The 144,179-nt window shown below is 38.4% G+C and overlaps 3 protein-coding genes and 1 non-coding gene across 18 annotated transcripts; 1 reads left to right on the top strand and 3 right to left on the bottom strand.

The window, feature by feature from the left end:
* Nucleotides 1-26,325: 26,325 nt before the first annotated feature.
* LOC138379099 (PABIR family member 2) lies at nucleotides 26,326-45,650 on the bottom strand. Of its 13 annotated transcripts, none has more exons than XM_069464407.1 (10): nucleotides 45,428-45,650; nucleotides 43,161-43,251; nucleotides 38,998-39,054; nucleotides 38,599-38,642; nucleotides 38,461-38,515; nucleotides 38,106-38,207; nucleotides 37,740-37,825; nucleotides 37,087-37,151; nucleotides 34,479-34,575; nucleotides 26,326-26,653 (listed from the first exon to the last, which is right to left on the bottom strand). In XM_069464407.1, exons 1-10 carry the CDS (start codon nucleotides 45,523-45,525, stop codon nucleotides 26,584-26,586), a joined length of 765 nt encoding a protein of 254 aa, XP_069320508.1. In that variant the 5' UTR covers nucleotides 45,526-45,650; the 3' UTR covers nucleotides 26,326-26,583. The 13 variants fall into 13 exon arrangements, with proteins under 13 accessions (XP_069320508.1, XP_069320520.1, XP_069320507.1 ...); XM_069464419.1 differs by having other exon boundaries at nucleotides 43,173-43,251; XM_069464406.1 differs by having other exon boundaries at nucleotides 37,087-37,148; nucleotides 43,173-43,251.
* Nucleotides 31,327-31,473, bottom strand: LOC138379389 (small nucleolar RNA U109). The gene has a single exon (XR_011232145.1). It is a non-coding gene; the product is annotated as a small nucleolar RNA U109 (small nucleolar RNA).
* Nucleotides 45,651-48,136: 2,486 nt separating the features above from the next.
* LOC138377972 (P2R1A-PPP2R2A-interacting phosphatase regulator 1-like) lies at nucleotides 48,137-104,830 on the top strand. The gene is made up of 11 exons (XM_069463163.1): nucleotides 48,137-48,185; nucleotides 51,391-51,580; nucleotides 56,995-57,073; nucleotides 68,611-68,667; nucleotides 78,046-78,089; nucleotides 78,192-78,246; nucleotides 79,903-79,995; nucleotides 80,382-80,470; nucleotides 81,050-81,105; nucleotides 83,896-83,992; nucleotides 104,737-104,830. Exons 1-11 carry the CDS (start codon nucleotides 48,137-48,139, stop codon nucleotides 104,762-104,764), a joined length of 837 nt encoding a protein of 278 aa, XP_069319264.1. The 3' UTR covers nucleotides 104,765-104,830.
* A 6,400-nt stretch (nucleotides 104,831-111,230) lies between these two features.
* MOSPD1 (motile sperm domain containing 1) lies at nucleotides 111,231-133,094 on the bottom strand. 3 transcript variants are annotated; one of them, XM_069462983.1, is made up of 6 exons: nucleotides 132,995-133,094; nucleotides 121,588-121,842; nucleotides 121,397-121,472; nucleotides 119,729-119,946; nucleotides 114,438-114,599; nucleotides 111,231-112,807 (listed from the first exon to the last, which is right to left on the bottom strand). In XM_069462983.1, the coding sequence occupies exons 2-6, from the start codon at nucleotides 121,739-121,741 to the stop codon at nucleotides 112,776-112,778; spliced, it is 642 nt and encodes a 213-aa protein (XP_069319084.1). In that variant the 5' UTR covers nucleotides 121,742-121,842; nucleotides 132,995-133,094; the 3' UTR covers nucleotides 111,231-112,775. The 3 variants fall into 3 exon arrangements, with proteins under 3 accessions (XP_069319084.1, XP_069319087.1, XP_069319085.1); XM_069462984.1 differs by lacking the exon at nucleotides 111,231-112,807 and adding an exon at nucleotides 117,825-117,918 and having other exon boundaries at nucleotides 114,554-114,599; XM_069462986.1 differs by lacking the exon at nucleotides 114,438-114,599.
* Nucleotides 133,095-144,179: the final 11,085 nt, after the last annotated feature.

The following is a 144,179-nucleotide window of genomic DNA, read 5'->3' as shown; positions in this document are numbered from 1 at the left end:
CTAGAGATGAGGCATTCCCAATGTGGGATTTAGCACTCTTCATTTCTACCAAAGTGCCAAACTATAGTTTTGGGGCTGTTTCTCCCTCATATTTAGACAATGACGCAAAACCTGTTGATTTGTTTAGACACAATTGTCCCTCAGCAGGACAGATGGTATTCAACAGAATGGAATAATTAGGAGATTTAAAAGAAATAATTATGTGGGAAAATACAGTTGGAGTCAAACATGCCTGGTAATCTATATGAAGAATTCTAATTTAAAATGTGGGTAAAGTTTGTCACTGTGCATTCTGTCGCCTTGTTATCCTGAAGTACAGCAACTCCTTATCGACAAGAGATGTTTCATATCGTGCTGTTAAAGACAAACATGATTTTTTAAGAATCGTGGGAACAGTGACATGAAACATTCAGTTTATTTTCATCTCTTCCTGGGGAAACTAAAGTTCCTGGTGAAACAGCTTTATGAGGCAATGGCTTAATGATACTAGATGGTTTTTTAAAAAAATAACACAGCAGGGTGGGCGTGGGAGGGGGCTATCTTAAGTTGTTTTTTGTTTGACTTTGAGCTGTCTTTGGCTTTTCACAGCTCAGGGTCCAAAAGTAGGGATTCTTTTTTGAAACAGACACTTGTTTAAATGCAAACTACATGCATAATGCTCTTTCCTAGGCACACATCACTCCTCTGCCCACACACAGGTGAGGATGAGAGAGCCTGCCTGAGACACTTAATCCTGAGCCAGCTGACTCCTGGAGCAAACAGGAGGCTCAATGCAGGGAGGAAGCCAATTTAATCCACCTAACACTCTTGGCCACACGGCTTGCTTCTTGACTCTCCCCATGGCCAATGCCACCAAGCTGTCTTTAACTTGTGTGATTTGACAAAGGAAATGCAGCGTGATTTTGGTCCAGCACCTTGACGGGGTACTCAAGCTAGAGTGATAATGTACAATAAGATCTATCAGATTCAAAAGGTCTGGGGCCAGAGGGAAGAGTTGTCCTTGAAATTAGTGGATTTGAGATGATTTGAGTTTTATTTAAGTGACGCATCCAGTCTTGATCTCAAAGATTCATTCTAACTTAAAAAATCTATAATTCTTTGACATTATCTACTGAAGATGAACATACATCCTAGGACCCAACAATTCCACTCCTGGGCATACCCAACAGAAATGTATGCACGTGTGCTTCAAGACATAAATACAGACATATTCATAATAGCATTATTCATAATGGCCAACACTGAAAATAACCCACAGATTCTTCAAGAAAAGAATGGGTAATTATAATAAAGCCATTCAATGGAATACTATACAGCAGTGAGAGTGAATGGTCAACAGCTACAAGCAACTATGTAGATAAATTTCACAAGCATATTGAGCAAAAGAAACCAGAGAGCACATCCTGCATGATTCCATTTATAGAAAGTTCAAATGCAGGTAGAGCTAATCTATGCTGTTAGAGGTCAGGACAGCAGTTACCTTTTGACAGGGAAGTGGCTGGGAGGGGAGATGAGGGGCATATTAGGTTGAATGGTGGCCCCATAATAAATATGTTCATGTCCCGAAAGCTGTGAATGTGACCTTATTTGGAGAAAGGTCTTTGCAGATGTAGTTAAGGATCTCAAGATGAGATCATCCTGAATTATCTAGGTGGGCCCTAAATCCAATGGCAAGTGTCCTTATAAGAGATGGAAAAGGAGAAGGCCCAGAAGAGGAAGAAGGAGAAGGTCATGTGAAGACAGAGGCAGAGATTTCTGGAGCTATGAAGTCATAAGCCAAGGAATGCCTGAAGCCACCAGTGCTGGAAAAAGCAAGGAAGATTTCACCCCTAGAGCCCCTGGCGGACACACAACCCTGCTGACATCTTGATTTTGGACTTCTGGCCTCCAGAACTTTGAAGGAATAAATTTCTGTTGTTTTAAGCCACTAAATTTGTGGCGATTTGTTATGGCATCGACAGGAAACTAACACAGGGAATGCGTTCTGTTTCTTGATCTGGGTATTGGCTACATGGGTATGTTCAGGTTGTAAAAATTCAGCAAGTTGTACACTAATGATTTGTGTACATTTTTTACGTGTATGTTATACTTCAATAAAAATTATTTAAAAAATTGATGACTCTATAATCTAGTTTCCTACTACCCACCATTTTGAGTAAACGGAGGCTGGCTTTATGAGGTTTTATTGTTTCTGTTTAAGTCATGCTTCACCACACGAAAGCCTTTTTGCCAAATCAAAAAAGTATACCCCTAACAAACATATACTCATGGTCTTTCCCTCTACCGTAGTATGGTGAGGAAAACTTTGGAAGAAAACATGTCAGAAACGAGAAAACATCAATTTTCACATTTTCCTTTTTGTTGAAGTAGGTAGCAGGGTAGTCAACGGGCAACAACTCTCCAGGACATGAACTGTCTGGAAGGTTTGGGTAATGAATAGACACACGCAATCACAGAAGACTGATAGCATAACCAACACCCTATTTTTGCTCAAAGTGGATCAGTTATAACCCCTTTGTGATAAACAGCAACAATAATAAGGCAAACCCTAATCCCACCTTATCTGGCAATTTTGCAACGGGTGGGAGAAGCACTGCATACAGTTTGTTTGTTGTTAAGAATGAGATGCAAAGATGGTTTCCTCTGTCTTGGAAAAAAAAAAAATAAAGAACACACTTGGAAGCCTACAAAAAACAAACCAGTGGAGGTTTCAGATTTTTTTCCCAAAGAATGAGATGCCTCCAAACTGAGCATGTTTTCCATTTTCCACTCCCTCCAACCCCAGGCAGATGATTTTGAACGTGCACTCTCCCCTCGCTGGCTTGGAAGAAGTCAGCACTTGCCAGAACTGTGGACTCAAGACGAAAGCCAAGTGCAGATGGAAGTGGCTGTGGAGAGCAGGCCCAAATTCCCTCAGCAGGGATTACTGAGGAACAAAGCTGGCAGGGTGGGGATTTCAAACAGTCACAGGTGCAGAGAGGCTGGGGTGGGGGACGGGGCAGTGGGGAAGGGCCTTTTTCCACTCTCATGCAGTCAGTTCTCATGCATGTCTATTTAAAGGGGGCCACTGTTGCCTAAACCCAGATATTGAATTTATAATTCAAGGAGACCTGATCACTGAAGATGGAGAGACAGGCCCACTGTTTCCTCCACAATGGAGTCGAACCTTCCCCATTAGCCCTGCCCAGGCACTGAGGGCACAGGACTGTGGCCACACTGTCTGGGCCATGGAGTATAAAGTACAGAAGACAACACTGGTCTTTTCCTTTCCACTCTGAGAGGAGTTTTGAAGTCCAAAGTAGGAAGAGGCAAATAGTCTGGGTGCTGACTTCCTTAAGGGGCTAAATTAGATTCAAATTGATGACTCCTCCAAGTCCTCTCCTACCTTGGAATCCTAAATGTGTGTGTGTGTGTTGTCCTGTACGGATGTCCTGTCTTTCCCCTTTTAGAGTATAAGCTATAGCAAGGACTGGGCCTCCTGTTTCTGTTGTCACCTTTGAGCTGTTGTCATCTACATGCAGCTGTTAATGTAAAAAAAGAAAGAAAGAAAAGAAAAGAAAAGAAAAGAAAAGAAAAGTGAAGACAGAAGTGAAATGGCACGTGTTCTAAAGTAGGTCACTCTGGAATGGCCACAACAGTGACTTCTTCAGTAAGAAGAAAAACCATGCTCAAGGATTTGTTTGAGAGGGAAAAACGTGAAATTAGGGGACAAAGAGAAGAAAATTCCTACCTAGAAGATATAAGAATAAAGGCAATGTTTGTGGGGCCAGATAATAACTAACTGACTTGAAAAGAAGTCAAAACATTAGGTAATGCGAAATTCTGAGCCTGAAACCTTGACTCTAACATATATTGCATGTTTTTTTCCTAATTCAGTTTTGTCTGTATGACATTCCGGCCAAATGTTCTAACCGAAAGCCCTTGGGGAAAGACTGAACATGAGACAATAGCTCATAATTCAATTCCATCAGCATTCACTGAATGCTTACTATGTGCTCAACATTCTGTTCGGTGCTGTGGGGAATGTGTAAGAAGCAGAAAACAAAGTCAATGCCTGCAAGAAGCTTGCCATTTTGTTGGGGGATAGAAGACCTCGAAACATAAAACAATTAAAACGATTTATTACAATTAGAAAATAAAGATGTAGTAAAGCACCAAAAGAAATATAATTTACTGCAACAATGTCTGGCTCAGGCAAGAATGGGCAATTCAACACCATAAAAATTCTGAAAACACTAAGGAGAGGTCTACAGGATACAAAGAAGGTAGACTCCTGGGATGTAGGGACAAGACAGGCCAATGTCATTCTCCGAAACTGATGTTAACAAGAAAAACTCTAACTGTTGGTGCTATGAAGACTAGGGTACTATTGCAAAATCAGCAAAAGACTGAGAATGGGTTCTAAAATCTCAACCAGAAGAGATCAATTTAAAAGCCTAACTAATATAGAATCAGTTATCTTGATATGACTGTGACGAAAGTTTTTGGTAACTGAGCATGAATACTAAATAAAGACATCTGGATTGTAAGAAGTTGTCGGTAAGTGTACAACATTGTTTAAAGAAGCAGACCTAAGTTCTTTGGGCCATCAGAAAGGTGTATTTCAGATGGGAACAGAGGAAACAACCCAGGTGCTATTCTTCTCTCCCTTCTTTGGCTAGGATTCCATAAAGAATACTGGGTACCCAAGAATCATTCTGTGTGACCTCACCACTTACTATCCATGTGGTCTTGGGGACTGACTTTACTTCTCCAAGCCTCAGTTGCCACTGCTGTAAAACGGGAATTATAATAATGCCTATCCCCACTGGATTATAGTGAGGATTCAATTAAGCAATACATATGGAGTGCTCAGCACGGGGTCAGCCACATAGCAAGAGCTCAGTCAAAGTCTCCTATTATTTTTTTAATCATAATGACCTCCTGATTGCCACTAAAGGCTAGATAAATTGCTAGTTAAGAGTTTGGGCTTTGGACTCAGATAGATCAGAGTCTATCTGTAGACTCTCTGTGCTCTGCTATTTATTAGCTATGTGACTTTAGGCAAACCAGGTTCTTCATCATCATTATTATTATTTGCTGTTATTGCTATTAGCATTACCAACATGGGTTCTCTTAGATACCTTGATATTGGGATTGGAAGTTAGAAGACACAAGAATTTCAGGCCCTGGAAAGACATATCCTCCTCATCAATGAATAAACTGGTGTCTGGAATATCATCTCTTCTGAGTCTTGTTTGTGTGTATCAGTCCCCCAGAGTCCCTGCTGGATGATCTGGGGGATGTTCCTGTCTCAGTGACCAGCCAGCCTCTCTTGTCACCATCTACACCCTAAAATAAGAAAGCTTTTCACTCACAAAGCTGGAAGTCCAGAGGCAGGTGGTTTCAGGGCTGACATAATACTGTAGCCCCAGCTCCTTTTCCCTGCTCCTTTTCCCAGGGAGGAGATCATTGTCCTGACCTCCTCCCTGAGTTGACTTTATCTTCAAGCTTCAGCGAGATGTCTGCAACAGTTTCAGACCTCACATCCATGTATGACAACATATGGAGGGATAGAGACCTCTTTCTTAACATTGAGGAAGCCCACAGCAAACTTTCCTTCATCTGTCAATATGAACTGGCTCACATGCCCATTCCCAAACCAATCTTTGTAGGCATATCTGAAACATCCAGGGACGTGGCATTACCAAGATTGGCTCAGACTAATCATGCTCCATCCCCTGGAGCTGGAAGAAATCCCCAAAACTCTACTTTTGCTAAACAATGTGAAAGAGGTCAAATGGAGGGTGGGATACCAAGCCGCAATGGCCACCATCTTAAGTGTACTCCTTAATGTTAGACATAATGAAAAATAATTCTACCAAGAATAATTGGCCACTCCCTGAAAACCAGTTGAAGTTAAGGTCTACCCCAGTGACCTCTTTGGAACTATAGTTATATCCGGAGTAACAGAAATGTCACTGCCTGGAAAAACAGGGTCCTTTTCTAAAATGGGCATTCCTTTCTGGCCAGACTCTTTGGTCCATAACTGCAGTTGATAGGATCTTTGGGAGAGGTTTCCTTGACCTTTTGTTTTAATATTGGGCCCCCTTTATGGTTCTATACATGAAGAGGAAACCAGCCCTCTCCAGCTTTGTCAGGACCCTGATTAATGCCTCAGTAGCAAGCATGACCCAAACCACAGTGAGCCTGGGTCCTTCCTTTCCCAGAAGGAAGCTAACATGCTCTCCCTTTGTTTGAAGGTACTGGGTTAAAAAAACACTAGATTCAGTTTCAGAGGGAGGTAAGGAGGCCCTACAATCTGTTCCTCTCCCCACTCCTCTACTGTTTTTGTTGAATTTAAAGAGAATCAGTCTGAGAATCGAAGATTCATCCAAGCCAAGGTTGAGGACAACACACATCGACATAGGCAAAGCCCGACCACTTGCAGAGCTCAGTGTGACACCCTGTTCTGGGGGGTGTACAAGCAAAGGGCTTAGGCTTCGGTTCCCATCATTGGCTTCCTCCTTGACCTGTTTTTAATTTTTCAAAACTCCCACCCCTCTTGCAGAATAGTTTCGGTTCCTTGCCTGACCTCTGCTTTGTCTCCCTGGGCAGGTTGCCTTGTTCTCACTCAGCTGGCCAGGCTGGCTGGCTGCCTAATTGTCCTGAGAGACAGGAAGGCACCCTTTACATCTCTCTGGTTTTGGTCCATTTTTACTGCCTTTCTGGAGTTAACATCAAGGACTTTAAAAACATCTTGGTCAATGCAGATGTAGAGGCTAGATAGGATTGTGGTCACCTTGGCCCTCATTTTTCTTGCTGCTTACAGAGTAGGAAAATTCAATGCTGTTTTTGGACTTGACCCAACACCTTTTCTGTCCAGAAAGCCAATAACTCACTTTCCAAGTGACTTGTTTGGCTCCACTGGCTATATCACGTATCATATATTATAGATGATATATCACAGTCATTGGCAAAGCTAACTAATGCCCAAACTCCACTCATAGATCCCAGCATCGAGACTGCCAGAAGGAACTATACATTAATGTTCGGGAGCCATGGTGGGCTGTTAAACCAATCTGCACTATTTGAGGTGAAAGGGTGGATGTGAAGAAACTTCCAAGTTTCTTGGATTAGTATCAGTATAATTTCTTTCGGACTGTAAATACTTCAAAAGATCGTATTTTCTACATTACTTGGAATTTGTTTTGCAAATCATGTGCATATTGTGTACAGAACATTGTGCTCAAGGGTCAAGGGGCTATAAGGGTTTCAGTAAGGGATACGTGCCATATGTTTCAGAAAAAATATAAACAACCCAAGGCAGTATATGCTAAGTAAATAGCAATGGTATAGAATAGGCTGTAAGGGCTAACAGAAGTACAGAGGACTTTATCCTTAGTTGATGTATAACAGCTTAAACTCATTTCTAAGCATTCCCCTTGGGCCTTTTCGTTCAGGACAATGACATACTCTGGGAGAGGTGGGGTGGAACACCATCGACCATCTAAAGTTAAATCAAACCTCTCATTAACCCATGGCCAATCTGCACCAAGATCGGCCTGTTTAGTTGCTTGCTTCCTGTGGCTAACATTGGCCTATCCAGGAGGCCAAAAGAGCACATGCCCAGTGGTTTATATGGCAGTTTGTATTCTGATGGGGAAGGGGAGATAGCATGGAGGGGGGTGAGGGTAGTGGTGACCTGACCTCCCTGGGAAACACCCTGCTATATTTCAAGTTGCCTGGTCACTCAGCTTAATGATTTTAAAAAACGACATTATTTTGTTCAGTGGCCTGTAGTGAAGTTTGCACTCTGCCAAGGAAGAGAAAATAAATGTCTGTGGGAGTGGGGAAATAGCAGGGACCTCCTTGGGAAATTCTCTGCTGGTCACTCAGCTTATTAATTTTTAAAAGAGACATTATGGGGTCAGGAAGAGAACCACGGCCTGGAAGTTAGGAAACTTGCTGTGGGGTGGGCCCATTAGCAGATGTAGAGAGAACATCGGCCTCTGGGAACCCAAAAGAGGCATTTATAATGATGATAATGACATAAATGTTACATTTTACACCACTTAACATTTTTCAAAGCACTTTCTCATTTACTGTCATAAAATCATAGACTCTTAAGAGTGGGAAAGGACTTTAGAAATTATCCAGTATGGCTTCCCACCCCAGGCAAGAAGCCCCCTGGAAAAGCTAGCTTGGCAGGTAGCACCATCTCCATTTTATAGGAAAACAATCTGAGGACTTAGAGAGTTTAAGGCCAGGATGATCCAGTCAATTAGTGACAAAACTGGCTTCAGATACACTGGTCCCGAATTCTTTCCGTGCTATCACATGTCTATTTTATCTTTAAGGGGATTGGTTCTAATCATCCTTTTAATTGTTAGAAGCTTCAGATCTGTTACCCCAGCTAGCGTACAAATCTTTGAGGGCCACATTCATACCTCATATTGCTTTTGAATCTCCTGTCCTCTCTCCACCTCACCACCACTGTTAAAGGTTCTTGGAAGATATTTAACAAATGCTGGGATGAACAGATTGAAATTCTAAAATTTGAGTTTCTCTTTATGGCTTTTACGGTCAGATTCTACTTTCAGTGGTTTTATCCTCATCGTTGGCAATTTAATTTGGTCGTAACTACTGCGGTTACTCAGGCAGGTTGAATTACTCTGGTATCAGGGCTTAAATTGGCAGGCGGGGGGAGGAATGTCTTGATATCTTATAGCAGATGATGAAATGACTGGCAAGGCAATTACCTAGGTCTGATATTGGCAACTTGAGGATCCAACATCTGTTTTATTTCTCTTTAAAGCCCTAGCTGGAAGTACAGAGAATGGAGAAGTTGTGTCGCCCCTTTCAGGCCACTGGAACATTAATATTAAATGAGACACATTGTGCTCAGTTTAAATCTTAATGTTAAAGGAAAAGTTCTAATCAGGGTTACTCATCCTCATGGGCTTTTGACACAAATCAACCTTTTCCAAGAGTGTTAGGCTACAGTGAAAATAAGAATCAAAGACTTACATGGAAATATCCACAGGATTGACTACTTAGCCAAAGGGTGAAATTTTTTTCTTTTTATTTTTTTTAATTTCTTTCTTTTTTTTTTTTAATAGACAGGGTCTGTCTCTATCGCCCAGGCTAGAGTGCAATGGTGTCATCATAGTTGACTGTAACTTCAGACTCCTGGGCTCAAGTGATCCTCTTGCCTCAGCCTTCTGAGTAGCTGGGACTACAGGCATGCACCACCACAGCTGACTAATTTTATTTATTTACTTACTTACTTATTTTATAGAGACAGGGTCTCACTATGTTGCCTAGGCTGGGTGTGCACTTTTTTCTGAAGTTAAAATTTTGAGCCTGGTGAGATATTTCTATTTTTAAAAAATCAAGATTTTAAAGTGCTATCTAATACCTGGACTTTAAAAAAACAAACTCTCTAGTTCATAATTCTTTTTGATGTTAACAAACAAAAAAATCCTATCTGATCAGTTTCCTTCCTATCTGCTCATTCCTTTAATTTTTCTTCTTTGCCACAAATAGGATCTACATTGCAATGAGCATCTCCTGCCTCTGCCCCCCTGGAACATCTGGAAAGGATATTAATTAAATAGCAATGGGTTTACACAGTGCTGTAATTTTCGTAGCTATAAGGAGGGCCCCTAAACGCTCCTACCCTCACCACCAGAGATGGGGGCGGTGAGCTGCCCCAAACTCCTTGGCTTTGAGAACAGGAGGAGAGCAAGTAATGGAATCTTGCAGATAACCCTAACCAAACACCACCCAGGCAGAAGGGACCCAACCTGTCTAGTGAGATTCCTTCAATTATATTTTATACTATCAAGGCTTAAATTCACCAGAAAAAAAAATGGAATTTACGAGGACATGTTTAAGGTAGAGTAGCAGAGCTGCTGGGATACACTCCAACATAACTTTCTAAGCTTACACTGTATAGTAACCTTTTCCAGATCCTTTTGTTTCTTATTTCAGAAAGAACCTTATATGGAATTGCATGCATTTGGCCCAGTACAAATGTGGCCCTTGTTGAGCCCCTTAGACTTGGCCCACCACAAATTTATGCTGTCAACTGCAGCTGGGCCCCCATCGCTGCCCAGTTCTTCCTTATACACCTTATACTGCGAATATTCCAATCTTTTTTCTCAGGCCTCCAAATCATCTTCCTTCCAACTCTCCCATTCTTAGTAGATGAGCTTGACGATTAGGTTACAGAAAAAAATTGAAGCTATGGGTCTGAACTCCCTTAACTATGGGAGATGTGAAAGCATCTCTCATCAGATGAAGGTTTCCTCTGAATACTCTGTAAGTTATTGCCTCCCACAGTGCTCTAGAATTCATTGCTTCCCACTTTCACACTCCGATATTTATCCTCTCCCTCTAAACCTGTACTGTACTAGATGGTAGCCACTGGCCGTGTGTGGCTACTTAAATACAAATGAATTAAAATTAAATAAAACTAAAAACTCAGTTTCTCCATTGCACTAGCCACATTTCAAGTACTCAGTAGCCACATGTACTACTATACAGGACAGCACAAATGTACAACATTCCCATCATCACAGAAAGTTCTACTGGAAAGCACTTCTCAGTAGGGTCCTCTGATTTCTTTCCTATCCCCATAGTCTCTTCAATTTCAGGCAGACAACTACATCATTATCATCAACAACAGCAATGTCAACAGCTACTCCTACCCTCCTACCCTTCTATCTACCAGTCTGTAGAGTGCTGCCAAATTTTTAGAATGAATGCTGCATTCTTTTTTGGTCCTCTACAATCTGACTTCTGTACCTTCTTGACAGAAACGAAGCCACCAAAGACTTCTGGGGTATCCTCCACCATTTTTTTTTTTTTTTTTTGTCATCGGCCTCCTAAAATTTCTCCCCTCTAACCTGTTTCCTCCACCTCTTATCCCTGACACATCCCCGTTGCTCAAGAAGTGTTAGTTAAATGAGACGGTAAGTGTCCTTCCTTGATCATTCACTCCTCCAGGACCCCTCATTCTGTATCTCCCTCCTGTTCCGAAAGCCCAGTCCTCTGATCCTCTTCTGCCAGCCTTTTTCTTGTGAGTTCATCTTCTCTCACTGGCCTTTAGCAATCTGCTCTATGAAAACAGGTCTCAATCTCACACTCAGGCTACTAACTTCTCACCTCCATTACTGGAAGAGCATCAAGAATAAATGTTTGTGTTATCAATGACTGTCCCCAGTGATGCAGAGAAACCTGTCTCCCCATCCCAGTTAATTCCTATGTCCCTTGCAGTGCTGTTGGAGCAGTCTGACTCTGGAAGAAGTCAGATCAATTCTTTCCTCAGAGGCTGCATTATGAGGACAACTCTGGGCATGTGAAGAGTTGGGGACTCAAGGGGGCAGAAATGGACAACAAATCAAAGACATGGGCTGGCTCTGGCCAAAGGAACTTTATCTATATAATAATTCTGCCATAGTCTTTTCTTAAGACTAGCTTCAAAGTCATAAGGATGATATAGAAGTTATTTTTCCTTTTCAATTCATTTTCTTTTTTTTTGGAGGGGGGAGTGGGTTAGTAACCTCTGCGTTGCCTCTCATCGAGAACTACACAATTGCTGTAGATCAGGATGGAAAACCAGTCACTTTCACAAAGGCAATGTCATGTAATAAGCCTGCAGCAAATTACACCTTGGTGTTACATGAAGAAAGTTGACAGGACAACACTCTCCTTCCTTTCTCAAAATGAATGCATAAAAAACACTCTAACCTTTCCCAGTCTATGATGCCTATAACTAAAGTGAAGGGAAGTCAGAACTTTATTTCCCTTTGGCTTTTTTTTTTTTCAGCAGACACATTGCTTTGCTTATTAGAAAGCTAAGAAAGTGGGTAGGTTGAAATACACAGCTCATTCGGCTAAATGAAAATTAAAGTAATGCAGACAACACCATGCAGGATGCTTGATTTGATTATATTTAACTTAAAGCCTACCAGGCTCTGACTAATGTTCTTGAAATGTAAATTCAACATTCAAAACCCAGAAGTGACACTAAGAGCACTGAGAAAACAGGAGAAATTTACACTGGACAGATGTGAGCAGTCCCAAAACTCAGTGATCTTTTACAGCTACAAGGTCAATGCAGTTTTTCTATAGTGATTTGTATGGAGTTTGTTTATAAAAGAAAAACAAATTTAAAAGAGGACATTCAGTTATACACAAGATAATCAAAGTAGCATAAATAACCTCAAATGAGCATTTCCTAGGCAATTTGGGTTAAACTGGTTTAAAAGCAGATTGTTTGAGCCAGCGCATCTGCCTTTTTTGCACTTAAAGAAAATTTGTAGATGAAGAAACTGCTTTCTTAAAAAAAAAGAAAGAAAGAAAGAGAAAATCCACTTCTACAAAGCCTCCTTTCCCACAGCCTCCTGCCAAACAGATTCTGTTGCTAGGTAAACATAAGCTACCAACAATTTATCTACCAATATATATATAGCAAATTATAGTTGAGAGGAAGCTTTCGAGCTTATGAAACAGATGGTAGATTTGTGTTGTGGCCCAAGAAAGAACGGTGTTTTGACATAATGAGCCATTGCAAGTTGCTCTGACAGCTCCCTAGCCTAATAAACACTCTGATTTTTTTTCTGTTATGAAGTTGGAAAAAAGGGAATCATGTAGAAAAGAAAGGGAGATTCTGATACCTTAACCAGAAAAGAAAAGAAAAAGAACAGAAAGGGAGAGTCAGAAGCAATGACAAAGATGATGTTCTTTTAGAGTTGGAATCATCAGTTTTAAACTTTGTGTTTAAACACAAGATAACAGCAGAAAGTAAACCAGCGCAGCTTGTAACATATCCCTCAGACTTGCCATCTGTGTTGTAGTCAAATTTAATAAGCCCAACGACTTCAACTCCCACTTTTCCAGCACTATTACTAATCTAAGAAAGGCTGGTCAAACAATCAGGGGTGGGAATAAGACAGTATAATCTTCTGTGAACTGTGTAACTAGAGAATATAGCCATGCTTATTTAAATTTTGTAAAAAGAAATTTCAGAGACTTACGGTCCTAACAGCTCATATTTCTCATCCAAACGAAACTGGTGTTTGTTTAATAAGCAAATGGTTCACAACTGAACTTCAACTGTCCTACCACGTCCTGTAACAAACTGTTGAGTCACACTCAGATCCACACTGACATCTGCAGGTAATTGAAGCAGGACTTCTGTGAATTGATTTCTACACTCAGGATTCTCAAACCATTCATCACAATAGTATGCTAAACCATAAAACTTAAATACCCCGGATGACAAAGTATTTATTTCAAAAAATACTCTCAATGTTTAAGTGCTTTCATAGACTAAAATATTGTATATAAAAAATGAGCTCAATTATGTAGAAAACCCTACCAAACACATAGCTATCTCTGCCTGGTGTAATTATGGTGATTTTTATTTTCACTTCAAACTTTTTCTATTTTCTATTTTCCATTACTTTTTATATACTCTCCAATGGGCATAAAATGCTTTAACAATAAGTTATTGAAAGGTTGCTTAGCTAAATTTTAACCACAAACCTTTTGTTTTCCCAGTTCAATTTGTATTCACATTCATCAAAGCTTTTTTTTTTTTTTAAACCTATAAACGGTGCTTTTCAGTAATAAACTGCTGCTAAATATTCCACTGGACAGTACTGCTCAAGCTATCAAAACTCCTCAATATGCACAAAGATAGGGATAAAACAGAGTTATAGGAGATTCAAGCTGCTCTACTCTAATGCATACGATTTTTCTTTAGTGCCTTTCAACTGAGCAAAATTTCAAAGTAACATTTATTGGATCAATCTATAATTACAGTATTAGAGAAAACAGGATCTACTACCAAGAGGCTCTTTTACAATGACTGTCTGGGGGAAAGCCTGTTTTTCTGGGCTTGTAAAAATCAAGTGACTCATTCAACTTCTAAGGTAAAAATCAACATATAAGGAAGGCTTTATTCTCCGTGTTGAAAATTAGATGTGATAGAAAACTATATCAAGGATTTCTAGTGGCAGGGGGAAAAAAAGGGCAATTGCTTGAGGGCTCATTAACAAATTTAATCAACAGGCACACCATGCAGTCTACCAATTTACAAGTGCATTACATTTTAAACATTTATTGATATATTTATTTATTTGGTGCCTAGAATGCATTTTCTTAAAGAGACAAAGTTATGGTGGTTAGAGTTCCCAGTTAATTCACAAAAGTAAAGCTAAAATACTGTAGGTTGGCAATGAAATCGTAGGAAACAGTTTTAAGAATAAGATAAATGTTGGAATGACTTTAATGATAAATTATATCTCAGTTTTCTTATTTTAGTGCATGAGAAAAGAATCTTAGAAAGATAAGAAAGCAGGACATTTCCAAGTATTAATACTTTAGATGCTAACATCTAATTTCTTTTGAAAATTAGCAAATTTTCTTATTTTTGATCTAGGCATGAATTTTATGGGCATGGGCCATGCTGAAAGTTTTACTTTAGCTAACAAACAGAAACAAGATGGAAATTAAGGAGGAAAAAAAATAGGAGAGAGATTTTGCCATGGAAACTGGACAAGAATGGAAAGAAGCGGGGAGAGGGAACTAAAGAAAACATGGATTTAGATACTGCTTCTTGCCTCCACTTTATTCATTCATTCATTCAACAATTAAGTGGCAGGCCTCATTGATAGTATAAGGACTCTACAGTTTGTTCATTCATTCAACAAATGTTAATTGAGCATTTACTTTGTGCATGGAGCTAGGAATACTAGTGTGAACAAAATAATGTTGGTCACTCTCCTCACCTGGTAATCTAGTATGAAAGACAGACATTAAACACATACTATAATTACAAATAAGATAAGTGTCATAAAAGGGGAAGCCCAGGGAGATCCAGAAGTGCCTAACGGGAGAATTTAACATAACCTGGCTGTGCCCCTCTTCCCCAAGTGACCCAGATGGTCAAGTTGACTATTTTAAACATATTTGCATCTCTCTTACTATATGTGAAGTCGAATATCTTTTCATACATTTAAGGTGCATTTGTATATTTTCTTCCGTGAACTGTATATTCATGTTTTTGCCCATTTTCCTCTTGAGATTTTTAGCCTTTTTTTTCTCCAGATGTTTAAGAGTTCTTTATATATTGGGGATATTAGCCCTTTATTTCAGATATACATTATAAGTATTTTCTTCCAGTTTTGCTGTCTTTCTTTTGACTTTGCTTATGTGTTTTTTCCATGCAAAAGAGTTTTACTTTAACTTTTATGTAGTTGAAAATATCCATCTTTTTAATAGCATTTGGATTTGGAGTAATACATAGAAAGGCTTTCTCCACACCCAGATTATAAAGAAATTAAGCCAACTTTTCTTCTAGTACTTGTATGGTTTTATTTTATACATTTGGATCCTTTTAGAGTTTATTATAGGGTATGATGTAAAGTATGGGAACAAACTATCTTTTTATTCAAATGGCTACCCAGTTATCCCAACAGCATTTATTAAAAAGTCCATCTTTGCCCCAGTGATTTGGATATACCATGTTTATTATACATTAAATTTTCATATATACTTGGGTCTATTTCTGGACTTTCTGGGTTGTTCTGTTGATCTGCCTATTCATGCATTACAATAATGGTAACAGGTTATATAATATATCGAATAACTTTTTAAAAAGAATTTGAAGTGATATGCAAAAAGAAGGGGGTAAAATTTCTTTATAGAAGAATGTCAGCCAATAAATATGGAAGGAATGACAATTAGGAAAACATAACTTTGAAGCCACTATCTTAAAAACTGACTCCGGTAAGGATCATAATGGATGCTAAAACTATCAGGTTGCAGTTGTTGGAGAACAGGACATTTACATGGTCACACTTTTCTAACATTGATTTAATATTAATTACAAAAAGGGGAAAGGTACCTTTACAATGGAGAAATCTGGAGAACACTACCTTGACCAAGTGATCCAACTTGGCATCATCAATGGGACAAACTGACATTGTGTACCTCCTGATGTGATGCAATGAAACCACCTGTGTGGTATTCTTGCCCAAAATGTTTAACCTAAATATAATCATGAGGAAAAAATCTGACAAATCCAAATTGCAGGACATGATATAAGACAACTAGCCTGAATTCTTCAAAATGAATATTTCATGAAAGATGAAAAAAAAGTGGGAGACTGTTCTATATGAAAGAATACTAGAGACATGACAAGTAAACAAAACTGTATGACATTTGATCCTGAATTTTGAATCCTAGAGTGAATAAAGAAACTCTAAAGAAAATTATTGGGGCAATCTGAATATGGAATGTGAATTAAATAATATTATTTTGTCAATCTTAAATTTCTTAGGCATGCTAACAAAATTGTGATTATGTAGGCAAACATCCTGCAAACATCCTTGTTTTTAAGCAATATAGGCTGAAAAAGTATTTTGACGTCTCCACCTTAATTTCAAATGGTTCATAAAATATGTATATATGTGTACGTGATATATATTGTGTTTAAATATATAAATATAAAAATAGAGAACAAATGTGACAAAATGTTAACAAGTGTTTAATCTTGGTGAAGGATATACGGGTATTCATTCTACTATTCTTTCAACTTTTTTGTAGGTTTGACTTTTTTTCTTTTAGAGACAGAGTCTTGCTTTGTTGCCCAGGCTGGAGTGCAGTGATGTGATCATAGCTCATTGCAGCCTCAAACTCCTGGGCTCAAGCAATCCTCCCACCTCAGCCTCCTGAGTATCTAGGGCTATAGGTGTGCACCACCACACCCAGATAATTTTTGAATTTTTTTGTAGAGACAGGGTCTTGCTATGTTGCCCAGGCTGGTCTCTAACTCCTGGCCTCAAATGATTCTCCCGCCTTGGCTTCCCAAAGTGCTGGGATTACAGGCATCAGCCACCATGCCTGGTTTATGTTTGACATTTTTTACAATAAAAAATTCTTGAAAAATTGAATTAAATTTGGAAATACCTATCAAAATTATAAATACACATATTCTTTGACCTAGTAATTCCATTTCTAGGAATTTATCTGACATATGTTCAGTGTTATTCATTGCAGCACTGTTAGATATAGCAAAATATTGGGAGCAATGTCAATTTCCTTCAACAGGGTACTAGCAAAATGAAATGGAATAAAAAAAACCAAAAAAGCTCTTTGTGAACTAATATGAAATCATTTCCAAGATATAGTATCAGGGAAAAAAAGGTAAGGTACAGAACGATACCTATAGTATTGTGTTCGACAGAATAAGTGGCCCCAGTTCTTGCCCTCCCTAAACCTACACCGCTTGCAATACGACTTTGCAGCCCCTCACATCCCTTGAATCTGGGCTGGCTAGCATGTGGCTTGCTTTGGTCAACAGAATAGGACAGAAATTATGTTGTTCCAGGGCCAAGTCTAGGCCTCCAGGAGCCTTGTGTGCTTCTGTTCTTGTGGAATCCTCACACCACAGTGAGAAGGAGCCGAGACTAAGCTGCTGGAGGGTGAGAGATCCTATGGAGTAGAGCTGAACAATCTCAGCTGAAGTCATTCTAAACCAACCTAGATCAGCTTATCCCGGCCCTGAACAATAAATGTGTCCAGTTTACCCAAAGATTCATGAGAAAAAAAGAACAATTGTTTTAAGTCTCTCAGGTTTTTGAGGGGAAAAGGAGGGGGAGGTTACCCAGTAATAGCTCATAAAAATATGCTGCCATTTGTGTAAAATTTTGGAAAAAAGAATATATAAATATATTTGTTTGCATATACAACCTTTCTCTATGAGGATGCACAAGAAATTGAAAACCCAATTGCTTTGGGGAGAGGAGCTATGGTGCTGGGGGATGAAAGTGGGAGGGAGAACTTTTTACCTTTTGAATTTTGAAACACATGAATATGTTTACAATGAAATGAAAAAAATGTTTCTTTTTACTCAACTCTTTACGGAACCCTTGAATCATCTCTAGGAGGGAATGGCAACTCTCATACACTATTGGTGAAATTACAAATTGGTACAATGTTATTGGGGTGGAGGTGTGGCTTTAAGGGATGCCTATGAAAGTATGTAAATGCAAATGCAACAGACTATCTCTGTGAGAACTTGCCCAAAGCTGATAATACTGTTTGCTTCTGAGAAAGGATCTGACGGGAGTCAAAGATAGGAGGAAGATTGACTTTTCCCCATATGTCCTTTTTCCACTGAACTTGTCTAACCTTTCCAAAAGGAAAATAATAAAATGCACATACCTTTTGATCCAGCAATTTATCACTTCTAAGAATCTCTCCTGAAGAAATACTTAGAGAAGCAAACACAAATGTATAAGAACGTTTACGTGAGTATACTAATAAATTATAAAGAACCTAAATGATCATTGATTGAGGAATAAATTATGGAATGTCCATATAAGGGAATACTGTACAGTTGCTAAAAATGAACCCATATCTCACAGAAAATAGATGAAAGAAAAAATAATAATAAATGAATCCATAAAACATCACCTAGCTCAACATAGACCATTCCAGAAGTCTTGAAGCACTGTCTAATGCCCATTTCTAGTCATTCACTCTCTTGTGAATGATCACTAACTGAATCAATCCATGTAACCGTCACCCAGGTTCACAAAGAACATTCCAGAACTCTCAAAACACCCCCCCCCAACGCCCACTTGCAGCTATTTACTCTCTAGGAATGACCACAAACTAAATAAACCCATGTAATCATTACCCAGGTCACATAGACCATTCTGTAGAACATCCACTTAGTGATAATTCATCAAGCTGTATACTTTTCTCTATGTATGTTACACTCCAATAAAGTTTTAAAATATGCATGTGTACCTATTACAAATATGTTTGTATATGTACAGAAAAACATAATTAGGTACACAAATTAAACTACTACGTTATGGCTGAGAAGGCTAGGGGGCAGTTTTTTGTTTTTACTTTGCATACTTCTATGAGGTTTGAACTTTTTATAATAAGCTTTTTTCTTTCATAATTTAAAAATGAATAAAAAAGAAAAACAATAAAAAAGAAAACAATTTTAAACCACTGCTATGGGATGTTAATTTTGTCTCTGAGGAGGAAACATATATGGTCAGATTTACAGATTCTAGATTTCTTGACCCACCACCTACAACAGCCACAACCCTGCTTCCTCCTGCCACCCCTAGATCCCAGAGGGAGATGAATGCCCGGAGGACACAGTCAGACAAAGAAACACTTCACTAGCTAGGGCTTTCACCACAGACTTCACTGTAGTCACTAGAGGAATTAGACTAAAAATTCCTTTTGCCCAAAGTAGGCAAGCCTCAGTGCCCCAGACTAGAAGCTTCTTTTTCTGAGGGCTGCATTCTGATCTTAGCTCTGGAGCCCTAACCACTCCTTTAGTGAGAAGAGATAGATAAGCAAACCAGGTCTGAAGTGCTTTCTGGCCCCTTTTCCCTCAGCTCCAGCCAAGTTCCCCTTGACCTTCAAGATGAGAGGGGTTGTCTTCTCAGAAGCCAAAAGAAAGGTACCAGACCTCTCTTACCATGTTTCACAGGAGAAGAAAGTACAGAATCCCCAAAAGAGGGAATCCAAAGAGGAACCCCAAAAGAGCATTCCACACAGATTCGATAGCTTTTAACTTCTTCCTACCGACAGACCCACAAAGTTCTTATGTTTTTTTTTAAAGATTTACCTATCTAGCTATCTTTCACACAGAATATTGTTTACTTAGGATGTTTCTTTAAATTAGCTCACTTTTTCTTTGCTACATTTTTAAAATATATGCATTTAAAAATACTATTTGCCAAATTTATTTCAACAGAAAACTTCATATCACTATCATGAAAAAAATCAGTATCACATGCCACAAATAGAAGGTACATATTAGTAAAGATTACCAAGGATGGTACTCCTTGACGAAGAGTCCTCATACAAGTCCTCCTCGGGAACGTCTGGAAGATAAAAAGCTAGGTGCTCCTCCTAGAGGTGAGAGTGCGTGTGGAGATTTTCCCCAGAGATTGCTTTTCAGTTTCTCTTATAGGTTAACGCTCCCCTGTGATTTTTTTCCTCTCCCCCTATAGGTTAGAATGACTTTCTTTCAGCTCCCTCTATAGGTTAGAGTGTGGGGTGAATTGTTCCACAAAACTGAAAGGACTGTTCCATTTCAGATATAGTGGTAGCTGCTGAGGACACAGAAGGGAAAAACCAAAGAGAGTTTGCTTTTGTGATTGAGCAAGCATTGGGAAAGAAAGGGAAGGAGGAAGTTGGAAAATGTTGGACGTGGACTATGGTCTATATTCCTTGCCTCCATTTCCTAAGCTCCTGTTTGTTCAAGCCACTGCAATTCAACTTTTGCCCCTTCCACTTCACTAAAAGTACACTAACAAAAGTCTTTAGGGACCTCTACATTTTCAGACCCAATGGGAAATTTTCAGTCATTTTAATTGACCCTTGAGGACTGCTCCTTCCTTAGCTTCGCTGGTATTATTAGCTGCTTTTTCTGGGCCACCCCACCTCTTCTTCAGCCTGCCTCTTAAATGTTGATGCTTTTTAAGATTTTGTCCCTAACTACCTTCTCCAGATGATCTCTCTGTTTTCGTCTGTACCCATAGTTTCCACTTACATAAGCTGAAGACTCTCAAATCCCAAAAGACCAGAGGAGTCCTCTATTTTCCTCTCCAGCATCATTTCCTATATTAGCAAGGTACTAGTATTTCTGTAATGGTGTCTTGGCCTCTTCTTGCCTGTATCTTATTTCCCTCTACCTGACCCTACTTCCACCCCAAGTTTGTTCTTCAAGATTCAGCTTCAGTGTTACCTCTTCTGGGAAGTATTCCAGAACCACAACCCAGGCTATGTTGGGTGCTCTCCTTTTGTGCTCCCCAACACATTCTAATCAGTGCTTCTAATGCTCAGTGAACTTCTGTTTATTACACTCTGTTGGTTTCCTTGAAGGCATGAACTTTTTTTTTTTTTTTTTTTTTTTGTTGAGACAGAGTCTCACTTTGTTGCCCAGGCTAGAGTGAGTGCCGTGGCGTCAGCTTAGCTCACAGCAACCTCAAACTCCTGGGCTTAAGCGATCCTACTGCCTCAGCCTCCCGAGTAGCTGGGACTACAGGCATGCGCCACTATGCCCGGCTAATTTTTTTTCTATATAGATTTTTAGTTGTCCATATAATGTCTTTCTATTTTTAGTAGAGACGGGGTCTCGCTCAGGCTGGTCTCGAACTCCTGACCTTGAGCAATCCACCCGCCTCGGCCTCCCAGAGTGCTAGGATTACAGGCGTGAGCCACCGCGCCCGGCCTGAAGGCATGAACTTAATCTGCATTTACAGTTCCAAGCACAGGGCTCAATAAATACTTATTAAATTAATAAACATAAGAAATTCCTGAGGCTGGATGTGGTGGCTCACGTCTGTAATCCTAGCACTCTGGGAGGCTGAGGCAGGAGGATTGCTTGAGGTTAGGAGTTTGAGACCAGCCTGAGCAAGAGCAAGACCCCATCTCTACAAAAATTAGAAAAAATAGCCGGGTGTGGTGGTGCATGTCTGTAGCCTCAGCTACTCAGGAGGCTGAGGCAGGAGGATCGCTTGAGCCCAGGAGTTGGAGGTTGCAGTGAGCTATGATGACCCTGCTGCACTTCAGCCTGAGCAACAGAGTGAGACTCTTATTTCAAAAAAAAAAAAGAAAGAAAGAAAGAAAATTCCTGAGGTATGAACAGTTAAACATGGAAGAGAAGGAGCTTGGAGGTGGTGGTTGGGGTGGATGTGAACCAGGGGTATTTAAAACATGAGTACTTAGATCCTCTTCCCTTCCTTCTACAGAGACAGCCAGGGCTGGTGGCGCACCAGGGTCGGAGCCAAGGAGATGGCTGGGGCTGGGGTTGGGGGAGGGCAGCTAGGGTGGTGGCTGGCAGGGCAGGAGATTGGTTATACAGGGGAGAAAGCTGTAATTATATTGAGATAAAGGGAGCCAGGTTTCTCAGAAAATGGAGCTACAAAGCAGGGTCGGGCCTGGTTAGTACTTGGATGGGAGAAAATAGTTACAAATATGGATAGTGTGGACAGTGCAATGAACTCTATGGTATTGAATTGGAATCAGAGGTATAGTTTGAACTCATTAATTTATTAGATAAACAGATATAGATAGGTGTGTGTGTATAACACATACACATTTACATGGTATATATATACACATACATGTGTTTTCTCTGTGTTCGGAGAAGGCCTTTAAACAATAATACCCCAGTAGCAATGATCATACCTAGTGCCCATACCTTGGTTTTTAAATGTTGTTCCCTATTTAAAAGAATCAGGGCTCCTTGGAGAAATGGCTGATCCCAGGGGCTGGGGCAAGGAAACTATAATCTGGGACACCTTGTGCCAGAAAGTAAAAAACTGCTCAAAAAACGATAGGGATTTTTCAAATGGACACAGGAGCAAGCTTGGAGGGGCTCTTACTGTCCAAATCTGAGATAACTTGATTATCAAAATAATTATGGTAATGGATTAAAACTAACAGGAGTCCATGAGTCCACACTGATGGAAAAAAGAAAGTTCTTCTTTACAGTAGAAGGCTAATAAATGTAAAATGAATGATAGAATTAGTCACCAATAGGTAACCATCATTATACCATCAGGCTAGAAAGATCAATAAATACTAAAAGTAGTAGATGAAAGTCTGATGAGAAGATGGAATATTTATATAGTCTTGAAGTATCTCCATAAAAAATACTTTCAGTGGCAAAAAGACTAACCATACAGTGGAGAAACACGGTAGATACCACCTTAGCCAAGGGATCAAGGTTACCATCACTAATAACGGGACAAAGTGACCCCATGTGCCTCCTGAAATGATACACTGAGAATGCAGTATCATATCTGTGGTATTTCTGTCCGAAGTGCATAGCTTCAATTTTTTTTTTAATCATTGCAATTTCTTTTTATGTCAACATATTATGGGGGCACAAATATTTAGGTTACGTATATTTCCCTTGCCCCCCCTCCCCCCCCCAGTCAGAGCTTCAAATGTGTCCATCCCCCAGACGGTGTGCATCGCACTCATTATGTATGTATACACCCATCCCTTCCTCCTCCCTCCCATCTGCCTGACACCCGATTAATGTTATTCCTATATGTGCACTTGTGTTGATCAGTTAAAACCAATTTGATGGCGAGTACATGTGGTGCTTGTTTTTCCATTCTTGGGATACTTCACTTAGTAGAATGGGTTCCAGGTCTATCCAGAAAAATACAAGAGGTGCTATATCACCATTGTTTTTTGTGGCTGAGTAAGACTCCATGGTATACATATACCACATTTTATTAACCCACTCATGCATTGATGGGCACTTGGGTTGTTTCCACATCTTTGCAATTGTGAATTGTGCTGCTGTAAACATTCAAGTGTGGGTGTCTTTTTTATAGAACGTCTTTTGTTCTTTTGGGTAGATGCCCAGTAATGGGATTGCTGGATCAAACGGTAGATCTACTTGTATCTGTTTAAGGTATCTCCATATTGCTTTCCACAGAGGTTGCACTAGTTTGCAGTCCCACCAGCAGTGTATGAGTGTTCCTATCTCTCCGCATCCACGCCAACATTTATTGTTTTGGGACTTTTTGATAAAGGCCATTCTCACTAGAGATAAGTGATATCTCATTATGGTTTTGATCTGCATTTCCCTGATGATTAGAGATGTTGAGCATTTTTTCATATGTTTGTTGGCCATTGTTCTGTCTTCTTTTGAAAAGTTTCTGTTCGTGTCCTTTGGCCACTTTTTGATGGGGTTGTTTAATTTTTTCTTGCTGATTTTCCTGAGTTCTAAATAGATTCTAGTTATCATAACTTGAATTTAATCACAAGGAAACAACAGTCAAACCCAAATTGAGACACATTTTTCAAAATAACAGGCTAGTACTTTTCAAAATCATGAAGATCACAAAAGACAAGGGAAGACTGAGGGACTTCCCAATTGAGGGAGCCTTAAGACACATAATGCCTGGATTGAATCCTGGACTAGCAGGAACAAAATGTGTTTTTTTTTCCCTTTTGCTAAAAAGAGCATTATTGGAACCACAGGCAGAATTTCAATACGTCTGTAGATTAGGTGGCAGTTTTGTATCAAAGTTAATTTCCTGATTTTGATAGTTGTAATGTGGTTATGTAGAATGTCCTTGTCATTAGGAAATTTATACTGAAGCATGGAAGGGCAATGTGGTATCGTATCTGCAACTCATTTACAGATGGTTCAGAAAAAAAATGTGTATGTGTATGGGGGGGGCGGGGAGGGAAAGAGAGAGAGAGAGAGAGAGAGAGAACGGCAAAGCAAACATAGTTAAATGTTAACAATTGGGAAACCTGGGTGAAGGATAGGTGGGAGTTCTTTGGGATAGTCTTACAATGTTTTTCTAGGTTTGAAATTATTTCCCAATGTGAAGTCTTAAAGTAACTAATATATTTTTTAAAAACTGAAAATAAAATTGATGACCTGAATTGTGTAGAAAAGGATTTTGCCTATTTACCCACCACCCATCTTGTTCTAAAAATAATTTATAGAGGCTTATAAATATGTAAAAATATAACAAAACAAATTGAGAACAAGCAAGAAAGATGTGTGACCCTGACAAGAACTTTCTATTTTTTTTTTAACCTTCAAGTGCTGGATTTATGGAAAGGAATATTTCAAATTGTCAAATTCTACAAAATACTCTTGAAAATTTGACAGATTATTTGGAGAGGTTTCTCTTTGTTTTTGGAAACAGCCCAAACTTCAATATAGCTATTAGTTCTTATGTGTTCCTGAGAGCCTTTCTTCAAAACTTGATCTGCGATTAGATGCAGAGAATGAACTATTGGGATATGGAGGCAGAAAATAACTACGAATAAGAATAAAAGATAGACTCTTAAAACATTTCTAAATTTTATGCATGTACACACACTTTATTAAATTTGCATTCTAAGAGATACACAAGGCCAGCATTTCACAAAAATTATTATTATTCCAAAAGCAGTTATCATGAAACAATGATTATATAAGTTGATCAAGCAAAAACATTATCTACAGGATTTTCTTATTGTATTACCTCTTGTACTTGTTTTCAAATAGAAGCCTGAAATACATGATATAATATTAGAACAGGAAGAAAGAATTTTAGTTTTATAGCAATGATCACTTTTCAAATATTAGACTTTATATAAAAATAAAGGGGTACTGTCAACAAAGCTCATCTGTGGGTTAGCGCATCTCTTTTACTTATTTTAGTACAATCCCTGTATAAACTTAACTTTCTAGTCCATATAAACAATAAAAACTAAAAACAAATCTTGATTTAATAATAAAGTGAATAATCTTGCCTCCTAGTTCTCATACCATCAGAACAATTTCAATTTCCTGCCCCAGCTCTACCCCTCCACCGAATTTCAAAAACAAATTTAAATATCATCATATTTCAAAGTTATTTCTTAACAGTCCTAAATCAGAGCTCAAAAATGATGACCAAAAGTGTCCCTTTAAGGCAAAGAAGACAGTAGAGTGAAGGTGGATAAATCTCCTGTAAGACAAAACCATCTATTATGATTGTAGAGGCAGAGACATTTGGACACAGATCTTTTCCAAACAGAAGAGAGACACCAAATACCATCAAAGAAATTTTTCTTTATAATGGCATACTAGGGGACAAGCTTCATAATAGATACATTTATGTTAGGTTTGAAGGATTATGGGCTTTTCACAGGAAAGAGCAATACAAGAAATAAAGCCACTAATGGCTGTTATGATTACAATTTAAAATAAAGAACACATCTGATGCTATAACAGCACTACTGCAAGCTAAGTGATGCTCTCTTGTAATTGAAAGAGAATGGGTTTCCCTTCAAGCCATACACTATTACTAGTCTGTGAGTACCTTCAAAGCACATCATCTTCCTTTAAAATCCAAGGATCTTTACCTTCAAAGACACAAATGCAGTAGTTTTCATTTCTTACATTCATTTAAGAATGGAATATTATGATCTTAAGCAGGCAAATTTGCATATGAAACACAGACAACCCAACCACAATGTCTGAACATTAAATGAGATCTATCACGACAGACATTTTACACAGCTGCAAATAATAAATAACACAACAAGAGACTACACTCTGATTTCTTAAGAAGCTCAGTCAGGAATTTTCGCTTTGAAAAATTAAGTAACTTATGGTACCTCACACTTACTAGCACGTACACTGTTCATAGCTCAAACAGCATCTTAAAAGCAGAATGCACAGTAACATTGACTTTTTCAGCTCCTAAAAGCTTCCTTGTAGATATTAAACTGCCCTTACTACAAGGCAGTATGAACAAGAACTGGACTCCTATTCTGGTGGCAACGCAATAACCAAAACACCAATCACCACACGACAGAACAAATGCAACGACAAAAAGGAATCAGAAAAAAGCAGCAACCGAAACAGTATGTGGCAATCACATACATAAAGCCCCCTCTTTCACCCTACCTTATGATATACATCCCTTACAGGACGACAATGTACCCCAAGGCACCCAAGGCCTCATAATACCACCCGAGACACTGACAGCTCCATGGATGCTTTTGCACACAGTGGTTTGTATGTTAATAACATTATTCATTCATTTGTAGATGCTCCACACATCTGGTCAAGGCAGGAATTTCTTCTCCTTGATAACACCACCTAGAAATATCAATAATATTTTATATATTCCTTAGGGCAACAGGTTTGGGGAGAAAAATATCAACTGTGGTAGCAAAGTCATAAGAACCTGTGGTGACTAATCTGGGCATCCTGTAAGACCATTTACATTCTCAGCACAAAAGTCAATCCTCACCTCACACACTTCAACAGCAGAGAAGCAGTAAGGGTAGTAATGAAAGCAACTGCGTGTTTTCTCCCCTCTGTGAGAAATGGCATAAGCAGCTCAAACAGGAAAGGGAAACAAAACAATGTATTTTAAGCTGATGCGGAAAAATAAAAATTTAATATAATCCAAAGCAATTTGTATATTATCATGAAATAAAGAGATGTGAAACTATGTAGTCAACTGAGAACAAAAAAAAATCTCTCAAGCAAGAGAATTTCTGATCAACTCTGTCATATCACTGCTGGAGAAAAGAACCATTATAGAGAATACACATCAGTGCCTTCTTTAAACATATAGACTTGAAAATAGGTACTCTTTGAGGCACTAAGAGAAACAAATATCCTCTAAGCAATCAAAAATAAGTATTTGAGATATAGTCACTAAATCCAAAATGAGATCAGCAAATATAGAAGTTAGTAAGGTCACTACAATCATAGAATTGAACTTTAGAGAAGAGAGATGCCAAAAAAATAACAGCATCAGGATAGTTGAAATCTGCAAAACTTTAATCCTCAATATGGATCAAAGTTCTTTGCGTGCCTCACTAAACGTTTTACGTAGGAAACAGCAGTTAAAACGCTGAATCAGAAATGGTTAAGTCAATTGGGTGAGAGATCATCCATCAAGATGAGCGGAGAGCATGAATTGGAGCATGCTACTGGAGACTCTGCGGTAGCGCTGCCTTTAGCCAGTGAGTCTGAGGATAAGCCACTGCTGCTACTACAGCCATCCAAAATATCTGAACTGAGGACAAAGCAAAAAGAATTATAAGCAAATGCATCTATCAGGGTAAACATCACATGCAATGACATAGTTTCAAGAACTCACAAATCAGTAGAGCACTTGTAAATAATAAAAAGCATAAAAGCGACAGCAATGAACTACATAACATACTATATTTAGATACCTGTGAAATTATAAAGTTACAGAAATCCAAAGTAAGATTTTCATGGTCCTGTATCACTTGAGTACCCCCCTGGAGGCACCAGACTGTCCAACATACAAGGATTCCTCTTGACGTTCCATAGTTTTTGTGAGGGAGTTCCCTCATATCCAGCTCAAGAGATTTCTATCCTTGTATTTCTCTTCTTACCTTCCTATCAGGCTTGGAGTAAGAAGAATGGCTGCTCATTGAGGTAACCATCCTTGGACTGTCTGAAGTGTTCGATCGATCGAGCATACTGCTTGATTAAAACAGTCTTTCAACTGCCCTAGAGTTAACCACTTCCCCACTCCCAAAGGAACTTCAATTCAAACATATTTTTAATGATTTCCCCTCTAATTATGTATCTTTTATATTCTTCTCATTTTATAAAATCCTTACACTGTTTCCTTTCCTTTCACTTTTGAAACCCAAAGGTCTCTCTACTATCTCTAAAAGACTCTTTTTTCTTTCAGTGATTCTCTAGTTAAGCTTCTAAAATGAATGGTCTAAATCCATGGTCTCAATACCGTCTTAGTCCACTGCCTCTTTAACCCTGATAACTGGCTCCTCCTCTGGGCGTCAAGAGCCTCTGTACCCAGCCCAGGCATACCTCCCCCATCCAGCCTAGATGCTCACTGCTCCCAACAATCAACCTGGCCTGCCTCATAAACCCGGCTTCATACTTCAGCATGGAATTGAGAGCCTTTGCAATTTTGCATCAAGCTGCCTTTCTGGCTTTGATTCCCATCAATCCAATATATCCAATATATAAAGCTCTATGCTTTATATTTGCTCTGAATTCACTCATTCTAATATTTACTGAGCGCCTGCCAAGTGTAGGAATTAGACTAGATATTAGAAATATAATGGTGTTTCAGATAGATATGGTCCCTGCCCTCGTTGAATTTATAGTATTGTGCAGGATACAGACATTTAAATAATGATGCTAAAAAATATGTAAGTATAATCATAATGTCATAATAAAGGAAAGATACAAGGGGATATGAGAGTATATAATATGGGTAACCTGATCTAATTTGGAGGAACAGGCAAAGGCTCCCCAGAGTGATATCTGTGCTGTAATCTGAAGGATGAGTAGGCACCAACTAGGTAAAGTTTGGGAGGAAGCAAGGGTAGTTCTAGGAACCAAAAGCAGGCTAGTGTGGCTGTAATACAAAGAGTAAAGAGAATATAGCAAGAGAAAAGCTGAAGAGGTTGTCAGGCAGTTTTAGAATTTACACAGACATACTTCTTATTTGTGAAAAGGAAAAAAGCACAGGATTGGAGAAGGAATTATGAATCAAGAAATATGGGTTCTAGATTAAGTTTGGTCACTAGCTCCTTTGCAAAATCCCATTCTGGTCTAACATGCTCCAAGTCAAAATGTTATTACCTTTAATATTATCATTTTTATGAATTTCTAAGTTAATATATTACCAGTGTTAAGTAACTTATGGTATATTTGGAAATTTCTGGGGCCTATGCCACTCTCAATGAAATATGTCCCCATCCCCCAACCCTGCTTCTCTGTTCTTCCATTTTTCTTCAAAATGTCATCTTATTCTACTGCCTGTGGATTGTATTTAGGTGGAGACAACCTAGAAATAGGCTTCGGAAAAGTAAAAATAAAAATGGAAACAGTATATTCCACACTACTCCTACTCTATGCTCACTGCTGTCAAATGCATCATTAATAATACCACTTTTAAGTAAGAAGTTCGGAAAACTTAGCCGGCTCTGATGTTTTTTCAACCAAAAGGCAAAATGGGTCTAAAATATGAATTATTCAAACTACTGAAAGAAACTTGCACAGATAATCCAAGAAATTGGAAAATCAAAAGACCTTTCTATTTGCCTTTGGAACATATGTGATTTTTCCTCCTGTAGCTTTTTGCCTAGACTAATATTAAAATGAATTTACTTTCCTAAAGCTCATATTGGCCGGGCAGCTGAAGGACATGCTCTATGCTACTTGGCAGGAAGAAACAGGGTTAGATTAAAATTTGGCCACCAATCAGATAATCTGAATATAAATAAAAAATTCCTTATTCCAACCACCAGACTTATGCTGAACTCTGGGTTAAAAGATTCCATTTGTAATAAGACCTGCTTGCTTGGGTGAATCCTGTGTTCATTCAAAAACACAAAACATGATTCTTGCAGTGAAACTGGTCTTCTAAACCTGTTAATTACCTTAATACGCTAATGGAAAAGTTACCAAGAAAATTAGAAAAAAATAAACTTGAACATTTCATTTCAGAATTTCTTCTCTATTAATACAATACAAATGTATACAATTTTGTCCCTAACAGAAAAATAGCATACTTATATCTAGTCTCCACTGCAATTCAGATTCAGAACTTGGTAAACCTTTAACCAGACATTTTTACTAAACTAAAATCTAGTTTCTGTTTGAATTAATTTGGCATGACTACACATGGGCATGGAAACAGAGACTACAGGTCACAAATCACCCATTGTTATTATATCCATATTAAGCAAGACTTATGTGATTTTTTAATTCACAGAGAGATCAACTGTACAAAAGTAATTTTCACAGTGTCCACTATTAAATCTTCTACCGGAGCTTCTAAAAGCAACAAAGCGTGGTCCAATTTGAGTTTCTCTCTTCTTCCTTTCCTCGCTTAAGCTCTGATGGAGGTTCTAATGAGCCTTATTTAGACTGATGGCTGAAAGCCAGACAAGAGTAGAAAAGCAAAGGACCTAGGCAATTCAAATTGAACACAGGAGTACCTGAATCAAAACTGAGCTAATTTATTCTAGGCACTGAATATACATATTGAGGCTATGTTTGAACTACACAACCAAAAGCACTTATGACTTAAAGCAGCACCTTCTGTCTAGAAAAACTAAGGGTGAAAGTATAAGCAAATCATTAAAATATTCCAATGATAAAGTAACAACAAAACTAGGATGTCCAGTGTGACTCATGCTATCACCCCACCTGGCTGAGCCACTTTGTACCTTGTCTAGTCAATAAGCTGGGTTCTATCGGATTGATGGCAGGCAGGTAAGTGTCCTAGAAATTAGCCGTAGCCCTATCAAGTCTAAGTATATACCTAGATTTTTGTATAAGGTATGCCTACAGGATATCCTCACACCCCTTGTTGTGGGCTAAACTGATACATATGGTATGTTCTCTGGTCTCTACTATCTTGCCTTAAGAGGGCCCAGCATTATCTTCCTGAATAATCTTTCAGTTTTTAAGATCACATATTTAAATATGATCATTTCCATGGTTTTGTTGGAGATAGGAGTTTTAAAGTTTCAGTACAGATGTCTAAGCTGCTCACATAAACATCTCTAAGGTATATGTACACATTCCTATTATTTATTAAATGAATCATGATTATTTTTTTATGCTCTGGTTTCTCTTCAGAACAAATCTTTTGCCCTTTACTAAAACTTATTCTTGTACCTGTCAACATATATAAGGTTAAAAATGTTTGAACCACTAAGATAAATCTAATGAAAAATGTTAAACCTATCACATTAACACTGATGCACTGTGTAAGAAAATTCATGGGAGAATTTTTCCTTTTATGTAGAAGAAATAAACTACAACCTTAACCTTCACTGTATGGCCAGCAGCCCTGAAAACTGCTCTATTTGATATAACATGCTGCAGATACATGTAGTCTTACTCCCAACAGAATGAGGAGCAGAGCATGAGTTCCCAACATGCAAAAACAATCAAAGCACCATGCAAAGGTATACTTCTGAGTTATGCTCAAACTCTTGATGTTCATAATGACTAAATGCAGAATGACATAATTTCTGCCTTGTAGTTGATGATGTTCCCCAGATTTAGTTGGCAAAGATTTAAGAATGTTCATTTAGTAAAGAAAAAAAAATGAAATAAAAAGTCTGCCCATCTGGACACAAACTTCAAATGGATCCGGACTAACATTTCAAATTTAAATTATACCTCAAAGATGTCAGATTTTAAAGATCATTATCTAATATGTAAACTTTAATTAAAAGTTTGTAAAACTCATATTTTCCTTTCCTTTGTGGGGTGGAGCAGGGAACAAACTATAAAGATTTAAATGATGAGATAACATCTACTAATGATCTGATCCGTTTTCCACTCCCTAAAAGGTAGCATAAAAATTGTTTCCTTAGTTATCAAGTAGATTGCCATCCTTGGCAATAGAAACCAGAATACAGCTCTGTTCCCATTTCTCAGAATATGGATGTCTGATTCTGATAATGAAACTACATTAAAGATAGAGAAGAGGGCTGGGTGTGGTGGCTCATGCCTGTAATCCTAGCACTTTGGGAGGCTAAGGCAGGAGAATTGCTTAAGGCTAGGAGTTCGAGACTAGCCTGAGCAACATAGTAAGACCCTGTCTCTACAAAAAAAGAAAAAAAAAAAGAAAGAAAAGAAAGAAAAAATTAGCCAGGCATGGTGGCGCATGCCTGTAGTCCCAGCTACTCGGGAGGTTGAGGCAGGAGGATCACTTGAACCCAGAAGTTTGAGGTTGCAGTGAACTATAATGACACTACTGTACTCTAGCCTGGGCAACAGACTAAGACCCTATTCCCCCCCTGCCCACCCCCCAAAAAAGACATAGAAGGAATAGCTCATATTTAAAATCTCTTAATTGTAGATATAAATGTCAGCATCATTAACATATGAGGTAGCCCCAAAGTCTTAGTACAATTTTAAGCTTTAATAACCTCAGAAGAACAGATGCTATAAACTAACTAAAAACATTGTTTGAATGTTTAATTACTTAACTATCTTTGACACCTAGGTTTGTGACTTTTGAGTAATAGGTATCTTTTTCAGACTACTCGAGCCATACGTCGGCTTGTTAGCTGTGTGAGGCAACAGCTTTTTACGTTTAAGGATCTAAAGTTTCCTTCATCATCAGTGTCGATGTTCCCAGGGCTCTCCTAGCCAGTCACAGGTCTATGGAGAAAGGGAGTAGTGACAACAGAAGTCGAAGTCTCACAATAGCTGCTGCATCATAGACCGCTTAGGCTGTACTGCTCAGAGGGATCAACGTCTGGACAAGGACAGAGGATCTTCGTATACCTTCCCTTTCCTTTCTTCTTTGTGTGAACCTGTTTTAAGGCATCTTGCACAGTCACCCTAAGACAATATAAAAATAAATCACCTCACCTTGTATGATTTTATCTTGGCAAAATACTGTCATATCTTTTTACTTAATTTGGTTGCTTGGTTAGTAACTGGGTAAGCAAACCTATTTATAGTTATATGCCTATATTAAAACACACTTTACCATAAAAGTGATACGCAGTTTCCACTAACTATAGAGTTTCATCCACTAGTCCTCTTGACAAGCTTCAGAAGTTTTCTCTTTGCAATCATCTACATACCTGGAAAGGCATTCTGCACCAAAATTAGCACGCTAAACTACCAAGGACAGACAGAGATGAGAGGAAAAAGAGACTGTGGAGCTGAAAGCAGCTAGAACAATCTAAAAGCCATCTGTTCCAAGGTTAGAACAGCACAATAGATGTGTCTAATAAACTAGAGTAATCTGTGACTAGAAGTACAGGTTGTCTTACATAACACAATGAATAAGTGATTTGGGAAGAAGGAATCATCAATCCTTATACCTTGTAAGGGGCTTATATACTTCTTCCATTTAGAGGTTATGATCTTGCTGTTTTTATTTTCTTGAGACAGGTCTCACCATGTTGCCCAGGCTGGAGGTACAGTGGCTATTCACTGACATGATCATAGCGCACTGCACTAGCGAACTCCTGGGCTCAAGTGATCCTCCCACTTCAGCCTCCTGAATAGAATAGCTGGGACTATAAGTGCATATCACTGTGTCTGGTGATCCTGCTATTTGTAAAGTGAGTGTCTTCATGGGCTTTTAAAAAAGACCCTCAGCTGTAAAACTCAGGGAACCAAAAAATTCTGAAAAGCACTACACAATTTAGTACATGGGTACTCAGTAATGAGTTGACTCAGTAATGAGTTGAGAACATACTGAAAGATTTTAAAATATTCCCTGGGCACTGCTACTATCCCTTCCTCTTCCCTCCAGTATGTATGCCAGTATCCAAGTGTTGAACTTCAGATACAGGAAAAGAAGTTAACTGTCTCACAAAAATGCTGAAAGTCCTTAAGTGAGAGATCTAAACTAGGATGAGTAAGACTTTAAAAAAAAATTGTGTCACTAGACCATAAGAATCAGGAAGTGTCACTATAAAAATGATATCTCAGTTAGCATTGTGATGGAATACCCCAAAATTTTCAAAAAGATTTTATAATAACAGATAGTGCTATTCATTATGCTATTCATGCTTCAGAGAATGCTGGGATCCTCTGCTAAGTCTAAAGGATTTAATACAAAATGCAGGCAGAGCAGCTACAATCAATGCATGTTACCCACAGCAACCCAGAGACTCTCACACCATCCAGCTATTGACACTCTACCACACCATTAGCACCAGTCGAGAGAGGCTCACCTACCAGGAGCTAGGAATGAAAGTGAAGGTACCATAAAGATATACACACTTCCAAAGGAAGTACTCATGACTTTCAAATAATCTGTCTTTTCACATTATCTATACCTCCATGGACAGTTCTCTATGGGAGCATGGATAAAAAGTTGAAAATATTTTAAATTATCCCAAAATACTTTTGATGTGGCTCTTTTTAAATGGATTATACCCTAACATCCTTTTGATTTTATTTCATTTTTTACCATGAACTGAGATCAGACAACTGTGCAGCATCTGCAGACAGCATATTGGTAGTGCCTTGGAAGAGTCTCTTGGGCTGGCTTTCTGTCTCCATTTCACCTAAAACAGAAAGAGATGATGCTACTGTAAAACAATTTTACAAATACAGGTTTGGTGCTAAAATGGGGTGATCTTTGTTGAACCAAAACTCAGAATACTTCCTCAAGCCATTCCTTAAAAGCTATTTTCCTGCGTGCTTTAACATAGAACTCAACCAAAAAGTCAGCAGCCCTGAAAAAAACTTCTTATTAATTATATGTAGCATGCTGTGGATATATTCATGTGCTTTAATAGAAGAATAGAACACTGACTGCAACAGGCAAGATGAATCAAGGTTAACCACAGCAGAAATGAAGTATTCCCAAATAGTCGAAGCTCACAGTAAATATTTTATGCTACATGGTTAGCAAAGACTATTGATTTTATATATTTTAGTATCTGAACATTTCCTGAGATGATGTCAAATGGGTTAAAAAATGTGTAGTCTGATAAATAGTGTATAAACAAAAAGTTGCTTTAGACTATTTAGTGAAAATGAAGATTAAAAATATGTTTGAAAGCATATCTGTAATTAGAAGCAATTATTACTCAATTCACAAAATTGGTATTGTACTGACCATGTCAATCCTACAGATTTTTCTCAGAACTGGTAATAGAAAATCTTTGCACCAGTAGGAATAAAGCTTAACATTTTGTCACCAGGAATATAAAGACTAATAACCCTAAATCAGACAGAAAAAGGCCCTTTCAAAATGAGCTATGGGCTTGGTGTAGTGGCTCACGCCTGTAATCTCAGCACTTTGGGAGGCGAAGGCTGGAGGATCATTTGAGCCCAGGAGTTTGAGACCAGCCTGGGCAACACAGTGAGACCATGTCTTATTTTTTAAAAAATAAATAAATAAAAATAAAATAAGCTATGATTTAAAACATGCACATTCCTTGGTTTTAAAGTTCTTTACCTGAGCTTGAAAATGGATTGTTAAAGATAATTTGATTCATGAGACTCTCTATACTCCAGTAGGAAATTAGTAACTTTGAACTTAAAACTGTACAAGATTCTTCTGATGGAAAAAAATCAAGGAAGAATAAATGCAACATTCATTTTATTCCATATTACCAATTAATTCGTATTTTCTTTCCTCTGGAGCTATTCTGAAAATTACTGAAATTCAGGAAAAGTTATATTTTTATTTGTTTTTCTATGCAGCGTTTAAAAGCTATTGCTGGGCTTTCAACTCCATCTCACTAGCAAAAGACTGTAGTCCTTTTTAGCAAAGAATTCCTCCATCTGCTGGTATATTTTGGAATAGCTGTAAAACTAAATAACCATATTAATTCCAACAACTTCCTGCAACAAATTTTATGTTAATAATAACTTTATTTCCAAGTGTTATTTTCATTTAGTAGCCACTGAGAATGTTCCTAGGACTGTAAATGACTCCTTACAATACTAACGAAAAAGACTGTTTATAAAATAAAACTTATACACTAAATACAAATATTGTTACTGTATCAGGATCTATTTTCTAGAGCACACCATTTTTAATTTTAAGTTGTCTGAAATATAGCACTTTTTGAATCTGTGTATGATTCTATGATTGAAAAGTTTTCACCAAAGCCACAAGTACATTGCTTTTTTAAAGTTACTGTTAAAACTCTTGTTTAAAATGACACCCAACACTTGCAATCATGTGGTTATATGTCCAGGAATAATGACTAAACCTGTGTTAAATTTCTTCACCTTTTTAAAAATAGATGCCATAAGCTGCTCTCTATAAGCATCTAAAACCAGCGCTGATTGAGACCATTTTGGTTTAGTGCTTTGTGCTTCAAAATAAGGTAATTAAGAGAGCACCTCATTATATCAAAAACTCTATAGACTTGAATATAAGGCAATTCTTGCTTTGCTGAGGCATAATTTGATGATGGGGGGTGAACCTCATCTTATATTTGATCATACAGCATGTTTATGGATATATTTGCTAAGACATTACCATATATTTCTGCAACTTATCAACTACGCATCTCTTTTATATTCAGATCACTGAGAGGCAATATTTTTGGAATATATAATGAAAATATGAATATATGAATAAGATTCAGTTAGGAAGTGTAAGAAATATATACATATCAAATAACTAATTTACAAAATTGAGAATAAGCAGTGCATACATTGGGAAGAATACTTTGCATTTCTTTAGGAAAAAGGAAAGTAATGCCATACGCTCATTTCAGACAGGAATTCTAGTTTTTAATTCATGCTTGGCTAGGTTTAAAACTAGAAATGTGATACATCTTTTCTTTTTTTCCAGATTTACTGAGGTATAGTTGACAAATAAAATTTTATATATTTAAGGTGTATAGCATGATGATTTGATATATGTACACATGATGTACTATGAAATGATGACCACAATCAAGTTAATTAACACATCTATCCAGCTCACCTAGTTTTGTGTGTGTGTGTGTGTGTGTGTGTGTGTGTGGTGAGAACTTTAAGATCTACCCTTTTAGCAAATTTCAAGTATATGATCCAGTATCATTAACTGTAGTCACCATGCTGCTACATACCTTTTCTTTTAAGAGGACCAAGAACACTGGGCCTAATGCACTTGACTGGACTCTGACTCCTCCTGCTTTGATGAATAAAAAAACAGGATATCATGAAGTACTTCCAAGATGCAAGATAAATAGCAACTATAGCCCAACAAATAAATAAAATTCACAGTCATAGAGGGGGAAATGGAGAATTCTTACGTAACTGACTAACTGAAATGCCAATACATGATTTGACTTGGCATATATAGCAATCTGGAATAACATGTATTTTAAGCCATTTAAAAAAATCATTCTATAAGACAAAATACCCACAAGAGTTTAAAGAAAAATATACCTTATTAAAAAGTTATTCGGATTTTGACCAGTCTACGATATTAAAACATTTTTCCCTTATTTTTAGAAAGTATATATTATCACGTATGCATGCCTCTGTGTGTGTGTATCCCTTCTGAATATAAATAAATACTAAGTCTAAAAAAAAAGAATCTGCTAAAATGTTAATAGTAGAATATAGGCGGTGGGTATATGGGTGTTCACTGTGAAATTCTTTCAATTTTGCTGTATGTGTAAAAATTTTCATAGTGAAATACTGGGGAAAAAGTTAATCTGAGAGACAAATGTAATGAGTGGCCCTTGAACCTTATTTAAAATTCAAGTTTGCTTACCTCGAAAATCGTCTTGGACTAGAAACCGGACTTGGTGGCAACCCACTGCTGCTCACAAACATTTGTAAGGATGGTGAAAAGCATTGCTAGAAAAAACATATTTAATATTAAAGTAGTTCTAATGCTTCAGTTTTCAAAAGGCTCTCTTCGTAATGACAAAAGCAACACCCTTAGACTTGCTTAGCTATGTGTCTGTCATATATATATATATATATATATATATATTTGTTTTCAAATTATAGATTTTCACTAATTTCCCTTCAAGTCACTAGATCCTTTAAAAGTGAAGTGATTTGTGTATATGTGTTTTAGAGAGTAAACAGCTCAGTGTGTGAAAGAAAGTTAATATCTTGTCAATCGTCCTACCTTTCCAAATCCTCTGGTGGGTGAAGGGGCTGGAGAAACTGGAGTGAAGTCAATTCTCTTAGGAGAATATAATTTCTCCGACTTGTCAAAATCACTATCACTCTGTAAACATAAAGTGTCATCTCCTTGTAACAAATTCAGCACATCGCAGCTCTTATTTACTACTATAACACACCTACATTTTTCGAGTAGAAATGTACAGACCCTGATATTATGCTAGGAAAAGAGAGATCAAAAAACCAAGTATCAATTTGGAAGCACAAGGAACAGAAGTGTGTGAAAAAGTTAATGAAGCCAGTGAACGACATAAAGGTTTCTGGAAAATAAAAACCAAGAAGACATGGGCAAACTTTACCAGGCTCAAGCTCTCATCCCATGATTGGCTTATCTGCATTGCCGTTTGCACTTCCCTAAAACAAACAAAATGAAAGGTCATCAGTGTTCACAAATAAGACATGTCTTAGGCGAGGCCCTGCTCTTGCGAAACACTAACCTTTCATGGGCAGTTTCTCTGTTCATCATATCCAGGCCTTCTTCCTGCAAAAACAAACACATGTGCTAAAGACGTAATTTTGATTTTTTATTTATTTAAAATTAACCCAGAACTTAGCAATAAAGATGTAATTTTTATCCATAGAGTTTTCAATTTCAAATAAAATAAAAAGACTTTTCTACCTCATCTGATATAATCAAACTAGAGCAGAACATTCTAAGATTATCACCCATGCCATATCTATATTTTATCCGTACACTTAGAAGAACTATAATCTGTCTTCAACTAACCAGAGTTGCATCCTAACTCATTTTTAATATCTAAATCTTCAAAATGAAAATAAAAATAAAAATTTTAAATCCAAAAAATTTCCAATCTGAGCTAGTAAGTAAAATTTACCCTTTTGATTTGTTGCAGTCTGCTACTAGGAATACGATTAGGTGAGGATGACAGCAACTGGAAAGAAAAAGTAAACATTTACTATTTTCTGAATCACAAAGCAGCAGTCTGCTGTCAGTACTGGTGTACAACCTCTTCCAAGATAATTTTTCATATTCTTCTTAGAAATTTAGCTCTTTAAATCACTGAACATTAATGCACTAGAGGCAGTACATTCAGTCTTTAGAAAGTACACCAGGTGTCCAACCTCAAAGCACCATCTGTCGCTAGACAGACACTGACTTTAGCACTTTTCCCAAATGAATGCAAAGCTGCGTAAATTTAGCGAAAAAAAGACTCTGGGCCTTGGAAATATCCATTATCCCACTTATCTAAAATAAGAGACTATATGAGAAGGGAAAGAAAAAAACACCAATGTTATTAATTTTTATTACCAACGCACCAGTGGAGGAAGACAGGTTAATAAGCTTAGTGCAATATTTTGTCTATGATTAACGTCTATAGAAAGCACTTTAAAACTGCAATAAGGAGATTTTGTTTACATGATCTAAATCAATCCTAAAATTTGATCACTAATGCTATCACCACAAATCTTACTAGCTAAGGAAAAATCAATGTGGAAAGACACGGCGTATCTTTAAAACAACTGATGCTTTCCCTTAGATCACCATTTTTTAAAATTACAAAATATTAAATCATCATTTTTTTAAAATAACACAAAGCAAAAATGATTTGGGGGCCAAATTATGTTCCTTCATAATAATCACAATCTGGTCACAAACTGTAAGATACAATTCATATCAAAAGGTCTTCTAGAGGTCTAATAGCTATAATATAAACATCCACTATTTATTCCCTAATGAAATGCAAATAAACTTGTAACACTATAAAACCAAATAAGACAATTATCCTGTTTAAGTGGCCCTATGCTATGAAGACATTTTTGGATATTAATGTAGTGAGCAGTATAAAATGGTGATAAACTGCTCTAAGTTTTTTAAGGCAAAGGCTAACTCAGGTAAAATTTTTAAAAGTTATCCGCTGAAATATTTTACCTCAAAAGATATCCCTTCTTTATCCACCCCTTTCTTCTACTTTTTCCTCTCCCAGGCTTTGAAAAGAGAACAACTTTACCAGTAAAATCCATTTAAAAAGTATTTTTTCCCATTATGAAAGTAATACGTGTTTACTTGTGAATGCTGCATAAGGTCATTTGAAAAACACAAAGCTACAAGGCAAGCAAATACAGCAGGAAGACTTTCTAACAGAATAACGTGGAAAAGAGCCTGGGTGTGTCAGTCAGAGAACCAGAGACCCTAGAGGCAGTGAAATTATCAGAAAAGCCAACATGAGGATGGCCAAAAACTGACTGGTGAGAAAATCAGAAATTTAGATTCAACAGCTACATAATATACAAATTGACAATTTTAGACGAAACTGGAAAGTAGACCAGAAAGAGGGACAGAGAGCAGCAAAGCTGTGTCTAGCACTGGAAATACGACAGTAATGTATTAGATGGAAAAAAAGGCAAGCACTCCAAGGAGATGCTGGCTAAAGGGGTTAAGTAAAGCAAAGAGCTCAAGGGGGAAAAGAAATGAAGCCCCCGACACTGGCAGTTAAGTGGGTATTGATGAATTTTGCAAGAACAGTTTTTTAATAACAGAGTTGTGGTAGAAGCAGTGTGATTACGAAACAGCCAGAAATGAGACCAGGAATTAGAGGCAGTGGAGTGTAGGTTATGCTTTGATAAAGCTTGGAGATGGGGAGGAGAGACCTATGAAAAAGAAAACAGTTTGTTTTCCCCATATCGGATGTGTGAGTCGGAAGAAGGTGGAAGGAAAAGAGCCCGTGAGGAAGAAAGGAAAGACGAGACAGAGAGGAGACAATAGACCAGGCAAAGCAACAGGAAAGTCAAAAGCTTTTATGAACCATTAGGGAGAACTGCCATATGTGAAGGTAAAGACACTTCAAGGCGAAGAAAGCTGACGTTTATACAAGATAGGTATCTGTCTTCTCTGTGAGGCGAGAAGAGAAGGGTCATCTGCTCAAAGTGAAAAGTGGAGACACAGGAGGCTGGCAGAGACTAAAAACCAAAAAGATTTAGAATACTGCTTTAGAGACCAGCATGCGGCCAGGGGCACCTTGAACTCAACATTCTCCAAAAGAATTCATCTTCTCCCCCTTCAAACTACCAATCCTCTCCATTTCTGTTCTCCTAATCAAGGCAGCACCATTCCCCTGGTCACCAAGAAACAAAATTTCAGTCACTTGGAATCTTCCTTCTTCCAACCCTTATATCTAATCAGCTGGTGACCACGAAGATTCTATTTCTGCATGCCTCCTTCCTAGAACTCTCCTTTCCATTTCATTCGCTGACACCTTACTCTTTGCAGGTTACAAGACTCAAATAAGCATACTAATGTTTATAAAGCATACCGTTATATAAGGTACACAGTGTAATTAATATTATGATAGTTGCAGGAGCCTGCCCAGAGGAGATATAAGGATTAAACTGAGTTTTGAAGGACCAGAAAGCTAGAAGGGGATGGGGTGAAGGCTAGCACAGGGATCAAGAAAGAGCAGTGAATCACCACGGCCCCTTCAGAAACGAGGTATTTCAGTGCAGCCAGAGCAAAGGGGTATTCGTCAGGGAGTAGTGAGAGATGAGCCTAGACCAGAGTTGATAAGAATCTTCACATCTTACAAAAGGGGTAAGTGAAGTGTAAAGAGGCAAATTCATTTTCACTTCTTTGCTGTGCTACTGTTATCAGAAGCATAGCTGTCTAACACCTATGAACATTTTTCATATATTCAGCAAAAATAAATAATATTTTTCAGTATCTTTATAGAAGGAGGTGAAGTGAATCAATCCTCCGTAGAGCTAACATTTTCCCCTTTAAGTACTTCTAGCCACTTCAGCTGGAAATCTTTCTAAAATGTGTTATGTTTCCCTTTCTTAAACAGATTACACCAAATAGAATGGCACTGGAAGATCTCTATTCTAATACCAGTTCTGCCACTTATTAATTGTGTGATTCCGAGCAAGTCACTTATATCATCTGGGTCTCAATTGCTGCTTCTTTTAATTGGGAAAAATTATCTTTTGCCCTGCCTACTTCATAGGGGTTTCTATGAGAATTAAATGTGTGAAAGTACTTTGTAACATGTAAAATACAAGTATAGGGTACTACTAGAATTTAAGACAAAGTTAATGACCCTGGTATCCTTAAGAACAGAAATTATTATATGGTTCTATGCCGGTGACATCCTCAGGGTAATGTTAACAGGCTCTTAGCCCTTATACTAAGCCACAAACTAATTTTTTTAAAACCTCTGTCTGCTTTTCAGTTTTTCCCTCTCCTCCCTCACTAGTAGCTATTAGTATACCTTTCACCCAAATGCACCTCTACTGATTTGCTGTGTCTCACACATTGTTGGGCTGGAAGCTTGTAATTGTACATAAATTTTAGATGATTCAGAGGTCAGAGAGGCTCTCCTATAAATAAACTGATGAACCTTTGTGCATAGACTATGGAAATCTACTTCATCCATTTAGAAGTCTGTTTGCTTACATCTCAGATGTCTTCCAGATAATTGAAGCTGCCGGATAAGTGAGCTCCATAGGTGAACTGCTATTATATAAAAACCTCACCATAATTTCTCCCAATGAGGCCAACTAATAAAGCGATCCCCAACAGCTCTGGCTATAGAGAACAGTCACAATCAGCAACTCCTCTGAGGATATAAATATAAGCATTTTAAAGGAGTCTTTACTTTGGAAAACCAGCATTGTCTAACAGACAAGTGTCAGAAACAAATACTCCATTGGTGTTTAAGCAATTTTTGCATTCTGGGACAAATAAAGACCACTGTTCTTAGCTATAATTAGAAGTTAATCCTGACTTACCTCACAACCATGATGCAAGTAGTGACAAATACCAATTAACAATTTTTAAAAATACATAAGTCCCATGGCAAAGAAAAAATTTTTAACCAGGTCTCCTTTTTGTACCAAAAGCTGAACGGCTACGGCATAAGCAGTAAACAAGATAAGTAAAATAGTAAATCTTTTCTTTTGTAAACAATTGTGCAGAACACATAATTTTAAGAAAAAACTACATCTGCAAGTGTCTTCCCCAATCTAAATCACTTCAGATACTTACTTCGATACTTACCAAGCTGTGACGGCTCATAATTGTTGTGCTATTCCTCCGAGTTTTAAATGTGTATGGTTGAAAAACCTGTGAAAGGTCACTGAAAAATAAAAAGAAAATTATTAATGTCTTCTAATTGAAGATCTCTTTCAAATATATTAGCATAAGTTCTCTAGTTAACAATGAAATCTTCGATGGCTGCTCATTTCATACAGAGAATGAACTCCTCACCGTCCTCTTCGCAGAGCTTCCCAACTGGCGTGCTGTGGATTACAGGTTTGCCAAGATATGATCTCCTCAGTGGCTGGGAGGCAGCTCTGAGAGGTGTGGGGCGGAGCTCCAGACTGGTTGCTTCTAGCTGCTTCTGGTCAGAGCTACATCTCCAAACTGGTTATCACCAGATATGAGAAGCCTCATCTTTTTGCCCCAGAGGAACTACGGGTATTACTGTTCTTTGTAATGTGTGTGTCACGACATGAAAAGGGCTGGGAACCCTGTTCTAACACATGAGCCTGATCAGCACATCTCCCATTATTGCCCCAAACATGTGTCCTACTTTTAAATGCCATTGTTCAACTGAATAAAGGGGCAACATGAGGTTTTGCTCATGTTGCCCCTTCTGCCTCAAATGCCCTCTCTCCTACCACCATCTGTCAAAATCCTTCCTGTCCTTCCACACCCATCTCGAATACCATGCCCTCCATGAAGGCATGGCACAAACCTCTCTTCATTCCACAAACCTAATGCAATCATTCCCTCCTTTGACCCTAGAGAGCACACTGGGAAATGAAATGCTTCCTGAGACACCTACTTCACCTCTTAATACAGTATGCGTGTGTCTTAAACCCCTTGGTAGAGAGGTGTTTTATTCATCTTTGTATAATATCCCTGCAGTGCCTAGCAGAGTGCCATGCCTACGATAAGAGCTCAAGAAGGATTTTCAGAACTGAACTGGATTAGGCTTCCAGGGATCACTGAGATCACCTAATTCAGTTCCCCTACTTTTTAAACAAGAAAACAGAGATTCAGAAAGGTTAAATGACTCATTCATGATCATAGCTCGTTAGTTAAAATAGGGATCAGGCCTGGTCTCCTCACCTTTTTCTGTCACATCATGCTAACTTTCCAGTAATTACTTCAGTTATGACTCAAAAAACAGTATGCTTTTTCTACAATAGTCACAATGCAGGTCACTAAGACTGCCCAAGTCCTTAGCAATTCCTTGCTTACCAGATTTAAAAGGACAATCAGAAAAAGAGCAGTTTATTCTTATAGTATCAAAAATAAATGCAGGGCCAAGAACAGCAACAGGAAAGCAAAAAGTCACTTCATCATTCCTGCAGATTCAAAATTAAAGAAAAAAGTAAACCTGCTTCAAAACACAAATATTACCATCAATTCAAGGAACAAGGATTACCTCTTCTTTGCCTTCACTGTGCTTGATTAATATGTTGTTGGCTAATTCCAGTTCCATCCCCTTTTTGGACTAATGCCATTTCTACAGGGTCTCACAAATTGGCTCTCTACCTAAGATGAATTGTCTACTTATAAAAGTGAAATGCAATAGGTTCAGGAGGTGAGCGGACCTAACCTTCCAGATCACTCACATGAAAACACAAGACCCCACCACTAAAATTCAAGGGTCAATTCTCTCCATTGTTTTCTAAAACCTGTGTTTTCACTGACCTAAGCTGCAAGCCACCCTTCTTTTTTTATTCACTGAAATGTATTTCAGGCAGTTTTAGAATCTGAAAACATTAGGACAAATCCAAATCACTTACTATGATGTGAACATATCATTTAATTGCAAGTGATTAGATAAATTGTGATTTATTAAAGTAAACCTCTGTGAATGCCAGGGTTCCTAAACTAAGCTTGGAAATAGCTGCTCTTAGAGACAGGTATCAAGTTGCAAGTCTAGTTCCAGGGGCTTCGGTCTGACATTCCGTGCTGTAAATTAGGCAGAGCAAGCAATCTGTCAGAAGAGCCAGAAGCTCTCTGCAGTTCCTTTTAGAGTGTGATAACACAGCCCAGGTAGAGAGGGACCCTGTTTCTCCCACACTGCCCAGAGTTTGGGGTCAAACTTTCATTCCACCTTGGGACTCAAGTCACTGTCAAGCAAACAAGTCCCTACTCCCTCAGTTTGGAGAGCGCAAATGAGCTCGAACTCGCACTTCAGGGAAGGAAGACTGCTTGCACCGGGTCAAGGAGCCCCTGCTTGCACCAGGTCAAGGAGCCCCTGAACGCCGTACTCCATCCTCCCCAACCCTGCTCACCTGAGCCCATGGATCAGGGGAGCGCTGTTAGATCTCCTCAGGGTTCCCCCATCAGATGTATCAGGCTCAAAGTCCAGATCCATTTTCTCCTGAGCCATGTTGAGACTTGTGGGCAGGCACAGCGGGCAGTGCTCAGCTCCTGGTGCTTAGCTATGGACTCCCAAGACTCTCACTGCAGGACTGAGCTGCTGGGAACTGGCAGGCAGCTGGGGGCGGGGGCTAAGGGGCGGGGGCTAAGGGGCGGAGGCTTGGGGGGGTGGGGGCGGAGAAAAGTAGGAGAGGACGAGGGAAGGAGGATGCTGATGAGGAAAGGAGGACAGTGGTGAGTAAAGAGAGGAGGATGGAGAGATTGTGGTGGAGGGTGACAGAATGAAGAAAGAGGATGGATAAAAAAGAGGGATGGAGGGAAGACAAGGATGGAGGGAGGAGGGAAACGAGGACAAAGGAGGGAAAAGGATAGATGGAAAAGCAGCAGGACAGAAAGGATAAGAGGAGGAAGGCAGAGGGATAGAGGAAAACGGAGCAAAGGGAGACTGAGGGGATGGAGGAGGTCGAGGGCAGGGGAAAGAGGAGTACAGGGGCGGGAAAGAAGTAAGAGGTTTAGGGAAGAGGAGAGAGGAAGGAGGAGAACCGAGGGAGAAGAGGAGGGGGAGGAAACTAGACAGCGGCGGAACTCATGCTGCTATCTTTCCCGCCGAGGACCGCAAGCGGGACTCCGCTACAGATGCCGTGGCTGCCCGGGCAGTGCTAGCACCGAAGACCTGACAGTCAGGCAGGACCCGGCCGGGCTGCCTCGGCGGCTCCAGCTCGCCATGCTCAGGGACCTGGTCCAGCCTCCCATGCTCCGGGACCCGGTCCCGGAGGCTCCTGAGCCCCGGGATCGGTGCTTCTCCCCTCCCTGCTCTCCTCCCGCCTTGAAGACAGGTGGTGGGGGGTTCAGCCTCTCTGCCGCCGCCGCGGTGCCTCTTCTTCCTCTCTTGGGTTCTAATGGTCCGGGGTAACCCGTTAGGGCCAAGGCCAAAATCTACAACCTGCAGCCTCTTCCGCCTCCCACGCTTCAAAAGCTGGAGCCTCCACGGGGCCAGTTCTTCCGCGTCCAGGCGCCCATCGGGTCCTGCGCACGCGCCCGGCTGTCGCTCCAATGGGCCAGCGAGCACGGAGCATGCGTGGGAACCCATCCCCCGCGCCCTGCCCCTAAAGGGGCGGGGCGTTTCCAGGGTGCCCGGCGCCTTCTTCTATGGCATTGGCCGGAGTACTCTGGCGCCCGATTTCGAAAACAACCAATAGTTTGGACATGCTGGAGCATCAGCTTTCAGCTGGAGTTTGGGCCAATATTCGTGAGAAATAGAAAAAAACATGGAGTTTCCACATTACTTCATTCCCAATTTGTATGCTCTGACATCTGTGGTCCCCGCTTATTTCTTAAATCCCTCGATTTTGTTGGTCTTTGTCTAGAGGGGCTGATTTCCTTTTAAGATAATTCATTTGGATGCACTAGACAAAAGAGAAGGGAAAAAATCAAAACCAATGAAGTAAAAATAAAGCGAATCTCATGAGAGTTCATATAGCTAGTGAGAAACATTCATTTCCATTTTGCAAGCACTGTTAGCTTCAACAGTATTAGGTAAAGTCCTGAAGAACAGGTAGCAGAACCATTTTTTTTTCGTTTTAGGATTTACGGAGTCCCTAACAATCACGACTCAGTGTGTGTGAAACTTGGAATTATTTAACAAACACCTACATAGCAAGAAAGTTATTATGTGTTAGGCGCTGTTCTATGAGTTTTAGAAATATTAACTCATTAAATCTTCACCATTTGAATGGCCCTGGAGAAAAGAAGGCCATTGCACTGAACTGCAATAGTTATGAAATTGGTTTCAAAATTTAGCAAAAAAAATAATTTTGCCTGCCTCTTCAATTCAATTGTCCCATATTAAACTTGCCAAGCCCAACTGTCATTTTTATTCCTCAGTGTTTATGTTTTCTGCTTGTAATATGAGGGGTTTTAAAACACTTTTGGATAGTCTCCTTTAAATTTCCTGTATTTTTCTGCCAGCTAGATTAGAAACAACAACCTCTGTTTTTGAGCAATTTATGTATCTCTTTTCATCTCAAGGTCTCTGCAACTTCCAACCCCTACCCTTCCACTCCCTGCTCAAAAAATTATAATGCACTCTTTTGTTCAGAATAGCAACTAAATAATCATTTGTTGACCACATACACAGGCCCTAATTCTGATGAATCACACAATTTAGTAAAATCTCTAACTTTCAGGAGGTTAACAATTTAGGAGAAGCTCAAGGATATGTGAGAAGGTCTCTACTTTGGCAACCATTTCCAGGGGAATTTATTCACATAGTTCTTGTCTACCTAGTTTCTTTTTACCTTTCACGTAAGTCTTTTTTTTATTATTTATTTCAGCTTATTATGGGGGTAATCATCAGTCTTTTGGGAGGTGTTTGGGTGTTTTTGGTTTGGGGGCTTGGGTTCAACTTGTATTTGACTTGCTCTTGTGCTAACTAAAAGTTAAAATGTAGCTTAAAAGGTTGCCATGGCAACTGATAAAATAAAGAGCTGACTATGACATATTTGTGGGATATCTTTTATAGATAAGAGGCCTGGGACAGATGGTAGCAGACTGGGATGTATGAGGAGAGGAGTAGCATAAGAGTCAAGGCGTGGATTTAAGCAAACCAGTTCCCCAAGATCATGGCGTATTACTGTGGAACCGGAAGACCTGATCATGAAACACAGCTAGGTAGGTATAATAATGTGTAGATAGAAATAGGGAAAAGTAAAAATAATTTCTGTGTTATATTTGCCATTGTAGTGTGAAGAATTCTGTTTTTGTAGTCCTTGTTCCTTTTGATATTCCAACCTGTTTATGTGCTATGAATCTTGTCTATATCTTTACAGGTTTTGGGTTCCTGACATGTAGCTGTTCTCTAGTTAAAGAGAGTTCCTCCTATTTGATAATAGCTGTAAACTTATTACCATCTCATATATTTAGTCATTTCATATTACTACCCCTTTTCTTATAAACATAATCCCTTAGTTGCTTTTTCCTTGTCATTTTGTGATACCTATTTTCTTAGTGTTATTGTATTTTGATTGTTAAAAATTAAATATCTGTGATGCTTAGGCAGGATGAGATTTTGTCTATTCACTCCAAATGTATTCATTAAACCTTATTACCTATCAAGAATATTAAACTCTGAAAGGTAAAATTCGTGGTAGAATGGAAGTAAGATCCACTTGTTCACTGGTGTACTCCATATTTTTCTGCTATTCAGATGGTTTGATTTTGAGTTTCTGTTCTGTCTATAACAACTGCCTTTTTAGTTCACCCTGATTTTACTCAGCATTAACCACCATCTTTTGTAAACTCTCCAGGTACCCTGGGTATTTTAACAGTGGCCTTCAGTAGTTCTTGGTACTAGCCTGGATTCTGTGGCCACCTAACTATGGGCCATTAATCTCTTTGGAATTTTATCAACTGTAAAATAAGAAATTATTTAACTAATTTACAAGATAGTTATGAAAGACAGGTTATTTAAACCTACATTTATTCATAAAATGACTTAATAAGTATTTATTGAGTGCTTATGAGTACAGAAAGTGTCCAGGAAAATATTCAGAGATACTTTGTCTTTTTACTTAAATAGAAAGGTAGAGGAGGTAGAGGAGGCTGGGCGAGGTGGCTCATGGCTGTAATTCTGGCACTTTGGGAGGCCTGGGCTTGAGGCCAGGAGTTCGAGACCAGCCTGAGCAGCATAGCCAGACTCCATCTGTATAAAATTTAAAAAAAATTGAAGAAAAGAAAAAAAAATTAGCCCTCCGTGCATGGCAGCGTGGGCCTGTAGTCCTAGCAACCCAGGAGTTGGAGGTAGCAGTGAGCTATGAGGAAGCCATTGCACTCTAGCCTCAGCAACAAAGTGAGATCCTGTCTCAAAAAAACAAAAACAAAAACAAAACAAAACAAAACCAGAAAGGCAGAGGAATCTTGGCTGTGCCACTTCGTAGTTGTAATTTGACTAACCCCTCTGGGCTTTGAAAAAATGGGCATTGTGATGTTGCCTACCTCACAGAATTATTGTAAACATTAAATGTGATCACATATTTAAAGTGATTAGGGCAGTACCAGGCACATAATAAGTGCCCAACAAATGGTAGCTATTATTAACCTGTTTTACAACAGGAATGGAGACTCCAAATCATCCTCATGTCTGGGATTTAGGTAATCTAATTCTGCCTAACATAATCAAGTTTTTCTTATTCCCAGAATGAATGAATAACTGATTGTGATCTTACATGTCATAACTTGCCACGAACCATCTCAAAACAATCCCATTATTTTAAGTTCACTGACTAGCTGAGCAGGGTTGATGATTGAACCAATTGAGATAAGTATGTGAAAACATTTTGTAAACTGTAAAGTGCTATACCAATATATGACTATTTTAATCAATAGCTCTCATTTCAATAGGTTTATTTGTCTTCTCTGCCAGTTCTCTATATGGTTCCTAAAATGTGGTTTTACAGAATTATTAACGTGGAGTAAAGATATCAGTATTCAATGTGGCTTATTAACTGGTGGTGAAAAATTCTAAAAGAGCAGTTTTGGGGTGGTTTTTGTTTGTGTTTTTGTTTTGGGGGGTTTGTTTGTTTTTGTTTTTTGAGACAGGGTCTCACTCTTTTGACTCGGGCTAGAGTGCAGTGGTGTCATCGTAGCTCACTGCAACCTCAAACTCCTGGGCTCAAGGGATCCTCCTGCCTCAGCCTCCTGCAGGTGCGTGACACCACGCCCAGCTAATTAAAAGAGCAGTTCTTCAAATGTTATGAGCCATGCAGCACTGTTAGAATGTGTATACCCTCTAATACTACCTGAAATGAAAACACTGATTTAGATGAATGCTAAATTCTGAAACATTTAAGAAAATAAGCCTCACTGCTTTAATTCAAATCTTTGAAAATTAGCCAAGTAGTTTGTTTCTTAGATGAATAGCTGTGCGGAGCCAAGTTTTATACAATGTAAGAATACACACTGGACGATTACGGTAAGAAATGAAACCACATTGAAAATGACTGGTCTGCGAAATTGGTTCAATTAGGTTAGCGCCTTACCAAGACCCTTTGGGAGTAAGTGGCCTCTAAGCACTTAGGAGTGTTTGTTTTTTTCTTCTCAGACTTTAGCTTTTTAAAAATTACGAAGGTGTAGTGGGTCTGCTGTTACAGTGTGGAAAAATTCGTCATGGCAGGTAACAAGCTTGTTGGCCTCATTCATAAGGATCACTAGATGGGCTAGCCAAAACTGAGAAAGCTCAATATTAGACACAGGGCAGAAAGGACGGCACTCCCATACACCTCACTCCTACCAACCTTTTTTTCCCCCTAAATAATGGTTAAGGAAACCATTCCAGGGTTAACAAACGGTTAGAGAAATAACCACAGCGAGTCTGCACGAGGAACACAGAAGGGAGGGCACGACAAAGGGGAAAAGGCAGCTCCTTGACTGCGCATGCGCCGCTGGCAGGGCTGACAAAGGCGCCTGAAATTAAGCTAATGACTCGCATAAAAGCCTGCGTCGTCAACCTGGACACAGGGCGCATGCGTACAGGGGTAGGACCTGACTAATCCTCAAAGGCGGTTTTTGTAGTTTTTGTTTTGGCCGGGAAAGCTTACTCGCGGTTGCCACGGCTGAGAGAGATGGAGCAGGATTCGCGACGGTAACTGAGATGAATTTCCTGTTTGCATTATAGGGTTGGAGGTGGGGAACCTTCTCATCGTTAGGGGAGCCCGAGGATGGGGGATAGTAGGTTCGGGGCCAGTCCTGCCCAACTTTGTGTTCACTGGTGTTAGGAATGCTCGGGCTGCAAAGGTGAGCACCTCCACTCGTCTAAAAGCCTTCTCCTCTCTTCTAGTTTTCCCCTTTGCCTCTTTCCTTACATCATCTCCCCACCAAGTTGACTTGTCCTTATGTGAACGGGAGCCAGGATGCCTTGAGAACTTCCAACTAAGCCGTAGCTTCTTCCTCGACACAGACATGGCACAGGAGAAAATGGAACTGGGTTTGGAGCTGCTTCCAAGTTCCACCACCACAGACTGCAACAACCTGAGACGATCCAACAGCGCTCCTTTGATCAATGGACTTAGGTGAGCAAGGTTGAAATAATGGAAGAGGCAAGAAGCTGGGGGTGAGGGTGGGGAGGTGTTGGAGAAAGTGACTTCCGATAGAATGCCCATGCTTTTATTTATCGAGGTTCTGCAGGTATCTCCCTTGTTCCTGATGTCCAGAGATCCCACCCTCAGCCTGGGCGGGAGTGGGACGGGCTGACCTGAGGGAGAGCGCACACCCACCCTGAGGTTGACACACATCTGAACTTGAACGCCCGCACGTCCTCTCCTGACAGTCCACCATGACCTGAAAACAGCAACCAGTTGGTGTGGAGCACAACCTTTTTCTAACTTTACCCCATTTCTTACCCACTCCTTTGAAGAAACTGAGCATCCTCCCCCTCTTGCCTCCAGATCTTCTGCCATAACTTTAATTTTTGTCTATTCTCTCAACTGTTTTGTCACCTCTGACCCTCACCTCCAGCACACTCGAGATGGATATGGTTGTCAAGCAAATAAGTTTGGGCTGGTTTTACACCTAGTTTTTATCTGAGCAGAAAGTTTAGATACCACAGAAGCTTGATCTCCTAAATTACACATTCTCAATGGGCGATATTTCCCCAAGGTGGGGCGCAGGGAGAGGGGAGAAAATTGCTTCTTGGAGGAGGTGTGAAAAATTTTTACTATTTTTATGTATAAAGCACAGATATACAGTATATCTGTATTGTTAAAAGTTTGTGGAGGAGGAGCAATTAGGGGGAAAATGTCTAAAGAGGCTCCATAGAGGGCCAATAGCAGAAAAAGGATTTAGAAACATTGCACTAAAATACTAACTATTTCCTGCACATGTCTGAAAGTCTGACATTACTAAATCTTATTATTTCTTTTTTATTTTGAGTTATGGGTACATAATAGTTGTATATCTTTATAGGGTACATTTGATGTTTTGATACAGGCATACAATGTGAATTAATCAAATCAGGGTAATTGGGGTAGCCAAAACCTTATTATTTCTTAAGTTAGAATTTTAAAAGGAGATCTTAGATCTATATCATAAGGTTTTCTAGATGTTGTAAAAATGTCTGAAAATGCATTCACTACATATGTTATTAACTTTGCTCCTCACCTTTTGTGGCATCATACTAATTGATAGTTGTAATTCACATCATAGATTGTTAGGAAGTCAGAGACCAGATCTACCTTCCATGTTTAACATATGAGGAAACTGAGGCCAATAAATCTCCAAAATGACATGGTTAGTGGCAGAGCCAGTACTAGGACCTTGTGTCTCCTGATTATCCTAAACTAGTATTCTGTCCACCCCTAATCAACATCTGAGCTGATAAACTCTTAAACAAATGCAGCCTTGGAATCATTTGCGATAGGGGAGAATATATTGCCACAAAATGAAAAGCAAACTAACAAAAAAAATACATTAACTTTTTAAACTAGGCAGGTAGAAAGATAAAGGTGGGGAACGCTGCATGTTGTGCTGAGAACAAGAACATTTTATAAACTCAGGATTTTGCTGTAATCCTATTGTGAGAATAAAGGAATTGTTATGGGAACTACTCTGCTGGTAGAAGAGAGAGGTGAGGAGAATGTTGGTTTTATTGGAAGGCATTATGAATAGAAGAAACAGGTTGAAAACAGAAGGGGGTGGACCAGGCCCCCTTCCTTAATCTTCCAAGTCCTAGAAGCAAAGAGAGAGATCTCAGTTATCCCTTCATACCTTGCCTTATTCTGCAAAAGATTTGAGGTTTTGTTTTTGTTTTGTTTTGTTCTTAATCATATTAGAGCATAGTTACAGTGTTGAATTCCTTAGCTTAAGTTCCTGATACATGATGTAAAATTTGTACAGAAAGTTGTTACTAACATAATTATCTAGTAGGAGTTAAAGATATAGAAACCACAAAGTGGACCAAGTCCGGGGACTCTAGTCCATCAAACAGAAGTAACATAGGAGTGCTATTTGACATGCCTGAGGTCAGGGAACTTACCCAAATGATCTGAGGGCATATTTTGTGCCGTCGTAGCAAGTTTAGGATGTAGTCAGAGAAGTTATTCTCAATCAAGACAAATTTAGAGTAGGATTACACTGAGCCTTAGTTGAATTCATTTTCACCAGTGCAGAGAGAGAGAGAGAGAGAGAGAGAGAGAGAGAGCGAGCACGCGCGCGCGCGCGCGAGCGTGCTCACTTTTCTCACTTTTACTTCCTTGGGCTTAAAATACTTCTTGTCCTGCCTTTTTCTAAACTACACCTGGCAGTAAAGCATTCTATTGGCAGCTTGCTAAATATTGTTGTGCCTCTTTTAAGTAATTTTCTAATTTTGCTTGATGTTTCTTGTATATAAATACCCTCTCTTGCACCAGCATTTGCAGAATTAAATTCCTTAAACTTGTTCCGTAAATGTTAACTCTTGAATACAATATTACTGTTTTAAAGAAGTTCCTGCACTGTATTGTATAGATCTTGTATTAATAAAAATACCAATGTCAAAACATTTTGAACCCCTTGCTTTTTATCCCCTTTATCCCTATGGTTGTCTGACTTTATTACTGGTATTGATAACTATATTTAAAGGTAGTAGTTTTTTTCTTCTCTTTCTCTGACCCTTATTAAAAGAATTAGAGATTAGGTTTTGGATTCCTGCCAGTGCCTCCCCCTTTTAAAATCTTCTAGCCTGACCCTGCATTTTAACTGTTATTGCCTCAATTCTATTTGAAAGGCAAACTATGGCCTGAGGCCCAAGTCCAGCCTGCCACTTGGTTTTGTAAATAAAATTTTATTGGACTAGAACCATGCCCATTTGTTTACTTATTGTCCATGACTACTTTCCCACTACAATGGCAGTACTGAGTAGCTGCAACAGAAGGTCAAGCCTAAAGTATTCACTATCTGGTCCTTTGCATAAAAAGTTTCCTCTCCATCTGGTTGTTGAACTCTTACAAACCTGAGTAATTGTGGCCATGAGAAAAGATTGCTTTGGTAGTATAACTGACACAAATCTATTGTAGTGTAGACAGAGCTACTTACTGATCATTTTATGTGGGGCATTGAACATCCATCCGGTTATATGACCTTCATTCACTTTTTCCAAGTTAGAAGTGACACTTAGTTCTAGATGTCACCTAGGATTTTATAAATTCATGTTGAATGAGTGATACCAGTTAAGGTATATGCTACCTCAATTAATTTCTTTCAGTTATAGTCTTATTAAACAAAATAGACAAAAAGTTAGGGGAGAATGCACAAAAGATAGTGGAAATATGTAACCTATTAGTGTCCTTCCAATCTCCTGGTAAGTCACTGCCAGGACATATTCTTGTTCTCACAGGGAAAAGGACTGGGAAAGGAAGTAAAAATTAGATCATCTATATATCCTCTCATTCATAAAATATTGAGTTACTGCCTATTACATGCAAATTAGCATGTTGCAAAGATGTATCTCAAGGCTCAATAAGCTTTTAATTGAATAGGGAAGATAAATACTCAAAGGACTTAAATGTTATCTTAAAAGAGCTTAGAGAGGTAAAGAAAGTGCTAGGGGAATTCAAAGAAAAGAGGGAGAAATTACAGCGGGATTGGTAAGGGATAAGGAAGAAGTTCATGGAGAAGGTGGCATTTGAGATGGGCCTTAGTAGACACTGAAAGGGAAGGGGCCTGATGGCTGGGATAGCGTTGCAAGTATATGGAATAGGCTGGGAGGCAGAAAAGCATAGATGTATTCCAGAGAGCTTAATGGTCAACTTTACCTGAACCACTGGCTTCCTAATGTTCATCTGCTGATCAGTGCTGATCCCAGGTAAAGTTTTCACCAACCCCTGCTTTTAAAAAAAAAAAAAAGTTAAGTGCAGCATACTTAAATAGATTGCTACATAGTTGTTAATTGTCCTTGCTGGGCAGGACTGTACTGTACCCTGAAATTGTTAGTCCCTTACTTTTTGTTTTTAATAGCAAAATGTCCTTTTACAAATGAAATGATGTTGGTCAATGGTGGGATTTTTTTTAAATGACTTTACGTGGCATAAGAAAAAGATAACGACGGTATGTTTGTTCCTAGATTTTGTTTTGAAATTTTACTCGTCCATGAAGTCCAAAAGTCTGGAGCCAAATTGTGGAGAGTTTTGAATGTCATAGTAAATAATGTAACTGAATTTGGCAGGCAATGAAGAGGGTCACTGAAAATTGTGAGCAGGAGAGCAAGCTGTTCTTTAGGAAGGTGCCCCTGGTAGTCTGTTAGCTTGGGGAGGGAAAAGAAGGGAGGCGAGGAGTCCAATTAGACTATTGCAGAGTCCATGGAAAAGGAAAAAAGGCTTTGAATTGGTTTTGGGCAAAGATCCTAAAAAGAATAAGGCAGATACAAGAGGGAGTATAGAGGTAAAACCTAAAAGGCTGGCACCTGACTGCATATATAGGCAGCAAAAAAGAAAGTGTTAAAGATGATTTCTTATCATTGGAGGAACCTGGATGAAGGGTACATAGGAACCATCTGTATTCTTTTTGCAATTTCTTGCCTTAAACTATTTCAAAACGAGAAGTTATAATAAAAAGGAAACATAAAAAGGAAAAGATGTCAGGTATGTTGGTGTATGCCTGTAGTCCCAGCTACTCAGGAGACTGAGGTGGGAGGATCGCTTGAGCCCAGGAGTTCAAGGCTGCAGCATGCTATGATTGCGCCCATGAATAGCCACTGCACATCTACCCTGGGCAACATAGCAAAACCCTGTCACACACACACACACACACAAAAGATAAGCGAAAAAGGAAAAGGTGACTTCTTCAGGGTTACAAGCTCAAATGAGGCCACCTGGGTGGGCAACTGTCAAAGCTGAGGACACAGATACCGTCTTCAGTGGGCAGTGGCGAGGCAGCTTCATTCCCTTGTTGCTACATGGGAATATGGCCCAGTGTTGCAAAATGTTGCAAATTTTCAATAGAAGCCAGAAATCTGGAATCTGGATTTTTTATGTGAAATCTCAGTGTGCACAACGAATTGAAAAACATTTTTCACACCGTGTAAGCCAAACAAAACACATCTGTGAAAAATCTCAGTTTTATCAACCCCTGATGTTAGTTATCCTTCTTGTTCATGTGAAAGTTTGGACGTTGAGAGGGAATTAGTGCTTGCATATTGTAGCTTCAACCATAAATTTAAACCAGTTGCAGGTTTACACTGAAAATGATATATTTCCAAGGTCACAGTACATTATACTTATTCTCAGTAGCATGATTAGAGGTAAAGTGGCATGCTTATAAATTCCTTGCCTTACGTGGAAGTTTATGCTCAGCTGATTAAGGCTCTGTATGTGTGTGTTGGAATTTCTACATCTGCACAGCTGTCTTCACCAAAAAGCTATTTACATTAATGACATTGTTAAGTATTTGAAATCTTATTTCTTTAAATTTTGTAGTGGATTTCATATAATAAGTGTTTTCTTTTTCTTCTTAGTGACAGCTCACAGGTGTTCCAAACTGACACATTAAGAATTAGAAGAAACAGTGCAACATGTATGAGTCAACAATGTCTGGTAAGAAAATGCTTATAGCAGCCTCCCTGTCTAAGACTTGTGCTTATTGGTCTTAACCAGGTGGTTCTCAAACTTCAGCGTGCACATGGAGGGCTTATTAAAACACAGATGTCTGACTGGGTCTCACTCCCAGAGTTTCTGATTCAGTAGATCTGGGGTAAAGCTTGAAAATTTGCATTTCTAACAAGTTCCCACTTTGAGAAACACTACTCTAAACATTACTGAAGGAAAAATAAACACATCGACTACAGTTATGATTGCTTTGCTGCAGCTGCAACAGAATTAATTTTGAAATCCCATATGGAGTTAACATTGAGATTTTATGTATAAGACCATCTGGCTTCCAATTTTTTAAAGAACATTCTAATTTTGAGAGGAAAATTTGCGGACTCTCCTAAAAGTGCTTTTCAGGCTTTTAGTTAGATTTTTATCTCACATTTATCTTGAATTGTAAATAAAATTTGTTTTTCATGGTTTTATAATACAATTTCTAAATTATAATTCTTTCCTGCTAATTATCCTGTAAACATAGGGAATATATTTGCAGATCAGTAAGCCAAAGTAAATAAATGATTACATGATTTTCTATTGTGAAATTCACATAGCATTCAATTAACTATTTTAAAGTGTAATTCAGTGGCATTTAGTGTATTCACAATGTTGTTCAACCACAAAATTGTAGTCTCAAAAAGTGTACAACCTTATCTTGTTCCCTTATCATGTTTAGAAAGTTCCCTTCTACTACTTGTTAAGTATTTTTTTTATCATGAAAGGGTATTGAATTGTTTCAAGTGCTTTTTCTGCATCTCTAGGGACGATCATGTGTTTTTTTCCCCTTTGTTGTATTAATATGATGTATTACATTGATTTTCTTACATTGTACCCCCTTTGTATTCCTGGGATAAATCTTTCTGCATTTATACTTTTTGCATCTATAGTTTTCTTGTGCAATCTTTGCTGGCTTTGGTATCAGGGTAATGCTGGCCTCATAGAATGCATTAGGAAGTGCTCCCTCCTCTTCTATTTTTGGAAGAGTTTGAGTAGAATTGTGTTGATTCTTCTTTAAATGTTTGGTAGAGTTCACCAATGAAGCTACCTTGTCCTGGACATTTCTTTGTTGGGAGGTTTTTGATTACAGATTCTATCTCTTGTCTGTCGAGATTTTCTATTTCTTCTTGAATCAGTTTGGTAATTCATGTGTTTCTAGAAATTTGTCCATTTTATTGAGATTAGCTAATTTGTTGGCATATAATTCTTCATAGATTTATAATATGATTTTTTTAAATATTATAGGATTTATAGAACATATTTTAGTGAAATGTTATAGCTTGGAACCAATTTAAAATATTGCCTCCTAATCTTAAAACTGGACATTTTCCTCTTCCTAGAATGATATTAAATGATTTTTCAAAATGAATTAATATTATGATAGGAAAAATTAGAATCACTCATTAAACAAATCTTCCTTCTTTCCACTCATTTACTCATTCATTCAACAATATTTATTGCGTACCTGCTTGCCGATCAACACCTTTCATAACTATCCAGTCTTCTTTTCTACTAAGCCAAGCCAACAAATATTTTTAGGATTTACTATGTCTTAGCCCCTCATCTAGTTGCCAGGGAGATCTAACCTAGTTTGGGTACTTTAGGGAGGAGATAACATCTTAATTGAGATCTTACTGATGTGTAGGAGTTATGCAGTTTAGGATATTGGTGGCAAGGGCAAACAATATTCCCAGTAGAAAACAGCATTTTGAAGGCATGGAAATGAAAGGGAGTATGGTGTGTAGAGTGTGTACAGAAATGAGGTTTGAAAGAAGTGCGTTATAGCTAAAGTGGAAGGAAAGATGAAATAAGAGATGTGGTTGGAGAAGTAGACTATTGCAAGATAGAGCCTTCAAGTTATGCTAAAGATTTTGCACTTTATCAAAAGGTCAATGGGAAGCCATTGAAGAGTTCTAAGTCAGTGACTGACATGATCAGATTTGCGTTTTTAAAAGATCATCCTGGCTACAGAGTGAAAGGTGGATTGGAAGAGGGCAAAAGCAGATGCAAGAAAATCAGATAGGAGGCTACTGCAATAACCCTGGCTAAGAGCTGATGGTAGCTTGGACTACGTATGATGATAGTGGGAATGGAGGAAAGTGGTAGATTCATGAGCAATTTCAAAGGTGAAATCAATAATGATAGATGCAATGAAGAATGGAAAACAGTGGAGGCAAAAATGACTCCTAGGTCTCTGGCTTGGGCAACTGATGGCATTGGTGGTGCCACAGAATAAGAAGGGACCATTGGAAGAAGAAGAGTAGATTTAGAAAGGAAGATGAGTTTAGCTTCGGACATGTTACATTTGAGGTTCTCTGGGATCTCCAACTGGAGATGTTGGATATACTAGTTTGAAGCTCAGGAATGAGATCTAGGCTAAAAGTACCTATTTAGGAATCATCAGTAGATCATTATTTAAAGCTGTGGGAGTGAATGGTATGCCCCATGGAGAGATGACAGAAGGAGCAGAGAAGAGGCTGTAGGACAAAGCTTTAAAGATCACCAACACTTAAACATCAGTCAGAAGAGTCCAAAGACTAAGAAAGAATGGTCAGAGAGGTGGGAGGGATCTCAGAAGAGAGTAGTAATATGAAAAAACCAAGGGAGAGGACAAGTCATATGCTGTCAAGCAGTTAAACAGATAGATTGAAAAGTGTCCTTTGAGTTACTGAAACAGATTATTCATGAATTTCTTATATTTGCAAGCAATTTCAGTTGAAAGAAGGATGGATGAGATGAAGCCAGACTGGTTTGGGTTGAAGAATGACTGAGAGCTGAGGACCTTATGGCACTGCAGATCCAAGCTCACTTATTTGGGGGCAAGTTGCCCTCTCTATGCCTTAATTTCCTCATCTGTGAAATGAGAATGTAATAGTATATGCTTTATAGGTTTGTTGTGATTATATTAATCAGTGTAAAGCACTCAGCACAGCACTGGCACATACTAAATGCTCAACAAATATTAGATGTTTTTTATTAGTAATAGTACATGTAGGCAGCAACCATGTACCTGGCATTTTTTTAATGCCTAATATTCCTTAGGAATTCTAGGCTCTTAATTTGCATAAGGTTCAGTTTAATATAATGCATATTTAAAATGAACTTAGATTGGGTTTGGCAGAATTGAAGTCATTTTGTTAGGTCTGATGGAAGGTAAACAGGTGGCAAGGAAGCAGCTAAGCGTGGAGTGCTGGAACCAAATTGTAGCTAGGAACTGTTCCCTGGTAGGAACATACATAGTAAAAAGTTCCTGGTAACCGTTAACTGACCTGGAGCTCATTACCATCTAATTAGCATAACATGGATGGAGCTTCATGAAGGATTCTGGGGAAGATGCATGCGCAGAAAGGGAAACTGTTATAGAACCTACCATTATGTAACCTGCCATGTGATCTGTTATATAATTACAACCTGTCAATCACCCCCAAAGGCAGGAAACAGTAACCAATGCTGCCAGGGGAAAAGCAGGACAAACTAGTGAGCTTAAAAAAGGCAGCATATGCTCAGACTTTGGTGTCTTTCTCCACTCATGGAGGTTGACCCGTTCCACTCTCTCTAGAACGTATTTTCACTTTCTGTAGCTTCCTTCTTTATTTTCATTCTTTCTTTTATGTGATAAACTGATTGTATAAAATTGCTGTGTGTTTGTGATCACTCCGTTATTAGCTCCACTCAGTACCAGTACTCATTCTTGACACTGGGAACCTGGGGACCAGGGAACATCCACACAGGCAAACCTAACAATTTTAACTTACTGAATGATGGGACTTTTCAAGGCTTATTGGTTTAGCTTGCTGTAACTGTACTATGCATATGTTTTTATTGTGTCAAAGCATCACTTCGTTGTTATTGTAAGACTTATGTAACTGTATACTTTCCTGTAGTATAGAAATGCTGAACTATCTAGAATGACATGATGAATTAGAATGCTTTTGGCAGAAGCAGCAAAATCCAATTAGAAGAGACTAAACAGGAACATTTATTATCTCAAATAATAAGCAGCCCTGAGGAAAGGAGGTTCCAGGGTTGGTTAATTGAGTGGCTCCCCTCATCAGAGACCCAGGTTCCCTCCATCTCTCTACCATCCTCAGCAGCCTCACTAACCTATGTACGTAGTAATTAGACCCAGGGTTCAAAATCTATGCATACCATGCTCTTATATACGAGGTCTGTCTGGAAAGTATCCAGCCATTATTAATATAATGTATAATATTACATGGCTGGATACTTTCCGGACAGACCTCATATATTTACAGGGGTTGAGAAGAATATGTATCAATGTATTAGTAGTAGTTATCTCTGGAGATGGAATTATAGGAAGAATTGTATTTTTTACTTCATACATTTCTATACTAGTTGAATGTTTTTCACAAAGCATGAATAATACAGGTGTTTTCATTTCTAGCTGACATAATACAAAATAGAAACATCATTCTTGAAAAAATATAAGTACTGTTGAGTGATACCATACATTATAAGTTTAAGGGTCCTAGCCCATACTGCACTGTCCTTAAAATTGGTGCCCTAGGTACCTAGGTAGTCAAATTCATAGAGACAGAAAGTGGAACAGTGGTTTCTAGGGACTGGGGGAGGAGAAAGGAATGGGGAGGTGTCATTAATAGGTGTAGAGTTTCAGTTTTGCAAGATGAAAAGAGTTCTGGAGATTAGTTGTAGAACAATGTGAATGTACTAAACATTACTGAACTGTACACTTAAAAATGGTTATGGTGATAAATTTTATGTTATGTGTATTTTAGCACAATTAAAAAAATGGTGCTGCTTTTCATGTATTTCAACATAGGTAAAACAATGTTTTTTAGAAAAAAATTACTGTAACAGAGGCCATGGAAGAGCCATAAGTTTCATTTAAAATACAAATAAATAAAGATGCATATTTCCCAAGCATTGTAAAAAAAAAAACCTGTTATCTCACAATTATTTTGTTTAATTAAATGCAAATGTTTTCTTCACCTGTAGTCCCAGCTACTCGGGTGGCTGAGGAAGGAGGATTGCTTGAGCCCAGGAGTTTGAGGTTACTGTGAGCTAGGCTGATGCCACGGCACTCTAGCCCAGGCAACAGAGTGAGACTCTGTCTAGGAAAAAAAAAATGTTTTCTTTGCCACCCTCAGGAAATTATTCCACCTCACTTCTAATGACCAGAAACCCAAGGCCCTCTTCTGACTGTTGAGACTATGCCTTCCCCATAAGTTACCCCTTCGTCTTATCTCCTAAGAACTCCTATTTCCTCCTCTTCCACCAGGAATTCCCTCCTGGCACCTCTGGTGAATCTGGATGCAGTTGCATCACTTCTCCATCCCCACCCCCTCCTATTCCAAAGGAAGCAGGAGGGAAATATCTCCCTAGCAGAAAAGGTTGTGCTTTTCTTGAGCAATTCATCCGTTTTAATTTTATGCCTTTTGATTAGGTTTTGCTTTTCACACTGTCAGTCACAAACCCTAAATCCAGTGTATGGCCCATGCAGTAGAACAAATATATAATGCATTTCTATAATACATTCCTGGCCCTGCTTTGTGCCCTCTCTAGCCCATATTCACTTCATATTAAGTGGCATTGTAAGCCACCTTAAATCATTTCTGGAACTAGGCAGAGACATTTATAAACATAGCATACAACCTTTGTTCAGGATTCTCTAAGTGTTTTATCTTTAGTACTATAATAGGAAATGGCTTAAAATACCTGGGAAAGTGAAAAATAATTTTTAAAAATTTTAATGTCTTTATGTTACTAGCTTTCTGTGTTCTGTCTTTTAAATGGAACTAAGCTTCATCTTAGTTCCTTCATTTGAGATAATTCTTGGGCATCAGCTTCACCCAGCACCCCCCATTCCACCCCTCCCCCCTGCACACACCATGATATCATTCCTTTGTGCTGGTACTCTTTCTTCCCTCCAAGGACTTTTTTTTTTCCTAGAGTGTGAGAGAGAAAGGCTCAGTGGGAAATTTACACAAAAGACATCAGTGAGGTTTACTGACATGTCAGGAAACTCATTATTTCTATTTTAATACTTTGTTTCATGTAGAAAAATTATCTAAGGTAATTCCCTTGCAGAAACCACCTGTAGTACTTAATCTGGGGAGAAATCTCTTCCAGAAGCCTTGTTTTGTCCAATTAATTTCCCACGTTATTACTAAAAGAATCAGCCAATACAATACTTGACCCATATTTTGTCCAATTAAAAAACCTTCCTATGGCTTATGATTCTGTAGCTCAAGTTCAAATCCTACCTACCCCAGACACCTCACACTATATCCCTGCTGATGTCATCAATTTCAGTCAGGCAATCTTCTCATGATTTCCCAGGTAAAGTTTTCCATTAGGAAATTCTAAGCCTTTGCCTGAACCTGAACTGGTTCCTTCCCATCCCTTAGGTAGCAATTAAAAATAATGTCTTCCAGGAAGTCTTTCATAATTAGTTTATAACAGTTTGCCACAACATGCAATTCTCTCTTTTTTAAAATAACGTGTCATTCTAATACAGCTAAAGTCATAATTTCTATTAATATATAGTGTATGTATATATTTAAGTTCTCTAGGTTGGCATGTCTTTTCAATTGGATTATAAACCTTATAAACCATAGTTTGTCACATTATATATTGTGAATTTTTTTGGCATTTGAATGATGAAGATATGAACATCAGTAGCATGAATTAAACTTATTAAAATGCTGTTTATTCAAATCTATGTATGCATGTATATATATATATATGAGATTTTTTTTTTCAGGAAATCCTAAATTTTTCACATTTGGTTAATGCCACTGAACAACTTTACAATGACCAGTGCTACTAAAGGGGAACATTAGGGAAGAATATCCAAAACTGTGTGTAAACCACAATATTTTCTGCCTGCTTTGTTTTTTTATAGTATGCCTTAAGAATGGGCATACAAACTTTTTCTTAAATTAGCAATATGTAATATTAGAAGGGTACAAGGAAACTGATATTCTAATACCCTGCTGGGAAGTAAATTTGTGTAAGCTTTCTGGAGGGCAATTTGGCATTGTGTATCAACAACCTTGCAACCCAGAAATTCTAACTCTATGAATGTATCCTAAAGAATTAATTAAGGATATGTGCTGCCATGATCATATAGTGGTTAGTAAAAAAGAAAAAAAAATTAAGAAGGGAAACGTGCAAAGATATAGTTTAAAGGATGTTATCACAGCATTACTTACAAGAGCTAGCAAAAAATGTGGCAACATTCTGACTGTCCTACAATAGGGAATAGGTTACATGAAGAGCCTTCATTACCTCTGTTTCAATTCCAGTTCTAGCAATGACTGTATGACCCCTTGGGCAAGTTGCTTAATCTCCCTGGCCCTCAGTTTTCTAATCTTTAAAGTGGGAACAATAATAATGCCTACATCATGGAATGAGAATTGAGTGAGATAAAACATGTTTGGCTCATGATAAGTGCTGCTTATTGTTATGGTACATCCATATAGTATAATATCCAGCCTTTAAAAATGGTGTTGCAGATGAATTTTTTTATTTTAAAATTACTTTTCTTACTTTTTTAATTTTATTTATTTTTTTCTTTTTTTAGAAGACTCTTTCCAGAAGAAGCAGATGAATTTTAACATGAAAAGATCTCACAATATATTAAGTTATATATATAGACGCACACATACATATATATATATATATAAAATTTTCTACCAACCCAAACTATAAAATAGTATGTGTGATAAGATCCAGGTCTAGAAAAATAAGCATTGAAATATTTACCATGGTTACCTCTGGATAGTGGGTGATGCTGCTCTTTCCTCCATTAATTATGTTTTATACCAAACATATATTGATAAAAACGAGAAAAAAGTGAGTCAATTTATGTTTAAAAAAAAAGATCAGGATGAATAGTCAGAGCACAGAGGAATTTTAGGGCAGTGAAACTACTCTGTGGATACTATATGGATACCTGTCATACATTTGTCCAAACCCATAGAATGTACACCAGGAGTGAATGAACCTTAGGGTAAACAGATTTTGGGTGATAATAATGTTTCAATGTAGGTTCACCAATTGCAACAAATGTACCACTCTGGTGGAGGATGTTGATAGTAGAGAAGGCTGTGTGTACGTAGGGGTAGCAGGTGCATGGGAACTCTCTGTACCTTCTACAATTCTGCTGTGAATCTAAAACTGTTCTAAAAAATAAAGTCTATTAAAAAATAAAAAGAAATAAAATATCAAATAGGAAAAAGACTGAAGAATGCTGGGTAGCGGGGACATTAACTGTAACTTGACTATAGCCTAGTTTTATAAATCTACTGCATATAATCCAAGTTATTGTTTATAGATAATTAAATGAATCTAGAGTGCATGATGATGGTGGTGATAATGGTGGTAGTAATAACAGTCAATAACCATTTATTGAGCACATACTAGGTACCAGGTGCTGTGCTAAGCATATTACATGCATTTTCACCATGATCACATTTTTATATGAGTAGATGCTTGAAAGAGCAGCTCTGGTACATTGTCATAACACTGTTTTCTATAGCAATAAATCATATATCCAAGGAATCCCTTTTTATGTAAGGTTTATCCAGAAACGTTTCCTGACTTTCGTTAGAAGAATCAGCTGGTAGCATTATTGATTTGAATTGGAAATTTCCTTGCAATATCAACCCTGGAACATGATTACTATGGGCCATTCTGAGTTACTGACCAGTCAATAGTCCACAGCTGCCAGACACCTCCCCCTTTATACCCATCCTCTGGATAGCAACTGAACTAGCTCGGGACTGATGAATATCTCAGTGTGTCTATTCCAAAGCTAAATAGATGGTGCTGTTAGATATAACCCGCTCTTCTCCTATATATACCAGAGTAGATAGTTTTCCCACGGTTCAAACTTTTTGAGTGCGGCATTTAAAGCCTTCCAGCGTCTTCACCCTTTGATCTCAGAGCCCTCTCTCCCTCCATGGACTTCTGGAATTCCACTCACACAGGGCCAATAACCTTTTCCTAAAACATGCCAAGCCCTTTCACTTTTCTGTGGCTTATGCTGTCAAACTCCTTGTCCTACGACACCCAATTCTTATCTGTCTCCCACCACCTATGCACATCTACTTAATCTTTGCTTTTCATTCCTACCCCACTTTGCCTCCATTGAACACGCATTTCCTTGTCTCATGTAATATTTGCTTCCATGACTGGTTTCCTCAGTGGACTGTAAGGTCTCAGAGGGCAATAACTATGGATAATTAGTTGTTTTTTGTTTTTTAAAATTCTCCTTCCTCTCTGAGCAGAAAAATAGATCCTTAAACATAATAGGGACTCAAAAAATATTGAAATGCTTAAAGAGTTAGCCATATTTTTACAATAGGGAATTATTATGGTGAAATAGTTGATAATTGTCAAATATATGTCATGAATTTTCAGTTACCCCCATAGATATTTTCCATTGTTATTTTTATAACGTCTGTTTCTTCTACCTTCTAGCAAATGATTGGAAAAAGCAAACTGATTTTAATACTTTAAGCAAAATATAGTTAGTGAGGTAATATGTTCCTTAAAAAGTCATATGATACATTTTAAAACCCAACAAAAATTCAGATGATCTGCTTCATAAAAACATTTATTTATCCAACACACACTTTTTGAGCACACGCAATCTTCCCACTCACCAGCGCACTCCTCTTACTTCCTTTCCTGGCCACCATCCCCCCAGGAACCTAAGGCAATCTAACTCTTTTCCCTCTTTCTGATCATTTCTGCAATTGGCCTCCTCCTCTTCACCCTTCCTTTTTTCATCAGATCCTCACCATTTTCGACCTGGTCCGTGACCCTCCTTCTAGTCCCTCTTCCTTCCACCCTCAGTGTGTTCCGCATAATGCTGCCGGGGTTACCTTTCTAAAACAGATAGGATCTTCTTGTTTAAAAGACCTTTGGGGTTTAAGAACTCAGAGAATCCTATGCTTCGGGTTTCCTATTGTGCTCAAATGCTAAAGTGCAAAAACTGTAATCTGGTCTCAACCACATTTCCCCAAATTTGTTTCCTGCCATTCCCTGTCAGGTACGAAGTTTCAGCCACCCTGAATTTCTGTTCCCTGAACATACGTCTCTGCCTGAATGTTTCTTCCTACTCCTTGAAATGCCCTCCTTCCTCTTCTCCATCTAATTAATTGCTACCTCTGCCATGAAGCCTTCTCCAAGACCCCAGGCCAAGTTCTGCATCAGCTCCCACAAATCATAACTGTTTGGCACTTAACTGTGGCCTAATTTCCCCTAACTGGACTTTGACTTGCTCAAGGACAGGAAAATGTCTTATTTATCTTTGGATCCCCAGGGCCTAGTTCAGTACTTTAGCACATAGTAGGTGCTCATTAGATATTTTTGAACACACAACTTAGTGTGCTCTTAAAATATAATGTGAAATTAAGATACACTAAATTCATTATCTGGCATTTCGAGAAATAACCAGGATATAGACAGAGTGGATAAATGAATTCTGAAGGTAATTTTCAAGCCTTATTTTGACACTTAGCTTTAAATCCCTCTATTCTTTCATTGCTCTCTTGTGTGGGTCTCCATAAGCTTTGAGAAAAAATTGAAAAAGAGAAAGTGCTCTGAAAAAGAGAATGGACAAGTATCTTAGACAAGTATCTTAGCAACCAAGAGTAAAATGTACTAGAATACTTGAAAGTGAATGCCTTAAAGTCATTCCATGTTATGAAAGTCTGGTTTCCCCAGCTAGAGTCCAAGATACTTGATTATGTTGTTATGTTTGTGTTTCTTTTGTATGCTTGGCAAGTTAGCTGCTGATTTAATGACTGTTTCAGTTTTTTGCTCTGGGTAATGCCTCTTGCTAAGCTTTAATGTTGGGCTAAAACTGGCAAGGAAAGAAAATGAGGTGATTTTAAGATCTAGTGCCATAGGAGAGGAAAGGTAGAGATAAAATTTTCTATTGATGTTCTGTCCCATATATATATATATACACATATATATATATATATATATATTTTTTTTTTTGAGACAGAGTCTCACTCTGTTGCCTGGGCTAGAGTGAATGCCATGGCATCAGCCTAGCTCACAGCAACCTCAAACTCCTGGGCTCAAGCAATCCTCCCACCTCAGCTTCCCGAGTAGCTGGGACTATAGGCATGCGCCACCATGCCCGGCTCGTTTTTCTACATATATATTTTTTAGCTGTTCATATAATTTCTTTCTATTTTTAGTAGAGATGGGGGTCTCGCTCTTTCTCAGGCTGGTCTCGAACTCCTGAGCTCAAACAATCCGCCTGCCTCGGCCTCCCAGAGTGCTAGGATTACAGGCATGCTTAATTAGTATAATTTTCAGTCAAGATTCAATTGGATTTTTTTTTAGCTTTGAACTTAACTGATACTGTTGCTAGTATGCATTAGGCACTCAATAAATATTTTAAGTAATTCAACATTGACTTAATGTTTAGAAATAGTTAATCAGAATTAAAGCAAGCTTGATTTGTGTATTTTAAATTTCAGTTGTTGCCACCTTCCCCCATTTATAATTCCATCAGCCGCCTTCATCAAATCAAACAGGTAAGAAGGCTTTCAAAACTGACAGATGTTCATTAAAAAAAAGTAAAATTTATTTTTTTTAAATATCTGTATTTCAGCAATTCTAAGCAAGGTCACATGTAATTAAGTTTTTAATTCCAGGAATGGTTTCTTAAAAACAACAGCTAAGGAGCCCTCTCTTTCTCTATTTGGGTTATTAACTATTTTAATAAATTGATTGTTTCTAGAAATACTGCATACTATTATACCTTGAATCTAGCTTCTTTCTTCCAGGGATCTCAAAGAAGAATGCTATATATAAAAATTAACTTTCAGGTTCATAATAAACATAGTTACGATTTTTTTTACCCTCAGAGGAAGAATTTTTTTGACAGATAAAATGGCCCTTTAGGCTATTGTTTTGTGTTCACTTCTTAGTTATCTGAGTTCAGGAACACATTGTACCTCACTGGTTTACGATTTGTGCATGTGCACATGCGTGTGTGCGTGCGTATGCAACATGCTTAATAGCACAAGCCCAATACAGAATTAAACCTTTTAATTATCCAAGGATTAGCCACAGAACTCAAAAGATCAAATTACCACAATACCACAGGTGGTAGGATTTTTTTCGAGGCAGCTACAAGCAGACTGTTTTTTTCAAGGGAGGCTTAACTGTTAGGTAGCACTTACTCACTTAGCACTGTAATAGGTCATTTACATCTGTGGTCTCATTTCATCTGGCAACAACTTGATAAGGTCAGAAACTAAAGAGGGGAGAAATTTAGCAATTTACCCGGTGTCCAGAGTTAGTGAATGTCAGAGCCAAGATTTAGCCCCAAATTACTGGATTCTTTTCCAGCTCTCCTTTCCCTGTTTCAGTGGCTCAAAGCCCATAACCGTGTCTTGTAACCCTAGTTGTGAGTCTTCCACCTCTTGCTTCCTTTCCCTCTCTCCTTTTCATCCCCACACCATGCCTTCTCTAAGGTCAGCTTATCAGCTAGCACAAAAGCATGGTCAAAACATTCTTTTACTTTTTGGTACATAAAACTTTCTTTTACTTTTTGGTACATAAAACTTTCTTTTACTGCTTATCTTTGTATAGTATGTAGCTATTTTACAAATTCTTAAAGAATGAAAGACCTTCAAACCAGTAGTTAAAGTGACCACTGGTTTATCTGTGCAATTTGTTTGTTTTCCCTAAATTAAACCAAATATTTGAAAATTGGCTGCATGTTGCTATTTGATCATGAAACTTAAAATAAAGACTAATTTAATGGTTAGTAATGTAAGTTGGAAAGTGGCTTATTTACATAGTGATAGAATATATATTATAAACAGTTAAGATGAAACACAGGCCAGACGTGGTGGCTCAGGCCCATAATCCTAGCGCTTTGGGAGCTGGAGGCGGGAGGGTCGCTTGAGGCCAGGAGTTTGAGACCAGCACAAAGCCTATGATAGTGTCCTGTAACCCTAGTTGTTAGTCCTCCTCTTGCTTGGAGACCTCTTCTCTACAAAAAATAAAAAAAATTAGCCAGGTGTGGTGGTGCATGCCTATGTCCCAGCTACTCAGGAGGCTGAGACAAGAGGATGGCTTGACCCCAGGAGTTTGAGGTTGCTGTGAGCTATGATGATATATCACTGCACTCTAGCCTGGGCAACAAAGTTGAGACCGTTGTCTCAAACAAACAAACAAAACCTACAAGTAGGAAATGAATGTGATGGGAAAATAGAAATAACATGAACTTTCAATCTGGGTACTGAATGGAAAATTAAGACTAATTTTCAGCAGTTTAATGGTCTGATAGATATCTTAAGTTGCATGTTTCTTTCTATGCATTCTTAAAGCATGACTTCTTTTTTGCTATTGAACTTAACTTTTTAAGTGCAAAACAGAAATGTCTGATTCTCTCCCCATTACATTTTGCTTTCACTTTAACAGTATTAATAAGGCCATTGATTTCATTAAAATGGGAGAAATAATAGTGGCTATCACATAGGATTGTTGTGAGGATGAAAGGAATTAAAGTTGACCCTTGGACAACACAGATTTCAACTGCACTAGTCCACTTATATGTGGATAATGTGAATCAAAAAATACAGTATCTTGGAATGTGAAACCCTCCTATCCCAAGGGCCAACTTTTCATATCCTTGACTTTGGGGATTGAATATGTACAGATTTCAGTATGCGTCGGGGGGCCTGAAACCAATTCCCCATGTATACCAAGGGATGACTGTAATATATGCATAGTGCCTGGCACACTGCATTAAAAATCTTTTCAAAAGAAAAATTTAAAATATACAAAATAGAACCTTTATGTACCCAACAGCCAGCTTTAACAATTATCCACATTTTGTACATCATTTTTCATCTATCCCCTTCTAGTGGGAAGTGGAGGGAGGGTGCTTTAAAGTAAATCCCTGACATATCTTTTCACCCGGGTTTATGGGCATGAGGAGGACTTTTTTTTTTTTTAACATAATCACAATGCTTAATGTCATCTAAGTCCATGTTAAATTTTTCCTAATTCCCAAAAATGCCTTTTTAACTGATTCAAACATGATACAGACATGACATTTGGTTGATACATCTCTTAGAGGTCTTTTATTTAAAACAGCCTTCTCTTCCTGTTTTTGTTCCATTCCACTTATTTATTGAAGAAACCGGGCCATTTGTCCTGTAGAATGCCCCACATTCTGATTTTGCTTCCATGTGGTGTTAATATGTTCTTTTATTCTCTGTTTTTCTTGTACACTAATTTAATGAAATTTGCTTTTATTTTTAAAGAAGCACCACAGCCCCAAGTCAATGTTAAGTTCTGGGTCAACATTTAAGTCAGTATGTGGCTTATTTTGTACCTTTCCTATTAGGCAGTTAATGGACAATTTCTTCTCAACTGTGGCTGTTAGCTATTTTCTAGGTAGTACAGAGCTTGAGAACATCAAGGTGGAGGTTAATTTTCTAAATGCATAGTAATTCTTCCTAAATATTCAGGAAGTATTCTTTTTGTGTAATTTTTCTTTCCTAATCACAATTGAGCTTGTATTTCAAGAGATTTGAAAGCATTCAGTCTATAGTTCCCGATCTCCCCAAAGCTCTAAACAAAAATAAGTGCCCTAGAGAATAGTTTGTGCAGGTTTCTCCGGCTGCTGTAACAATGTATCACAAAGAGGGTGGTTTAAACAACAGAAATATAACAAAGTATCACAAAGAAGGTGGCTTAAACAACAGAAATATATTGTCTCCCAGCTCTGGGGGCTAGAAGTCTGAGATCAAGGTGTCAGCAGGGTTGGTCCTTCCCAGGGCTGTGAGGGAAGGATGTGTTCCAGGCCTCTCCTCTTAGCTTGTTGATGGCCGTCTTCACGTGCATGTGCTGTTTTCCCCGCCTACGTGTCTGTTTCCAAATCTCCCTTTTTTATAAGTCATTGGATTAGGGTGCACTCTGATGACCTCAACCTAATGTGATTACCTCTGCAAAGACCCTATCTCCAAATAAAGTCACATTCTGAGGGATCACTGGGGGTTAGGACTGCAACATATGAATTTTCAGGGACACAATTTAACCTATAACAGTTTGCTCACAGTATTTTGTTACATAACTTTGCATTTCTTTCCTGATTTGCTAAACAGGATATAAAATCATTGGCACCCAATTAAGTGTCTTAAGTAAATCAATTAAAAGTTTCTCTTCTTATGTACTACCTCTGCATTTCTAGCATTCCTTGTATTTGTATCTTTACAAATGTAAACTTTAGTAACACACATTACAGGTTTCATTTTATCTTACCTAGATCATACAAATTAAATTGAGATTAGACACAAATGTAAGGGAACTTTATGACATTTAAAACAGATTACACCAGCTGGAGTACAGGTCATGCTCATGATAGGTACAATTTAAATATCACCTGTGTCTATGAGCTTTTTTCTTCTGTTGGCCAGGTTTCAAAGACTATTGTACAGACTTTGTCACCATTTTCTAGTCTAGTACCTCCCCGAAATTAGATTTTTGTGATATGTTTTTGAGTTTTCTTTGGAACCTAATAAGTACATAGTCTCTTTTCTGAAGACAAGTTCTTTAAGGGGAAAGACTACCTTGTTATGAAAGAAATTTAATTTGATCTTAGTGTACAAAGTGTTTTCATTCTTTCAAAAAGCATTTATTGAGTACTGTGCAGGCACTCTCTTGGCAACTCAAATCTTTAAGGCATAGTCTTTTTTCAGAGAACAAAAGCTGGTAACTTACTGTATCCATTTCTACCTGCATACTACAAAAGTGAAAGCTAACTTTAATGTTCAAGTGCAGCAACTCTCTTTAGGTTTCTAGTATGTGATACTCTTTGCTCCTGGCACTTACAAGGCTCTTGATCTTTTATCTTTATTTTAGCAATCTTATTTTGTTATAAGTCATCTCAAATCCATTTTGGAAATAGGCGAGACATAAATGAAAAAGAGTCAATACCTTTTTACTAACAACCCTCAATAGCTGATGTTGGCTATTGAGGCTTAATATTTCTCCCAATTCAATGGAAGAAATACTAAGCAACATTCTGTTATTTCCAGGAAAATTTGCTCTTGTTTATTGAATGAATTACAAAATACTTCAAGCTTCTCACTAGAGGAAAACATCTACATAAATACTAAATGGAAGAACTATATTAAAAATTACATTTTTCTGAAAGATCTATGGTTATTCTATTGTTTTAAAAGACTGATTATCTTCTTAAATTACCTTTCCCAATTTCCCTCATTTTCTGTAATGGTATCAAAATAGTCATCGTCACACAATTTTTAAGACTCAAAGCTCTAGGTTCATCTTCAGTTCTTCCTGATTTTTCTACTGTATCCAATTAGGCTTCCAATCCTATTAATTCTTCCTTGACAACATGCTCTTGATTACTGCTGCTGCTTTCTTCTGTCCCTCGGGTCCAGATTACTGAAATAATATCCTAATAGACTTCCTATCTCTCTCAATTTAATCTAATTTCTATAATCAACACCAAGATAACTTTTCTAAAACATAATTTTCACCTTTTTCTCACCTACACAAAACATTATGATGGCTTCCCATTACCTAATGAATAAGAAGAATAGCTGCTATGTGTTGAGCACTTACTATGTGCCAGGCACTATGATGAGAACTGTATAACCACCTCATTATCATTATTATTATCATATTCATAGAGATGAAGAAACTGAGGCTCAGGTTATGTCACTTGCCTAAGGTTGCACAGGTAGTAAGTTATAGAGCTGGGATTTGACTCAGTTCTGTTTGGCTCCAAAGTCTGTGGTCCTGACAACTGTGCTGTTAATATTCTGCCAAACTCTTTAAATTCAAACTTTTCAATTATTTAAGACCCTATAAGCCTGGCCCTGTCTTAACCTCTCCAGTTTTATCTCTCATTACTTTGTAGCACAAACTCTCTGTTTTAGCCAAGCTAGGCTCACTATCTCCAAATCTGCCATATACTTTCCCTCTAAATTTTGTTCAGATGGTTTCTTCTGCTTGGAATACCCTTCCCTCCACCCACTGCTTGTCCAGATTTTAAACATCTTTGAAGGCCTAGGTCATATTTTAATTCTTTCACATAACTCACACCACTCTTCTGTTATGGACTACCTAAAACATTTATTGTTTATACTATAAACTACAATCTTTAAATGCTTTTTATTAACAATCAGTAAAAAATGTTTGAATACATGCCTCCAATATATGTATACTTTATTTACTTACACATTTTGGATATATCCCACTGTGCTATTATATGAATCATAGAATGTACATAAAATAGAAATATACACAGGATGAGATAAAGATGAAATGGTGTTTTTATAAAATTTCACATTTTACTAACTATAGATCATTATTGAGAGTGAATATGAATTCATATTTCCAATAGTCTTGATGATTTAAAATTATTTTAGCTAGCTCCTTGAGAGGTCAGAGTAGCTCAACATTGTGTTTTCACAGTAAAGCGGCAGATGATGAGCTGTGCTAGGAGTAGCACAAGTTTCACCTTTGCCATTTTCCTGATATTTGCCTCAACTTGCATTACTAGCATCTTCTGTCTCAGGTTTCTTTGTAGGAATCTTGTTAAGGCACTTGTCCATTTTGTGGGGATTGGTTTAGTTAAAACTAGATAGTATATCCATAAATCTACCTAACTTGGCACGGGTAAACTGCTATTAGTTGTAATCCGGTCAAGGCCCCCGGCCAAATGTTCGTCCCTCACAAGATCTTTGGAACCTATGGGCCAAGTGAGGGCACCTGTGTCAATCTGTATGTCTAATATCAGTAAGTCTTCATTTCTTACTATCTTAGATACATAGACTTGTGTGTGTGTGTGTGTGTGTGTGTGTGTGTGAGTGTAGAGAGAGAGAGAGTGTGTGTGTTTCTATTTTTCCTTTCCGCTTCTCAGTGGATCATCTTGTGTGTACCCCCTAGGCTATGTTCGTGTTTACTTTGGAGAACACTGACTTCACATATATAAAGTGTGGCTCTCAAGTATGATTCTAGGCCTCTTTAGGAAAGACTCATCTGCTTATTTCTTGTTCCCCACAGTATTTAGCACCATGTTTGCAACATATTATCCTGGATACTTTATTACGTGTGGAATATATTCTTAAGAATGCCAGGATGGGCCGGGCGCGGTGGCTCACGCCTGTAATCCTAGCACTCTGGGAGGCCGAGGCGGGTGGATCGCTCGAGGTCAGGAGTTCGAGACCAGCCTGAGCAAGAGCGAGACCCCGTCTCTACTAAAAATAGAAACAAATTATATGGACAACTAAAATATATATATACAAAAAATTAGCCGGGCATGGTGGCGCATGCCTGTAGTCCCAGCTACTCGGGAGGCTGAGGCAGTAGGATCGCTTAAGCCCAGGAGTTTGAGGTTGCTGTGAGCTAGACTGACGCCACGGCACTCACTCTAGCCCGGGCAACAAAGCGAGACTCTGTCTCAAAAAAAAAAAAAAAAAAAAAAAGAATGCCAGGATGAATATGGACTGTGGTTTTTTGTTTTGATTTGATTTTTTTTATCATTTTAACCATTTTTAAGAGTACAATTAGTGATATTAGTACATTGACAATGTTGGGCAATCATTACCACTCTCTGTTTCTAGAACGTTTTCATCATCCCAAACAGAAACTTTGTACTCATTAAATCATAACTCCCCACTCTCACTACTACCCCCCATAACCTCTATTCTACTCTCTGTCTCTACAAATTTGATCATTCTTGGTACCTCACATAAGTGGAATCATACAATATTTGTTCTTTTGTGTCTGGCTTATTTCACTTAGCATTATTTTCAAGATTCATCCATGTTGTAGCGTGTGTCAGAACATCATTTCTTTTTATGGCTAAATAATATTTCATTGCAGGGATGTACCACAATTTTTTAGACATGGGGTCTTTCTAGGTTGCCCAGGCTGGCCTCAAACTCCTGGGCTCAATTGATCCACCTGCCTCAGCCTCCCAAGTAGCTGGGACTACAGGCATGCTCCACCATGCCTGGCTTATACCACATCTTTAATCCATTTATCTATTGATGGACACTTGGGTTGGTTCCACCTTTTAGCTATTTTGAATAATGCTGCTATGAACATTAGTGTACAAGTATTTGTTTGAGTCCTTGCTTTCAGTACTTTTTAGTGTATACCTAGAGGTGAAACTGCTATGTTTAACTTTTTGAGGAACTGCCAAACTATTTTCCACAGAGTCTGTACCATTTTTCATTCCTACTAGTAATATCTAAGAGTTCCAATTTCTCCACATTCTCACCAACATTTGTTATTTTCCATTATTTAAAAATAATGGCTATCGTAATAGGTGTGAAGTGGTGTCTTATTGTGGTTTTAGTTTGTATTTTCCTAATGACTAATGATGTTGAGCATTTTTTCATGTGCTTTTTGGCTGTTTGTATATCTTCTTTGGAGAAATGTTTATTCAAGCCCTTTGCCCATATTTTAACTGGGTTGTTTAGTTTGTTGTTGTTGAGTTGTAGGAGTTCTTTATTCTGGATATTAATCCCTTACCAGATATATAATTTGCACATTTCTTCTCCAGTTCTCAGGTTGTCATTTCACTCTTTCTATAGTGTCTTTTGATGTACAAAAGTTCTTTAATTTTGATGAAAACAAATTTATCTATTTTTCCTCTTGTTGCCTGTGCTTTTGGTATCATATCCAAGAAATCATTGCCAAGTCCAATGCCACAAAGATTTAACCCTATGTTTTCTTTGAAGAGTTTTATAGTTTTAGCTTTTAAGTTAAAATCTTTTATCCATCTTGAGTTAATTTTTGCATATGGTATAAGGAAAGGGTTCAAATTCATTCTTACACATGTAGACATCCAGTTTTCTCAATATTATTTTTTGAAAAATTGTTCTTTCCCCATTGCATGGTCTTGAGCTCTTGGCATTCTTGTTGCAATCATTTGACCATATATGTGAGGGTTTATATCTGAGCTCTATAGTCTACTTCATTGATCTGTTCTTATGCCAGCACCACACTGTTTTGATTACTGTAGTTTTATAGGAAGTTTTGAAATTAGGAAGCGTGAGTCTTGCAACTTTGTTCTTCTTTTTCAAGATTATTTTGGCTATTCAGGGTCCCTTGATATTCCATATGAATTTTAGGCCATCCTAAAATTCTTCTATTTCTGCAAAAAATGCCACTGGAATTTTGGTAGGGGTTGCATTGCACCTGTAGATCACTTTGGGTAGAATTATCATCTTAATATGATAACATTAAGGATGTCTTTCTGTACATGGGTTATTTTTAAAAATAACTACTTATGTGAAAGTGATACTTGAATATTATCAAAAGTCAAATAATATAGTAAAGTACAAAGAAAGAACAAATTACTCCAAATCTTACTACTCCTTGATAACCACTGTTAACTTTTTGGTAAACATCCTTCTGAATACCTCTCTTACAATTTTATATAAATGGGATCTGTTTTTCTCACACTTAATATGTAATACATGTTTTGTTATGTCAGTGACTAGATTTAAGTTATATTTGTTTCATCATTTACTTAAGCAAACTCATACTGATATTTTAGTTTGTTGTGGACTATAATACTTATTAATATTATGGTATTAATGGTAGGGAAATCATATAATTTTGAATGGTTGATGTTTTCCTCTTTTGAATGAAGAAAGGTACAAAGTTTTTCATCTAATCAGTTCCTGCATATCTGATGTACTGTAATGCATAAGTGATAGATCTTTGGTGTGGTAATTTGTACAGCAATAAAGGGTAGAGAACCAGACACTTGTTTAGAGATTTGTCTACTCTCTACTCTTTTGTAGCACAGTGAATAAAAATAATGGTGCATCCAAATTAAATCAAACTTTACAAAACCATGGGAACTGGGTATTTAGTTTATTTTCATTTTCACACCTTTATAGGAAGAAGGCATGGATGTAATAAATAGAGAAACAATGCATGAATGGTGAGTACTGTACTTTGAATTACTATTCTGACCAGTTGTATATTCAGTTATAGCTTTTCTTTCAGATAGCAAACGGCAGTACTGATTTCCTTTCTTTTGTAGGGAGGTACAAAATTCACTATGGATAAGTCAATCTTGGGACGAAAGTTTGAACCTGGTATGGTATTAACACTTCAATTTTATAGAAAATTTCAAATTTTTACTGACTTGCAGTGTTGGCATACCTAGTTTTGCTATAATTTCTAGAAATCTAAGCTCTATTAGAAACTAAAATTGTATCTGATGCATAAATAATTTTTGATTGCTCTTAAATAGTTTATGATTTACTCATAAAAATAACTATCATTGTTTGAAAGTAAGATTGAGAGTAAATCGTTGTCTGATACAAAACCATGGCTGTTGTGGACCAGCTTACTGTCTGTCCTAGTAGGCCTAAAAAAGTTCAGCTGTGGCCGGGCGCGGTGGCTCACGCCTGTAATCCTAGCACTCTGGGAGGCCGAGGCGGGTGGATCGCTCGAGGTCAGGAGTTCGAGACCAGCCTGAGCAAGAGCGAGACCCTGTCTCTACTAAAAATAGAAAGACATTATATGGACAACTAAAAATCTATACAGAAAAAATTAGCCGGGCATAGTGGCGCATGCCTGTAGTCCCAGCTACTCGGGAGGCTGAGGCAGTAGGATCGCTTAAGCCCAGGAGTTTGAGGTTGCTGTGAGCTAAGCTGACGCCACGGCACTCACTCTAGCCTGAGCAACAAAGTGAGACTCTGTCTCAACAAAAAAAAAAAAAAAAAAAAAGTTCAGCTGTGCTGGTTAAAATGCTTAGATGACAGTACAATAAATGATTTCATACCCTTCTACATAATTTATTAACTATATATTAGAGTTTTAAACCACAGACAAGGGTTTACTGTAAAAATAATGCATTTTTATGCCTGTAACATATAAATCCCCACTGACATTTTAATATACAACCTTCAATTTAAACATATTTGGAATTTTAGTTACATCTCTTGCTAATATTTTTTAAAGTCTGTATACATTGTGGTTACTTAGTTGAATGATGTTTAGTGTTCTGTTCCATGAACATCTCAGATAATGGTGACAAAACAAGAATTGAGCTGAAATTTGAGTAGGAGAGATGCTGGTTAATGTCAATTTCCAGATTTGGGAGTTATTAGATAAGGAAATGGGTCATCAGCAGAAACAATGACATTTTATTTTCCTTTGAGTCTTCAGTGCCTTAGATAGGCAGCTATCCCTGATTTTGGAGTAGGTCCTGAAGAATGAGTAGATAACCTCTGGAGCCTGTTACTTTTCATGTTTTGGTGCTAATAAATTATCAGATGCTGTTGGAGCCTCTTAACTGGCCCAATTCTAATTACTGTAGCTGTTGACGTTAGTGAGTAAGAGAATCTGTGAGTTGTTAGGAGGAGGAGAGGAACATCTAATATACAAGTTTAACTTGGCTTGTATTTTGGAGAAGAAAAGAGCCGATTTAAAAGTCCACATTTAGGGTTTGTATATATAGTTATGTATTGCTCAATATTGAGTTCTCACATTCTGGGTCTTTCTGGGGTGCTGGAAAGCCCCTCAATTGCCATATAGCTTTCTGCCCCAAAACACAAAGTGTTCCTTTCCTTGTTGAAGTAAATCTTGTGTTCCCTTCTTGATTTAGGATAGTGAGAGCGCCTCACCAAGGTATGGCCAGTGATTTGGTACTGAGGACTCTCTTCCCCATGCAACAGCTATCTCCCTAAGTACTTGATTAGTAAGCAATTGGTGCTACAATTGTACACTGTTTTCTGCTCACACAGAATGACAACGATCTAGAGGAATCATCCTCTCTAAAGTGCATTGATTCAATTCTGGTATCCCCAGTGGCTTCTCCCACCAGGGGGATTGGGAAGGTAAGAAAGGAGTGCCTAAAAGTCTGACTCTTGAAATATTTAGGAAACATTAATGGTCACCCACCCAAATCTTTTGGAAGATATATTTTGCAATAGCATCTCTGATTCTAAGTGATAGTTCTCTCTTTTTTTCATTTCTTAAAGTATTATTTACATATAACAAAATTCACCAACTTTGAAGTATACAGTTAGATTATTAATAATTTTGGTAATTGTGTACAATCCTAATCAAGCTGTAGAACAGTACCTACACTCTAAACAATTTTCTCATGATCTTTTGCACCTCGATCTCTCTCCCCACTATGCCTACCCCATCCTAGGAAAGCAATGATCTGCTTTCTGAAAAAAGTTGCAGTTTTAAAACCTCTGTTCCAATTTGGTTTTAGCAATGTTTTTCTCCGTCTTTACAAACTTGTGTGAGTTCCACCGGTTTGCCTACAAGTTCTCTTCCCAGTCCTTCACAACAATTTATAATGTAAGTTTATGTTATGTGAAAATACCAAATTACTGATAAAATAAGGATTTTAGAAACTTAAAAAGAAATTATAGCTGCAGGTTCTGTGACAACCAAAGAAGTGATTTCTTTTTAGTGAGATTAAAATGTCATTGTTTGGGTTTATCATTTTGTATATTTAAAAAACCAAGTAACTAAGAACCTGTGAGAACGTATGAATAATTGAGTGATTCCTTAACCCCAGTTGATCATACTCTTCCTTTAACCAAGTTTGTTGGTAAGGATCAGAGCTGTCTCTAGAACTTAAAACAGCTTTATCCATGACACTCATCTTGATTCAAGGCAAGTCCCAGCCAGGACTGTGGGTCCTTCTAGACTATAGGATTCAAAATCCTGAATCCTTATGAATTAGAAGACAGTTTGCTCCTGAGGTATTCCTGTTTTTACCCGTATATAGAGAAAAGCAGTAAAACAATGTGATGTTGTGTCCTTCACAGAGTCCTCTTTTTGTGTATGTCCTTAGATCTGTTGTAAGGAATTCATTATTGCTGATTTTGTTCAAAATTTCTTCTTGTAATGATCATGATGATTTTATTTTAGAAGGAGTCAAAGCCCCACCAACATTCTTAGACCAAGTGTCCTTGGAAAAAGAAAAGGTACTTTTATCTATCAGCACAAATAAATATAACTTTAAATTACCTTTATAAAATATCTAAAATCAAGTGTTAGATAAAACTTCATTTTTAAAGGATTTATTTATTTAAAATATATTTGATAAGTTACTAGAGGCCTTTCATTTTACCCAAATGGAAATATGTTTGAAGATATTTTTAAAACTATAAAGTGCTACATAAATGTTAATTGAGAAATTTAATTCCAGTTTAGTTGGCTATTATGATTTTCATTATATAGTTTACCAAGCTAGCTGTCTTAGATACTTTCTGAAACAAGATAGGGAATGAATGAATGAATGAATGAACAAATAAACAGAGTCAGTCATCAAGTATTTTGCTGAATCTCAACCTCTGCCCCACCACCCAACACACACACACACACACACACACACACACACACACATGGATACCATGTGAAGAGGTTGACACAAATTAGAACTGCCTATAACACTAAAAATATATACGAAGGTGTATGTTCTTTGTTTAGCTTCTTTATGGAGGTTATTTTTGGTTGAATAAATGGAAAGTGACCAACCTACTCAGTAATAAAGTGCAGTGGAAAGAACAGAAGTGTTTTTTTTTTTTTTCAGTAATAAAAGGGCAGTGGAAAGAAGAGAAGTGGGTTTTTTTTGTTTGTTTGTTTGTTTTGTTTTGTTTTGCTTTTAATTCCTACAGTCCTGGATCCCACTTCTCAATGCTACCTTACTAAGCTATGTTCTTCCTCCTTTTGAAAGACCACTATTGAATTACATATTTAGTACAAAGTTTAGCTACAGTGAGGAAAGAGGAATAGATAAAGAGGAAAGGAGATTGAACTTAAAAATGTATGCTTATGAAAATCCATTAAGATGTGGGGGAAAGAGGAAGAGGAAGAGCAAAACTATAGGGAAAGAAACTGAAATATATGTTCTGTGTATTTTGGCTTAATTAATGGCGTCTTCCTAACAACATACCTAACTTAACATGTACCTTTTATATTCTAAGACTAAGACTAGATAAATTCTGGAAAACACTCTTTTCCAAACTGAGCATATTGTTTTATGAAAATGCATCAGTGACTAAGCTTAGGGTTCTTTTGCCTATGCTGTGAAGTTTGGGCTAGTGTTGAAAAAAATATTTAACTCTATCAGCTGTTGAGAAGTTGGGGTCATTTAAAATAAAGTGTGCTTAAGTTGAAGATAGTGTTTTACCAGATGAAAATAGTTTTCCTTTAAAGATATTTATACATAAAATATTTTATTATATTGAAAGTGTCTGGATTTTTCTTAGAATTTATGATTTAAAAAAATTGTTTTTATAGTTCAATTTTGACATAATAGACTTGGTTTCTGCCCCATATCTTAGTAGATGTGACATGTCTCACACAAGCCTCTTGTACCTGGTTTTCAGCTGCTCTGGAGGACAACCACCTTATTTCTTTGAGGTGTCCCTGAGGGAATTCCAAAGTGAATTCTGTGTATACCACATAGTCTATATTTTAAGTCATGCCCTCCCAAACATACCCTGTACAAATGTGGTGAAAATTCATCTAGCCAGATGTAATAACAGATAAACAGAAATCTAATTTTATTTAAATATTTTGAAATATGAATATTCATATTTGGGAAAAACAAACTATATTCTATTTGGAATACAAATGAAATGTAGGGGAAAGGTGGTATAATAATAAAATAGAGATCTTGGGGGGGGGGGAAAACTAAAGAGAATGAGGACTTAGTAAAGTGGAAGAGAGTATGAGATCAAGCTTAGAGTCCCCAGTGTATGAAGGCATATTTTATAGTGATACGGAGCAGTTACTTCCATTAGGAATAAGCAAGAGCAAATGAGACTTCATGTGGGAATTCTAAGAAATCTGGAGACATTGGGCAGCTGTAAACATCATTTTACAAGTAATACTGGTTTTAGCACAGACAAATTTAATTTTCTTTTATGAGGAATTTGTTTTGATTTGTCATGTTTTCAGTTTAAACCAAAAAGGAGAGATGGGTAGTTTTTCCATAGTGCCATAAGTGTGATCTGGCAAGGGACAGACTACTAGACTGCTTTTGAGCTTTATGAGCCATGATTACATTCCTAAGGAAGATCTGTGGAATCTCTATCTCTAGGGATACTTTGTAATGGTGACCTTAGTGTTTTATCATTAAAAAATATTCTACCCTAGAAGTTACGGGCTTGAACATCAGTTTTTCTCACGTCCAGATATAGTTATCATATGAATGTGAAACATTGTGTAGATTTTAACATTCATTTCAAGGCAAAAATTATAGGAATGCAGTTTTTTGAGAGTAAATGTTTCTTCTTAATCTCTGAAATAGATTCATTTTGTTCATTGTGTACTATAAAAGAATTTATCTATTTAGTTTATTGTGTATGGTTAGCAAAAGAAAGATAGCAACAACCTACAGGTTTTAAATAAGGAATGAGATTAAAGTCATTAAACAGCTGTACTATGTAGCTATGTAAAATCATGTTGTAGAATTTAGTTAATAGTTTAAGAAAATGATAATCATTAAAAGCAAAAAATAGATTAAATATCATTATTATATATAGTGCAAACCCGATTTTGTTTAAAAAACAATTATGTATACATACATATTCAGGAATTACTGAAGAATGGTTATCTCTGGATAATGGTGACTTAAAATACTTTTCTTTGTGTTTTTCCATATTTTATAAATTCATTACAAAGAACAAGTATTACTTTTGCAATTAAAAGTATAATAAACATGTTAAATAAAACATATCTACCTTGATTCTGCTATTTTGTCATAGGTGAAATGGCACTTGAATATCAGCCAAAGAGGTTTTTCCAAGGCACAACCAACATGCTTTCTTCTGATATTTCCCAACTGTCAGAAAAAAATATGTGGTGAGTACTAACATGAGGTTTTAAACATTTACTGGCCATTTTCACTTGGTTTTTAAGTCTACTTTGGCTAGTATATGTATTCAGAAGTATGGTACATTATTAAATATCTTTAGTAGTTATAAAACTAATATCCCAAATGGATACTATCAAGTTTAGTTCTTTTCTCTAACATGTGTGTGACAATATATAGTGGATACATTTTGTGAGGTTTTGGCATTAGATTAAGAGGTATTAGAGGAATACATAAAAATGTGTCCCTGGAAACAGTTATCTTCTGCCCAACTTTTCGCCCTTGGATTTTTGTCTATTTTGTCGGGTTGAGAGTATTATTGAAAAGTATGCCTAAGAAAGCATACTAGTGTTCATAATGGAAATACAGGAATGGATTTCTATTTATTGTTGCTGTTGGTTTTGTTGTATAGCTCTTGTGAAACCACTTTTGTGACTAGTGTCAGTTGTTTGCGTCATGTGTTTGGCCTTCATATGTACACAAAGCAAGAGTGTACAGACAGATCTCTTGAATTCTGTTATCAATGAGTGGCATTCTCTGCTTCTAGTCTATCTTCAGACACTCTTCACAGAAACAGCCACAGTGCAGGATTGTCTGGTGATTCACCAGATGAAATGAGCCCTGTCACAAACTCTCCTGTGTCACCTTCTGATACTGGTTCTTCATTTATAATAGTAGATGAGTTTTCAACTAAATGATTTACCCATCCTAAGATTTTCCCACCAACAGAGAAACATACATGCACACACAAAAAACAAACCAAGTTAGAACAATAACAGAATTGTGTGATATAGTTTAGACTATCTCCTATTTATCTTTTTTCTTCAATTTCATAAGATTCTGTTTATCTATAGAACTTACATGTCTAATTCTTGTGTATGCCCTTAAATTCAATGTAGTAATATTTTCAAAGATGTTGTCCAAATAAGAACTATGTGGAAGATACAATCATATGTCTCTAAGCTGCCAATGTCTAGAAAATGCTGCTATCTTCACTTTTTAAAATAACATGATCAAATAATTCTGATGAACTATAATTTTTCAATTAACCAACAAGGTAAAATGATTTTTAAAAATTAGATACTTAATGTCATGCTAGCTTTTAACAATATGTTCAGCAATTGCTAGTTTCCACGTGGTAAAGAAAAGTCACCTATCAAAAGTAGTTTTTAAAACTAAGCTAGTGGCTGGGCGCGGTGGCTCACACCTGTAATCCTAGCACTCTGGGAGGCCGAGGCGGGCGGATCCTTTGAGCTCAGGAGTTCGAGACCAGCCTGAGCAAGAGTGAGACCCCGTCTCTACTAAAAATAGAAAGAAATTATATGGACAGCTAAAAATATATAGAGAAAAAATTAGCCAGGCATGGTGGCACATGCCTGTGGTCCCAGCTACTCAGAAGGCTGAGGCAGGATGATTGCTGAAGCCCAGGAGTTTGAGGTTGCTGTGAGGTAGGCTGACACCAAGGCACTCTAGCCTTGGCAACAGAGTGAGACTCTGTCTCAAAAACAACAAACAAACAAACAAAAAAACTAAGCTAGTTATACCATTCTGATCCAAGGATTGCCTATTTTGCACATGAATCCTTGGATGTTTAATCTATTGGGAAGGAGTAGGTAGGGGAAGAGCAAGACGAATAAAAGGTAATTGAATAGAAAGAAAATAATATGTAATTGGGGCTTCACTCAGTTTGTACTCAACCTGATTAGCCCTGATCAATTTTGTATTCTAATTAAGTGTGGAAAAAGACAATGTTGATAGATTGTGGTCTTTTACATTTTTATGAATTATCTTTTATTCATTATCACGACTACTGATTTGATTAAATACAGGCTTAATACATTAGGGTTTTTCTGCAAGCATCATGTGCTTCCAATTGTTCCCTAAGGGCTATAAATGTTTATTTAAACCCCAATTTTCTATTCAAAAGTCTTAAGGGTTTTTTAATAGGAAAAATCATGTATTAAAAAATTTAAATTTAAACAAAGTGCTTTAAGTAATTGGGGGTAGTATTAGCATTGTGAAAAATAGAAATGTATCCTCATGAAATGAAGTTGAGAATGGTTTAAATTGCCTCAGCTAATGAAACAGGAGCAGTTATCTAAATATTTATAAAATGTTTCTTTTTTCTTGTTGTTGGAAATAATCAGAATGATGGAAATCTGATGTAGGTATGCCCCCACATGGGAAAAAGACTGTGGGACTAAGAATTTTTTGACAGTGGCCCTGATGGAATTGATCAGAATGGGTATATATGTGGGCAAAGAGTTTATTCAGTTATGAATATATGAAACTGAATATTTATAAGATGACTAGGATCATGAAGGTCTCCTGAAACTAGAGCAGGATTCTGTAAATTGGCCAAGAACAAGTGAACTGTAAGTATTGCCTTGTTACTCAGCTTCTTTACTTGCTAGACCTTTAGTGGGCCAATTGTGAACATGTGAGGGGGCCCTCAAGAAATGAGGTACAGTTGCAGTTATGTTTCTTGATGAGATTGTAGATCATTGACAGACAAAAGGTCCACATGCACTATTAACACTTTAGCCAAAAAGTTTTGCAGAATGTTCAAATGCAAAGAATGAGGATGAAGAAAGTAAACAATAGGGGTGAGACTATTGCTCAGTTGTATAAGGAACTTTTATCAGGAAGTCTTGGTAATCTTAACTATCTCAATATACTTTTCTCAACTCAGACACTCTGTTCATCTAGTTTTTATTGTTTCAGCTGTACTCTAGGAGGCTGCAACTCACTATAATATTCTCAGAATCAAGAATTCTCTAGGTGGTTCTCCATTCTGTTGCCTTTTGTTTTCTTTTTTCTTTTTTTTATTCTTTTTTCTTTCTTTCTTCTTTTTTTCCTTACAAGGACACTGAGGATATTCTGTTGCCTTTTGAGCTTGTGTATTGGGAGGATCCATTTCTTAAATGATTTTCCATTTATTAATTTTCATACCAAAGCATTTGTAACTTTTACATGATGTTTTGTGGTTGATTTTTAAAAATTGTGGCAAAGCTGTATTTTGTCCTCCTAAACATGTAAGGAATTGTCATATCAGTTTTACATTGTGAAGGACATGTGTTAGTTTTCTAGTGCTGCCATAACAAAGTAACATAAACTGGGTGGCTTAAAACAATGGAAATTTATTCTCTCCCAGTTCTGGAAGCTAGAAGTGCAAGATACAGGTATTAGCAGGGTTTGTTCCTCTTGGAGGATCTGAGGGATAATCTGTTCCATACCTCTCTCCTAGCTTCTGGTGGTTGCTGGCAATCCTTGGCTTGCAGATGCATCACTCCAATCTCTGTCTCTGTCATCATATGGGATTCTCTCTGTGTCCCTGTATCTTCATATGACCTTCTTATAAAGATGCCAGTCATTGGATTTAAGGCCCACCTCAATCCAGTATGACCTCATTTTAACTTGATTGTACCTGTGAAGACCCTATTTTCAGATAAGGTCAAATTCGCAGGTCCTAGGGGCTAGAACTTCAACCTGTCTTTTGGGGGACACAATTCTACTCACAATGATATAATTTGGGAATTTTGATTTTGCTTGTTTCATTTTTCTTAAATTAGTTTTTAAAATTGTCTATCCTATAACTCATCTTAAAAATATAAGCACAAGTGGTGACTATAGAGCATCATCTTAAGCCTTAAATCTGTGTTCAATCAAGTATTCCTATTTTACTTACAACCTAATAAAAGAGCAATGCTTCAAATTTACCCTAATGATTCACTGAGATTCAACATGAAAAGTCACTATAGTAAATAGTTGGGTTTTCAGATCAGGAAAAAAATACATGGTTTTTAAAATTTTTGAGTCAACTGATAAAACTTGTCCTTTCAAGTATATTCAATAAATATCTAATGAATACTATCTGTGTACAGGAGACTACAGTAAAAATTGTAGGATATACAAGGATGAGTGAGTTACCATATGTAGATAGAAGATTCAAGCAGGATAACATAAGTACAAAAATAATAATGATATAAGGCAGTCTATGATAATGACTATAGATACACATATGAAAGGGCCCCTGTACTATAAAGGTAGGATAGAAAAATAGCATTGGAATCACAGAATCCTAGAATTAAAGGATTTTAGAAGTCTTAATCTACCTCTCAATGTAGGAACCCTTTTAAGAATTCTAGGCAGATTATTTTTTTAGCCTTACTTTGAAATCTTACAGGAATGAACTGACTCCCTTGCAAGACAGTTCATTCTATTGTTGGACAACTCTCACAATTAGAAATCTCTTACATGAAAAAGGGGGGATGAGTGTAGAGTTTGTATTTAGATGGTCTGTTTCATTGGCTCTTTAGAGTTGAGGCAAATCAAACAAGCTATTAAAAGCACATGAGTTAAGATTCTAATTCTGCATTAATCTTTGTCCCTGCTCTGTGAATTATTAGTACTCCCACTACAGGATATATTTAATCTCATCTCCTAAATGAATTTTTAAAATTTACCTAGAAGCAACTATATATAAATATCCATGGTGAAAATGCATGTGTGGTACTTTGGATATCTATGGGGAAAACTAATTACAATTTGCCTAAAGTGTTTTTAAATATTTTAGATCTTAAAAGTTGAGCTTGAAAAATCTGTCATATAGGTAGACTTCACTGTCAGATAGTTGAAATTGTGCTTTTAGAAAAGGCCAGGAAACCATAAGTCGTCTGGCAAATAGATAGCTTTGTTTCCCTGAAATTCCATAATATCTCACAGATTTCTTACAGTGTGGTTCTTAACCCAAGGTAAAGAAGATTGATTTTCACAAGTGTCTATAATGTATAGGTAGGGAAAATCATACATTATGCAGGAATCTTGGAAACTTGCTCAACCCTCTTAAATGTGGGAGACTTAGTGACCATAGTCTCTCAGAAGAAATGTATTAAATGAATGCAGTTATTAACTGAAGGCTATAAATTGACCAATAGCTACTTGTATGCAGTTGGAGATCTCTGTGGCTTTACTGACAGCAAAGTAAATTGGTAACACAATTGCTCACGTCAACCCTTTGGGGGAGTGACCAGACTACAGGTGTGAGGAGACATGAATTGTAGCTCTAGCTCTGCCACTAGGTCTGTGTGGCTTTGGGCAGGTCACTTCACCTCTCTGGGCTTCAGGTGCCCAATCTGTAAAATAGAGTTGGACCAGACATTTATAAGATCCCTTCTGCCTCTTTAAATTTTATTGATTCTGTGAAAACATTGCATGACAGTGAAAGTCATGGTGGGATTAAACTTCAGAACGCTTTGAGAAAATATTTAGGAAATTAGAGAGCATCATACCTAATATTTTTATTCTTTCTGGCAACAAGAAACTCATTTTGTTCAGCCTCATCAATAGTTTCCTCTTTTCTCTGAATTATGCATGATTTATGATGAAATGTGGAAAGCTAATTTCCCCCTGGTTTCTTGTTTTGTGTGAATAAATGATCCTCTCAGGATTTCCGTATTAATAACAAGTTCCCACTGACAAAGCATTCACCATAAAATTTTCTTTATACCATAACAATAGCTTGAGACAAAACAAAATAAAGATATACTTGGTATGTTTGTTCCAGAAAAGCAAGGGAGACATGGCCAAAAGCTACATGAACTGTGAAAACACTGCCCCAATATGAATTTGGAAGTGCTCGACTTGAACTAAAAAGCAGACTACCAGCAAAAGAGCTTTTTCTTTTTCCTTGATAATTATTATATGGCTATAAGAAAATTCCTCTAATGTCAATTTAGTTTATTTCTTGGCATAGCTTTTGTGTTTGGTAGCTCTCCATTGAACATAAATGAAAAAGGACACACTTAAAAAGTCACAAACAGCTGTCTTGTGACTTTGTGCTGAGAAAGGAAATACTTTAAAATTACATTATCCAGCAGAAGAACCTAATTATACTTTCCATTTCTAGCCTCGTTCTTCTGAAAGAAAGGGTTTAGTTTGTTTCCTTAACTAGACTTATATGAAACTCCACAGGGGTTTACAGCAAGTCCTATTATTCTTGGATCATCTTTCCATAAGAGTGGGGAAGGTACTGAAGTCAGAATGTCAGGGCTGTCAAGGGAAGTTCAGCTAAAACTCCCTTCAACTTGATTTGGAATACATTCCCATGCCACACTGATTAGCAAAGATTTAAAAATTTTTTTTTTTTTTTTTTTTTTGTAATATACAAGGCTGTCAAGAGTATGGAGAAAGGGATATTTGAATGCGCTGTGGTGGATTCCTAATGTCCTTTCAGGAGGAAGTTTGATAATGTATATCAAAAGCCTTCAAAAGGTGCACCTCTTTTGATACAGCAATTCTTATGGGAATTTTTCGTAGGGAAAAATAAGGGACAGGTTGAAAGGGATATTTATTGTGATGTTATTTGTAAATGTGAAAAAATTAATTGTGAAAAACCTACTGTCTTCAACAAATGGTGCTGGGACAACTGAATGGCCACAAGCAAAATAATGAAGCTGGGCCAAAAAAAAGAATGAAGTCCTGACACATGCTACAGCATGGATGAATCTTGAAACATCATGCTAAGCGAAAGAAGCCAGACACCAAAAGGACAAATATTATCTCACTTACATGAAATGTTTAGAATAGACAAATTCATAAAGACAGAAAGACTGGTTACAGGGACTGGGGGGAAGGGGGGTAGGGAGTTATTCTTAATAGGTACAAAGTTTCTATTTGGGGTGATAAAAAAAGTTTTGGAACTAGATAGTAGTGATGATTGCACAACATTGTGAGTGTAATGAATGCCACTGAATTGTATACTTAAAGATGGTTAAAATGATAAGTTTTATGTAAACAACAACAATAAAAACCTCATGTCTGATGAGACTAAGATCAGTTAAGCCAGTATTTCTCAGGGTGTTTTATAAAATGTATATCAGTATGTGTCCTGAAGAATTAAAGAAGGGAGAGTCCATAGTTAAGTAAGTTTGGGAAACTCTGACTCATTTCTTTAACATTCTGAAAGCCCAAGAGAGGGGATATGATATGAAGTATTTTCAAACTGTTAAACCTACATTCTATTGTGAAGGACATCCTGTGGGATTGATGTTATGTAGAATACCCTTTGGGAAACACTGGGTTAAACAAATTGCAGCGCATTCTTTCCATGGAAATCTCGGTACCCATTAAGAATGATGACATGGTCGTATATCACTTGATGTGGAAAGATGTTTACACTTTATTGTAAAGTTAAAAAGCAGTGTGATTAATGGGATCTCATTTTTGTCTTTAAAAAGTATATGTATATATTTTATATGGATATATAACAGAAAAAAGTCTGTAAGGTTATACGCCAAAATGTTTAAGTTACTGAGAGGTGGGAAGATGGATGATTTTTATTTTTATTTGCTTTTCTCTTAGCTTGTCTGTCTTTTCAGATTTTTCCACATGGAATATCTATCACTTGTGTCATCAAGAAATAATAGAACTTAAAATAAATACATTTTAGAAATTCATATGCAGTTATTAATTATGTGAGGGTGGGAGAGAGAAGATCAGGACTCCCTTACCTCTATTTGAACTTTTATTGAAGGAGAGCCTTTCAACTGTTTGGAAAGTGCTACTTATTTAAAAATTCTTCCTGATATTGAACTAAAATCTACCTTCCATCCTTTGGTCCTAATTTGTGCTAGGGAATGCCATAAAATAAGCAAAACCCACCTCCTCTCCCATAGATGGACTTTAAAATATTTGGCAATAGCTACCATGTCTCCACAAATTTTTTCTCTTCTAGGGTTTCCATTCCAGTCTTTTTTCTCTGAGATAGTTTCCAGACCTTGTTATCATCCTGGACATTGGCTTCTGAACATTTTCTAGTTTATCAACATCCTTAAAATGTGGCACCCAGAAATGACCATAATGCTCCAAACTTTTTTTCACATCTCATTATCAGTTCCTCTGAAATTGTGGTGTTACTAGAGTCCCCTGATTAAAAAAGTGATTTCAGAATACTTCCCAGTTCAATATGACTGTGCTCTGAATCCTATCCTAAGATTATAAGAGAGACAGTCAATTATCTGTTTCCCCCCATCTTTTAATTTCTAAAGCTATATAGATGGATAAAACATTCCAGATCGATTCCTCATCCAGTCTCCTGCATTTTTTAAAATGTTAGTAGAACTTTTTACCAAACACTGAAAGGAAAGTGAGAACTTCTATACCCATGGGGAAGGCAAGGAATTCCTGCAGCCTGGGCCAAGGAATTTGGAGAACCTCTTGTCCTATACCATTTTCTACTCTTTGTCCCAGTCGTTGGTGCCAGCTTTTCTAACTGTTGATCAGTATTAGAGCTGAGTTAGACAAGGTCAAGCCACATGCAGCTTGATTGGCCTCTCAATTGAGAGAAACTCCACAAGATGACAGTGACAGGCCAGGGTTCATGGTGACGTGTAGAATATCACTTCTTGTCCTTGATCAGCTCCCAGCTCTCTTGCCCAATCCAGTGTACGCATTGTTCTTCTTTCCAGCCTAATGAGTCCTTTGCTTTTGATTATTTTTGTCATTCCTCCCACATAGTATGTACTTTTTAATAGACCCTGGTAAACTATATATACCACCTCCAAATAGTTTTGAGCCCAGTGATTTCTGCCATGCTTATGTGCCTGTATGCATAGTTTGTTCAAAAGAGTAATTGCTTAATAGTAGGTACTGCATCTTGGTACACACTTTATACAGGATGCTTAATATTTAATACTTGCTAAGGAGAAATAACTTTAAATCAACTTCTGAGGAGTTTTCCATTTATTCAGCTTTCAAAATCAATTTTGTTGAGGTATAATTTACATTTTACAAATTGTACCCATTTTAAGCTTACAGTCAAGATATAGGCCATTTCCCTCACCACAGAAAATGTCCACTGCCCCTTTGCAATTAATCCCCCTCCACTCCCACCACTGGCTCTGGTCTACCACTGATTTCCTTTTCACCACTATAGATTAGATTTCCTTTTTATAGAATTTCATATACAAGTAATCATACAGTATGTACTCTTTTGTGTCTGGTTATTTTTGCTTGAAATAATGTCTTTGAGATCCATCTGTGTTGCTTCCTTTATCGGTAGCTCATTACTTTTTATTGCTGAATCATATTTCATTGTATGTATATGGTGCAGTTTGTTTATCCTTTCATGTGTTGATGGACGGTTCGATTGTTCCCATTTGAGGGCTATTACTAATAAAGCTGCTGTCAACATTTGTGTTTAAGCCTTTGTGTGAATGTATATTTCAATTTCTCTTGAATAAATACCTAGAATTGCAATATTATATGATGAGTGCATGTTTAACTTTATAAGAAATTGCCAGCCTGTTTTCCAAAGTGATTTTACTATTTTATGTTCCCACCAGTAATGCATGCTCATTTATGTAGCTCATTTAAACAATGTTTTGACTTTGAGATTCAACTTTTCAAAAACATTTGTTGTGTTAAATGTTTTTTTGAAAAAAGAAAGCTATCAATGAGGCTGAGGGAATATGTTTCAATATGTTTGTTTTATCAAAAATGTTGATCAGATTATTATGTTTTCGAAGAACTTAACTCATAGATCTTGGGTTTTGGTATTTGTCCAAATGCAATTATTCATCACTGTTTCAAAGGATCAACTAAAGGGCCTACTTCCTTCAATAGAAAATTCAATTTAATTTAGAAAATGACCTGACTTCCTCTAGAGGCTCCTAAAGTTCTTAGGAATAGCTCCATATGACTTCCCACTTCTTTTGGTTAACTTAGAAATTTAAGATAAATCATATTCAGTTTAAGAGAAGCTATGACTTGCCTATGTCCCAGTGACATACTAGACATGTATATGGCCTCCCTAACTTCCTCACTTACTGGCAGGAGAAGAATGTGACTGCATAGATACTTGCCAGTATCCTGTTGGTTAGGGTCGATGGGTATCTGGAAAGCTATAAAGCATAGTTACACCTTTTGCATCTTGGTGACAAGAAGGCAATAAAAATCCCAAAGTGAAATAGAATAGTAGATGTACATGGTCTATTTCACCATACCAGTGATCTAAGGGTTTATAAGGGCTCATGTTAGCAAGCAACAAGCTTTTTGCTAATGTCACTTTATCAAATTGGAACTCCAGCATAAGTGCCAGGAGTGTCTGAGTTTTATCTGGGAGTCCCCAAATGTGGGCAGGAGAAGGAAGCCATTTGTGTACTAGGTAATGTAGTTCCACATTCACCAGGCTATCGGCTAAAGGAATTTGGTGTCTTCTTTCCTACACTGAGAAATCAGGCATAGTGTGCTTGCCATCCCATCATAGATGGTGAGAACCAAACAAATACAACATTGTTTTTCTTTGTGGCATAGGACCCACATAGCACATCCCATCCATGGGCTATTTGGTGTCATTAGGCAATGCCTGCTCTGCACCAGAGTTCTAACTGACCCCTTCTGCTCTTAGCTTTTCTGTTTCCATGAGAAGCTTTTCATTCGTCTCCAGTTTTCTCTAGGCCATTTAAAAATATTTACTCTCCACAAAGGTTCATCTTCCCTTTATAAACCGAATACTGAAGGACTGCCCTGATGCTCACATTCCAGGGGTACTACATTATATTGAATTTTTCTTGGTTGTAAACTGTCCAGGGACTTGGGTTCATCTATGTGACTTTGTGGAATTTTCATTATTCAATGATAACTGAAACCAGGGAAAGACATATCTCAGTCATATCTCAGTTTAAAGTCTTTGATTGAGAAGGTAAGAGTCCAACATTATTTCCTACGAATGAAAATGGCTTTTAGGATTTTTTTTTAGATACAAAGCTGACTTCTCAGGAAGTTGGATAGCCTTGAGAGACTAAGCAGGTTAACAGGACCTAGGCATTGTCTCTCTACTGATGTATTATTTATTGTTAGTTATATTCTGCTTCTTTCACAAAAGGACTTGAATTAGGGACAACTGAAGTTGATAGGGTTTGTCTTTAGTTTCTTTCCACTTGCTTTCTGCTGCTTCTTTCCCTCCAGGTGCACCGCCCCCCACTGGTCTACCTGGTCTGCCCTCTTCCAAAGGGGGCCTGTGCTCCCGAAGCACATCATCTTCCTCTCTTCTAATCAAAACCCCCTTCCTGGCAAGTCTGAAATCAATTTGAACATTCTGATTAAAATTCTTCATAGGAAAGTAAAGTGACCAATAAATTTAACTCTGGGGAGAGGTGTTTGTATTTTAAAGCAGTAATTTAGTTTTAATCTCAATCGTTGGCATTGAAGGGGGTCAGGGAATGCTGTAGCTGGGAGCCTCTGTCCCCTCTGTAAGTGTTCCTCAAGCATAACATGGAGTGGGCAGAAGCCAGTGGGCCCTTCTCTCCTATATCCTCATTATTGTTCCCATACATTTAAGAGGAAACTGAAGTTTTGGAAGGTTAATCGCTTTACCCAAGTTTCCTCCTAAACCAGTGAGGACAATAATGATACCTACCTCATAGGGTTATTGTGAGGATGAAATTATCTGCTGTACATAAAACACTAAGCTGCCTGGAAAATAATAAGTACACAATTTAGAAAGTGCTTGTTGCTGTTTGTATTTACAAACTGACCTCCAAAAGGAAGGGTAGAGGCCAGTGCTAGGTATCCTCGGTTTCCCTTTCTAGACCTTTATGGCGTGCGATACTGGGTTTCCATTAATGCTAGTGTTATGGACTTTCCTTTAAAATAAATTTAAGTAGGGAAGGTAAGTTGATTTAAAGAAAATCATTAGGTATCAGGTATGAGGTAGTATGTGGATATGGCAAAGTGGTGATAAACATAAGTGAATGCCTACTTCAGTGATGCCTTGTTTTTTTTTGTTTTTGTTTTTGTTTTTTTTTTTTTTTTTGAGACAGAGTCTCACTCTGTTGCCCAGGCTAGAGTGAGTGCCGTGGCATCAGCCTAGCTCACAGCAACCTCACACTCCTGGGCTCAAGCGATCCTCCTGTCTCAGCCTCCCGAGTAGCTGGGACTACAGGCATGCACCACCATGCCCGGCTAATTTTTTCTATATATATTTTTTAGCTGTCCATATAATTTCTTTCTATTTTTAGTAGAGATGGGGTCTCGCTCTTGCTCAGGCTGGTCTCGAACTCCTGAGCTCAAACGATCCGCCCACCTCGGCCTCCCAGAGTGCTAGGATTACAGGCGTGAGCCACCGCACCTGGCCCAGTGATGCCTTGTTGTACAATAATTTCAAAGCTCATACTGGGGTGGCCAATCTATTTCAAATTGCACCTGCCTTTCCCTACTCCCAGCACTCCTGACCCCCTTTGGCCTGTTCCACTTTTTCTTTTTTTTATAGGACTTAGCACCTTCTAACATACTATATAGTTGTTATTTTTACTGTTTGCCTCTCTTGGCTAGAATATAAGCTTCCCCAAGACAGGAATCTTCTTCTGTTATTGTTCAGTAAGCGAATAAAGTATCTATTAATAAAACAGTGCCTGGTCTATAGTAGGTGGCCAATTAATATTTGGTGATGAACTGAATGAATGACTGTAGCATTCAAAGTTCTTCATCATCTGGTCCCACTCTGTTTTCCAGCCTCACCTCTTGCCATTCTCCCCTCTGTGTCAATGAGACTAGCAGTCTCTCATGCACACCACTTGAGCCCCCATCTCCGTGCCTTTTACTCATGCTCTTTCCTCTGTCCTGGATAAATAATCATGGATCTATGCAAAGATCGAGTTATAAGAATGTTCTTGGCCGGGCGCGGTGGCTCACGCCTGTAATCCTAGCACTCTGGGAGGCCGAGGTGGGCGGATCGTTTGAGCTCAGGAGTTCGAGACCAGCCTGAGCAAGAGCGAGACCCCATCTCTACTAAAAATAGAAAGAAATTATATGGACAGCTAAAAATATATAGAGAAAAAATTAGCCGGGCATAGTGGCGCATGTCTGTCGTCCCAGCTACTCGGGAGGCTGAGACAGGAGGATCGCTTGAGCTCAGGAGTTTGAGGTTGCTGTGAGCTAGGCTGACGCCACGGCACTCACTCTAGCCTGGGCAACAGAGAGAGACTCTGTCTCAAAAAAAAAAATATATTAAAAAAAAAAAAAAAAAAGAATGTTCTTCACAGTCTAGGTTTGTATCAGTGAGAAATGTGAAACAGCCTCAATATCCATCAATAATTTATAAGTTAAAGAAATCATTGTAACTTGCACTTGATGAAGGAAGATTTTGCTATATATATCAAAATTATGAATCCACATAGCCTTTGACCCAGAAATTCTGCTTTTAGGAGTTTATCCCACGGAGATACTTGTTCATGTACCAAATGAATGTGTGTTGGTGAGTCACAGCAGTGCTTTAGTCACTCCTATTAGACACTGCAGTGACAGAACTCATTAAATTATTATGTAGAGCTATATTTATTGACGTGGGATGACCATAATAGCTAACATTAATTCAGCTTGCTATGTGTCAGGCACTGTGATAAGTGTTTTTATATATTTTTATCTCATTTAATCCTCATAACAACCCTGTGAGCTAGTTACTATAATGGTCATCAATTTACGGAAGAGGAAATAGACTCACTCAAAGAAGTTAATTTATTTAACCAGGGTCTGACAATAAATAAGTAGCAAAGCTGAGATATCTGAAACATATTATGACAAAACAGTATGTATACTGTTATCCAATTTTGTAAAAAACAAAAAACATAGATAAATGTATATGTGTACATATAAACAGATTGGAAAGATACATCAAAATGTTAACAGTTGGATGGTGGTATTGTGGGTGCTTTTTATTTTCTCCTTTTCACTTGTCAGTATTTTCTGATTTTTCTGTCAAATGTTGAGGCCAACATGGAAGAAGGAAGTGAAGCCCGAAGGCACATGAATTACTAAATTTAAAAAGTCTAGTGGTAATGCGGAATGATGACACAGATGTCAGGGAAGTGTCTTTAGTCTGAGAGAAAAAACTAGTGGGGAGGGAAAGCTTGCCCAAAGGGCAAGAGGATGGCCCCTGGGGCCAAAAGTGCAGGAGAACACAGGAGAAGCTAGTGCCAAGGGCACAAGTGGGAGGGGGATCCTGTAGGAGGAAGTATGTCCTTGCCCTGAGGCTGGGGTGGGGGGATGGCAGAGCATGGGTTCTTATGAAGAGAAGTGGGGAAGGTGAGGGGGAGAGGGGAAAATTGAGGGAGTTCTTGCTTGATGACCTAGATCCTGTCCTTGAAATCCAAAGCCAGGCTCTCTACTGAGGGGTCTGGGGCAAGGGTGGGGAGGATGTGAGGAAAGGGAGAGAATTTGTAACAATCGCTGAGAGAAATTTGATACAGATATATAAAAGGACTGCCTTGCAGCCCCTGGGGCCCAGCTGAGGCTGGCTGTTCTGGCTTTGTAGCAGAGCCAACTTCATGACCTTCTCCAGCAAGAGGTAGCAGCTCCGGAGCGGGCGACAGAGAGAATGCATGGTGGGGTTCTCACAGGGCTGGGGATTGGCAGAGCAGGTGCTGCCGAAGGTCACGAGGAGAGCAGGTCCAGGCAATCAATGCTAGCAGAGCTAAAATGGCTGATGGCGGGGCCGACTTGGAAGGAGAAAGGGAAGCCAGGAGGCTACTGATGGTCTCTGGAAAAGGAGAGGGGAGGAGGGACAGACTGGTAGCTGTGGGGCCCTAAGAGTGGCAGAGGGGGACCAATAGGAGGCTGAGATCAGAGTGCTGTTTCTGAGTTTGAGATGTTGAAGTAGTCCGGGATGGGACCCTGGAGTAAGTGGGAAGGAGCAGTAACGAAACTGCATAATAAAAGGATGTAGATAGCATTCAAATAACTCTTACCTGATGGAGGGCCTTTTGGCAATATCTATCATAATTACAAATGCACATTGCCTTCCAGCCAGCAATTCAAATTTGAAGAATTTCTCCTGCAGATACACTTACTTGCTTTTGTGCAACATGCAATGTGTAAGGTGAGTCATTGCAGTGTTATCTGCAGTGGCTAAAAGGCCATAAGTGGTGATTTGATTACTTAAATAATGTTTCATAAAATGGAATGCTAGGTAGCTGTAAAAAAGGAGGCTGCTCTTTACATGCTGATGTGGAATGATCTCCAGAATATCTTGTTAAGTTGAAGAAGCAAGATGTAGAACAGTGTGAGTAGTTTGCAATCTCTTTACTAACATATGCATAACACATCTCTAGAAGATTATTAAAAAACTGTTAATATTGGTTGCCTCCGAGGAGGGAGAGCTGTTGGCAAGTGAGCCGGAGTTGGAAGGAGACTTTTTTTTTTTTTTTTTTTTGAGACAGAGTCTCACCCGGGCTAGAGTGCCGTGGCATCAGCCTAGCTCACAGCAACCTCAACCTCCTGGGCTCAAGCAATCCTCCTGCCTCAGCCTCCCGGGTAGCTGGGACTATAGGCACGCACCACCATGCCTGGATAATTTTTTCTATTTTTAGTTGTTTGGCTAATTTCTTTCTATTTTTAATAGCGACGGGGGTGGGGGGTCTCGCTCTTGCTCAGGCTGGTCTCAAACTCCTGAGCTCAAGCAATCCTCCTGCCTCGGCCTCCCAGAGTGCTAGGATTACAGGCGTGAGCCACCACGTCCGGCCAAGAGACTTTTAATTTGTCCTTTTTTTTTTTTTTTGGTACCTTTTCAGTTGTGAGCCAGGTGTATATATTACTTATTGAGAAAATAATTAACTGAAAACATAATATATATCATTTGAATCTCTTAATTTGTATATTATATGTATAATTTAAATCTCTTTTATAGCTATTAAATCACTAAAACAAAAGTACAACAAAAATTTCCACCAGAGATTTGCTTCATACCAGTCAGCTTGCTGGGGTAATGGGTGGGGATTTGGATGAAATGAAATTGATCATATGCCGATAATTGCTGAAGCTGGGTGATGGGTGTATTTGGGAGTTCATTTTCATTTAAAACATGAAATTGCCATTTTTATAGATCAAAAATGGTCAAATTTCAGCAATTTCATGTGGTTTAACTAATGTTGTTTTCACTATTTTTGTAAATTTTTCATAACACAAAAGTTTAAAAAGACACACAGACACAAAGGAGTCCCACTAGGCCTTTGCAAAGAACATTGGTGTACTTTCTCATCCCGGCTCTTGTATCTCGTAATTGAGTGGAAATTCCCATTCCCATATCAACTTCTGAAACAGCAGTGCTGCCTTGCCGACTTCCCTTTATTATGGGACCCAGTACTGTCCTCAGGATTTTTCCTATTAATGACAACCTCTCCCCGTCCTGTTGTGTGTTAATTGGCTACTACCTTATCCTTATTGTTGGTAAAGCTCATCCTGCTCTTAAAAAATCACTTCTTGAGTTTCTTATGATCACTTGACATTCTCTTCCTGCCTTGCAGTGTATTATTAGCTACCCTAACTAATGTGGGGCCATGCCCTTATCCAGGTTACTTGAATTCATCCATCTGGGGGCTGATGTCTGTCGGACATTCAGTACACATCACCGCAAGGGTCATCGGTAAGCACACTTGTGTTCAGCGTTTCAGCCTAAAGCTGTTTTGCTTATGTCTGTGCTTCTTATGTTACCTCAGAGGCTATAGCAACCTCAGCCTGTCCCCCGACACCTGCTAATCCGTGCCTTGTTGTCTGTCCTCAGCAGGCAGGTGGCTTCCTCTCGCTGCTTATAGACCCAGGCTTCCTTGCTGTATCCCGCAGCCTGTCAGCCACCTCTGCTTGCGTGTCTCACTGGCACCCCAAACTGAATACGTTTTCCCAACTCTAAGCCTCCTCTTTCCCTCTTCTGTAGAGAGCCCCTCCGACCCCCTTTCCCGGGAAGTTTGGGTTTAGCACCCCTCCTCTGTGCGCTCACAGCATGCTTTATCACCTGGAATCGAACTTGCCTCTTTATGTGTCTCTTTTGCCCTGGACAATGTGCTAAAGATAGAGACCATGTCCTGTTCTGCCTTGAATACCTCACACCCAGCACAGCATTGGGCACATAGTTAAATGTTCACAATAATATATTTTTAAAATTTTAATTTAAAAGACTTTCAACTTACAGAAAATTGTATGGAAAAATAGTAAAAGGAATTTTCACATGCCCTTTATCAGGATTCATCTGTTGTGAACATCTTGTTACAGTTGCTTTGTCATTCTTCTCTCTCTATACATACACATACACACACACTTTTTTTTTCCTGGAACACTTGAGAAAAAGTCGCAGGCATCATGTCCCTTTGCCCCTTAATACTTTAAAGTGTGTTTCCTAAGAACAAAGACATGCTGTTATATAAACACAGCAGAGTTATTGAACTCAGGAAAAATAACATTAATACAGTATACTATTGTATAATCTACATATTCAAATTTTAATTGTCCCAATAATGTCCTGCATAGCTTTTTCTTTTAAATCCATGATCTAGTCTAGGATCACACATTGTGTTTAGTTGTCATGTCTCTTAATTCTCTTCAGTCTCCTTAAATCTGGAACAGTCCTCAACCTTTCTTTGTCTTTCATGACATCAACATTTTACAAAAATACAGACCAATTATTTTGTAGAATATACCTCAGTTTGGGTTTGCTTGATGTGTCCTCATGACGAAAGTTAGGATATGCATTTTTGGCAGGAGCGACACATCAAAGGCACATGATGGTTGTTGGTGATGTTAATATTGATTACTTGGTCAAGGCGATGTCTGCCAGGTTTTTCCACTGTAAAGATACTATTTTCTTTTTGTATTTAATTACTAACATATGGGGAGGTACTTTGTGACTATATGCAGATTATATTCTCATAAAAATTTCACTTACTAGTTTTAGGATCCATTGATGACTCTTTCCTGAATCAGTTATTACTTTGGACGTTGCCACATAGTAATTTTTCAAAGTAATACATGCATCATGCTTTTAAAAAGGCTTATTGAGAAAAAAAGTAATACCTATGCACTGATTAAATGAATCACCTATCTGTCCTACAGAAGGGATGCTTCCTTTGCAAGGGCACTAGCCTCTGGTTGGCTGCAGGAGTAGAAGAGTCTAGGCAGAGACAAGCTGGCAACCTGGCTCTGAAGCACGTGATACTTTATAGCTCTCAGAAACCTTAGATGAGGCTGGTTCTCCTGCAAGCCACCTGGCCTTTATCGGGACCCAGATAGACTCCATGGCTTTCCCAAGATAGTCTCCATGCTGAGGGCTAGCAGCAGCAGCCGTTGGCTTAGTAGGCCCCATACCTCTGGGTCCCATGCCTGCCTGCTCTTGCTATTTTCCATCAAACTTGAGAGCAGAGAGGGTCAAGGGGGCACTCTTGCCTTTCCTTTTGACTTATTTGAAAATATGAAATTTAATTCAGAATTCCACACAAGCTCTTCTGCCATTCTGGAGACCCACATTTTGAAGCACTTGGATCAAGGCATCGTTTTCATGTGGATTCATGTACAAAAAAGGAAAGGGCATGACGACTACCTGGAGAGCAGAACGAAATGCACAGCAGGGATATTTCTGTTTGGGGACTGTATTAGTTTCCTGGGGCTACCCTAACACAGTACCACAAATTGGGTGGCTTACAACAACAGAAATCTATTCTCTCACAGTTCCAGAAGCTAGGAGTTGGAAATCAAGGCATTAGCAGGGCTGCACTCACACCAGAGCTTGTAGGGGAAGATCCTTCCTTGCCTATTCCAGCTTTTGGTAGCCCCAGGCGTTCCTTGACTTGTGGCTGCACAACTCCAATCTCTGCCTCCATCTTCACATGGCCCTCTTCCCTCTATGTTGATGTCTTTGCATAGCATTTTCCTGTGTGTGTGTGTGTGTGTGTGTGTGTGTGTTCAAACTTACCTCTTCTTATAAGGACACAAGTCATATTGGGTTAGGGCCCACCCTAATGACCTTATCTTAACTTGATTACCTGTGAAAAGACCCTATTTCCAAATAAGGTCACATTCACAGGTTCTGGAGGTTAGGACTTCAACATATCTTTTGGGGGACATGATTCAATCCATAACAGGGACCATATCTGAAATCCAACTCACTTGAGAACACAAAGTGGAATGCTGTTCTGCATAATGCTTAGCTCAGTAGAGCAGAACTCTCTGTCTTTCCTGCTCACTTTGGTTTTGGTTGGCTTGTCAACATGTAAGGAAGGAAAATAAGATAGGCAGAACATGCTCAGCTCTCTTGAAATAGACTTAGGACATAATTTTCTAGTGATCAAAAGCTATTCATGTAACCGTTACATAGAGGACAATAATAAAGAGGAACCAGAGTGTACAGAGCTCTGGCCCCCGCATTCCCTCATATAATTCTAATAATTGCTTTGTGATATAAATATATTTGTCAGCATTTGACAGATGGGAAGCATGAGACCCAGAGAGGCAAAGTTACTTCCCACAGGTCACACAGCTATTGACTTAGTACATTCCATGCAAGGCAGGACCATGTCTGTGGTGCATAGAGCCTAGCCCTACAATAGGAACTCAGTAATTATTTGTTGGCTGAATAAGTGAATGAATGACTAAATCTGGGACTACAGCTCTGGTCTTCATTACTCTTTCCACTGTACCTCACAAATAACTGTAGACTGAGGTGTGGTCCCAAGACAGTGATTGGGTTATAGACTTTCTGAATTCTGTGGCAATAAGCATATCAGTCTGTAATTGCTTCTTGTGCCTGCTCCATACCCGGTAAACTGATCAAGAAGCTATTTTGTCAGGATACTTAAACCACTGGCTTCTAATTTTACTTGAGCTGCATAACATTTGTCTAAAATTATGTCTTCACTAAAGAAGGCAGGCCTTATCGCAGGAAGAGTTTTGCTATAACAATGTATCAAGGAAGTTAAAGAATTTAGCATGTTACCTTCATATCTTTAAAATGGAATGATGGAATTCCCTTATGCCCATTTCGGGTCCCTATCAGCATCACTGAGGCAGCCAGGGAAGCTCCGTTTAGCCTAGCCAACAAGGACTCATTAACAAGCTACTGTGTGCCCAGCCCTAGGCTAGGTACTAGAGGGGGAGAAAGAAGATCTCTCAAGAAGCTTCCAGTCTCGTGAGTGATGTGCCATCCACATGGCAAACAATGAGCAGAGCAAAGAGAAGGCTAACATCTGCTGAGCATCTGTGAGGTGCCAGACACTTTACAAACTCTGTAAGGCAGGTTTCACCCCCCCATTTGGCAGATGAGAAAACTGAGGAGCAGAGAGGTTTGGACAACTTGTCTAAGATCATGTATCTAGTAAGCAGTAGAACTGGGATTCAAACCCAAGCCCCTATAACTCAAAATAAGAGAACACTGTAAGACAACTGAGAGTCACGTGCTAGGTTGCATGGGCCAGATGAGATGTACTGAAGATGTTTCAGGGAGATGCATGGAAAGTATGAAGGCCAAGATGTGGCCTCTGGGATACAGGATGTGTCAGGAATCTGGCAGCCTGCGCCAGTGCTCCCATCCCAAATCCCTTTATAACCTGCCCGTCACAACCACCTGTTCCCAGTGAAGGGCTCAGGCTTTGTCTACCTCCTCTTCTGGTATACTTGGGGAGGGGAAAAGGGGCAGAGGGGAAGCTGGTTCAGATTTCTACATTCAAATCAAACTGCCCTCTCTTTGAGGCTAGCTGAACTGTTATTCTTTCAAGTGTCTGACCTCCTGGGCCAATTTCTCCCTGTGTCTCAACCCCCAAAGCACCTCTCCCTCTGAACTGAGAAGTGCCTCTCATTTCAGAACTATGGGACCTCACACTCTCCTGGCCTGCCCCTCCCCACTTCCTATCGTTATGCTTCTATTCACATCAAAGAGGTGAAAGGAATTTAACATGTTTCTGCTTTTCTTCTGTGGCAGGGAGAAGAGCTGGCTTGGTCAGATATAGAAGCTTCTCAGTCTGCTCAAGCCACTACCAATGAACTGGCTCCATCTGAAACATCGGATCCATAGATAAAATAAAAGAAAGGCACATGCATTCTTTGACTTTTTTTCCCAGTGGAGAAATTAAGATAAGGAAAAGTTTGTTCCTAAGTCTGTCGATCTAGTTCTCAAGAGTCAAGGAATTGTGGTGTATGGGGTAGGAGTGGGATGGGCTTCTCTGGAAACAAAATCGGATAAATGAAGGGTTTTGTAGAGCCTTTAAAAGAAATGCAGGATTGTGCCTGAGGGTTTTTGTAAACTTTTTATTTTGAAATAGCTATAGATTCACAGGAAGTTCCCCTTCACCCAGTCTCCCCCAATGATTACATCTCACATAATTATAGTACAATACAAAGGCCAGAAAATTTGGCATAGGTACAATGCCTGTGTCTGGAAGGCTCACAGAAAATTCCAGAAATCCCTTCATAACTACGGATTCATAGTCTGTCCTCTAGCAATTGGGGCCTTTCAAATGCAAGTGGTTCGTGTGTGGAATTTAGTTCCTGGGTTGATTATGAATGAGTTATCTATGTGATGTCTACAAGGCTCATTCTGTGAGATCATCCAAATTGGAGTCCAACTCCCCAGGACTCCTTTGTGGATAGGAGAGCTCTACTGGGCACTCTATAGCCCATGTAATACCATCAAAAAGTAATGACTCACAGTCATGCTAAGACTGGAAGGGGCTAGCAGAAGTGAAGCCATGGGCATGGCATGGCTAGGGTCAGTTTGGATCCCTCATTCTCTCTCCCCTGGACTCTTGACATCTTTCCACTTTGCACGGGCTTCACTTGCTCTTCATTTCACAAAGAGCACCGTGCTCTCCCTCCACTGGATAGCAGCACATTCACAAAGCCAGGCTCAGACCCATTAGGATGCTGCCCTTTAGAGGAAGTGACTTCAAACTAATGGCTTCCTCCACAGCCGCCCCAGAGGTAGAGGTGGGATCAGGCATCTGCATTTGAGCCAGGAGACGCTGCAGTCTGGGCAATAGGGCCCCAGTTCCCTGCTTTCTGAGTAGGGCCCCCTGCTTTCCCTGAGGAGAGGAGAATAGGAACAGTGAGAGAGGGAAGGAGGAGAGAATGCAGCTGGCTCTGTGTCCCCCAAGTGCCATTGCTCTGGGTCCACTTCACAGCCTACAACCAAAGGCCTTCAATATGCATGATGAATGCAGCTTCTTGTGTCTCAAGGTTTTCCTCCTCACCAAACCCATCAGTGTAACTTCCAGCGTAATATCCAAAGTGAGAGATACTTCCAACTAGTTTAATAATCTTAATAATCTTGTACTCAGCTGCTTTGGGTTATTTTAAGGGCTTATTTTTGTGACTACTTTTGTGCCATCTTTTTCTTCAACCTATGGGAAGTAGAAAGAACACAGGGCTAGTGCGTGGTCTGAATGCTGGTCTTAGCTCTGCCTCTGACTCACTGGGAGGCCTTTTTGGAGAGGGCCAGTAACTTCACCTTTCAGAGCCTTGGTTTCCTCAGCTGGAAAAGAGGAATAAACAGTAACTACCCTTCTGATTTCACAGTGCTGGTCATTGAGATAAAAAAGAAGGCTTAGAAAAGTCTTTGTAGGGAAAATACAGTAATTAATACATTATTAAAAGACTACTAAAAATACTCTGTTTTAAAATGTTCTTCAATGTTTAGAAAAACATTCTTGGGGAGCGGAGGGGAACAAAAAAAAGTAAAACGTTCTTAAAATAACTCTTAAAGCCTTATCTATAATATTTTACCTTACATGTTTTTTGTGTGTGTTTTTTGCTTATTTTAACTCAATTCATAGTATTGTTCATTGCATTTTTCAGTACGAGGACAAGGTAGGCCATAAAATATTATTAAATCCATTAAAATGTGGAATAAAGTGATCCAGATAATTATTTATGTGGCAGAAGAGATACACTAAGAATTTTATTTCATGCATAAAGACAATTAGCTTTGTTGAGCCGGTAGGTTTATTACTTTTTAGTAGGATTACTGTTTCACAACAGCAAGTTGTGTCTAGGTCATTTGGTCATAAAGTAGAAAGCCAGTCATAACCCCTGTGGTGGCCTATCACCAGGCCAGTTTGCGAGACTCTTCACCTGGCCTTTTTTTAAGAGGGCAGATTGCCCTGAACTGGATCCCTGGGGCTTTGAGCTGAGAACTTCATCAGATTCCTGCTAGAGGCTAATTAATCATCAAATCAGCTCATTGCAAAACCAAGTAGCCATGCTGATCCATTAATGCAGGTCCCCAGAGTCATTAGGGTAGCAAAAGAGAAGGAAATGGTCTAATCTCCTCCCAGGATTAGAGGGGAAAAGTTCCTGAGATCTAATGATTTCCTGCTAAACTGGGGGGGTGTGCTCCAAGAATTAAGCTTTTTCTACCTTTTCCAGTAATATTCCTTTCTAAAAGCTACCCAGAAAACAAAAGGGCCTATTGTATTGCCCAGCAGTGCTCAAGCATTTAAGGCTCCCTTCTTGGTGTAAGCAATTCAGTACTCATGCAGAGCTACAGGCTAAGGCTGCCCACCAGGTTGGAAAGTGAAACAGCAGTCATCTACCTGCCGTGCCTGCCTATATGATGTCAAACTGGTCTAACTGATTTCTTTAAATGCATTTACTAGTTACTTCGGTCTATAGCAAATCTTCTCTTTGTTCAGGGAGAGCTTGTGGTTTGCAATTTGGTTCATATTTGGGTCAACAGTTACTGTCAAGAGGGAGTAACTTTGATAATTGCTCAATTTTTTTGCTGATTGCTCTGAAATATTTAGCTGTCCACATGATGCCATAATAACTGGTTGAAAAGTGAAAAGGCCTTTAAGTGGAGCAATTGATTGCTTGCATTGGTAGCAAACAATCTGGTTTTCTGCTGTTGTTGCTGAGATGACTGGTTGTTTTTGTGTTGTGTATGCACATACAATCTCAGTTTCTTTTTTTACTGAGTTGCCCCAAAAGTGAAATCCCTAACCTGAAGGAAGCATGCTATAAATCATAGACTGAAGCCAGACAGACCTAAGTTTATTAGCTGTGGAATCTTTGAAAAGCCAAGTAATATCTCTCTGCTGCAGTTATCTCATCTGTAAAGTGGGCATGGTGGTATCTGCCTTGTAGTATCGTTGCAAGATTGTTAGGAGGCTAGTCAGTGTCTACCCTATGCCAGGCAGTCAGTACTTCTTAACTTTTAATACAATCTGGAAATCTTGTTAAACGGCAGAGCCTGATTCATTTGGTCTGGGGTGGAGCCTGAGGGTCTCCATTGCCAGTAAGCTCCCAAGTGACACCCTTGCTGCTGGGCCACAGTCCACACTTGGAGCACCAAGGGTCTAGATATCATTTGCAAAGTGCCTAGCATAGTTAGTGCTTAATACTAATACCTTGCCACCCCAGAACAATTCAATCATCATTTAAAAATGACTGAGAATAAACCCCTTTTCCACAAAATAATGCCAGTAGCTGCCAATAGCTATAATTCCCATGGCCTTAACAAAAGTCATCTCATCATGATTGGCCATGGTTAGTAGTTTCTGAAGGCAGGTAATGGATACATAGGAGGAGTTTATTATACTATTCCCTTGACTTTTATAAATGTTTAAAATTTTCCATAATAAAATTTTTAAGTTAAAAAAGGAAACCCCAACAGAGGACTTTTAGGGCAGTGAAACTACTCTCTATGAGACTGTAATGGTGGACACATGTCATTATACATTTGTCCAAACCCATAGAATGTGCCACACTAAGAGTGAAACCTAATGTATACTATGGGCTTTGGGGAATGATGATGTGTCAGTGTGGGTTCATCAAGTGTAACAAATGCACCACTCTGGTGCAGGATGTTGATAGTGGCAGAGAATATGCATGGGGTGCGAGGAAGAGAATATATGGGAACTCTGTACTTTCTGCACAATTTTGCTGTGAATTCAAAACTCTCAAAAATAAAGTCTATTAAACAAAAACCACGAACAGAAAACATGTATTTCCCAACAGCCTGAGAAAAGAAGATACAGGTAACCTAGTACAGAGATTAACTCCAAAAACATGTTAATTAAGAGAGTGAGTACTTTCATTTAAATTCTCCAAATAAATCCATTCCTAACCTTGTTTCCCATGACTTGATTGTGCAAAAGTACTTTACTGTGGGATTTCATCTCTGTGTGTGTGCATGCATGTGTGCCTGTGTGTGTGTGTGTGTGTGTGTACCGTGTTTGCATTCTGCTTTCCATCCCAGGGGTTAGCACACTTTTTTTAATATTAGCACAGCTCACACTTCATATTATCAAGACAGATTTTGCATTTTCTCTACATTGGTGGACTAAAAATCTGTGTACATCCACATGACATCATTTCATTTCCTCTTTTCACTTTCCCCCACCCACTCAGATCACATTCTGAGCTACCTAGCTTATGTGTTCATTATGTCAGTGATTCACAAAGCAATCAGCCAGCTAATTGGAAAATGCATTTAGTGACCTGGACATTCCCCATCATCATCTTCCTTGAACTGGGCCCAGTTTTTATTAGGTGTTGAAACTGACATAGCCCAAGGTAGGTGTCACTTTAATTTGCTGAACATCTTTTGATTAACCAAGTGATGGGCAAATCACAGAAAAACTAAATGAACCAAATAAAGTAATCAGCCAGCTTGAGTTTAGTCCATTTGCATTTTTGTTCTCTTGGTCATATAAAACTTCTCCAAACCAGTGTCCTAATTTATTCCTCCTTTTTCTGCCCATGGCTTGCTTAAAGGGTCTTTGATGTGGTAACTGGACAAGGCCTCATCTTAATGCCCAGTAGCTGGCTCAACCCTTTGTTATTCTGTTTGGTATTTAATCCTGGATACTAATGTTCTGCTCTGGTATGTTGTTTATCACTTCCAGATTATAGGTGTAGCAAATATTTTCCTAATGAAATAATCACCAACTTGACATTCTGCTGCTGGGATAATAGAACAAGGCTCTCTGGGCCCCTCCATTTGAATCTTATGATGTAGCTATATGGCTCCAGTTCCCCCCACCTCCCAACTTCCTTTGGGTTTAAATTGTTCCTTTTAGGCATGCTTTCTCTAAGTGCCTGGACTTTAGGAGCCACGTGAAATCTTCAATCTCTTTCATAATAGCAAAGTTTCGAAACCTTAGTGTCTATTTCCGTGTACATGTGGAAACCCTGTAGGTATCTCCTCAGCAGCTGCTATAGTCTTTCCACTTAATTGTTCAGTGAATACCTAGGAGTCATTTGTTTCCAGAATCCCTTCTAGAAACCTGAAACTTTACATGCTGATTTTGTACAATTCCTTTTGAAGTAAAGCCGGGTGGCAGAACTGTGCTGGCCTAACGATTTTGAGGTGGCAGAAACACCTGCAGTGACAGATAATTACAACTATTGCCGTGTCTCTTGCTGTGTGTTTCCTGTTTGCTAGCTGCCTTCAGGATGAATCATATTTGTTTTCATGATGACAACTACTTCTTTACCTCTTCCCTGATTAAACTTTGTAGAACCTGTGGCCCCTTGGGTAACTTGGTTCTTTCCTTAAGAGCCAGAGTTCATCCCTTTGAATCATGGCAGTAAAGTTTTCTTCATAGTAGGCAGGAAACAATGGCATACACATCACAGTCTCAAATACCTCCCTAGACATTGTTGCAAAACAACTCTCCTCACCTCTTGGCACATGCATCCTTGCCTTTTCCTGTCAACTCCTCTCTGTATGTGAATCAAAGTCACCCTTCCAGAGCCAGCTCAAGTCCCAGGTCTCCTGCTACTCACAAAACTCCTATCATTTATATATAAAAGAAGCAAGTACAGGTTGAGCACCCCAATCCTAAAATCTAAAACTTTTTGAGCACCGACATGCCGCCACAAGTGGAAATTCCACACATGACCTCATGTAATAGGTTGTCGTCAAAAGGCAGGTGCGCAAGTTTACTTAGTGTCCTCAAGGGAAAAACAAAATTACCTTCAGGCTATATGTATAAGATGTATATGAAACATAAATGAACTTTGTGTTTCCATCCCCAAGATACCTCATTACGTGTATGCAAACATCCCTAAATCCGAAACCCGAAACACTTCTGGCCCCAAGCATTTCAGATAATAGATACTCAGTCTGTTTATGTTTTTGCATGAAGAAACACAAGAAGTATATTTAAATTAATAAAAGTGGTCACTTATAAGGGGCTGGGGTGGACAGGGATGGTGAGGAATGATTTTTCACTGTATACCTTTTTATAGTTTTTGATTTTTGAGGCATGTGATTGTTAGCTATTCAAAAAGTTAAATTAAAAAATGAATTAACTCCCTTGGTAAATTAAGAGACAAGACATTTCTAGCTGATATATTTCCCTGTTCATTTTTTCCTACTTAACTACAGGAATACGAGACAACTTTAGGAAACAGAGCTAAAACATTGAGCTCCTTAGCGGTAACCCAAATAAAATGTTTAAATCAATGTGAAACTCAGGTCTCCATTTTCTTTTTATTCTTTTAAAGTAATTTCTGTTCTTTACAACGTGTTATCACACACATACATACACGCGCGTGCATTTGCACACGTGCACACACAGAGGACTTGAGATGGATAGAGAAACAAGGATAGCTTCCAAATATAATTTTTTTTACAAAGTTCAAAGATTACATTTATGTGCTTTTCAGTCATTACACAATGTACACACATGATCCATTTAATGATTTATGCTCCCCAAATTGTTAAACAATGAGGATTTCCTATGAAAGACTAGACATAAAAGTTTTTAGAAGCAGAGTACTGTTTCCTACAAAAACCAACCTCAGGTATACACTTATGTTTACATATATTCCTTGAGAATACTACAGTAGCAGTGCATAAATTCATCCTGTAAAAAGATCTGAATGATTTTCAAGAGACTCTTAATAATGCATTGTGCTTTCAGATAAAAATCCTAAGACAAAAGATCAGTTCCTATGACAATAGCAGTTGAAACTGCATATATATGTTAGAGATCAGAAGAGGCTATAAAGAAATGTAAATAGTTGTGCTTAGGGGGCTTTTTTGGCAAAGTTGTTTTAATAATAAATAAAAACTTAAAAAATGTCTCAGTGACTGATATAAAATAGACACAGCTATCAGGGGTTTTCTATACTTGACTTACAGTTTAAAGGTGAAAAATCATCTCCACATAAATCACCTGGTATCTGGTAATCCCAGTCTGGGCAAGTCACAGGCAGGTAGGCAAGGAGCTTGGGACAAAAGATAAAGGGATTTTCCCCCTATTAACATAAAGCATTAACCAGAGGTAAAGTCAGGGTGAATCAACTAACTAAACAAATGCCTATCTTCCTTTAGAACTCTTAGACCAAATAGAGAGGTCACTCTACTCTGTGAGGTTTTTTAAAAAAACCCATATGCTTGGTGTCTGGACCACAACCCATTCTGTAGTTCACAAGATGAATTAAACATATCCTGTCTCTGTGGAACCCTGGGTAAGCATGATCCCTTAGTACCTTTTTTTTTAATCCTCCATACATTAACTATAAAACTCTTATTTTAAAAACACCATGGCAACTGTTTATAATAATAGAGGGCAACGTATAATTTACATAGTAACATTGATGTTCTTAGGTAGGAAATAAATGTAATTTTATTCCTATGCTGGTCAGTTTGCTCCTTCAGGTCTTTAACTTTGAAGGACACATGACCCTTAACAATCAAAGTAAATTAGAAAAAAAAAAGATGAGAAAATAAGTGTTTTAATTAAAGCCTTTCATACAACTGGCATAAATATAAAAGGAATTTCTTCAAATAATTTCCTTGGTGACACTCAGAAGCACCCTTGCTGTCTGTAACATAATGTGCTGGAGTCCTTCAAATAAAATTACAGAGTAATTTAAAATGTATTATACATTTGCAATCATTTAAAATCATTTAATAGCTTGTAGCGTGTTAATGGAGTGAAAGAGATAAAAGGCAGTCCACATTCATATTTTCAAGATAAATTTACTTCAGAAGCCAACTGAAATCCTTGCTCATGTTCTAAGTATAGCCATTGTAATAAGACCTGAAAGAAGAAAAATGGAGAACAGTTAATGATACGCATTTTATACAATCTTCCATTCGATAAGCAATTGTTTGGACCTCAAGGAGCAAATGAGGAGCCAGGAAAAAAAAGAGACAAAAAAGAAAATGAGCAAAAGAAACATAGCACATAGGCAGGCACCCTACCAAGAACTCAAAGTCAATTTGAATTTAGTTGATATTATACAGAAGAAATCCAATTTACAGCAATGGGCAGTCACTGGACAGATTTAATTAAATCACTAATGTCTGGCCATAGCTAATCTATCCATCAAACATACCTCCTACTTTATCCAGTCACATCTGCCATAATAATAGCAGTCGTGCCGTTTGAGAGTGTGGATAAAGCCAGCAGACTTTGCCAGTAGAAACATTGAGAGTTTATCTGCATCCCAGGGCCCTAGGGCCACAAAGAGACAGAAGCGTAGTATTCCTGCTCTGCTTGTCTCTCTTTTGAAGAGACTCCACATATAAAACCAAAAAAAAAACAAAAAACAAAAAACAAAATAAGAATATGCTCAGTCCTAAATGAGGGGTAAGGAAAGTGTGACAAAGAAGTACACAGTAGGAGAATGATCACGTAGGAAGGAATGGAGCAGTCAGAAAAGTTGACCCCAATGGTAAAAGCTGAGATAAGCCTTAGAAGATGGGAAGGCATTTCAGGTGAAGGACCAGGACTCTAGAGGAGCTTTTCTGGAATTAATGAATAATCTAACAGGCTCCATGTGAGGATTTATAGAGGGAAGCAGCTAGACAAGCTTAGCTCAGATTGTGGAGAGTCTCAAATGCCAAACCATGGAGTTATACTTCATCCTGTGGACTGTGGGGAGCCCCTGAAGGCTTTGCAGTAGGAGGTGGTTGTGAAACCAAACAGATCGGAAATCAATCTGACAGTCATGTGAGGGATGGTTTGGGGCAAGAAAATGGGAGGAAGAAGTAGGGAGAGAAGGAACACAGTCAGAAAGTAGGGAGACACTTTAGAAGACAATTTTAAAATAGAAAAGAGAGAGAGTGCAAGAGAGAGCCAGAGAGGAAGTGTGAGCGCACACGCTAAGGAATACTGAGAGGGAATACGGAAAACAGTTGGCATCTAAGCAGAGGTGAGAGGAAAATATGAGGAAAGAGTCATTCATCACCAGACCCTAATCCTTAAAACATGGAAGGCACTGAATAATTGTTTGTTCAATTGAAATAATTAACTGTAATATTTCAAGCCAGGATGACTGAAAGAATGACTGAACGGGAAATAAGGGAACTGGCTTAAAGAGAAAGGTTCATGGTATTTAAAAAAGCAGCATTCTTTATCATTATCAGTATATGTACTTTGTCTAAGTGTTTCCTAGGAGCAATTCCTAAAAGTAGAAATGCTGTATCATAGAATATTTGCCTTTTATATTTTATACATGTTTCATACCATTTTAAGTCAGCAGAAGAAAATTGAATACAGTATTCAGTACTAGATAAATAAGCTAAAAGAACTAAATGTGAGCCAAAAATTAAATGTTCAAGTGCACCTGACCTCAACATGAGGCAATCTTTCATCTGTTCATCCAAAAAAAAAAACCCACATAAAGCCCTACACATATGCCCCAAATGCATTTTAAAACCCTTACCTAAGATATAAGCAGCCACTAATTTTTGATTCACACTTAAGTGGAGGTAGAGAGGCACCAGCGATTCCATATCCCCCAGTGTAGGCAGCATCAGGGCTGCAATGCACACCACTCCCAGGAAGATAGTTAGTAAACTAGGTCCTGAAGAGACAGTGCTGTTTTCTGTAAAAAGACAAAAATCTCTGAGCTTGCTTCTAAAAACGTTAAGACGAAAGTTCCTTCACATAAACTGGCCACTACTCACCAGGATTCTGATTTTGTCTAAGGTCTCTGACTCTTTCCCCATTCATCCCATACCTTGGGTGCTTATCTGCTCGACTAATCTGGTAGCCCATGACTTAACTTCTCTGAGTCATTACAGGATGGAATGTTGGGATGGCATTGTGAGGTAGCGAGTTCCTACTGAAAAGCAAAGTGGTCACCACCACCCCCATCCCACCCTAGTCAGTAGAAAGTATTTGAACATGTATCATCAATGCATGTATATTTATAAATTATATGCATGAATTCTATACTATTATACTTAATATAAAACATACAAATAGAATTTTGTTTTTGAGACAGAGTCTCACTCTGTTGCCCGGGCTAGAGTGCCGTGGCGTCAGCCTAGCTCACAGCAACCTCAAACTCCTGGGCTCAAACGATCCAAACAGAATTTTTGTAAAATGTGCTAAAATAAATATAAATAAAAGTTCTGATATTTTCATCCCGTGCCCCAATGGATTCCTTGTGTGTACTCCATTTGAGCCCACTACACAAGAGCTCTACTATCTCCTGGAAATATCTCAGGAGGGTCTCTAGATAGGTTTGGACCTAATAACTGCATCCTGCTACCAATTTTGAAAACATTAGAGCACACACAAAAAAACACAGCACTATTGGAACATTATAAAGCTGCCTATGAATGTGTTTGCCCTCTGCTCTCCCATTTATAGCAAAGAAGAAAGCAGCAGAAACAATATCTGGCAAATATGCTAAGGGAAATAAACCAGTAACAGAAGAACAAGTAACTGCATGATCTCACTGATAGGTGCAATCTAAAATACTCAAACTTGGCTGGGCGCGGTGGCTTACGCCTGTAATCCTAGCACTCAGAGAGGCCAGGCGGGAGGATCGCTTGAGCTCAGGAGTTTGAGACCAGCCTGAGCAAGAGCAAGACCCCCGTCTCTACTAAAAATAGAAAAATAGAAAAAATTAGCCAGGCGTGGTGGCATGCGCATGTAGTCCCAGCTACTTGGGAGGCAGAGACAGGAGGAATGCTTGAGCCCAGGAGCTTGAGGTTGCTGTGAGCTGGGCTGACGCCACGGCACTCTAGCCCGGGCAACAGAGTGAGACTCTGTCTCAAAAAAAAAAAAAAATATATATATATATATACACATATATAGTGGGGAATTCCGGGTGTAAAAATAAAGAAAAAGAAAAAAAAAGAAAGAAAGAAAAAATTAATAAAATAAAATACTCAAACTCATAGAATCAGATTAAATGGTGATGGCCAGGGGCTGAGGAAGAAGGATAATTCAAGTTGTTAATCATGGGCATAAGTCTCAATTATGGAAGATGAGTAAGTTCTAGAGATCTGCTCTACAACATTGTCCCTGTAGTTAACCAATATTGTATTATACACTTAAATTTTTAAGAGGGTAGATCTCATGTTAAGTGTTCCTACAATAAAATAAAATTTTAAAAGATTTAAAATAAAATTTTGCTGTCAGGCCTGCTGGTCTATAGTTCTGGCTGCCTGTGTACCATACATATACCTGTATTTTTAAGAAACCAAATAACAGCATTTTCTATTATGTAGTGTTTCCCATACCCATCCTTTCATTAAAAGGAATAGCCAACAGCAACACAATCTTTGTGTTTTATTAATGAAATAATGTTGTTCATTCTATTATTAAATGGAGCTTTTCTAAATTATTAATACCTTAGCTGTTGTATGGAGTTTAATTGAACTTTACTAAAGCCAGATAGGTGAAAACAAATTCAGATTTTATAGTGATTATTGCTTGGGATGAAATAATAGCATAAATATCTAAAAAAAAAAACTCGTCTTATTTTAGTTAATAAATGAAGTAACCTTATATATTATGTTGCAAGGATGAATTTAAAGAAAACATTTATTACAGCTACACTGTTCATTATAAACCCACAATAAAGATAATTTCAAAGAATTTTTAGTATTTAGAGAAATTTCAAAAACATTTGCATAAAAGCTTGAAATTTTTCAAAATGGAAAGAGCTTTTTTCCCCTGGTACTAGGTGACTATTGTAAAAAATGTTATACAGAAATAGAAAACATAAAGGTGCCTCTGTAATCCCATCCTCCTAGAGATAACACGGTTACAGCTTGGTATATATCCTTTCAGATTTCATAAATGCCCATATAAACATGTAAAAGAATTCTTTCACATAAATGAGGCCATTTTATACATACTGTTATATAACTGTTTTTCCCCCCACTTAGAAATACATTTGAAGCTTTTTCTATGACAATATATAAATACCCATCATTTTATCAGATCCTTGTAAATGCCTGCCTGGCACGCCATCTTATAAATATTTATGATTTAATCAATTCCCGGTTGATGGGCTTTTAGGTCATTTTCAATTTTTTATTATTATAAACAATAATAAAGAGCATAATTTTCTTAAGCCAGCGGGCACAGATTCAAACAGCATAGTCATAGCAGTTTGTTAATAATGTAATTAAGATAAACCTACTAAGATTCAGCTGTATCTTTTTAAATGTCTTTTCAATAACCTGGGCTCTAGTATTTTATGAAAGTATACTTTGTGGGTTTCTCTTAATTTAACAGTTAGACTTTTGTTAAATGAAAAAATCCACAAAATATAAAATTGAATTTATACACATAGGTACGGTCTAGAAAATGACACGGAATACTTACGTAAGACTTATTAAGTGCATGGAATTATAGGTGCTTTATTCTTTCTTGAACATTACTGCTACATGTCTTTTATACAACAAATTTAAGAAAATATTTCTCATTTTTACTGACTTTTCAATACATTTTAAAGTCTAAATTTTTCATGATGTAGCCATCAACCATTTTCCAGCTAATGGTGAGTCTCACAACACTGTTGCATTTCTAATACTTCTAATGACATGATTTTGTTGAACTATTTTCTAAGCGAAAGACTTGCAAAAACAATGACATTGAAAAGCCTCCCAGAAAACAATCTCAATTTATTTCAACGTTTTAGTTCAGAGAAACTTAATGAAAAACCTGAGTATTCTACATACTGGAGCCCACACACAAATCACTACAAATGTAATAGACAGGTCAAGTTAAAAATATGACTTTGTCAACAGAGACTAAATCAGTCATCATTATGCTCTAGTAAAGAAGAAAACTTTACTCAACTTACTGGCAGATTATTAGACACACTGGGGTAAATACCCATAAACAGGACACGTTGGCCAGGGCTGTGAATGAGGCTCTGCTGTGGTATTGTCCTTCCTCTACAGAGGGGCGATAGCCATAGGAACCTGGTAAGCCTAAGAAAACCAATCCCATAGACCCTCACCAGACACGAAGTCCAGCCTTCCTAACTCAGCTCATTCACACATTTGCTGTGTAACTTACTCTGTGCCAGGCCCTGTGCTAGGTGCTGAGGACACAATGGGAACAAGACAAAAATAAGGTGCCTACCTTCATTGAGCTTCCTGACAGTAATGGCTTAGAGATCCTCCCCCACAAAAAAACAGAGACCACTACGTTATTATGCCAATATCGCCTCATTCATCCTCATTCATCTACCTACTCCAATTTTACAATTAGAAGAATTCTCTAATATACTTTAGATACCAAGGTTCGTTATAAAAATGATTCATACCGTAATTATTGATTTTTACCTAATTTCTAATAAATTAAAAAAATAAAAGGAATAAAGTTCTCCTTACATATACATATACAAATAGACACACAGACATACACACCCCTAAACCTTAACCCTTATTATTTTGACTCTTCTACCAGTCTGTTAAATAAAAAACTGAGCTCCAATGACCACTTTAAATTATGAATTTAACATCAAAAAACAAATACTCATTAAATGGCCTTTCTTGTTCTAGAGGAATCATTCTAAAAGGGGAAACTTGCATTTCATAAATAAGTCAACTTTACAATATTGATCTGACAAGGTGACATTTGACAGAGGTTCTCTTTGAGCTTCAAAAGATGAAAAGCTGGTCCTGTCACTTAGTAATAGTTGCTGAGAAGAAAGGAGTCTTCTAACTACTGTCTAGTTCCTAGTCCTGCTATCACCAGAAAATCTGGGCCCTCCCTACATGGCCTGAGAAGAGATAGTTGCCAACAGTAAATTAAAGAGGCACTACTCTCTATCTTATTGAAATAAACATTCTATCCTGGAGAACATTTAGGAGATTAAAAAATAAATAAAAGAAACAACCATTCTAAAACGACCAAATTGATATGGATCTATGAATTAATGTAATGACAAGTAGATTTTTTAAAAAATCCCTCATATATCATGTTGCAATTTCAAGGACAGCTGCTATCACATTCATATATCATTATCAAAAAGTTTCCATGTTTTTCTATGGAAAATTTTATCTTCCTCCTCTTATAACAGGTTTGGAGGAGATAATGAGAAGTTAAGAGGAAAGGGGAATAACATCCAAAGAGTTGAATATGAGGATAGTGTCAATGTTGAAAGAATATATCATAACACTTTTGACTATCTAAGCTGGAAGGAAATGAGGACTGGAGAGGGATTCAATTAATAGCCCACAGGGGATATTATAATCTACTTAGTTTAATTAACTTCAACTTTAATGAGATTTTTTTTTCAAAATAATATGAACAGTGCACTAAGCTTGGCCTATTGCCAAACACAATCTCTCTCCTCCTTTGAACTAATTAAATGAGAAAGGATATAGGAAAGTCATAGAAGCAAAAGTATAGAATTGCCAAATTGTACTAGCATCATCAAGTATGGTACGTACAGTCTCAGATTAATATTTATAGATTTAAATCTAGATATATTTAAAAGGCTACAGCAACATTTGCCCTCTCCTTGCAGCCTAGTCCAGTGAGGGGCATTCTCTCCTCTGAAAGTCCAGCTCTGGGCTTCTTGGTCTATTTTGGGTACCCGATTCTCTAGGTTCAGTTTTAAAGTAGTTGACTAGGTTTAAAGTGGCAGATTATTTTTCTAGTAATTCTTCTTAGCTCCCTGATTTAAAATAATTATAACTAAATAGCTAAAATGTATAAGACCTCAAAAGGGCTTTAAAAACAACCCAAAACTACCTGGTTGAAACGACTGCTCAAAAAATAAACCTTCAGTTAAATGTTCCTTTATTCTTTTATCCTCTTCTTCCTTTTGTTGTTCTTTTGCAGATGGAAGAAGAGTAGCAACCACCTCTTTCCTTCCCAAAGCTTTCCTCTGGCTTTGCTCGGAAACTTGGAGACGGAATTTGTCTATTACACCATAGTGACAGGATCGAACATCTCTATGACGAACCACACTGAAAACAGCAAAAAAAAAAAAAAAAAAAAGCAAATGCTGTTTAGCTTTCTGGGGCCTGTCAAACAGAATGCAGCAAGATATTTCAATACAGTAAAACAATATTAACTGACTATAACCAAATAGTCAAAAACAGAAATTTGCTAAGCTACTAAAAAAAAAGAAAGAAATCACAGTATAATCCCAAACGAAATAGGTAATTCTGAAATATCTGATGAAAGCACATACTCCAAAACATAGAATAAAAGTCTTAAGTAAAAGAATGATAGGTAAAGAAAACTCTCTTTAGCTATGATTTTTTTTCTGGGTATCTGTGTGTAGCAATATTTACCAAATAGGAATATATGAAACTGTTTCTTCCCCACAAACATCTCATAAATTTCTATTGCCACTTATTTATTATTCAAGTAACAAAGCTCACCCTAGACTTAAAATTGAATTCCATGCATGCAAGTAAAAATAAGCAATTGAATAAGTAAGTAATCCTCCACTTCTGTATTTCTTTAAAGAGAAGAGGATAAAGCACTGTAATTTTTATGGTTTTTTTTTTTTTTGCAATTCTATTTATTTCACTTCATTCTTACTACAGAACACAAAACAATTAGGTCAAAGGTAACATTTATTTGGCAAGAGACTACATTTCTTTGGAATAGTCCTTGCATATTGTGTACTGAATGAAAATCAAAAGAAATGTGCAAAAACATGTTCTCAAAGATAAATCATTTTATGGCTTTGAGTTGATGAAAATGTATTCAAAAAAAGAATCTGCTCATTCTCACAGAAGATTTAAACAAATACAGTGTATTTGGTAGCTTAAATTAAGGCTAGTCAATGGATCCATCTGGTCACCACTAGTTCTAAAGTGAAAATTAAACATGAACAGCTTGAACAAACAATCATTTTTTCTGATACTCTAAAATGAAATTATCTGGAAGAGCTCAGATAACCTTTTACAGATGAGTAGTTACACACTTGCTTCCTGTTTATATAGAGTAAATTCCAGGCTTATTAGCTGAGCCATTTCAGATGAACTTATATTACTATTGTTCTTAGACTATAGTACTATTAGTTTTCCAAATGTCACTATAATAGCAAGATGATCCAAAAAAGCTAAATTCCCTATTATAGATGGAGAAATTTAAAGGAATAAGTCAGAACTTTACCTTCATAAACATCCCTGCTATGACTAAAACCACAAAAATGAGAAAATGTTCATCAAACTAACACATACTTTGGCTCCAACATGAAATATTATTAAATATTTGGTTGACCTGTTTTGACTCTTAGAAAATTCTTAATAAGAATTTTGACAGACAAACTTTCAGCAAAAATTCAAAATATAATAAATGCCTATGTGGAAACAGCTTCAATAAAAAGTTTTTTTTTTGCAAGTTAAAAACATAAATATTAACACACTTAAAATGTGTTACCAGGAAGTGATGTTGACTTACATATCCACACAACACTGAGGCTTTACTGCACCTGCAGCATCAACGACAACATACTTATTTGGAGTAGTACACAAAACTGAAAGAAAAAGTCACAATGGCCATTAGTATTTTTTAAAAAAAAATTAGTTTCTACAAGTACAATATTAGTAGGGACCATTTAAACATCCACAAAATAGACCTGGGAGACTCACCTTTGAACTTTAAGGCAAACTCATAGGGATTATACAGAGTCAACACTTGCTTATGTGTTGACTGATCATCTGCATAAAATATTAGCTCCGTGGGAAACACAAAAACAGGAAGATTTCCTTCCACTAACTCTGGTTGTCTTTTTTGTTGATGCATTGACACTGAATCCCCCTTGCTGCAGCTTCTGTCTTTATAGTCTCAAATCTATTTTGGACTTTTCTTAGATTCAGTTAAAAACTCCAAAGCATTTTGGCAATCTAGAAATAGAAGGAGAAAGAAAGAAAACTGAATGATACCTATTTTCATTAACCTATAGTCCCTCCAAAAAAAGCATGTTTAACATGCATTAAAATAGGTCCCTAAATCATTTGCACACGCCTTTTGACTTTTTCTCTTACTTATATAACTTTTACCAAATTATCCAAGAAGTTTATACATGTTCCTTTCACCTTCAGGATTTCAATCTATGACAAATTATTTAAATACTCAAAGGAATAAAGAAGTATTTCTCAAATTAATCATCCCCTTTCAAAGAGGTGAGATCCAAGGGGACATCAGTCCTTTTAAACCCCATTTTTTTTTTTAAGACAAGGTATCATTCTGTCACCCAGGCTAGAGTCAGTGGTCAGTGGCGTGATCATAGCTCACAGCAACCTCAAACTCCTGGGCTCAAGTGATCCTCCTGCCTCAGCCTTCCGAGCAGCTGGGACTACAGGCGCGCACCACCATGCCCAGCTAATTTTTCTATTTTTGTAGAGATAGGGTCTCACTCTTGCTCAGGCTGGTCTCGAACTCCTGGCCTCAAGCAATGCTCCCACCTTGGCCTCCCAAAATGCTAGGTTTACAGGCGTGAGCCACTAAGCCTGGCCAGATTTTTTATTTTTTTTTTAAGAGACAGGGTCTCACTCTGTTGTCCAGGCTGGAGTGCAGTGGCGTCATAATAGCTCACTGCAACCTCCAACTCAGGCTTAAGCAATACTCTCCTGCGTCAGCCTCATGAATAGCTGGGACTACAGGCATGTGCCATCATGCCCAGCTGATTTTTTTAAAAAATGTTTTCAGAGATGGGGCCTTGCTATGTTGCCCAGGCTGGTCTCAAACTCCTGCGCTCAAGGGATCCTCCTGCCTCAGCCTCTTAAATTGCTGGGACTATAGGCGTGAGCCACCATGCCTGGCCAAACCTCAGGGTTTTTTTAAAAGTTGAATAATTTAAGTATCATCACAACTGATTTTACATGAGTCAATCAGAATTCTTAGAGACTTAAAAATAAAACACAAAGTTTCCATGATTTCTAGGAGAAAAACATGAGAATCACTTTTACACTCACGTCAACAATGCTTTATGCTTTATTTAGTGCTGTCTTGGCAGCTTGGATGGGAGAGTTAATCTTTTTTCTACTGAAACCCAAGACAAGCTAAAATGCCTTGAAAAGAGGACGAATAGCCACATTTGCAAAGCAGTCCTTGGAGTGTTCTATGAAAATTCAAACTCAGTAGTAAGTAGGCTTTGGCATGCCAGTGGCAATGTGCCTCCCCTCCTACATCAAGTACACATGTTTTGTGTGAGCTATTTTCTTCCAACTTCAGAGGCCTTTTTGGATTCCCTCTGGGGTTCTTGAATATGTTCCAGATAGTTGTAGCTGACGTAAGTCTGTCTGACTGATAAGTGTGATGTTTCTGTATTTCCCAATCTTATTTTAACCAATATTCTTATTTAGCAAGCACCCTAAGTGTGGCTTTTAAAAATAAAATGCAAAAGCTGAAACATACGATTAGAGAAAATATCTGATTTTCACCCTGTAGATCACACCTTTAAAATAGGCTGCAAACCATTGAATAGTTTGAAGTTCAGGTTCTCATACATTCAAAGAGAAATAAAACAAATGAATAAATTATTTGGTTTTACCAGCTTTCGGGACTCATTATGCTCTGATTCTGTTAGTGGCCTTTCCAACTTCTATTGAATAGGATCTGTATAATCAAGTATGCAAATTTTCATTCTTTTCTTTCAGCTGGACATCTATTATATGCCAGGAACTACGTCAGAAGCTGAGCAGAGATACAAAGATAAATAATGTACAGGCCTTGCCCTCAAGAAGTTCAAGTGTAATTGATGACAAAAATATTGAGGCAACCTCTATTATAATGCATTCCATGGTTTATGAAATGCTAGGCAATCAGAAGACTACACAAGTAATTCTACCTGGGAGAGAGGCCAGGAGATGAATTTGAAGTGGTCTTTAAAGAAAAGAAGGGTACATGGTTATGTGTTGGGGGTGGGCATTCAGACCAAAGGAACAGCATATGCAAGGCATAGAAATGTGAAGGTAAAAGAAAGGGAAGGCACTTAGTTCATTGGCTGTCTCAGATAATCACTTGGCTTCCTAGCCATACTTTATAGCATGTATATCAATGGTAACAGTGTTGGATTTTTGTGGGGTTTTTTTCTGACTGAGCTGAAAGGGCCTATCAACATTTTTATTAGTAATGATATGTAACATTTGTATAATTCATAACAGACGACAAACTCTTTATTAATTACATAAACTGAATGGATTAATATACTGTATGTAAAGCTCTTAGATAGGACTTTCTATAAGCCAGGCAATGTTCTCTAAGTATTTCTTGTTATTATTGTTTAATTATAAAGAGACCAGATAAAAAAAAACAAGGTTGGAATGGCTCCAGCCTCCTCGTCCAGTATTCTTTCCCCTATACCAAACTGTCCGTTTCAGTAAAACTAAGATTATTCTGAAAAGCATCTGATTAAATAATTCTAATTTAGCGTTTTTAATTTCTTTCTTTTGCTCAAAGCCATACACATTCCTATTTGGATAATGTGCCCTCAGAAGTTTGGCATTTCATTTTTTTCAATAGAAAATAATAAGCTCTATAATTACTTTCTTAGGAAGCTTGGCTATTAGGAAGAAAACAGTCAAGTTTGATATCACTAAATAATATGCACCATCTCATTCTAAAATTATCACGATGAGAATTTAGCTTAGGATAAAAGGTGGCATCTCTAATTTGTGAGGGATAGGTTAATCAATAAATGTTGGTTAAACCAGGTATCCATCTAGAAAAAAATAAAGTTGGATTTATCCTTTACTCCTTATATCAGAGTAAATTCCAAACAGATCAAAGCTTTAACTGTAAAAATAAATAAAACCATAAAAGCACTAGAAGAAACCATAGGAATTTTTAAAAAATAATCTCAGGCTATCTAACAATGATGTAAAACCAGAAACCAAAAAATACTGATAAATTCAACTACATAACTTTTAAAATTCTGCATGGCAAAAAACTATATAAGAACATTTGCAAATCACATCACAGGCAATGTCTAATTTCCCTACTAGATAGAGAACCTACAAATTAAGAAAAAGACAACTCAATTTAAAAGTGCATATACAATTATCATCAAAAATGAAACTTTAAAAATGAGCAAACTATAATATTTCATAGAAAAAGGATGTAAAAATTATTCTTAAACTTATGAGAGAATGTTTAACCTCATGCATGAGGGAAATGCAAACTAAAACCATGCTGCAATAAAATTTTTTACCTGTCAGATTAGCAAAAATCAAAATTTTGATAGCACATGGTGGGAAAAATCAGGCACATTCTTTCATTGCTGGTGGGGATGTGAATTGGCATAACCACTATACCTGCCAAAATCAAATGCACACATTTTCAGATCCAGAGATTCTACTTCTAGGGAATTATCTAGTATATATATTCCCCTTATGTGAAATCACGTATGTGAAAGGTTTTCTTTATAGCACTGAGGATTAAATAAAATGATTTATGTGAAACACACAGAACAAATCTCGGCACTCAACAAGAGCTAGTTGTTGTTGTTAGTAGCAAAAGACTGGAAACAGTCCAACTGTCCATTAATAGGGGATTCATTAAATAAAGTGTGGTCTATCCATTTGCTGGGATACCAGATATCTGTCAAAAAGAAAGACAAAGCTCTTTGTGTAGTTGGACATGGACTGATCTTCAAGACGTAGTGTTTACTAAGAAAAGCAAGGAGCAATGCAGCGTGTAGCATATGCTACCATTTGTATGAAAAAGGGAGAAAAATGAATATGTAAACCAATTGTCTTGGATATGGATGAAATCTTTGGAAGGATACCCACGTCTGCCCCTGAGTGTCTAGGGAAGGGAGGAAGTTTTGTCTGGATATCTTTTTCTGTCTTTTGAATTCTGAACCCTGTGAATATTTTTGAAAAAATAAAAAAGATCAAATTACACAACAACAATTCTAGTAGGGCCTAATTTGAAAAAAGTGCCAATTTTGAAACACAAGAGAGAATTTAGAAACAATGTGTGAAAAATCTGTTACTGCATTTTCTAATTTATGATCCTCTAATAACATATTGAAAACCTTAAACTATGTTAAATAGAATAATTTCGATTATTTTAAATAATTTTACACACAATAGAAACTCATAATGAGAAAAACAAAGGTTTATTTAAGATGACTTGCAAACTTAAGAACATATACAACTCTAATATAAAACTATCTATTATAGAAGAGTATGAGATGGAACTCAAAATTAACCACACAGACAAGTGCTAAACTCTTGGTTCTAACATTAAGGAGAGGTTAGTTGGCACAGGTCAGAGTAGAAATTTTGCTAACTTTGAATAATGGCATAGTAGAAATTCTTATTCTTTTAATTTTTAAGCTCTCTTTTTGAGCCGAATATGTACACATTTTCCCATGAATCATGAATAAGCTATTTCCTTGTCACTATTTTTATTTTTTTTCTTTTTTTAAGTTCTTAGCGTCTTGCTTCTCTGCTTTAATCCTTGTCACTATTTGTTTTAGACAGTGTCTCACTCTGTCACCCAGGCTGGAGTACAGTGGTACAATCATAACTCACCGGAACCTCGAATTCCTGGGCTCAAGGGATCCTCCTATCTCAGCTTCCCAAGTAGCCAGGACTACAGGTGTGTACCACCACGTCTAGTTACTTTTTAAATTAGGGTCTCCCTGTTGCCCAGGCTGGTCTCAAACTCCTAGCCTCAAGTTATGCTCCCACCTGCTGGGATTACAGGCGTGAGCCACTGTGCCCAGCACCTTGTCACTATTAAACAAGTGTTTAATCATTTTTGAGCAGTTTACTATTATTTCTTTTAATATCCCTGTTCCCACTTATTAGTTATCTTGGCTAGGATATAAGTTGCCTCCTAAACTCCAACCAGTGGAAATTAGGGAAGAATTAGCACCAGGCCACCAGAGCAATATTAGCAACTCTGCCAGCAAACAGAATGAAGCATAACACCTGCCTTTAATTGATGGTTTTCTAGAGACTAACACTTTCTCTTTGCTCCAGTCCTTATTACAAAATGATAAAGTGCAAAAATCCTGGGGAGAGATTATATACTAAGCCGGTAAAACCTTACTGCAAATCGGTTTATGAAGTTGCTTTCCAAAAGTCAAGTGCACGCCAAGTCAAAGAATGTTAGCTCTCAATCTTTTTCATTTGACAGATGAGGAAAGCAGGCCCAGCAGGATGGTTAAGAGACTTACCCAAGGTTGCACAGGGTATTGGTGGCAAAACTCTGGTGTCCAGGCTCACACTTCCTTATACAGTCATCATCTCCTCTGTGTCTCAATTCAAAAGTCCTGTCCCCCTGATGCTGACTACCACACATGCCCTCGTCTCTAGAAAATTTCTCTGCTTTTCAAGATCAGAGTTCTCAAAGGATGATCCAAAATTCAAGTTACATTCAAGTCTGTATTGCCTTGTAGTATTTCATTTTCAGTTTTATAAAGAAAAATCAAGAGACGATTTCACTTACTGAGTTGCATACAGTTTCTTTTCCTGATTATGAAACAGCTATGGCTGTCAGTAACTATTCATTAAGGCATTAATAACCATGGTTTGTCCCAAGAACCTCTCTGGACAGCAAAATATTACTCATTCTTCAAAGCCTAGTTCAAACTCCCCCTCCTTGCACTGTCCCTCTACCACTCTGATCTATACGGATCTCACCAATTTTATGATATTTTTAATGTACTTACTGTACAGGTTGAATATTTTGACATTTGTTTTGTGTGCACTGACTCCTCAATCAGATTTCAGGTATAATGCCATCTTGGTTTTTGTAGGGTGGTTTTGATTGTTTTTGTACCCCTCATAGACCCAAGCTCAGTGCTGGGCACTTAGCAGATAGGGAGCTTATCAGTTATCTTACAGGTGTCTACTAATAACTGTCTCCTCCATCGGGGAACATGCTCCCCCCATAGCTGAACACATTTTGTCCATAAAAGACAGGCAAAGGATCCTAATTAGAGGAACAGTAAATCTTAGGTGGCTGCTTGCCATGGGTTGGGGTAAGAGGAGAGCAGAGAGAATCAGCACTCCCAGCTGCCTCTCCTCCCCCCTTCCCTCCTCCTGTTTCCCTCTCATTTCCCCTGGCTCTTCAGAGCTGCAGGCCAGCAGTGTTTAGAAATCCGAGGCTCCAACATACCCCTGACCTTACAGGCAGACAGTGCAGCAGGGAGCTGGTGATACAGGAAACTGCCTTGGCCTCCTCCCCTGTATCAAAGGCACAGAAAATCAATCCTGAATGAAATTTGAAAGAAGACCTATGTGTGCACACCACCTTGTGACCAGTTTGCAAACTACTCTCCCACAAAAAGAAGCATAAACACTGAAATCTTCACACAGGCTTTCCACCACCAGTCCAGGGAGACCAATACCCCAAAGTGTTGTGATTATTTTCTCTGTTTTCCTCACTTTGCATTGACCAGAGGAAGGAAAAAATAATAAGGCTTTGACATAAACAGGGTCGTTTCAATTTTTATCAATTCAATTTTATTACTACAGATTCAAAACTTAGAGACTGGTAAGGAGCACAGAAACCACCTCCACAGCATATTCTCATTTGCATCCCCCTCCCAACACACACCTTTTTATGGAAAGAGGAGGCTGCAAGAAGGATCAAATGGAATAAGTGGTCCTTGGGAATTCTTGTATTGAAGTGGTCCAAAGTTTGAAAACAGCCAAGGGTGATTCAAAGTAGAACTTTCCCCAGAAACTAGTGACCTGTCTGCTTGGCCAAAACGTACCAAGCTACTTAACTACCTGTCTCTGGCTCTTGCTGTTTACTCCCTTTTATCTTGGCACAGGGACTATCTCCTTCCACCATACTTGGTGCAGTCCTTGCCAATGGCCAACTAAATTCTAAATAGTTAAGCACAATAAATTCCTTTCCATTAGTCTCATTTGTATTAAAACCTCTTTCCCTCCTATTTCATAAACTCAGCTCTCTTCCTCTTTGAATTTACAGTATTGTCTATTAGGGTTTTTAGTGGCTGGTATGTCCTTAAAGTCATAACAAATGATGTTATGATGTTCATTTTATATTTTAATGTGCATTGCTCAATAACTGGCAATTTTATTTTTATATATTTTCTAGGATTTTTGGTATCATTTGCTATCTTACTAATGGGATTGACTGCTACCTATAAATGACAGGTAGTGATAGACTATTCCATATTCAAGATGTAAAAGTTGAGTAGTGTATGTTTTAAGATTAAAAAAAAAAGAATACCCTACAGTAATGTCTTTTTGAAAACTTCATTTTTAAAAAATGTGTTATTTCCAACCTGGTTATAATTAATGTTATTTCTATGTTACAACATCCACTATGTCTTCAGTTAATTCAAGGTGTGCAATTCTCAAAGCAAAATCCATATTGATTCATTATATGACATATATATATTGCTACATGTAGCATGCTCAGAAATTTTAGAATCACAAATTCATTCAAAAAACATTTGCTAAGCACTTATTATATACCAGGCACTGGGCTAGGGAATATGGAGAAAAGATGAAAACATTGTCTCAGCCCTCCAAAAACTCAGTCTAGCCAGAAAAACAGATATAGAGCAGTAATTAGGAGATGTGAGAAGGAGCCTAAAGAAAGTTATCTGCCTTAACAAATAGGAGTTTGTAGTAGGAGTAGAGAGCAGTAAATTCCAGGAAGAACATGTGTAGAGGCATGAAAGCCATGCTTAAAATGAGCTTTGGCATTGCATGTGGTTAAAAAATAGCATATATGGGGGGAGTGGCAAGAGATGAGGCTGGAAAGGTAAGTTAGAGCCAGATTGTAAAAGATTTTCTAAGCCAAGTTTTGGGGGGGTTAGACTTGATTCCCCATGCTGGTTGTTCTCAAAGTGCAGTGCAGGGCAGTAGCAGCTGCTTCACCTGGGAGCTTGCTGGAAATGCAAATTCTTGGTTCTCACCCTAGACTTACTGAATCAGAAATTCTGGGATTGGGGCCCAGCCATCTGTGTTTTAACATGTCCTCCAGGTAATTCTGATCCACACTAAATTTTGCAAACTGCTGCAGGCAATGGGAAACCTCTTTAGAATTTTAGGCAGGGAACTGACCCAGTAAGATTTGAAGTAGGAGAGTGGGTGCCATTGACCAATCAAGCACAACACCTGACCCCTGAGTAGTTGCAATAAAAAATAAATAACTGTTGAATGAATGTGGCATGAAGAGATGATGAAGGCCTAGACTAAGGCAGTAGGAATGGAGAGGAAACAGATTTTAGAGATGTTTTAGAGGTGACCCAAGTTCAACCAGGTGACTAGAATATATCCATGCAAAGGTGTGACTGAAATAAATGGTTTTTATATAAAAGAAAGTTGTACTCTTGTCAAATATATATATCAACCTCTAGGTTTGAAAGAAGTAGCCTGAAGAGCCTCTAGAAAAAGGGGAGGTCAAGAGCAAGTTCTAGTGTTTCCACATAGTCAGGAGCAAAGGGTCTCTTGGTTCATATATGAGTCTTCTGGTTTGCTTCGCAGTTCTATTTCTCACTGTAAGTTAGTCAATTGGCACTCATGTTAACAGAAGTCTTTTGTGAGTTTGGTTAGTGTGAATCAATGCCTGATAATTTCTGGATGTGCAGACAAAATTAAATTTTGAACCCGGACAAAATGAAAACTGGACATTCATTCTGGCGATCTAACCAAGCTACTGCAAAACTGAGATGCTGCTATAGCCTTCCTTTTTTATTCTAATTTCATCACTAATCACATAGTCTGCTTAATTTAGGAACAAGCTGGAATGAGTGAAAGAATCAGACTTTGTACTATTCCCTGAAGGTCAAGAAAGTCAAGTAGAGCTGTTATTTCTAATTTTGGAGGCAGGATTCAGCCAAGGCCATCTTCAATTTCCTGATGAAGAGAGAGGTACAGGTCAACTACATAGTTAATTTACCTAATGAGAATTTCAGGGTGTAACTCCTATTTATATTATGACTCTGGATATCTGGGCTTATTTGACCAACTTATTTTGTCCAAGAATAGTTCCCAATCAAAAAATGCACTCTTCTATGGAATTTGAAATCTATAGGGGACCCTGGAGAATAAAACAAAACCTTCATATTACAGATGAAGAAATTAAGAGCCTCAAAGAGTCAATCACTTAAAATATTTATTGTAGGGCAAGACTCTCCAGAATGCTACAAGGTGGCAAAACAAGATTCAGAGTAACACTGGTAATTTGATCCTTTCTTAAGTTTTAAGCAAAATTTAAAATGCCTCTCCCATTTTAAGGCCCAGTCTACAAAAATAAATAAATTGTCTACTTTCTGTCTTAGACTTCTTTAAGAACAGCAAAATTACAGTAGCAAATTATTTACTTTATTGGGTTATTAGGGAATGAGTTTTTCCTGTAATTTCTTGTTTTATGCTTTCAGAAAATGGAGTTAAATGTAAAAGCCCTCTGAGAAAAAAAATAAAAATAAAACATTTGGGAAGAAAATGTGGGTGAACAATTTAAAAACATGCATTATTTTATAAGCTATTTGTTCTATTTTTTATCTTTGCTTATAAAGGGATAACTTTCCACTGAATACTGTCCATCATATTTAATTATACATTACATGTATAGGGAATCCATCACAACTACCCCTCAGATTTAAAAAATTCCTGAAGTCCAAATATCCTGGTATTTGATTAAACCTCTGTTGTTTTGAGAGTTCTAGAAATGCTTCAGAAACTAGTTTGATCTCGAGTCTTATTTGGGTATGTAGACATGAACAATTTGAAAGACACATTTGGCCCTGTTTCCTGTTTTCCAAACTTCCCACTGCTTTATAACAAATAATGTGTAATGTAAAAGTTGGTGGCTACTCCCTATTCAGTATTTTGCATACGATATTTTCTAGGCAATTTTCTAGCACATTTTCCAGTGCTCAGAGGGAAGTGTGGACAAGATCATCATTAAGAATGTATTAAATTCCATGTGTGCCTTGCCTGAAAAAGTAGACTTTTCCCCTACTGTCTGGAATTCACATTAAGAAAGCAATGTCTTCCAAAAGCACAGGACTGCTTTTTAGGCACGATCCAAAGGACCCAATTTTTCAGGTTTGTGTCTTCTCATTTCCCTCAAAGGTCAAAAATCTGGGACCATTTTTACTTAATATTTGCCCTCTTCTTCCCCGACGTGAGATCTCTTCAATTCTATTGGAGCAGAAATGCTACTTCAGCCCGGAGAGAGCAGATGTCAGTTACTTTCCCCAAAGGGGAAAACCACAGAACATTGATTAAGGGCTGGAGGGCTGGAGAGGGAGGATAAAACGGTTTGTCAGAGGACTTCAGCTCCACCTGATTGGGGCCCAGCCTTCCAGCCCTCGTCCCCACACCGGCCGGCTCCATGTGAAACCGGTCATGTGAGCCTGTTTACAGCCGAGCAGCTGGTGCAACCATCAGGATCCGTGCTGAGGTCCAGGGAGGGGGAAGGATTCAGGCCACGTACCCCTGCCCCCTCCCCCATTATTCCAGGAAGGCGTTCGCTCTCCCTCCCTGCCTCTCCACCCTACTTTCATCTCCCTCCAGGCAAAGAGAGCAGAGCTGAAGCCATCCCGGGACGCTTCGGTCCAGCCCTGCTGATTTCCTTCCAGTTGCTCGCCCGGGGCACCGGCTGGGCTGGAGGAAGGGCGAGGACGGTGTCACCCCGAACAGGGAGTCAATCTCCCTCCCCCAGCCCTCCGCACTACCCCCGCCAAAGAGTTGTCCCAGGAGCCGCATCCCTGGGGCAACCGAACTCCGCCGGGCAGGCACTGGGAGGCTCCCGAGCCTGCCTTCGCCCGGGCAGGAGCGAGCCACACGCCAGCTGACCAGACCACGGGGCCGAGAATCGCGGGCAGCAGGGCCACTGACAGTCAGAGACGGGGCAGATAAGAGCCCCCTCCGCCACCTCTCCACCGCCCACCCGCATCCCGGCGCCGTGGAGCCCCGCTGTCAGTCACAGAGCCAAGCTCGGGCTTTGAGTATGGGTCATTCTTTAGGCGGGGGCGCTCGGCCACGTAACTTCCACGTTTCCCTGAAGTCGGAGGAAGTGGGTGACGGGACGGTGGGGGACTCTCACCTCGGAAACACCGGCTCCTTGGAAAGCAGCTGCGACTGCTCCTCCGCTCCTTTGTCAGCGTCTCTAGGCTGCACTGCCTGCTGGGATACTGGAGGACTCAAATGCCACCTCTCTCCGCCCTCGAGGATGAGCCGCGGCTGGGGGGAGGGCAGAGGAAGAAGAGGTGGAGCCGGGGGCGGGGCCGGAGCCAGGGGCAGGGCTTCAGAATTGCCACCTGGCTTCTTGGGGTTCCCTCCTTTGTGCTCCAAACTTCTTTCTCTGGCTTCTGACCTGGCCCTCCCCTCCGACCACCCCTTGAGGAGACCGGAGACACAGAGGGCCGTCTCTCTGCACCTGTTAGGCAGTCACCCTTGCCTCCTGCCTCACTCCCTTACATACACTCACCCAATGATGTACCCACGGCTAGTTGATTACACTTCTGAGACGAGTCTTAGCGACCACCTCTTTCTCCACTCTGTCCTCAGCATTACAGACCCTGTTTAGACCCATGACTTTTTGCTTGTTTTAATACCTCTGCAGTAGCCTCCTGTTTGGACTCTCTCCTTCCACTCTTACCTCTGTCTAACCATCTCCCAGACTGCAGCCAGAGGGATCTATCTAATATGTATATATGTGACATCTGCTTCAAACCTTTCAGTCTCAGCAGTACCTACAACCCCTTAGCATGATGTACAAGGTCCTCTGGGCCCGCCCAATGGCTCACACTTGTAATCCCAGCACTTCGGGAGGCCGAGGCGGGAGGATTCCTTGAACACAGAAGTTCGAGACCAGCCTGCAACATAGCGATATCCCATCTCTGCAAAAATATAAAACATTAGCTGGGTGTGGTGGTGCAGGCCTATAGTCCCAGCTACTCTGGAGGCTGAGGCTGGGGGATCACTGGAGCCCAGGAGTCAGAAGTTGCAGTGAGCTATGATCATGCCACTGAACTCATCTGGGCAAAAGAGCGAGACTCCATCTCTTAAAAAAAAAAAAAAAAGTTCTCTGCAATCCTCTTTTTTAAATTGATGAATAATAGTTGTACATATTTTCAGGGTTCATGTGATATTTTGATATATTCATATAATGCACAATGATCAAATCAGGGTAATTGGGTAGCCGTCACCTCAAACATTTATTTTTTTCTTTATGCTGGGAGTATTTGAATTCTTCTCTTCTAGCTATTTTGAAATATACAACAAATTACAAGCACTCCCCGGGTTATGGATGACCTGATTTATGGCGTTCTGTATTAATGAAGGGAATTCAGGAACCAGTTTCTTCCATGCACATAAATAAACCCGCATGGCATTAGCAGTTCTTTGGGGCAGCGTCTTTACACTAGTGGCTAATCTCATAGATAGATGGAGAAGCAGCTGATAGAAACACAAGAACACAAAGAATCAGATGATCCAGAATCAAGAAAGTTCACGACAAAAGAATGAGCTGAAGCCTTTCCTCTCACTGAAGCAGGATTTGCTAAGCTTGAGGATCAAGATTCTAACACTGAGCATTTTACAGAGGTTTACCATGCAGATAGTGAGAACATCAGCTGCTACAAGGCCATTTATGATGAAAAAAGAAAAAGGCTGTGCAAACAACCCTAGATACCTGTTTCAAGAAACTGATTTCAGTGGCAAACTCCCCTCCTCGAGCAACAGAATCCAATCCTGCTTCTCCAGCACCCACTCCTTCCTCTCCAGCACCGTCTCCATCATCACCTTCCATTAATGTCAGCTGCCTTCTTGCCTCAAAAATGCCCCTGCCAAGTGAGCAAGACATTAATGCAACATTAGGGGAGTGTTGATCTTTAATACTCTTTTTTGAAATTTCTACTATCTCCTATGTAAACTTTTTGTAGGGCTTTTTATGTTTTGTTTGAATTATAAGAAAGAGCACAATAGTTTCTGTAACTTATTATTATAGTACAGGGGTATTATTATTATTACAGTATTACACTGTATTACTATTACCACATATGAACCATTATAGCATTATTATTATTATTACTGTATATGTGCTGTTCATCGGGGCTCTGAGTTACATACAAATCCAACCTAAAGACATTCTTAGGAACATATCTCATCCATAACCCAGGGACCACCCATATTGTTAACTATAGTCCCCTACTGAACACCAGATCTTTACATGGTAGCTCTCAAATCTTAATTGTTTCTTCTATCTAACTGTATTTTTGTACCCATTAATCAACCTCTCTTTATTCTCCCTTTGCCTCTACCCTTCCCAGCCTCTGGTAACCACCAATCTACTCTCCATCTTCATGAGATCCACTTTTGTTGCTCCCACATATGAGTGAGAATATTTGATGTTTGTCTTTCTGTGCCTGGCTTATTTCACTTAACATAATGACCTCCAGTTTCATCCATGTTGCTGCAAATGAGATTTCATTCTCTTTTTATGGTTGAATAATATTCCATTGTGTGGGGCCCCCAGGGTGGGGGGCATATGTATACACATATCACATTTTCTTTATCCAGTTATCTGTTGATGGGCACCTAGGTTGATTCCATATCTTAGCAATTGTCAATAGTACTGTAATAAACATGGGAGTACAGATATTTCTTAAATATATTGATTTCCTTTCTTTTGGATATATACCCAGTAGTGGGATGGCTGGATCATATGATATATCTATTTTTATTTTTATTTTTTTGGAGCCTTCATACTGCTATCCATTGTGGCCATACTAATTTCCATTCCCATGAATGATGTATGAATGTTTCTCTTTCTTTGCATCCTTGCCAGCATCTGTTAATTTTTATCTTTTTGACAAAAAGTCATTTTGACAGGGGTGAGATGATACCTCATTGCATTTCTCAGGTGACTAATGGTGTTGAGCATATTTTCATATACCTGGTGGCCATTTGAATGTCTTCTTTTGAGAAATGTACATTCAGATCTTTTGCCCATTTTAAATCAGATTATTTGTTTTGGTTTTGTTTTTTTCTACTGTGTTGAGTTCCTTATATATTCTGGTTGTTAATCCCTTATCAGATGGATAGTTTGAAAATATTTCCTCCCATTCTGTAGGTTCTCTGTTAAATTTGTTGATTGTTTCCTTTGCTGTGCAGAAGCTTTTAAGCTTGATATAATCCATTTGTCTACTTTTGCTTTTGTTTTTAACTTTTTTTTTTTTTTTTTGAGACAGAGTCTCACTCTGTTGCCCGGGTGAGTGCCGTGGTATCAGCCTAGCTCACAGCAACCTCAAACTCCTGGGCTCAAGAGATACTCCTGCCTCAGCCTCCCAAGTAGCTGGGACTATAGGTGCACACCACCACACCCCGCTAATTTTTTTCTATATTTAGTAGAGACGGGGGTCTCACTCTTGCTCAGGCTGGTCTCGAACTCCTGACCTCAAGCTATCCTCCCACCTCTGCCTCTCAAGAGTGCTAGGATTACAGGCCTGAGCCACCATGCCTGGCCTACTTTTGCTTTTGCTTTTGTTGTCTGTGCTTTTCAGGTCTTACCCCAAAAAATCTTTGCCCAGATGTCCTGAAGCATTTCTCCAGTGTTTTTTATTTGTTTGTTTTCTCTCCATTTCCACAGGTATCAACTCAATGTTTTCTTCTAGTACGTTCATAGTTTCAGGTCTTAGATTTAAGTCTTTGATCCATTTTTATTTTGTTTTTGTATATGGTAAGAGACAGGGATCTAGTTTCATACTTCTGCCTATGGTTATCTGGTTTTCCCAGCACCATTTATTAAAGAGACTATCCTCTCCCCAGTGTATGTTCTTGGCACTTATTTTGAAAATGAAGTGGCTGTAAATACTTGAATTTATTTCTGGGTTCTCTATTCTGTTCCATTGGCCTATGTGTCTTTTTTGTGTCAGTATCATGCTCTTTTGGTTACTATGGTTTTGTGGTATATTTTGAAATCAGGTAGTTGGATGCCTCCAGCTTTGTTCCCTTTGCTCAGGATCTCCACAATCCTCTTCTGATGTGCCCAGTACTCTAGCCCAATAAACTTGGCCATCCATGGAAGACAGCAGGGCCTGGAACAACTCAACCAGCACTGGTTGCCCTAAATACTCCCCCCTTGAAAGGAGGCCACATTGTCAGTAACTTCCATAGGCCCTGTGAAGTATCATTAAAGAAAGATTTTCAAAATTAAATTTTAATGATGTTCAGAAAGGAATAGTAAGGTGCAGTGGCCATGGATCCCCTGTACACAAGAAAAAGGCCCAAGGAATTCTCCCCAATTGCCCCACCCCAGCAATGGGCTGCCAGTAGATCTCCCTTAGACTTGGGCCTCTGATACCTTTGCTCACAGATTCCCTCAGTTTATAATGCCCTTCTCTGTCTTTGGAATACCTATCTATCTTTCAAGGCCCAGTGGTAATGCCTCTTCCTCCACCAACCTTCCAGGATCTTCCATGAGAAGTATTAACTCCTGCTCCATCACCATAGAATGTTGCTTATTCTGCCTTGCAATTCTTCTTGACTTAGGTAATCACTACTCATGTATATGTCTTCCTTTCTCTCCTACCTAGACTATGAATCCCTCAGAGCCAGCACACAGCTGCCAGCACAACACCTGATCCAAAAGAGATATTAATACAATTTGATGAAATGAAATCCTTTGTCTCCACTGCATCCGAAGCCCTAAGTAGGCCCCAAAAGGATCCTAGGCAAGGTCTCATACAACAACCATCTTCCCTATACCAGAACACCTCCATCCTGACCTGGCCGTGTGTCACTTTTGCAAATACAAACTGGTTAGGCAGCAGGGCATTGCAAAAGGAGCAAGACTTGTACTTCCCTTGCAGGTCAGACTGGTTTGTGGCATAATATGTGGTTGTGGAAAATGTAACTGGTACAGTTCACATGAAAATCCAGTGTAGAAAAACTGTATGGTGCCATAGAAAGTAGCTGAGTTTCCAGATGCAGACATATCTCCTGGCTTTAGGAGGCTTTTGACTCCTATTGGCTTCAGGCTGCCCTTGGGCTCCACATCCCTTCAGCCCTTGTAAATTGTCTGTGTTATAAGGTATTCTTTTGTGAAAGTTGGCATCTTGCTTTGTGGTGTTCTTGCATCATTAAAGATGCGTTTCCTTTCTCTCCAATTATATCACAAGCTCTGGCAGGGTTTTCTCATTCCTAAAATGGGGACAAGAATCTTTGGCCTACCCAGTTTCCCAGGCTCTTAGGAGGTTCTCATGTGGCAAGGTATATGGTATATGTAATAATGCAAACTATAAGGTATTCTTCAAATATAAGGTCTATTTTATTATTGCATTTTTAAAAATCTTGACATTCTACTATTTAGGTATGTGTGTTTGAGATTCCATACAGGGGTGGGGAACCTGCAGCCCCAAGGCCACACGTGGCCCCTCGACTGGATCCAAACTTCACAGAACAAATGCCTTTATTAAAAGAATTTATCCTATAAAATTTGGATTCAGTCAAAAGGCTGCACAAAAGGATCCAGAAGGCCACATGTGGCCCCATGGCTACAGGTTCCCCACCCCTGCATGGTTTCCCAAATTTACCTGAAGACAAGAATTACCTGGAGCCCTTATTAAAAACATATTCCAGACCCTACCCCAGACCTACAGAATACAAATTTCCAGGAGAAAGACAGATCAACAGCACAATTAGGAATGAGACCAGGTGATCTTATCCTCAGGGAAGTCTGGGAAACACTTCTCTTACCAGTTATTCACATATCAGAATGGATTAGTTTAGGATTCTTTCTGGAAAAGGCCTTTCAGATAAGGGGAAATCAAAACTATGGAGCAGAACTTGGAAGGAAGTTCTAGCAAGGCAGAAAAACTTCAGTCACGCCCTTTTGTGCCCTTCCTTTTGCTCTCCCTTTGCTGCGACAGTGGGTCCAGTTGTCATCTGTGGCCTATGTATCACGCTTTGTAAACCTATATCTTGCTCTTGCTCTATAATCCTATCTTTCCCTCCTCAGTAAACCTCATTTTCGTGCTTGCTTTAAAAAAAAAAAAAAGAAAAGAAAAACTTTAGTCACAATTGTGCCTGTGGCTAGTATAAGCAAAAACCTTCCTCTCAAATGTCTTTGTCCTTGCCCCAAGCTCTTAAAACCTGGCTTGAGGGGCTATGTGACTTATAGTTAATCTCATGTACCAGCTGAAGCCAAAGTGTTAAACAGGGGCCTTTACTGCCTCAACTAATTGGTGATGTTCCAGAACTTTCTTAGTGCCACAGTGCTTAGACCAACCAATGCTCCCATTAGATCCCTCTCTCCAGAGTTCTTCCAGGTCCCTGAGGCAGACCTCTTTCATAGCAGCTAAATACTGTGGGGTCATTGTTTTCCTGTTTGTTTCTTAGGTGGTGAGGGCTGGACTTGGTCTTAACCACCTTCAGTCTCCTGGTCCTTGCATTGTGCCAGATATATTGTGGTGCTTATTCTGAGCTGACCTGTGAAACTGTCTGTTTACAGTCTGCTTCACCTAGTTGACTGGAAACTTATTGAGGGCAACCATGGTTCAACTATGCATCCTAATGTCATAGCCATGCCATGCACAGCAGTCAGGAAGTATTTGTTGAAGAGTGAAAGGTCTCCCTTTTGATAAAGCCTATGTTAGCTACTTGAGGAAAGATGCAGAGTCTGCTAGGCATTGGCACTGGCAATTTTGGGACTGGGACCCCCAAGTGAGAGCCTACTGCTCATAGCCTTTATATAGGCGTGCTACTTTTAAGCTGAGGTTAGTTTCTGGGCCTTAGAAGAGGAGTGGGGAATATTGCCTAGTTCTCCTATTACCTTGAGGCAAGGGCTGGGGACAAGAAGATGTGGCTGAAACAGAATTGAACACCAAGGCTTCAGGTGCATTCTCATCCACTGACAATCCTGACACATGGTTAATCCAGCCATATAAAGGTATTAAAGGCCATACTTTTATTTTTTATTTTTCTAAAAATACTGTTTATTATAAACAATTCAAAATCTTTACTTCATAACCTGACTACCACCTATGTGAAAATATCACTATATGTTAAGGAAGCAGTCAGGAAATATTTGAATGAGACAAAAATATATTCTATTCTTATCTGAAACGAAGGCCATACTTTTAAATCTAGACTGTTCAGACATGTTGCTTTGCTAGTCCATTTTGGTAGCCTTTTCCCAGAGCTCCTCTTCTATTCATTCTTGCCATAGCTCATTTTGGAAAACTTAAAGAATAAGAATCATAATTGAAGTCATTTGGTGGCAAAGCAGAGAATAGAGACGTTTAATTGACTAGAGTATTTTTTGCAAAAGTAGAAACCGATTTCCATTGTATCTCTAACTAGCTGTATGACTTCAGGCAAATCCTTTCTTCTTCCCAGGCCTTGAAATTCACTCTGTACAATGAAGTTGCTGGGCTAGAATGAGTCTGTGGCAGGCCTGGCCAGAAATTTTGCTCAGCTTCTTGGAATTAGACTTTCTTCTGTCCTGATTCCTTGTCCAAACTTATAGAATTGAACTACAGAGAAACCATCCTATATTTCTCATCCCCTCCACCCCAGGACCCATATTACTTTAAATAGAAATTACTAAATTACCAATTAGTCAAGGACACACATTGAATTGCCTGTTAGATGTCAACGCTATGTATGAATGATTTTGCTTTGTTCTTTAAATCGTGGGAGCGTTTTCCATGCTCCAGGAGCTGCGGTTTGCCTCAGGGACACCACAGGGGGTTTGATGCAGGACAGAACAAAAATGGCATGCATGAATGCCCAAGAACATGGAGATACCTAGCATGAAGTACAGCTTGGGAATCCCTGGAGGGTGCTGAGATATGAGCTGGAACCGGGGGTGGAGAATCGGGGGCAATGACCCAAGCCAGTGTCTAGACTACAACATCATTAGGTAGTGTGGACTACTCTTGATTTTTTCCTTAAAGACTTTATTGTTTTAGAGCAGTTTTAGGCTCACAGCAAAATTGAGAGGAGAGTACAAAGATATCCCATTTAGCCCCTGCCCCCACATACCCACAGCATCTGCATTATCAACAGCCGCTTGGATTTTTACAACAAACTTGACTAGTCTCAGTGGCCGTGGCCTTTATTTCTTTCTTCATCAAGTCTCAGATTCTTTATAATACTAACATCTACTGAATGCCTTCTATGTTCTAGTCTCTTTGCAAACATGTATTATTTCCTCTACCCAGGCCACCCTATGAAGGAAGGTTTTACAGATGAAGGATCTGCGTTCAGAGATTTTAAGCAATTTACTCCAGTTTCCACAGCCTGTGACTCTCTGCTTCTTCCAGTAAACCACACTGCCTAGCATGCCTAGTTCTGCAGTCATCTTCTATATTCACAAAGAATTCCTGACTTTTGCTTTTTTTTTTTTCCTCAATACTACATCTAAGACTGTTTCCTTGTCTTGGTCAACTTTCTCTAGCATGGTGAATAGGCAACCATGTGTAACAGTGTTGTAACCTGACAGGTGCAAAGACTACAGGTGCCATGATTGCCACAACAGAAGTTAAAAAACCATCTTTGGCTTTGCCTACAGACTCACTAAGTCATAGCCCCTCGTGGTTTTGCTATTTTCCACGAGAAATCCAGACACACTCAGCATTTTCTAAAGTTGGTAACTTTACTGCAATTTTTAAGGGTTGTGGGGGAGGTCCCACATCTCATCCTGAGTAGCTTTCTACTATCTTACTGTCTCTATGTAGCAGAGAAAATGGCCTGAAGAGGGGTAAAAATGATTTCTGTCTCTTCAAAACCCCCTCACGTGTTTTGAGAACTAAAACCTATATCCTAGGGGTCAGGTGTGGTGGGCTCATGCCTATAATCCTACCACTTTGGGGAGAGACGAGAGGATTGCTTGAGGTCAGGAGTTTGAGACCAGCCTGAGCAAGAGTGAGACCCCGTCTCTACTAAAAATAAAAAAAAAAATTAGTGGGGTGAGGTGGCACACACCTGTAGTCCCAGCTACTAGGGAGGCTGAGGCAGTAGGATCGCTTGAGCCCAGGAGTTTGAGGTTGCTGTGAACTAGATTGACACCAGGGCACTCTAGCTTGGGCGGCACTCTAGCTTGGGCGACAGAGTGAGACTCTGTCTAAATAAACAAATAAATAAATAAAACCTACATCCCTGCCTCAGGCCAGTGGTCGGGAGGGGCAGGAGGGTGTACTTTGTTCTTTGTGCCACAGGAGATGGCTCAAGGGATTGTCCCTGCAGAAGTCAGGAGATTGTCTTAGCTGAAGATGGGATTAGGGGATTAATCAGAACCTTTAAAAGCTCTGTACATTTGCTCAAAAACAGGACGTTGGTACTTTGAGGCCAGAGTCTGCCAACCTTTTCATTTGCCAGTAAATTAATAAACTCCTCTTTCCTTCTCCTCAAACCACTTGTCCTCGTTTTTCTGATGTAGCCTTGAGGACAAGTGCCAAACTTTCAGTAACATCTACCCTTTGACTCTGTTCCTTTCCAAAGTTTGTACTTCCTGTGACCCTACCCTTCATGCTTAGCTCCTTGGCTTCTCTCATAAATGGCAGGCCCACCAGGCTCATCTGGAATTTTCTACCTAGTAATCTTGTAGGTGTTCAATAAAATATATTTATTTATATTTAAAGCTTAAAACTGCACTGAGACTTTTGGGACACCCTGTTGTGAAGGGAAAATGCCAAAGGGCAACACTAAAATTTCATTAAGCATTTAAGATGTATAACTTAGTACACTCACCTACTTATCTACTTTCTTCATGGGCAAACTTGGAAGGCATACTGAACTATTATAATAACCTGGAAAAAAGAAACATGTCTTAAGCACATCCACCACAGCACATCTGGGAATGTTTTCTCACAGAGGCACACATGATTGCAATGATTGGGGTGAGTAAGCCATGGCAGGGAGATCTTGCAGTAACACATACTTAAGATGTAGCTTGTATATAATTATAATTCACTTCAGCCCATGTGATTTTGTACTTCAAAAGTGACCAGCTCTATAATCCAGTTGTAAGTATTTTCCCAAGTGTCCACTGCAGGAGGCAGGTGTACTATACTGCAGTGCAGTGATTAAGAGCATGGATAGACCGGTCGCGGTGGCTCATGCCTGTAATCCTAGCACTCTGGGAGGCCAAGGCGGGTGTATCGTTTGAGCTCAGGAGTTCGAGACCAGCCTGAGCAAGAGTGAGACCCCATCTCTACTAAAAATAGAAAGAAATTAGCTGGACAACTAAAAATATCTGGAAAAAATTAGCCGGGCATGGTGGCACATGCCTGTAATCCCAGCTACTTGGGAGGCTGAGGCAGGAGGATCACTTGAGCCCAGGAGTTTGAGGTTGCTGTGAGCTAGGCTGACGCCACGGCACTCTAACTCGGGCAACAAAGTGAGACTCTGTCTCAAAAAAAAAAAAAAAAAAAAAAAAAAAACCCAGCATGGATAAGAGGCATTCAGATTTGGGTTAAAACCTCAACTTTGACACTTACTGTGTGTGACCTTGGGCAAATTTGCCTCTTGTAACCCCAGTTTTTTTATTTGTAAATATGGGTGACTATATCAATGTTGGGGCTCTCTGTATAATTCCACAAAATATATTCTTAATGTTGGCATTTAGAGTAAAATCAGTGTCTAGATATATATTTAGAATTAGTAACTATACTATGTAAATGAAATCCAACATTTAAAATACCTAAACTACATTTTAAGAAGCGAGTTCTAGTTTAATCTGGTTACATCATACCCAAAAAAACTCCTAGTCTTAAAGCAATAAATAAATAAAAACGTATTTAACCAATAAAAACTAAGTTGCAAATGTTTATGTCACCACCAAAATACACTTTGGCTAGTGGGGCTTTTAATCTGGGATGCTTAAGCTTGCTTAACTATATATTCTCAGCCGTGATAGAGAGCCCATGATTGCCTATTCCCTGTGATTGTAAAGGACCAATGAGTTTTGGGACCCGTGATAGTCTTGTAGCCACATTAGCAAGCTTCTGAAAAGAGGCAAGAAAAAACTGCCGTGGCGGTTTTCCCTGTCAGCAACTCAAACCACTTCCTCACCTTTAGTCATCTGCCAGGGCTGCAGCATTTTAGGTAAAGTTGGCCACAATAGAAGTCATATTAACTAAAAGACAGCATGGCAAACCAAGGGACTTTCTTCAGATTAAAACTGTAGAGATTATTTAGGTATAGGTAACAAATCCCTTACCTTGGGTGGGGCAGTATCTTAAAATATTTAAACCGAGGACATTCCTGGCCCATTTTGGTCCTAT

This window comes from Eulemur rufifrons, chromosome 30, assembly GCF_041146395.1.
Source record: "Eulemur rufifrons isolate Redbay chromosome 30, OSU_ERuf_1, whole genome shotgun sequence".
Lineage (NCBI taxonomy): Eukaryota > Metazoa > Chordata > Mammalia > Primates > Lemuridae > Eulemur > Eulemur rufifrons.
Note: the sequence above shows the minus strand (reverse complement) of the source record. Positions and strands in the feature narration are given on the sequence as shown.

What these genes read in the sequence shown, in the direction of transcription:
- LOC138379099 (XM_069464415.1), bottom strand. Translation starts at nt 45,525, where the DNA reads ATGGCTCAGGAGAAAATGGATCTGGACTTTGAGCCTGATACATCTGAT. An exon ending in CCACCAGAGGATTTGGAAAG is followed by an intron (nt 37,826 to 38,105) that starts GTAGGACGATTG and finishes TGTTTTTTCTAG; the next exon opens with CAATGCTTTTCACCATCCTT. An exon ending in TGGTCCTCTTAAAAGAAAAG is followed by an intron (nt 34,576 to 37,086) that starts GTATGTAGCAGC and finishes TTTCTGTTTTAG; the next exon opens with GTGAAATGGAGACAGAAAGC.
- LOC138377972 (XM_069463163.1), top strand. Translation starts at nt 48,137, where the DNA reads ATGGCGTATTACTGTGGAACCGGAAGACCTGATCATGAAACACAGCTA. An exon ending in GCCTTCATCAAATCAAACAG is followed by an intron (nt 68,668 to 78,045) that starts GTAAGAAGGCTT and finishes ACACCTTTATAG; the next exon opens with GAAGAAGGCATGGATGTAAT. An exon ending in TGTCCTTGGAAAAAGAAAAG is followed by an intron (nt 81,106 to 83,895) that starts GTACTTTTATCT and finishes ATTTTGTCATAG; the next exon opens with GTGAAATGGCACTTGAATAT.
- MOSPD1 (XM_069462983.1), bottom strand. Translation starts at nt 121,741, where the DNA reads ATGCATCAACAAAAAAGACAACCAGAGTTAGTGGAAGGAAATCTTCCT. An exon ending in GTTTGCCTTAAAGTTCAAAG is followed by an intron (nt 121,473 to 121,587) that starts GTGAGTCTCCCA and finishes TTTTTCTTTCAG; the next exon opens with TTTTGTGTACTACTCCAAAT. An exon ending in AGTGGCTGCTTATATCTTAG is followed by an intron (nt 112,808 to 114,437) that starts GTAAGGGTTTTA and finishes TTCTTCTTTCAG; the next exon opens with GTCTTATTACAATGGCTATA.